At 43.8% G+C, this 132722-nt stretch overlaps 2 protein-coding genes across 2 annotated transcripts; one reads left to right on the top strand and one right to left on the bottom strand.

The window, feature by feature from the left end:
• Positions 1–24303: 24303 nt before the first annotated feature.
• glrx (glutaredoxin (thioltransferase)) lies at positions 24304–42305 on the top strand. The gene is made up of 3 exons (XM_072281309.1): positions 24304–24581; positions 34805–34921; positions 42115–42305. The coding sequence occupies exons 1-3, from the start codon at positions 24375–24377 to the stop codon at positions 42121–42123; spliced, it is 333 nt and encodes a 110-aa protein (XP_072137410.1). The 5' UTR covers positions 24304–24374; the 3' UTR covers positions 42124–42305.
• On the bottom strand, positions 35718–130626 carry rhobtb3 (Rho related BTB domain containing 3). The gene is made up of 12 exons (XM_072281310.1): positions 130091–130626; positions 129628–129853; positions 122837–123029; positions 93050–93207; positions 80269–80374; positions 74533–74895; positions 72113–72225; positions 64339–64465; positions 57205–57378; positions 51935–52101; positions 50266–50362; positions 35718–42268 (listed from the first exon to the last, which is right to left on the bottom strand). Coding segments are annotated over exons 1-12 (1842 nt in total). The 5' UTR covers positions 130093–130626; the 3' UTR covers positions 35718–42152.
• Between the last annotated feature and the right edge of the window lie 2096 nt (positions 130627–132722).

Genomic DNA, 132722 nt, shown 5'->3' with positions numbered 1-132722 from the left:
GCCCCTTCACTATATCCCTTGATGCCCTGACCAATCAGGAATCAGCTTTGAATATCCCCATGCATTTGGCTTTCACAGCAGTCTGTGGCAGAGCGTTATGCAGATTCACCACTCTTTGGCTAAGAAAATTCCTCCATACTTCCGATCTAAAAGGTCACCCCCTCAGTTTTGAGGCTGTGCCCTCTAGTTCTGGATCCCCCACCAGAGAAAACAACCTCTCCACATCCACCCTATCTAGTCCTTTCAAAAGGCCCAAAGCTGCCAAATGCAGCTCATCTGTTAACCCATTAATTCCTTGAATCATCCCCATGAACCACCTCTGGACTGTTTCCAATGACGACACATCCTTTGTGAGATAAGGGGCCCAAAACTGTTGACAATGCTTCAAGTGCGACTAGACTAATTTCTTGTAAAGCTTCAGCATTATCTCCTTGTTTTTATATCCCCCTTGAAATAAATGCCAAGATTGCATTTGCTGTCTTTCCCATAGACTCAACCTGTGAATTAACCTTCTGGGAGTCTTGCACACGGACTCTTAAATCCCTTTGCACCTCTGATGTTTGAATTTTCTCCCCACTGGGATAATAGTTTCTTTTACCAAAACACATTATCATATATTTCCCAACACTGTATTCCATCTGCCACTTTCTTGCCCAGTCTTCCAATTTGTCCAATTCCTGCTGCAATCGAACTCCCTACCCCTCCACCGATCTCCATATCTTCTGCAAACTTTGCCTCAAAAGCTATCAATTCCACTATTAAATCATTGACAATATGAAACTAGCAATCCCAATGCTGACCTCTGAGAAACAACACTAATCATTGTCAGCCAACCAGAAAAGGCCCCCTTTATACCCATTCACTGCATCCTGCCTATCAGCCAGTATCCAGGCCAGTACATTTCCTGTAACACCATAGGATTTTATCTTGCTAAGCAGCCTCATGTAAGGCACCTTATCAAATGCCTTCTGAAAATCTAAGTAAATGACATCTACTGGTTCTCCTTTGTCCACCCTGCTTGTTACTTCCTCAAAGAGTTCTAGCAAATTTGTCAGGCAAGATTTCCCTTTGTACTCAGTATTGTTTCCCTTTAAACAATGCAGTGCACCACAGATGGAGGGAATAGCAATCACAAGGACTTTTTGAATGTTTTTTAGAGTCAGGGTCAAGCAAAAATGGAGATTGCTCCATCACATGGCCAGTGTTTCTTGTGGCTGCTAGAAAGGATTGAGCTGCTGGATAACCTTTCTCTGACAGCCATCAATAGCTACAGAACTTGTGCAGCTAATTTAAAGTTTTTAGTGAGTAGTACCTACCCCCACCCCTCCCAAATCTTGATAATATGAAACTTGACAATGTTGTTGAGTAAATGGGTACTCATTGGAAGGTGTTCTTTGTTAACCCTTGACAATGGATGATGCCTGGTATTTATCAGCCGCTCTGGGTATGTCTAGATCTTGATAGAGACAAAAGAATCCTTTTACTTAAAGAGGAATTCAAAGTACTATAGAACTTATTATCAAAGTATGTATATATCACCATATGCTACCCTGCGATTCATTTTGTTCCAGGCATTCACAGTAGAACAATGAAACGCAATAGAATCAATGAAGAACTACACACAGGTTGGTGCAACCAATGTGCAAAAGTAGACAAATCATGAAAGTACAGAAAAAGTAAATAAATGTAGAATATGAGTTGTAGAGACCGTGAATGTGAGTCCATAGATTAGATTAGATTCAACCTTATTGACATTGCGCCGAGTACAGATACAAAGCCAATGAAATGCATTTAGCATCTAACCAGAACTGCAAAGAATAGTGTTATTTACAAAATAATTGCGAATAAAAAAAGTGCTACAGCACACAAATATAAAAGTACAGAGACAGTACAATATGGATGCAATACTGCTTAGCGCTGTGATGAGAGGTTCAGCAGTGTCACAGCCTCAGGGAAGAAGCTCTTCCTGTGCCTGCTGGTGCGGGAGCGGAGACTCCTGTAGCACCTACCGAATGGGAGGAGAGTAAAAAATCCATGGTTAGGGTGAGATGCATCCCCGATAGTGTTTTTCACCCTGCCCAGGCAGCGTTTATGGTAGATGTTCTCAATGGTGGGCAATTGGGTGCCGATAATCCACTGGGCAGTTTTCACCACACGCTGGAGTGTTTTGGTTGTGGAATCTGTTCAGAGTTGAGGCGAGTGAAGTTAATCCATGCTGGTTTAGAAGCATAACTGCTTGTTAATGGATTCCATTCAGTCACCATCTCATTTATTGGTGAAAGTGAAGTTATAGATGAAACATTTTAAGGTGTTTGGGCTAAGGAAATTGTCCTTGGAAGCACCAGTATCCCGGGGTTGGAATAATTGATTAACAACCTCAAATAATATTTTTGTGAAATATGAGGTATCCCCACAATGCCTGACATCAGTTTTACAACACGATTTAGTCATTGCATTGATATCAAGGGCAGTTGTTGCAAACTCATCTCTTGGAATTCTCCTTGCCCAAAGAGATCTAGAGGCTTGAGGCCAAATGGTGAAATCCAGGTCAGAATTTCTATTTTACAATATTGTCCATCCTGTATGTTAAGAAGAAAAGTAGTTAATTTGTTTGATTTGGTGTACAAGTAGAACTTGGATCCATCTCCAAAACAAATTGCACTTAATGTAATACAACATTCAGGGGCATTTCAAACCATTCACTAACAAAATTTAACACTTAGTCATGAAAAGGGCAAGTGAAATGATGTAAAGTGTGGGTGAAAGATTTTAAGAAGAGCTGAGAGCAAAAAGTTGATATTTGGAAGAAATTCTACTTTGATTTGTGGATCTTTACATAGGTGAAAACTACTGCTCACCGAATTTTAAAAGTTATATTCCTTGTGGATGTCTCTTCTGCATGGAGAAGATCTTAGTAGCAAATTTTACTTTCACTTTCAATTTCCTCTCCATTAGGACAATTAGATTGTGCAAATACTTGAAGTGACATAAGACTTTGGATCATGTTTAAACTGGAAGAATTTCTACAAGAGTTCCAAATTATAACCCATTCTTTATAATAATAACTAAAAAAAAACATAAAATTGAGGACATAGCAGGCAAATCAGCATTATGGAAAAACACTTGGCATTTCAGAATAGATTTTTTTCATCAGAATGCACTGATTCCTAGTAAGCATTTACCAGCACTTTACCAAATTTCCAGCATATTCAGTATTCTGCATTTTGTTTTCTGTTCTTAATTAATTTGATAGGCAAATGTTGCAAACAATATAAATGGTGTTTAAATGTGCTGATGATGTATTTATTTTGCAGCTGATATTTATTTAGCGATACAGTGCAGAGAAGGCCCCTCCAGCTCTTTGAGCTGCACTGCCCCAGTAATCCATCCCAATGAACCCTAACCTAATCTTGGGACTGTGTAATTTACCTCCCCAGTACGTCTTTGGACTGTAGGAGGAAACCGGAGCACCCGGGGAAAACCCACACATTCCACGGGGAGGATGTGCGGAGAGTCTTTACAGAATGGCGTTGGAATTGTACTCCGGAACATTCCAAGCATCGTGCTAACCACAATAAGCTATGATACTGAGTCGCCCATGCATGCAGCGGCACGATACGAAGATGCAGTCTCCAATCACGTGCTAGTATGTTTCAGAGGAGGTCAGTTCATATCCCGTTCCAGAGCAATGAACACAAATTTTGAGCTGATACTCCAGTACAGCTTTATGGGATTGTTGGAGGTGGTGGTTTCTTCTCCAAAGTGTAAAACAATTAAAGCAAAATAAGGGAATAAAGCACTGGTGGTGGAATTAACTTGATTGCTTTCTGAACAAGTTGCTAAAGGTGTCCCTTTGTCTGATTCTGTTAAATATAAGCCTCTAAACATCTTTGGTAAGCAGAAAGATCATATGACATTATTTTAAGGTAGCAAAAGAGGTTTCTCTTTGGTCTTGATGCCTTGCATGAAATCAGTAAAACAGAACTAATGATTATGATCAGTGCCGTGTGTAAATTAGTTGCCATCCTTGTACTTCAGTTATTGAAAGCAAACATGGCAGCTCTGAAAGCGGTTAAAAGGACAAATAGTATCTTGGTCTTCATTGAAAAGTGTTCTTCTATACAGAGTAAAGATGTCTTACTACAGTTACACATGCTCTTGGAGAGACCGTGCCAGCGATATTGTTTCCAAATTTAGTCTCCTTGTTCAATAAAGGGTGACTTGCCACAGATGGAGCGTAAAGAAGATTCACCAACTGATTCTGGGACAACATAGTCGCACAATGGCTAGCTTTACAGTGCCAGTGATCAGGTTTCAAATTCCGCTGCTGTCTGTATGGAGTTTTGTATGTTCTCCCCATGACCGCGTGGGTTTCCTCCAGGTACTCTGATTTTCTCCCACATTTCAAAAGACCTACGGGTTAGTAAGTTGGTGCCAGCACATCCTCAGACTCATTTGGTGTTGGCGCAAACAACGCATTTCCCAGTGTTTAGATGTTTCAATGTACATATGACAAATAAAGCTCATTAATCTTTCTGGAATGTGGGTCAACATTTGAGGCTTCACCAATGTTTTATACAGCCTCAACATTACATCCTTACTTTTATAGTCTAGGTCTCTCAAACTGAAGGCTAACATTGCATTTGTCATCTTTGCATCCAGCTCAACTTGTAAATTAAACTTTTAGGGAATCCTGCACAAGGACTCCCAAGTCCCTTTGCACCTCAATTTTTCATATGTTCTCTCCATTCAGAAAATAATCAACCCTTTCTTCTACCAAAGTGCATGACCATACACTTCCTGACACTATATTCCATCTGCTACTTTGCCTATCCTTTTGCAGCCTCCCTGTTTCCTCAACCCTGCCTGCCCCTCCATATATCTTCATATCGGTCATTCAAATTATTGACATTTAATATAAAAAGAATTGGTCCCAACACAGACCCTTGTGGAAAATCACTAGTCACCGGCAGCCAACCAGAAAAGGCTCCCTTTATTCCCATTCATTGCCTCCTGCCAAATAGCCAATGCTCTGTCTATGCTAGTATCTTTCCTGTAATACCATGGGCTCTTAACTTGTTAAGCAGTCTCATGTGTGGCACCTTGTCAAAGGCCTTCTGAAAATCAAAATACACAACATCAACAGATACTCCTTTGTCTGACATGCTTGTTATTTCCTCAAGGAATTCCAACAGATTTGTCAGGCAAGATTTTTCTTTAAGGAAACCATGCTGACCATGGCCTGTTTTATCATCTGCCTCCAAGTACCCTGAAACCACAGTCTTAACAATCAACTCCAACATCTTCCAACCACTGAGGTCAGACTAACTGGTCTATAATTTCCTTTCACAAACACGAGGAAATCTGCAGATGCTGGAATTTCAAGCAACACACATAAAAGTTGCTGGTGAACGCAGCAGGCCAGGCAGCATCTCTAGGAAGAGGTACAGTCGAAGTTTCGGGCCGAGACCCTTCATCAGGACTAACTGAAAGAAGAGTTAGTAAGAGATTTGAAAGTGGGAGGGGGAATGGGAGATCTAAAATGACAGGAGAAGACAGGAGGGGGAGGGATGGAGCTAAGAGCTGGACGGTTGATTGGCAAAAGGGATATGAGAAGATCATGGGATGGGAGACCCGGAGAGAAAGAAAAGGGGGAGGGGGGAAGCCCAGAGGGTGGGCAAGGGGTATAGTGAGAGGGACAAAGGGAGAAAAAGAATGTGTGTATATAAATAAATAACAGGTGGGGTACGAGGGGGAGGTGGGGCACGAGGGGGAGGTGGGGCATTAGTGGAAGTTTGAGAAGTCAATGTTCATGCCTCAGGTTGGAAGCTACCCAGACGGAATATAAAGTGTTGTTCCTCCAACCTGAGTGTGGCTTCATCTTTACAGTAGAGGAGGCCGTGGACTCTGTCCCTCTCACTTTACCCCTTTGCCCATCCTCTGGGTTGTTCTCCCCCTCCCCCTTTTCTTTCTCCCTAGGCCTCTCGTCCCATGATCTTCTCATATCCCTTTTGCCAATCACCTGTCCACCTCTTGGCTCCGTCCCTCCCCCTCCTGTCTTCTCCTATCATTTCAGATCTTTTCCTCCCCCTCCCACTTTCAAATCTCTTACTCACTCTTCTTTCAGTTAGTCCTGACGAAGGGTCTTGGCCCGAAACGTCAACTGTACCTCTTCCTAGAGATGCTGCCTGGCCTGCTGCGTTCACCAGCAGCTTTTATGTGTGTTGCTTGAATTTCCTTTCTTCTGCCTCTCTCCCTTCTTGAAAAGGAGAGTGACACTTGCAATTTCCCAGTCCCCTGGAACCATGCCAGAATCAATTTATTCTTGAAAGATAATTACTAATGCCTCCACAATCCCTTCATCTGTTCCAGTTTACTTACCTACCCTCAGGCCTTCAGTTTCTCAAGCACCTGCTCCCTAGTAATGGCAACTTCACTCACTTCCGCCCTGTCACTCTCGAACTTCCAGCATCTGTGAAGACTGATGTAAAATACTTATTTAGTTCCCTGTCCCCCAGTACTACGTCTCCAGCATCATTTTCCAGTGGTCTGATATCTACTCTCCCCTCCCTTTTACACTTTATATATCCAAAGAAACTATTCATATCCCCTTTAATAATATTGGCTAGTTTATCTTTTCCTTCTTTATGATGTTTTTACGTGTCTTCTATTGTATTTTAAAAACTTCCCAATCCTCCAACTTCCCACTAATTTTTGCTCTATTATATGCCCTCTCTTTGGCTTACATGTTGGCTTTGCCTTCCCTTGTCAGCCACGGTTGCATCACCCTGCCTTTAGAATACTCGTCTTTGGGATGTATATATCCTGCGCCTTCCAAGTTGCTCCCAGAAATTCCAGCTGTTGCTGCTCTGCTGTTATCCCTGCTAGTGTTCCCTTCCAATCAATTTTGGCTAGCTTTCCTCTCATGCCTCTATAATTTCCTTTACTCCACCGTAATACTGATACATCTAACTTCTCCTTCCCAAATTGCAGGTATGTTGGAGACCTCACGACTCAATAATAAATCCAACTTTTTCCACTTTGCCTTTTTGATTTCTTCACAGGTATTGCCAGATATTACAATTTCAATCTGTTGTTTTGCTTTTCTGTCTCTGTCATAATGTAATGTCATAGTTACCTTGCTACTTCAGTCTGCACCCTGTCAGAGATTCTTCTCTCTTCACTTTCCTCCTCTCTGCATCACACTTTTCGGGTTTGATGTAGAATATTGACCCTGAAATGTTTTCCCTGTTTCTCCCTCTATTTTCAGGCAAGCTGAAAACTCCAGCCTTTTTTATTGTTTTATTTTAATTACATGAGTCTGAGATTTTTTCCTAAGAACTCATGGAAGCCTTCAATTCTGCGACTAAATAAAAATCTTGGTTCTGGTACTACTTTAGAACACTTCACTGTCAACATGTTTGAATGAAATTTTAAATAACTAGTTTAACTTTAGGCAATTGTGCAACATGGAATAATATTTAATGGGTACATAGTGCCATCTGCTGGCACTCTATCAGCAGTCACTGATTTGGCATTCAAGATTTCTCCCAATTAAAAGCCTTCTGAACTTGTTTGAAGAACTTACATCTATTCAAAAGCATACAATGTATCTCACTTTGAAAATAAGCACAGCCTGATTTAAGAAAAATTAATGATAAAATATAGGAGCAGATTTAAGACATTTCGTCCATCAAGTCTGCTCCACCTTTTGATCATAGCTGGTGTCAAACTTCAAAGTAAATTTATCATCAAAGGACATAACATGTCACCAGATACAAGTCTGAGATTCATTTCCTTGTGGGCATACTCAGTAAATCCAAGAAACAACCAAATCAATGAAAGACCGCACGCAATGGGAAGGACAGACGACCAGTGTGCAAAAGACAACAAATTGTGCAAATACAAAAAAAATAACAATAATAAACAAAGTGTCAGTAAATATTGAAAACATGAGATGAAGATTTCCTGAAAGTGAGTCCATAGGCTGTGAGGAACAGATCAGTGATGGGGCAAGTGAAGTTATCCCCACTGGTTCATGAGCCTGATGGTTGAACTGATCCTGAACCTGGTGGTGTGAGTCCTGAGGCTCCTGTATTTTCTTCTTCATGGCAGCAGTGAGAAGAGAGCATGGCTTGGGTGGTGGGGGTCCCCGACGATGGATGTTGATGTGCTCCGTGTAGATGTGCTCAGTGATGGTGAGTGCTTTATCCTTGATGGATTGGTCTGTATTCCCTGCTTTTTGTAGGATTTTCCATTCAAGGGCATTGGTGTTTCCATTTATTTTTCATCTCAGCCCCATTCTCTGCCTTTTCCTCATCACCTTTGATGACCTTACAAATCAAGAACCTATCAACCTCCACTTTGAGTATACCCGATAACTTAGTTTCCACATTTGTCCGTGGAAATGAATTCCATAGATTCACCACTCTCTGCCTTAATAAATTCCTCCTCATCCCTGTTCTAAAGAGATATGCTTGTATTCTAAGGGTGTGCTCTCTGGTCCTAGACACTCGTACTATTAGAAACATCCTCTCCATATTCGCTCATTCCAGGCCTTCCAATATTCAGCAGGTTTCAATGAGATTACCCCTCCTTCTTCTAAACTGCAGTGAGTAAAGGCCCAGAGCTATCAAACGCTCCTCATACATTAACCCTTTCATTCCTCAGATCATTCTTGTTAAACCTTGTCTGGATCCTCTCCAATGCCAGCACATCCTTCCTTTGATATGGAGTCCAAAACTGCTCACAATACTCCAAGCATTAGGACAATCGCAAGTGCTTTGCTACCATTTATAGCTTTCAGCTGGACTTGGATACTGTGAAGAGCCTTTCAGAATACCATGAACATGAGAAAATCTGCAGATGCTGAATATCCAAAGAAACACACCCAAAACACTGGAGGAACTCAGCAGGCCAAGCAGCATCTATAGAAAAGAGTAAACAGTCGACATTTCGGGCCGAGACCTGGACCCAGAGCCCTGAAGAAGAGTCTCAGCCCAAAACATCAACTGTTTACTCTTTTCCATAGATGCTACGAGGCCTGCTGAGTTCCTCCAGCATTTTGTGTGTGTTGCTTCAAAATACCATCACCATTCTTACCATTAACAAACCCCAACATTGACATCTGTTTACTTGCCGATATCGCTGGCCTATATACTTCCATGGAGTTTACCTGCTAACCCTGCTTCCTTCTCACTTCTTCCTCAGCTACCCCTGTGAACTCGATCAGATAAGCAATCGCAGCTTCTCCACATAATGTCTGTCTCAGTGAACCCCACCTGCCTTCTGTAACACTCCTCAGTTTTCGGTACACACACTGCCAAATCTACATAGGTAGAAAGTCTCTGGCTATCCACTCGACCAGTGCCTCTTCTCATCTTCTGCAGCTCAATCAAATCACCTCTCATCCTCCTTCACTTCAAAGAGAAAAGCCCCAGCTCACTCAACCTATCCTCATAAGGCACGCTCTCTCATCCAAGCGGCGTCCTGGTACATCTCTTCTGCAGCTTCTCAAAGCTTCCACATCCTTCCTATAATGAAGCAACCAGAACTGAACACAGTATTCCAGGTGTGGTCTAACCAGGGTTTTATAGAGATACAACATTACCTCATGGCTCTTGAGCTCAATCTTCCAACTAATGAAGATCATCACACCATACACAACGGGGGACTTCAACTTCCCTTATATTTACTGGCACCTCCTTAGTACAGAAGGGACAGAATGTGTTATGTGTGTCCAGGGAGGATTCCTGACACAATATGTAGACAGGCTGACTAGAGGAGAGGCCATACTGGACCTGGTGCTCGGCAATGAACCAAGTCAGGTCAGATCACTCAGTAGAGGAGCATTTTCGGAGACAGTGACCACAGCGCCCTGGCCTTTTATGCTGCTTTTTCACGCCTTTGTTTCATCTCACCACCATCTGTGATAACCATTCTGAGGACTCCAGGAGTTCTCCAACTGTAGGATCAAGGATGTAGCTGTTTGGATGCCCTAGTGCGGTGGTTCTCAACCTCTTCCTGCTCATGGTCCACTTGAGACTTTCATTTACCTGTGTAGCCCCACCGCCACCCTCCATACTCTCTATTTGTTGCTAAGGTCTGTTTTTGGTCAAATATACTAATTATTCCAACAGGTATTACTCTGCAGTTTAACCATTTTTGGCAGACGACCCCACTGCAGCAACTACAGCTTTCATGTCACGTTTTATAAGTATTATATCAGGCAGGGGTCAGTGGAAGGCAAATAGAACCAGCCGCACTCCCTAGCCCCCCGCCACACACACACACACACACACACACACACACACACACACACACACACACACACACACACACACACACACATGCTAAGCTGTTTGCTGCCTCATCCAGCATATTTTCCCATTCATTTCATTCAGCGTTCCAATTAAACTACCTTATCTGTGTATTCATTTATTTTTATTTATATATTTTAGTGATTTTTCACTAGAACTTATTGTGGCCCATGCAGAAACTCCTGTGGCCCCTCTGCTTCTTGTTTTTTACTTGTGGTGCCGATGAGATCCGATATGGCCTCCCCCCAGGTGCTACATGGCCCACACTGAGAACCACTGCCCTAGTCCATATCCTAACCCAATGAGAAAAAATTTTCCCTGGACTCCCCAAGCGCTGGGTTTGTCCAAGTCCACCTGTTTGCAGCACTGTCTTCAAAAAACTTGTAAATTCCAGTCTCATTTGCAACCTTTCCAATTCTCTTCAAAGTAAAGGAACACAGTGAGAATTTCCAGCTGCACGCCCACCCTTTACCGCAATATCCCGTTGAAGTATCCTACTCTGGTCCCACCACAGAACTGAAATGACTGTTCATCAACTTTACAAACTGTTGACCCGACAGTGCCAGTTCAAACATTTTAAATTGGCACTGTTACCTACTGTATAAGATCCTTCATCTTAGCAATCCCTCCATGAGCAAGCAAAATAGACTCGTGTTCACCTGGTTTCTTTTCTGTCCAATTTCCATCAGTGGGTCATTTGTAATGAATTCTATTCCCACAACATCCATTAAATTTGGAATCACGGAACCACTATCTACCCTTGACTCACCCCAATTTCTTACGTATTTGATGTTATTATTTAGAATACAGCACAGGAACAGTCCCTCCTGCCCAACCAGCCTGAGTCTCCCAGTTACACCCATGTGACTAACTAACCTATTCATCTCTGTACCTTTGAAATGTGGGGGGCACTGGAGTAGACAGAGGAAATCCACACGGTCACAAGGAGAACATACAAGCTCCTTACAGTGAGTGGAAGGAATTGAACCCGGGTCGCTGACACTCTAGTGTTACACTATGCACCATGCTTCCCTTATTTTTTTAAAAATGTGATATAATAATTAAATTAATTGTGATGCTAATTTTATTACATACTTTCTTATCTGTGTCATTTACACCGCACGCTGTCGGAGCAGTGCTAACAAGATAATCAAGGATACGACCCACCCAGCCGACACACTTTTCGTCCCTCTTCCCTCCGGGAGAAGGCTCTGGAGCTTGAAGACTCGTACGGCCAGATTTGGGAACAGCTTCTTTCCAACTGTGATAAGACTGCTGGACGGATCCTGACCCGGATCTGGGCCATACCCTCTAAATATCCGGACCTGCCTCTCGGTTTTTTTTGCACTACCTTACTTTCCATTTTTCTATTTTCTATTTATGATTTATAATTTAAATTTTTAATATTTACTATCGATTTGTCATCCGGGGAGCGGGAAGCACAGAATCAAATATTGCTGTGATGATTGTACGTTCTAGTATCAATTGTTTGGTGACAATAAAGTATAAAGTATCCATCCAGTATAATCATTTCTAAAACATTAAGATCAGTTTATTGATCGCATGTGCATCAAAACATACAGTGAAGTGCACCACTTGTGTCAAATCTAATTAGCAAGGATGGTGTTGGTTTTGTTAGACAGCCCACAAGTGTCACCATGCTTCCGGTGCCAATATAGCTTACCCATAACTCACTAACTCTAATGGTGCAGCTTTGGAATGTGGGAGGAAACCATGTGGTCACGAGGAGAACGTACAGACAGCTGCAGGGATTGAACCCGGTCTTACAGTAAGTACTAAAGAGCGTTATGCTAACCACTACACTACTGTGCCGCCAAGCACATCACACACAGGTTGTCTGATGAGAACTTTGATTTCTCTTGCTGCCCTTCATTATCTTTAGCTCTTTCATAATACCCCATCTAGTTCTCTGTTTATTACAGAACTAGTCAGTTCTGCTTTAAGGTGATCCATTTGTAATAGTTACTGAGTTTTTCTCTCGACTCCACACTGTCTGATCTGCTGTGTATGTCCCGTATTTTCCTTCGGTTTCACATTTTGTCGTTGTTGATTAACAGAACAGCATGGCCCCCGTCACCAACACCGTTCTAAACCCTGACCGGCAGGACAGCATGGCCCCCGTCACCAACACCGTTCTAAACGCTGACCGGCAGAACAGCATGGCCCCCGTCACCAACACCGTTCTAAACTCTGACCGGCAGAACAGCATGGCCCCCGTCACCAACACCGTTCTAAACTCTGACCGGCAGAACAGCATGGCCCCCGTCACCAACACCGTTCTAAACCCTGACCGGCAGAACAGCATGGCCCCCGTCACCAACACCGTTCTAAACGCTGACCGGCAGGACAGCATGGCCCCCGTCACCAACACCGTTCTAAACCCTGACCGGCAGAACAGCATGGCCCCCGTCACCAACACCGTTCTAAACGCTGACCGGCAGGACAGCATGGCCCCCGTCACCAACACCGTTCTAAACGCTGACCGGCAGGACAGCATGGCCCCCGTCACCAACACCGTTCTAAACCCTGACCGGCAGAACAGCATGGCCCCCGTCACCAACACCGTTCTAAACGCTGACCGGCAGGACAGCATGGCCCCCGTCACCAACACCGTTCTAAACGCTGACCGGCAGAACAGCATGGCCCCCGTCACCAACACCGTTCTAAACCCTGACCGGCAGAACAGCATGGCCCCCGTCACCAACACCGTTCTAAACCCTGACCGGCAGGACAGCATGGCCCCCGTCACCAACACCGTTCTAAACCCTGACCGGCAGGACAGCATGGCCCCCGTCACCAACACCGTTCTAAACCCTGACCGGCAGAACAGCATGGCCCCCGTCACCAACACCGTTCTAAACTCTGACCGGCAGAACAGCATGGCCCCGGTCACCAACACCGTTCTAAACTCTGACCGGCAGAACAGCATGGCCCCGGTCACCAACACCGTTCTAAACTCTGACCGGCAGAACAGCATGGCCCCGGTCACCAACACCGTTCTAAACCCTGACCGGCAGGACAGCATGGCCCCCGTCACCAACACCGTTCTAAACCCTGACCGGCAGAACAGCATGGCCCCCGTCACCAACACCGTTCTAAACCCTGACCGGCAGAACAGCATGGCCCCCGTCACCAACACCGTTCTAAACTCTGACCGGCAGAACAGCATGGCCCCCGTCACCAACACCGTTCTAAACCCTGAATAGAGAAATGCCATTTTTATACAGGTATTGCCCTGGTTAAGATTTCTACTACTACGCTGTGAGGAATTTTATTTTAGCAGTTTTCTGTATAAGCTCCTGCGTGCTCTGCTGGGAAGAGTGTTTTGGCTTCAGCTAAAGATAAAGAACCATGTTGTCCAACTTAGGAATGTTGTGTCAGCCGATCGTAACCCTCTGCCCAGTGGAAGATTCGGGAGAGCTGGGCAGGATCAGATTTCTGAAGGACAGTAATCTGTTTGGGTTCTTTCGGCAGGAGCTGCTGAGCAGGCAGAAGGGAAGATGCCACAGAATGCTGTTTTAAGGGGAGACCCCGTTGTAAGAGGAGCTTTGTGCAGATGCAGACATCCCACCTCTCCCAGAAGTTCCGGGAGTCTCCCGCATATTAATAGTGGCTCCCTGATGCCCACAAATTATATACAATGTCCCGGAAATCAATTTTTTTGAGAGAAAGTGAGAGAGAGAGAGCAAGAGAGAGCGTGAGAGACAGCAAGCGAGAGAGCGAGCAGAGCGAGAGCGGGAGCGACCACGAGAGAGAGAGAGAGAGAGAGAGCGCCATGGGAGAGTGTTCCAAAAAAAGAAAATATAAAACGTACATCACCCCAGACTACACTAAAGTGTACCCCTGCCTAATAGGGGTCAAAAATAATGACAGTGTTGCTCGCTGCACTGTTTGCAACAGTGACTTTTCTATTGCCCATGGTGGGTTAAGACTGTAAAAGACGTGTTGAGGTGAGTTTAACAGGTGTCATTTGTTCATTAGCATAGCTAACGTTATTTAAACCAGCTGGCCAGCTGCTAAGGAGCTACTCTATTGCAGACATCCCACCTCTCCCAGAGTCTCCCGCAAATTGATGGCGCTACCTCCCAGAAATGAGTTTTTGCAGGGTGGGATGTCTGCAGATGAGTGGCTCCAAGGAGGAAACGCCCATACTCCTGAGAGAGCCAGTCCATTTGAGATGGTCTTCGATAGAAGTTCGAACTTTGGCTGGTGCCTTCACACAGAATGTGGGTTCAGTGATTGACTAAAACAATACACTCAGCTACTACAGAAATGAGCTCCAATGTCTATGCGCACATTGGACTGGTTTAACTGTACTGGGCCCTTTTATTTTTCTGTAAATGTTTGAAAATCTGGTTGATATATTTCCTTTATGACCTTATGCTGGTGTATGATCTGTTAATTTTCTGGCGAACGATATGTTTACATGGAGCAGTATTTACACATTTAATTGGAACATCCCAACCCCAAATCATACCGAGCCTAGACGTATATTGCTTATGAAAGGTGGCCTTCTCACCGCTGAGACATATTGCTGTTAGCAGAGTTGGCTGATGAGCTTTGGTGAGAGGGTTGCATACGGAACTGGCTGGCAGGTAAGGATATATTACTAACTATGTCGGAATTGCTCACTTGCAAGAATACAGGTGTTAAGATTCAACAGAAACTTCAAGCTCACAGCCAATGATACTTTGAAGTTAGTAAAGCAATTGTCCCTTAGTTGGTGTATATGCCTTGGATTGCTCATCACGTCTCCGGCCCCCTGCTGTGCAGCGGGAAGCTCCGTTCTTCAAAGACCTTTCTTGCCTGGGCTGTCTGCGCAGTATCTGCTGTCTATTCTTGCCTGGATATTACATTAACCCTCGCCTCACCACCATTTCCACAATTTGAGCGGGTAGCTCACACCTGCGTTTTACAGCTTAACTTTTCATGTGTTTGTTTTCCGAACTGCCCTCGTTGCTGCGTTACCCAGACTGTGCCTTAAACTTTGCGATCAGGTGGGCGAGTGTGGCCTAAACCTATCGAAGATGTTCACTTCCTTTGGGCATCCCTTCCGTCAACCCCTCTGCAATTTAAAACTACTGTGTAACCCTGCTTCGAGGGGAATTGTGCTCTGAGGAGCCTGTCTGCTTCACAATCTTCTGGAGTGTGAGCCCTATTTTTCCGTCGGATCCCATGTTATGCCATCTCCTCTTGGCTGACAATCAACACAGGTGCATGACGGTGTGGCTAAGCACAGCTCAAACACCATCTGTAAAAACCCTGATGACAGTACTGTTGTTGGCAGAATCTCAGATGGTGACGAGGAGGCGTACAGGAGCAAGATAGATCAGCTAGTTGAGTGGTGTCGCAATGACAACTTTGCACTCAACGTCAGCAGGACCAAGAAATTGGTTGTGGGCTTCATAAATGGGAAGTCAGGGGAACACACAGGTCTTCACTGAGGGCTCATCAGGGGAAAGAGTGAGCAGCTTCAATTTCTTGGGTGTCAACATCTCAGAGCTTCAGTCCGGGGCACATCAGCAGCTGTATGTCATTAGATGCTTGAGGAGATTTGGTCTGTCACCTAAGGCTCTAGCAAATTTCTACAGACATTCTGGCTGGCTGCATCTCTGTCTGGTATGGAGACTCCAGTGTGAAGAATTAAAAGAGGCTGCAGAGGGTTGTAAATTCAACCAAATGGATCACGGGCATAACCCTCTCAACTATCAAGAATATCTTCAAAAAGCGATACCTCAAGAAGGCAGCCCCATCATTAAGAAACTTTGACTTGTGGGACAAGCCTTCTACTCAATCTTACCATCAGGGAGGAGGTACAGGAGCTTGAATCAATATTTAGGGACAGCCTCCTCCCCTCTAGTGTCAGACTTCTGAACAGTCCATGAACACAACCTCATTATATCTCTATCACACTATCCATCTATTTATCTATCTGTCACAATGGGGGGCGGTGGGAGGAAGGGTGGACCCAAATGCAAGACACATCTTGTGAGGTTAACTTAATTGAGTTTATTGCTTGATACAAGGAGAGCAAAGCAGAAGCAGGAAAAGCTTATTGGACAAGGACTCAGGCCTTGGACTAGGCTGGGTCTAAGGGTCTGGGCTAGGACTCGGAATCACGTACCGCCAGGGCCAGGACTTGACTTGAGACTTGGATGCCGCCAGGGCCAGAACTTAACGTGGTACTTGGATGCCGCCAGGGCCAGAACTTGACATGGTACTTGGATGCCGCCAGGGCCAGGACTTGACGTGGTACTTGGAGCTGCCTGGAGCCAGGACTTGGTACTTGGAGCCTCCAGGTAGTGGCGAGCTCTAGACTCGGCCTGGGAACAGTAGACAACGGCTCTTGATTCCCTCTGGCAGGTTAACTGACAGACCCGCCTTGGCGAGGAAACTTTGCAGGCTCGCTTTGGCAAGGTAACTTGACAGAGTTGCTCCGGTGAGGAAAGGCGAATTACCGGCACTCGCTTCGGGGGGAGACTAGGCTTACCCGGCCAGATGACATTGGCTCGCAGTACCTTTGGTGACTTTGCAAATGCTCCTGTGCCGAACGGCAGAAAGCCGGAGACTATAAACTGCCGGTTCAGCCTCCAATTGCCTCCAATTGCCTCCAATCACCAAGCCCGAGGGACATGGGAAAACAGGGAACCAAAGGGAAACAGGGAGTCCATGGTCCGGATCGTAACATAAACAAAATAAATTTAAAGGGACCCTGATCCGGACCATGACACTGTCTATCTATCTATCTATCGCACTGTCTATCTATCTATCACACTATTTATCTATCTATCTATCTATTTGCTTGTTCATTCATTTTCAGCCTGAAACATCAACTCTTTATCGCCTCCATAGATGTGGCCAGACCTGCTGAGTTCCTGCAGTGTATTGTGAGTGTTACTCAGGTTTTCAAAATGTTTTTAAAAGTTAAGCATTGTTTTAACAAGTGCATTACTGCACCTGCATTCTTTTTTGATACCACATCAATTTTTAACAAGTTATGCTGTACAATACCATAAAGTAAGCGGAAGTTTTCGGAAAGAAATCAGTGGAAACAGCAGATATTACCGAAGGTGCAGCAAGAGGCTCAAAGTGCACAAGGCAGTACTAATTCCCATTTTGCTGATGACGGAAGGAACGCTGCAGTAAGGAATTGCATTTGGCAGCCATCTGCCTTTGCTTATACCCCAGCTGTTTACCCTGCTTCTGAGCCAATAGTTTCAATTCGATCAATGTCCGTTTCGCACATGCTCTTCATTGACCTCAGCCCGGCGATCATTACTATCACCTTCTCAAAACTCATCAATCAGCTCCAAGACTTTGGCCTCAATACCTCCTTGTGCAACTGGATCCTGGATTTCCTCGCTTGCAGACCCCAGTCAGTTCGGATTGACAACAACATCTCCTCCATCGTCTCCATCAGCACAGGTGCACCAAAGGCTGTGTGCTTAGCCCCCTGCTCTACTCACTTTATACCTATGGCACAGCTCCAATGCCGTATTTAAGTTTGCCGAATCAAAGGTGGTGATGAATCAGCGTATAGGAGAGGGATTGAAAATCTGGCCGAGCAATGCCACAACAACAACTTCTTACTCAATGTCAGTAAGACCAACGATCTGATTATTGACTTCAGGAGGAGGAAACCAGAAATCCATGAGCCAGTCCTCATATGTAATAGCACATGCTAAGTACTACGCTATTGTGCTGCTCATGGCATATTTTTACGTAGTGTCAATGATATTAAATCCGATTCTGATTCTGAATCCAGCGTCAAAATATGCACATTTATATCTCCACCTCTGGTACAATCAACATATTCCTGACATGGGAAGAGCACTGAGTTTCGAGATTAGCTTTATTTGCCACATGTACATCGAAACATACAGTGAAATGTATCATTTTACATCCAGTCAAATTAAACCAGCAGGGATTGTGCTTGGCAGCCTGAAAGTGTCGCCACGCTTCCCTGTCCCAACATAGCATGCCCACAGCTCACTAACCCTAACCGTATGCATTTGGGATGTGGGAGGAAACCCATATGTTCATGAGGGGAGCAGACAGGGGCTCTCCTTTTCAGATCCTGATAGTGAACTCTGATAGGGAAACTAAGTTAAACCTGTAAAGTAGATTCGTAAGAAGATTTGTGTTTGGCAATACCTGAAAACTACCTATCTGATGATAAACTTAACCTTGTATTTTGAAAGTGAGACAGATCCCCTCATGTTTTAAGAAGGCAACGATAATCCCAGTGCTGAAGAAGAGCAAGGTGGCATGCCTGAACGACTATCGACCTGTGGCTCTGACATCAATTGCTATGAAGTGCTTCGAGAGATTGGTTATGGCACACATCAACCACAGCGTACCGGTCAACCTCGACGCTTTGCAATTCGCCTACCGGAGCAACAGGTCAACGGCAGATGCCATCTCTCTGGCCCTACGTTCCTCCTTAGAACACCTGGAGAATAAAGATGCATATGTAAGGCTCCTTTTCATTGACTACAGCTCTGCCTTTAATACCATCATTCCAAATAAACTGATTCCTAAGCTCCGGAACCTGGGCCTTAGCACTCAGATCTGCAGCTGGATCTTCAACTTCCTCACAGACAGGACCCAGGCTGTAAAAATAGGGGACAAGCTCTCCTCTACAATCACTCTGAGCACCAGTGCCCCACAAGGCTGTGTACTCAGCCCCCTGCTGTACTCACTGTACACCCATGATTGTGTAGCCAAGTTTCCATCAAACTCAATATATAAATACAAAATAATCTGCAGATGCTGGGGTCAAAGCTGGGGTCCTGATGAAGGGTTCCGGCCCGAAACGTCAACCGATCTTTTCCATGGATGCTGCCCGACCTGCTGAGTTCCTCCAGCATGTTGTGAGTGTTAACTCAATATATAAGTTTGCTGATGACACAACAATTGTAGGCCGTATCTCGGGTAATGATGAGTTTGAGTACAGAGAGGAAATTAAGAACCTGGTGGCATGGTGCGAAGACAATAACCTATCCCTCAACATCAGCAAGACGATGGAATTGGTTGTTAACTTCAGAAGGAGTAGCAGACCACACGACCCAATTTACATCGGTGGTGCGCAAGTGGAACAGGTCAAAAGCTTTAAGTTCCTCGGGGTCAATATCACAAATGACCTGACTTGGTCCAACCAAGCAGAGTCCACTGCCAAGAAGGCCCACCAGCGCCTTTACTTCCTGAGAAAACTAAAGAAATTTGGCCTGTCCCCTAAAACCCTCACAAATTTTTATAGATGCACGGTAGAAAGCATTCTTCTAGGGTGCATCACAACCTGGTATGGAAGTTGTCCTGTCCAAGACCGAAAGAAGCTGCAGAAGATCGTGAACACAGCGCAGCACGTCACACAAACCGATCTTCCGTCCTTGGACTCACTTTACACCGCACGCTGTCGGAGCAGTGCTGCCAGGATAATCAAGGACACGACCCATCCAGCCAACACACTTTTCGTCCCTCTTCCCTCCGGGAAAAGGCTCAGGAGCTTGAAGACTCATACAGCCAGATTTGGGAACAACTTCTTTCCAACTGTGATAAGACTGCTGAACGGATCCTGACCTGGATCTGGGCCATACCCTCTAAATATCCGGACCTGCATCTCGGGTTCTTTGCACTACCTTACTTTCCATTTTTCTATTTTCTATTTATGTTTTATAATTTAAATTTTTAATATTTACTATCGATTTGTAATCCAGGGAGTGGGAAGAGCAGAATCAAATATCGCTGTGATGATTGTATGTTCTAGTATCAATTGTTTGGCGACAATAAAGTATATATATATATAATCTTGCTCTCTTATTTACAGGTTACATCAAGTAATGTCATCTGAATTATAATTTCCCATATTTTTTCTGAAAATGCAAGGCATTATAGATTCAAAGCGCATTCATTATCGATGAATGTATAAATTATACAACCTTGAGATTTGTTTGCTTAACAGGCAGTCGCAGAGCAAGGAACCCAAAGGAACCCAATTTTAAAAATAACACCAACCTCCAGTGCCCACAGAGAAAGAGGGAAAACAAAACAGATCATGCAAACAATAGTAGTGGGCAACAACAACAGCATTCCGAACCAAATTGGGTCCTTAGACCCAAACTCCCAGAGCAGCTCAGAGTCAGCCCAAAGCCCCGGTGTTCAGTTCATCATAATGGCGGGGCAAGGCATTACATTGGCAGACATGAAGCACAGCGGCCAGGGGCAGTCTCACAGCCTTAACATCGCGGGGAGAGGGGCCCCCAGACTATTTGGGCCGGTGTTTAAATTGCCTGAACCTAGCACTAGGACCCAGGCCCCACCACAGTGAACCACTCCAGGCTTAGATTTCCCCACCAGAGAAGCCATTCTGAACCTCTCCAAATTGTCTCGGTGCTTAGAGCAATCCAACCTCACCTGACTCTTGAAACTCTGCCTCTCCAGTCCATCTGGGCCAGCATTTAAATGTTCCAAACAGATGTGTAAAGAAAAACTTGCCCCTCACATCTCCTTTGAAATTACCCCCTTGCACCTTAAATATATGCCCATTCCCATTCTGATATGTCTATCCACGGCCTCCCCTACTGTAAAGATGAAGCCACACTCAGGTTGGAGGAACAACACCTTATACTCCGTCTGGGTAGCCTCCAACCTGATAGCATGAACATTGACTTCTCTAACTTCTGCTAATGCCCCACCTCCCCCTTGTACCCCATCCGTTATTATTTATATACACACATTCTTTTTCTCTCTCTCCTTTTTCTCTCTCTGTCCCTCTCACTATACCCCTTGCCCATCCTCTGGGTTCCCACCCCCCCTTTTTCCTTCTCCCTGGGCCTCCTGTCCCATGATCCTCTCATATCCCTTTTGCCAATCAACGGTCCAGCTCTTGGCTCCATCCCTCCCCCTCCTGTCTTCTCCTATCATTTGGGATCTCCCCTTCCCCCTCCCACTTTCAAATCTCTTACTAACTCTTCCTTCAGTTAGTCCTGACAAAGGGTCTCGGCCCAAAACGTCGACTGCACCTCTTCCTAGAGATGCTGCCTGGTCTGCTGCGTTCACCAGCAACTTTGATATCTGTTGCTTGTAATAGATGTTTGAACCCTTGGAAAAAGATTTTGTCTGGCTATTCTATCTGTGCCTCTCACAGAGATATGTTGTAACCCTCTATCAGATCTCCCCTCAGTCTCACTGCTCCAGAGAAAACAAACCACCTCTTGTTATAGCACATGTCCTCTCATTCTGGCAGCATTGTGATAAACCTTCTCTGCAGCCGCTGCAAAGCCTTGACATCCTTCCTGTAACGGGGCAACCAGAACTGTATGCAATGCTCCAGATGCGGCCCCGCTCAAGCTTTGTAAAGCTGTGACATAATTCCTGACTTTTGAACGCAATGCCTTGGCTAATAAAGCAAAGCGTGCTCTTTGCCTTCTTAACCACCTGTGTCGCCACTTTCAGGGAGCTATGAACTTGAACCCTAATATCCCTCTGCTCATCAACACTGTTAAGGTTCTTGCATTTGACCTACCAAGAGGCAACACTTCACATTTGGCCAGCTTAAACTCCATCTGCCATTTCTCCAGCCATATCTGCTACTCATCTACTGTATATCCCTCTGTATTCTTCGCAGTCTTCTACAATATCCACAACATCACCAGTCTTTGTATCGTCTGCAAATTTACTGACCCACCCAACTACATTTTCATCCAAGACATTTATATACATCACATACAGCAGGGGTACCAGGACAGATCGCTGGAAAAGACCACTAGCAACAGACTTCCAGCTTGAGTAAGTCCCTTCAACCACCATCTTCTGTCTTCTATTGCAAGACAGTTCCGAATCCAATCAGCATATTCACCATAGATCCAGGCACAGAGTCTTCAGACTCCTGTACCTCCTTCCTGATGGTAGCAATGAGAAGACAGCATGTCCTGGTTGATGGAGACCTTTAATGATGGATAATGCCTTTTTGAGGCATTGCCTTTTGAAAATGTCCTTAGTGTGGGGTAGGGGTGGGCTAAGAATGCATCCTTGAAAGATGGTTGTTCAGTGTTGATTGTCAGCAAGGAGGAGATGTATTATATTTGGAGTGTGAAGGCCCTCAGCCTGTAATTGCTGGAATTTTGAAGAATGGGGGAGGGGATCTCATTGACAACGGCGTGCGCAGCCTCTCCAGTGATGAATATCTGTTATCTGTCAAGTAGGGCACCGTGCACAATCCTGATTTGATGGAGGCAGACGCAAGTGCACAGCAGAACATCTGGAAAACTTCTGAAACGTCTGCTTTGCTACCGCTGCTACTGAGCAGTAACTGGAATCTCTGGAGCTGAAGGCCTCGAAATCCTCGGCTTTGCGTGTTTCAGCGGCCGGAGAGAGGTCGAAGGCACTCGGCAGAGGATGGTGCTCGGGAGGCTGTATCGGAGAGGCTGGTCGGAAGCTCAGAGTTTTTGGACGGATGGACTCAGGGTCGGCTGTGGTTGGCTGCTTCCAAGGTATCGGCAATTTGACGGTGCCTGGAGGTTTATGGCAGGGAGTTTCTCCCTTTTGCCGCTGCTATCAGGGACTCGGGGGTCGATCGACTCGGGACTTTGAGATTTTTTTTACTGTGCCTATGGACTATTCTTTATCAAATTATGGTATTGCTTTGCACTGCTGTAACTATATGTTATAATTATGTGGCTTTGTCAGTGTTAGTCTTTGGTCTGTCTTGTTTTCTGTGATATCACACCAGAGAAACATTGTATCATTTTTTAATGCATGTATGAATTTCTAAATGACAGTAAAAGAGAACTGAGTGTTCTAATAACCTAAAAACATATTGAATATTAAAAGACCTAGATAGAGTGAATGTGGAGAGGATTTTTCCTGTAGTTGTAGAGTCTAGGTCAAGAAGGCACAACTTCACAATAGAGGGACGTCCATTTAGAATGGAGATGAAGAGGAATTTCTTTAATGTCCTGACAAAGGATTTCGGCCCGAAACGTTGACTAATCTTTTCAACTGATGCTGACTGACCTGCTGAGTTCCTCCAGTGCATTGTGAGTGTTCCTTTGACAACAGCATCTGCAGATTATTTTGTGTTTAGGAATTTCTTTAGCCAGATGGTGGTGAGTCTGTGGAATTTGTTGCCACAGGTGGCTGTGGAGGCCAAGTCATTGAGTGTATTTAAGGTGGAGGTTGATAGGTTCTTGATTAGGTAGGGTGTGAAAGGTTATGGGGAGAAGGCAGGCGAATGGGTTTGAGAGGGAAATGGATCAGCCATGATCAAATGACAGTGCAGACTCGATGGGCCGAATGGACTAATTCATGTAGATCTAATCCTACCATTTATGGTCTTATTCTGAAGCCTTTCAACTTTCATTCTGACTCTGACTGAAGTGAATTAAATTCACACATCATGCACAAGTAGAGTTTCAGAACCAGAATCAGGTTTAATATTATTGGCATATGTCATGAAATATACATTTTAAAAGTAAATTAAATAAGTAGTGCAAAAATAGAAACAAAAAAGGTATTGAGGTAGTGTTCATGGGATCAAAGTCCATTCAGAAATCGGATGGGAGGGGAAGAAGCTGTTCCTGAATCGTTCAGGCTCCTGCACCTCCTCCTTGATGGTAGCAATGAGCAGAGGGTGAAGAGAGTCCTTAGTGATGGATGACGCCTTACTTAAATGGATATACATCCATTTAAAGAGAACTATATTAACTGTAATGTATGGATTTTTATTTTCAAAGCGCATTTTATTGGTAACTTGTTAAACAACATAATTCTAATCCATCGCCTTATATAATTGGTGGAATAAATAGATATTGAAGTTAGATTTTATTTATAGAAACTGTTTACACGGAAACAAATAGAAACGTCGCGATTTCCAGTACAATAATACGAGTAATAATACTAGGTACGGCACAGCATTAAAAGAAATCTACTCCTCCCTCTCGCGTCAAATGATTTCAACAAACGCCACTCCTCCACTTCTGAAGGGCTGAGGAGGAAAAGTGCCTGTGCTCGGTGCTGACTCACTGGAAACGGACCATGGCCCAAGAGTACGTGGACGCAAAAATCCAGGCGGACAAAGTGGTCCTTTTTATCAAAAAGTCCTGTCCTTACTGTGACCTAGCGAAGAATGTGTTTGGAAATTTTGAGTTCAAAAAAGACAGGCTACAGATTTACGACATTGCGGACCATGCCGAGATGAAGGAGATTCAAAATTACTTGGAAAATATAACCGGAGCCAGGACGGTGAGTTTATTTCTTTAATTAAAAAAAGCCGTCTTTTCGCTCACTTCGGGTTTACGTTTCTCATCTTCATTTTATTTTCTAGTATGGTTAAAGGAAGCTGTAAACTGTTCTTCGGGCCTTCAGTATCATTATGCAGCATAATGAGTGAAAACGGCAAATGGCGAGTTGCCATCTGCAGACAGACGGGGGATCCCGGTCAACAGCGATCGTCAGTAGGCTGGAGTAACCACTGCCCGGCCCACTTTATCTCCATGCCTTTCATCCTCTGAGAAACGACTTGCAATTTCAACCCGGTTTTTAAAGCAGTAGGAAATCTCTAAGGCGAATCACAGAGCGAGCCGAGGCACACGGATCTCGATAGTCGGCGTAGAATCCTGGCTGAGACTGCGATCTGATTTCCTGTCGCATTTGGAGATACTGCTGCCGGGGGGGAGAGTTCGTCGGAAGGGCAACTCAGGAATGGGTGGGCTTCTCACGGCTCGCTCACCCCTTGGTACCGGGTTCCCGTCCCTCAGCTACCAGTGGACGGCTTCTCCCGTCGTGCTGCTTGAATCCTCCCCCCTGCCAGTCAATCTTTCTAGTGTGGACACCATTAACTCTGAAATTCTCTGAAGCAGGGGTTCCCAACCTTTTTATTGCCGTGTGCCCCCTGCCATTAACCGAAGGGTCTGCGGACCCCCCACTTTGGGAAGCCCTGCTCTAAAGCAACACACACACACAAAATGCTGGAGGAACACAACAGGTCAGGAGATGCATAAAGAGTCGTCGTTTCGGGACATCAGTCCGGACTCCAACTCGAGATCTTTTTGCACTGTCACTTCGTTATCAACCAGACGCATGTCTTAGAAACTCGTGAGTCGGGACTGGAAGTGACGCCGGAGGCGAATCTAAAAACTTGCTTAACCACACATTGAATTTAGTCTTGAAATGTACAAGGCGTGGTTAGAAATGGGCGGTGTAGAAGGTAGTGAAAAAGTTACAGGGGAATCTTGATCAGCTCGGTATGTGGGCTGAGGATTGGCAAAGGGGAAATGTGAGGCCTGGCATTTTGCGGATCAACCCAGGGTAGGACTTGTACAGTGAATGGCAGGGCACTGGGGAGTGTTATGGAACAGAGGAGTGCAAATGCATAGTTTAGTGAAAGTGGCATCTGGGGGAAGACACCCAGAGGGGGCACAGTAGCGTAGTGGTTAGAGCAATGCTCTACAGTACCAGAGACCCAGGTTCAATTCCCGCCACTGCCTGCAAGGAGTTTGTACTTTCTCCCCGTGTCTCCAGTTTCCTCCCAAAGCCCAAACCTTCTCATAGGTTGTTCTCACTAGACACTAGAATACTACAGCACAGCACAGGCTCTTTGTCCCTCGATGTTGTGCCGACCCATATATTCCTTTAAAAAAAACGTACTAAACCCACACTACCCCGTAACCCTCTATTTTTCTTTCATCCATGTGCCTGTCCAAGAGTCTCTTAAATACCCCTAATGTTTTAGCCTCCACCACCAACCCTGGCAAGTCACTCCAGGCACCCCCAACCCTCTGTGTGTAAAAAAAAGTTACCCCTGATGTCTCCCCTAAATTTCTCTCCCTTAACTTTGTACATATGCCTTCTGGTGTTTGCTATTCATGCCCTGGGAAACAGGTACTGGCTATCCACCCTATCTATGCCTCTCATAATCACAGTCCAAAGATGTAGCAGCTGGGCATTGTAAGACATCCTTCGACAAATCAGGGGTTGTTGGGTGGTGCAGCTCAAAGGGCTGGGAGGGTCTGCTTCTTGCTGTATCTCAATAAATCAAATTAAGAACATAAGATAAGATATTAACCTCAATATGTTAACTCTAACTAAAGAATAAGAACACATTTGGCATGGTGGATTTCATCACTCAGTACAGGAGTTGAGTGATTACCTTGCAGGTATTTAGGATGTTGGTGAGGCTGCACTTGGAGTTCTGTGCATAATTTTGGTCACCCTGTTAAAGAAACAACGTTAAGCATGCAGGAAAGGTTTACTTGGATGTTGCCTCAACTTGGGAGTCTTGAGTTACAAGGGAGTTTATTCCCCAGAATGTAGGAGATCGAGGGGTGACCTGATAGAGATATTAAAGATCGCGAGGGGCAACAGGCAGGGTGAAAGCACAGTCCTTTTCCCAGGGATCGGGTTGCTAAGACAAAAAAGAGTGGAGGTTGAAGGTCAAAGGTGAGAGATTTAAAAGGGTTGCAAAGTGTGGTTTGTGTTTGGAACAAGCTAGCAGAAATGGTAGTTGAGCACCATAGCAACATTTAAAAGTTATGTAGGTAAGATGAAGGTCTCAGCCCAAAACATTGACTGTTTTCATTTCCAGAGATGCTGAGTTCCTCCGGCACTTTGTATGAAGTACATGAACAGGAGAGGTGTAGAGGGCAACTGGCCTTTGGCCAACCGTGGGCAGGTGGGACTAGCTCGCTGGGCAACATAGCGTGGACAATTTGGGCCGAGGGACCTGAAACCGGGCTGTATGACTCCGTAACTATGTGAACGGCTGGCATGGCAGTGTAGTGGTTTGCACAGCACTTTACAGTACCAGCGATGCTGGTTCAATTCCTGCCACTGCCTGTGAGGAGTTTGCACGTTCTCCCCTTGGCTGCGTGGGTTTCCACCCACAGGCCAAAGATGTACCAGTGGGCAGGTTGATTGGTCATTGTAAATTGTCCCCATGTTAGGACTAGGGTTAAATCAGAGGTTGCTGGGTGGCAGACTCGAAGGGCTGGGAGAGTCTGTTCCCCCCGTACCTCTAAATAAAATAATAAATAAATAAATTCATTGCACACACAAGAGATTCTGCAGATGTTGGAAATCCAAAGCAACACACACACAAAATGCTGGAGGAACTCAGCAAGTCAGGCAACATCTATGGGAGTGAATAAACAGTCGACGTGTCAGGCTGAGAACTTTCTTCAGGACTCATTAGTCTTTTGTGTAATCTAATCACAAACAAGAGAAAATCTGCAGATGCTGGAAATCCAAGTAACTCTCACAAAATGCTGGAGGACTTTTTGGGCCGAGACCCTTCAGCAGTACCGTTTTACACTTTCATGTGAAAGGGGTTGCCACTATGCAGTTCCTTCTAAGATACATTGTAGTGAAAATGATTTGCTTATCAGCTACAAGTTGCCTTTTTATTGCTAGAATGGTGGAACGTGCCATTCAGATACTGTTACAGCTCATTCAGATAACGTTGTGGCCTGGTATTTCACCAGAAGGCAATATCTCTGTCAATGACTTAAAACGTGAACTGATAAGAGCAAGAGCAGGCCTTCTGACCCTGCCTTGCCATTCAATATAGTCACGGCTAATCTGCCCCAGGCCTCACTTCACCTCTCTGCTACTTCCCCCAGAGTCCTCAGTTAGCTGATCTCTCAAAACCTTGCCTTCTTCCTCTAAATCTCAGTGGTTAGCACAACGCTTTACAGCATTGGCAACTGGGGTTCAGTTCCTGCCACTGTCTGCAAGGAATTTGTACGACCTCTCGATGACCATGTGGGTTTCCTCCGGGCATTCTTGTTTCCTCCCACATTCCAAAAAGGCAGGAGTGAGTAATTTCTGGGCATGCTCTGTTGGCATGGAAACACGGTGACATGCGCAGATTGCCCCCCCCCCCCGCACATCTCTGGACTGGCTGCATCATTGACAAAGTAACACATTTCACTGTTTGTTTCAATGTGTCGATGTACATGTGGCAAATAAAACTAACCTTATCTATTATAAACTAATTGTCTAGTAACTCACCCCTAGTTGGCAGCATTTAAGACATTCTACACAGCCACGTCAATCGGTTGTGTCTGTCTCTGAAATTTATAGCAGATTTGGTGCTACCGAGGCTGGCTGTCCAGGCGAGCACCTATTCAGCTAATTGGCATACACTTATCACTGTTAAACGCACAGACAAAATGCTGGAGGAACTCAGCAGGCCAGGCAGTATCTATGGAAAAGAGCACAGTCGAGGTTTCAGGCCGAAGCCCTTTGTCATTACTGTTATCCTGTGGAGGTACTCATCGTTACTTTCATTAGTTAAATGCACATTACACCTGCAGCAATGAAGGTCTCCATCTCCGTCTCCCTTTGGCCATCCATCACACACAGACATAGAAGGATTCTTCATTGCAGTTTCTGGAACAGTTTTGTTTGACCAGTCAGGGCTGTTAGCCCTGAGCTGAACCCCCAAGCCTGGATGACTGGCGGACCACTAGAACTTATCACTGCACATATTACTGTTGTCCTGTGCTGTGCTTGTCACTACATTGGGTAGTTCAGATTCTATCTGCAGCTGAATCAGATCTTGTAGCAAATTGGTCTCCAAACCCAGTACCAACTAGATCCTGCCAATTCCAATTCTACTGAAATCCTTTGACAGCAGTTGGGTATGCCATGGCAAAGCTGAAACATCTGTCAAAGCACCTTAAATGACAGGCGATCTGATAGTCACTTGCAGTACTGTGTTCCTTTGTGGTTGCCCCATTATGGAAAAGATGCGGAAGTTTTAGAGACGATCTAAATCTCAGAGGAGATTTAACAGGCTGCTGCCTGGATTAGAGAGCCTGTTTTGTGAGGATAGGTTGAGCGAGCTAGGATTTTCTCTTTGGAGTGAAGGAGGATGAAAGGTGACTTGGTAGAGGTGTTTTTAAATTAAAAGTCTGTCACGAGCCTTGTGGCCCATCAGGCCGGTGCTTATGCCAGTTTCTGTGGCGTGAAGCGACTGAGAGTACGAGACTCCCCCCCCCCCCCCCCAGATGGGATGCCAATCTATCGTGAGGTTAACCCCCAGCATTTGCCGGTACCCATTCTCAGCTGGGTAGACTGGAGCATTGTGTGGGTAAGTACCTTGCTCAAGGACACACACTCTACCCCAGCCGAGGCTCGAACCCATAACCTTCAGATCACTAGTCCAATGCCCTAACCACTTGGCCACGCGCCACACTTGATAGAGGTGTACAAGATGATAATAGGCAGAGATAGGGTGGACAGCAGAGACTTTATACTCAGGGAGGAAAATGGTTAATTCAAGAGGGTAGAACCTTAAGGTGTAGGGGGGAATATCAGAGGTAGTTTTCTTTACCCAGAATGGTAGGGGTGTGACGTGTGCTGCTAGGGCTAGTGTAAGAGATAGATACATTAGAGACATTTCAGAGTCTTAGATAGAGACTGCTTCTTCTTCAGCCCATCACCCCTACTGGGGCATAGGCCACTGACAGCAGTTGGCAGTCCTCAGTCCTGGGGCAATCTTTCAAGTTTTCCCCGGTGTGGCCCATCTTCTTTGTGTGTCCTTCCTCTTCCAGCAATGAGGTCTTTGGAGCTTCTGTTAGTGTATCCGTAGCTCTGGGTTTTTGCCGGGGGTTGCTAGGCCCATGTCCAGTCCTCCTCTCACAGCTGGGCGTGGAACCATCCATCGTGGAGAAAGGACTCAGAGTGGGATAAAATGTTGCACAACATTGTGGGCCAAAGACCCTGTACTGTGCGGTACTTTTCTATGTTCTAGCAGTCAGTGCTGCCAAACATACATTATTAAATTAACAGAAATTTCAAAAGGTACAAATCAGAATCTTAGTCAAATAATCCAATAATTTTTTTTAAATTACCTGAGACATGTGCTTTTCCCGTGTCTCCACATGGTTACAACAAGTAGTCGTCAATCTTCTCCCAGACCCTACCCAACTGGGGTTCATGAGGAGTTTCGGATCGGTTTACAGTCAGCAAACTTCAGGGCAGGAATTGTGCTGGATTTTTCAGGCCTTGCCCGTTCGTGCAGGAGTTCTGAACATTTTCACAATTGTGTTGGGACATGCTGGTGTTTCTCAGGGAAATGCAGACTTTTGGCATGGGAGATGATTGTGGTGTAAATGGTTGGCTTCAGGTCAATCTAATGTACAGTAGATCTTGTTGATGTGCATTTCTGACTGGGATATGCCATGGTATTTACTCACCTGGGTCAGGAAAATGGTCTGTTTTTTCTGGCACTAAAATGGCTTTGGCAATCTCCCTAACACTATTTCCAAATGCTCGTTCTTAAAAAAAGTGTTGGTACCACCACCCTTGTTGTTTAATTACCTTTGTTATGTGTCGTGTTGTATAGTCTTCTGGCGATCATAGTCTTTTCATCCCCATCGTTGTTCTTGGAAAATTTCTCTACAGAAGTGGTTTGCCTTATTCTGGTCAGTGCATTTACAAGATGAGTGACCCCAGTCATCAACTCTCTCAAGAGATTGTCTGATTGTCAGTGGTTGCATAACCAGGACTTGTGATGTGCACCGGCTGCTCATCCGACCATCCACCACCTGCAGCCATGGCTTCATGTGACTCTGATTGGGTGGGGGGGGGGGGGCTAAGCAGGTGCTACACCTTGCCCAAGGGTGACCTCTAGACTAGCAGAGGGAAGGAGTGCCTCGCACCTCCTTTGGTAGAGATATATCTCCACCCTTCCACCGAATACTGTATCTCTAAATAGATAATGCCTAAAAGAGACAACTCAACAACTGTTTCATTAAGTCAAATGTTTAATCCATTGCATTAAATATCAAGCATCATCAGAAAAGCTTTAAGATAACCACAAACCACAGAACGATAGCCCCTTTCTCCTGATTTAATGCTTGTGTTGCCTGTGAGATACTGTGATTAGAACGGCAGGAAAAGGTGTTGGTAAATCAGGGCCATTGTTTTTGCTTGACACCCTTGCTGGCCGCTTTAGCCAATTGCGCTGGGATTCACCAAATGAAAGTCGTTTGAAAAACAAAACAAAAAACTCGCAGATGCTGGAAATCCTGAAATAAAAAATCAATATTGCAAGAGATACTCAGATCTCTTGTCTCTCTCCATGGAAATAACATTTAGGATCAATTAATTCTGGCAGTGGTGGTCTCTGGGAGCCATTCTTTGCAGTGTAAACGCAGATCAACTTTGATACAAGAATGTGGGAGGCAGGAACCCACTGAAGGATGCAGCAAGCACTGCGGCAGACGATTCAGATTCAGATTAATTAATTTATCACATGTACATTGAAACGCCCAGTGAAATGTGCCATTTGCGTTAACAACCAGCACACCCAAGGGTGTGCTGGGGCAGCCCACAAATGTTGCCACACATTTCGGTGCCAACATAACATGCCCGCAATGTTTCACAGAACAACGCAAGCAACAACAAAGCCAAAAAACAAAACAGAAGTAAAATAAGCCCCATTCCCCCTGCCCACACCAGCCCACACCCTCACACATCCAGGTAAGCCATTGACCCCAGAGCAGACCGCCTCCGGGCCTCCACTCCTTGGCTCTGGAACCTCAGACTTGCTGGCATCCCACCTCCAAGCTCGGATTTCATCCCAAGCTGGTTTTGTCCTCCGACCCCTATGACCCAGGCCCCTCATGTCTCCTTCTGACCTCGTGACTCCAGAAACCTGCCCTTCCAACTTCCCCCTTACCTCTGAAGCCACAAGGAGAGGTAACAAGCCCAGGGTAATAATGTTCAAAACATGTCATCTCTGCTTCCAACACGATGCACTAGCATCTTCCCCAGTCCAAAACTAATTCTGCCCAATGAACCATGTGCTGTTCATCTTGCACTAACTGGGAATATATTCCAGAGCGCCCACAGTGGTTTAGCATTAGTAATGGAAGCTGCTCCAAGCTCCGTTGATGAAATTATGATGAAAGATCGTTGACCAAAAACATCAGCCGTGTTGCTGTTTTTGTGGTTGCTGACCCGTTGAGTATTTCCAGCATTTTCTGTCAAATTCCAACCGGTACCAGTGTCACATGGGGCTCTATCTTTAGAAACAACCTGATGTTGTTTTGCAAATTTCTACAGGTGAACCGTAGAGAGAATTCTAACTGGCTGCATCACCACCTTGTATGGGGGGGGGGGTGGAATTGGTAGGGGCTACTGCACAGGGTTGAAATAAGCTGTAGAAAGTTGTAAACTCGGTCAGCTCCATCATGAGCTCTAGCCTCACCAGCATCCAGGCCATCTTCAAAGAACAATGCCACAAAAATGTGGCAACCATCATGAAGGACCCCTATCACCCCACCAGGAAGGAGATACAGGAGCCTTCTGTGCAATTCAGGAACAGCTTCTTTCCCTCTGCCATCAGGTTTCTGAATGGACATTGAACCCATGAATACTACCTCACTACTTTTTTTTTTCCTTTTGCACTAACATATATATATATATATATATATATATATATATATATATATTAGTTTTTATTATGTATTGCAATGTACTGCTGCCACAGAACAACAAATTTCATGACGTATGCTGACGATATTAAACCAGATTCTGATGTGTTAGTCCTTTCATCAAAGGCTTTCTGAAAGTCCCGTTGGAACAGTTTATTGGGTTCCCTTCACTCATTAATCTCATGGCTTCCTTGTAACAAAACTTAAATTAGTTTTGTAGTTTTATTGTTCAAGATTGTTTAATGTCATTTCCTGTACACAGTTGTAAAGGAGGACAAAATAATTGTTACTCCAGGTCCCATGCAGCACAAAAAAAATCCAATAAGATAAAAAACACAATAATAACAAAAAAAAACACATATATGCAGAACACAAAGAATCCTGCAGATGCCGGAATTTCAAGCAACTTTGATGTGTGTTACATAAATGCGTAAGATAGCTTCTATACATAAATTGTATGTCCATAAAGTGATTCCAAGCACAGGAGTGTCTGTACATAAGGTGAGTGACAAGAAATGATGAAGTTGTAGTGTTGGAGGGGTGGGTTTGTGGGTGGAGGTGTTGATCAGCCTTACTGCTTAGGGAAAGTAACTGCCCTTGAGTTGTGTGGTCCTGGTGTGAATACTCACAGCATCCTCCCTGTGGGGCAAGCAGTTCATGAGCAGGGTGGGTGGGATCCTTCATGATGTTACTGACCCATTTCCAGCACGTTTCTGTATATATGTCCTTGATGGCAGGTAGGCTGGTGCTAGTGATGCGTTGGGCAGTTTTGACTACTCATCGTAGAGCCTCCCTGTCTGCTGTAGTGCAGTTTTTATACCAAGCAGCGATGCAGTTTGTTAAGATGCTCTTTACTGTGCAGCTGTAGAATGACATGAATATGGATGTGCATAGTCTAGCTCTCTTCAGCCGCTTCAGAAAATAGAGGCATTGGTGGGCTTTCCTGATCGTGCAGAACATGTTCTGAGACCACGAGAGGTCGTGTGAGATCTGCACTCGCAGGAGTTTGAAACTGCTTGCAGTTTCCACTGCTGTGCCACCGATGTGGAGTGGAGTGTGGGTGCAGTGAGTTCTCCTGAAGTTGATAACCATCTCCTTTGTCTGCTGACATTGAGGAACAGCTACAAGATAATTATTAATAGCTGTGCTGAGTTTTGTGAGTAGCACCTTCTCTCACTCACTGTTCAATGTGGATGTTCCACGGATCCCTTAAAGCATGTGATGGTTAAGCCTGTAGTTTCCCGGCTCTGTTCCCATCTCTTTTTAAAATAAGAATTACATGTGCTATATTCCATTTGAGGAAAATGTCCACTCAATCTCTTGAGTTTATGGTTGAGGGGCTCACTGAAGTCTTCTCTCCCCCTTAATGTTGGTCCACATCTTTGTGGACATCAAGAGATGTGCTCAAGACGATGAAACCATCACTAAGGACCCTCATCGTCCAGGACCATTAATACCATAGGGGAGGAAGTACAGGAGGCCAAGACTCTCACTCAACAATTTAGGAACAGCTTCTTTCCCTCCACCATCAGATTTCTGGACTGTCCATGAACGCATGAATATTACCTGGCTATTCTGATTTTAGTACTTCTATTTTTGTCATGCATAGATTTTTATGTCTTTGCATTTCACTGCTGCCACAAAATAACAATTTCGCATCGTATGTTGGCAATAATAAACCCGATTCTGATCAGATTTATTATCAGTTATTTACCATTTGTTGGACCATGTATTACCATTTTGACCCTTACCATTTTGAGTATGACGACACGTGTGGGCTGCCTGCAGTACGTATTTGGACAGTGCTGGTCGTAGAAGCAAAGGACACGTTTAACTGTATGCTTCGATGTACTTGTCACATATAGAGCTAATCTGTCTTTAATCTCTGACAGCATTAGTAATTGTACCAGTCTGAATAATATTGATTGCTATTGTTCGACAGGAGAGCCAAATAGAATCAAGACGGTATTCGCTGTGTACAGGTATTTCTGATTAAACATAACAGTTCTGATCTTATTACAGGTGCCCCGTGTATTCATTGGGACGAAGTGTGTGGGAGGTGGTTCTGACGTTAAGCAGCTCCACGAGTCTGGAGCGCTGAAGGAGAAGCTCATTGCCATCGGTGCCTTATCGTCCGAGGTAAGATTGAGGACTAAGGCTTTGTAAGGCCTTGGTCAGACTCCAGTTGGTGGCTTGTGAGCAGCCTTAGGCCCCTTACCTGGGAAAGGATGTGGGGAAGCTCCAGAGAAGAATCACGAGAATTATCCTGGGTCTTAAAGGGTTAACATATGAGGAGTGTTTGGTGTTGTATGGTCTTATTCCAATGGCTTGAAGTTTCCATTTGCAAAACTGGTAGTTCCATGCATGGTGGCCATGTTGTTTTGGCACTGGAATGTGTGGCGACAATTGCGGGCAACACCCAGTACATGGGTGTGCTGCACCCAGTAAGAACATGGGCGTGCCGCTTGTTAATGCGAATGTTGCATTTCACTGTATGCTTTGATGTAAATGTTCAAAGTAAATTTATGATCACATATATGTCACCTGAGATTAATTTTCATGTTCGACAAATCCATAATAGAATATTTAACCATAATATAATCAATGAAAGAACACAGTTTCAGGCCACTGGAATAAGACTATATGACCTCAAATGCTCCTCACATGTTAACGCTTTCATTCCTGGAATGATTCTCATGAACCTCCTCAGGACCCTCTCCACATGCTATTACTGAACCTGAATCTGCAGCAGTCAGAAAGTTTGAAAATCTTATGCAATTACAGATCCAACCCCAGATGTTTCTACAATAATTAAGACCATTAGACATAGGAGTGGAATTGGGATCTAGGCTTTCCAATTTTTGACAAGTTTCAATGAGATTTCCCTCCCCCTCCACCCCACGTTCTTCTAAACTCCAGCAAGAACAGGCCCAGAATCATCAAGCACTCCTCATACATTAACTCTTTGATTCCCAGGATCATTCTCATGAACTTCCCCTCGACCCTTTACAACGCCAACACATCCTTTCTCAGATAAGGGGCCCAAAATTGTTCACATTACTCCCAAGTGCAGTTGGACCAATGCCTTATAAAGCCTCAGCATTACAAACTAGTCTTAGTAGTTGGTCTCTACCTGAACTACACTGGTGGAGCATGAATTTCCTGCATTTTACTAATATAGCAATAGGAAATTTGCTCAAGGACTTTTAGTTACCTAGATCTCATTTGCAGCAACCCGTGTTCTCAGTTCTATCTATTTATCTATCTATTTAGTTAGTTAGCTATGTACAATTTGCTTTTATTTGCACATTGGTTGTTAGTCTTATGTATAGATTTTTATAAATTATATCTCTTTACTTTCCTGTAAATGCCTGTAAGAAAGTGAATCTCAAGATAGTATATGGTGACATCCACTTACTTCAAGGATAAATTTACTTTGAACCTTGACCTTGTGCAGGAAAATCAAAATAAAGCTGCATTTGCTGAAAGTCCGAAATAAAACCAGAAAATACTGGGAACAATTTTGTGGAGTGAGGGGATTGGCATTTCAATTGAAGACCCGTCATTAGATGGGGAAAAAGAAAATAAGTTCGTTGAAGGTTGGAGAAGGGGCTGGGAAGGAATGGATAGGACAAAAGAAATATCTCTAGAATTAGGTCATGGTTGCCACGGAGATAAGCTGCTGATGAAGGAATAGATAGGACAAAAGGAGTATCTCCAGAATGAGGTTGTGGTTGCCATGGGGATAAGCTGCTGATGAAGGAATGGATAGGACAAAAGGAGTATCTCTAGAATAAGGTCATGGTTGCCATGGAGATAAGCTGCCGATGAAGCAACCTGGTGGGTGTGTTAATGTGGGCAGTTAGAATTAGTACAAGATCTGCGAGATATGGGCAGTTAAAGGAAACACAAGCAAAGGAATGTGGATGGTGCAGTAGTCAGTGTTAATGGACAGAAAAACTGAGTCACTGTGACAGATGGTTTTTCAGTGCAGAACTGGATAGTCATGGTACAAGCAAGTTACTTGTTGAATTCAATATTGGATGTGGAAGGCTTGGATGTCTTAGAAGGTGAGGCACTGTTCTTTAAGCCTTTAAGAATCACCTTCAGCATTCTGGAGATGAAGGGCATATTCCCTTCCCAATTTTGTGGCCAGCCTTTCATTCTTCAGCAGCCATTACCCTTTTTATGACACTACCCCCATACATACTGAAAATTCCAAACCAAAAATGCAGATGCTGGTAATCTAAAAAACACAGAAAATGCTGGAAATGCACACCAGCAGAAATGCCTCACTTATCCTTTCTTGCCCTTCCCTTTCACCATCCTATGATCTAAACAGGCCCTTCCAGGTGAACACAAGAGATTGTGCAGATGCTGGAAATACAGAGCGACAACCACCTGAGTCCTGATGAAGTTTCTCAGCCCGAAATATCAACTGTTTATTCCTCTCTACAGACGCTGTCTGACCCAGATGTAACGAGACATCCCACCTCTTATACTCAAAAGCCTCGGCTGATAAAGACAAGCACACTGTGTGCTGCCTTACCATTCTCTTTACCTGTTTTACCATTTTCAAGGAATGATATACTTGGTCTCTCTGTCCTAGCATTCCCCAGGGCTCTGCATTCACTGTGTATGTCCTGTCCAAGAATGCGTCACTTTACACTTCTCCAAGTTGACTTCCATCTGCCATTCCTTTGCCCTTCTTCCCAGTTGATCTGGATCCTGTTGAAATCCTAGTCAACCTTCTTCAAGCTCCACCACACCACCAATTTTGGTGTCAACTGCAACTTACAAGTTGTTGCATCTAAAGCCCTATCCGAATCATTAATATACACGATGAAGAATAGGGGACCCTGCAGCACATCACCGGATTGAAGATGTGCTCAAGATAAACAAGTGAAACAAGTAGCTGAGTGGGTCACTGTTTTGAGGAAATTCCAGGCCATCGAATATGTTGTATAGCAGGAATGAATTTTCTCTTCATTGTATTGTTCACGACTCTAATGCCAAAAAAAACTAAGAAACCCCTTAACAAAGAGATGTTCCCAATTACTTTACTGGAGGAAAACAATTTCTCTTTTCAAAATACTGCAAAGTTCAATTCAACAAATATACAATTTCCTATAATGTCACACCACAAGTGTTATTAACATTCTCTGCATAACATACTATGGTGAGTGAAACATAATTGGCTGTTTAAAATCGATGTGTTCATTGTTCAGGTGGGTGGTGGTGATGCACAGTACTTTAATTGTTTTTCCAATTACAAAACCATTGAAATATGGAGGAGAGAACAGACAGAAATACAATGTTTGGCAACTAATGTTAACTGAGGGTTTGTACTGCTTGCCTGTTGGAATCATGCTCCTATACTCTCCAGGAATCAGAGATATTCAGCAGGCCACCAATACTCTCCTTCACTTTAGCAACTAAAGATTAGTTTCTAACTCATTCTCCAATTTAATCTTTGCCAGAACAGTTCACATTTCACATCTCTTCCCTCTTGTTTCCAGATTATCTTTAAAAGTTTAATTCTCTCCTAATTCAAACACTTCCTAAAGGAATCTATGCTCCAAAAGCCACTGCATTATGTAAAACTTATTCTAAACCTTCTCATTCCTGAGGAATTTTATTGAAAATCCCTGGTTGTAGATCCCCTCAAAGAGAAAAAAATATTCCTTATTCTGTATTAATTTCCTATTCCAGAAGTTCCAATTACTCAGTACACATCAAATCAAAGAAAAAAATAAATTAATGCTTTGAATCTGGTCCCTCTAGACTAGTGTTTAGTTTAAATTTAGTTTAGTCTAATGTTTAGTTTGTAATCCCTTTCTGAGGTCTCCTGTTGACTATATACTTGAAACATAAACATATAGCCTATTTATAGTCTATAGTCTTCTATAGACCATATATTTGAAACATTAACACTTTTTATTTGAATCCTTGACCTAGAACTAATCTATGCATTTCTATTTTATTTTAACAAACTGGCTGATTTTTATTATTCCAATGACAGCAGGATTGTAAACACGAGATTCTACAAATACTGGAAATCTTGAGCAACACAAACTGCTGTAGAAACTCGGCAGGTCTGGCGGCATGTGTGGAGGGGAATAAACAGTCAACGTCTTGGGCTGAGACCCTTCATCAGGATTATTCCTCTTAACTCCCTCCAGGCTCTTGCCTCCACCTCTCACCCCCACCTCAGCAGATTCCACCCATCACCTCCCAGCCTGTTTCAATCTCCAGCGCCTCTCTACACTGGCTATCATCCCTTCAGACTCTCAGTCCTAATGGAGGGTCATAGCCCGAAGGGGTTCCCAGCTTTTATGCCATGGACCAATACCATTAAGTAAATGGTCCAAGGACCCCAGGTCTAGAACCCCTGAGTCATTAACAGATGCTGCTAAACCCCACTGAGTTCCTCTCACAGAGGAGATGGAGTGCGATAGAAAGAGCAACACACACACACACACACACACACACACACAGTGCTGGAGGATCTCAGCAGGACAGGATAAACAACCAACATGTTGAGCCGAGACGCTTCACCTGAAAACCTGATGAAGGGTCTCAGTTTGAGATAGCGTCTGTTTATTCCCCTCCACAGACGGTGCCACAATTGCCCAGTTCCTCCAGCAGTGTGTGTGCGTGCTTGTGGTTGCTTTTCTGCAGCAATAGTTTGATACTTCCTCAACAAGGAAAGGATGCAGAAATGCGTAAACTTACAGCGAAGAGAGCCACGTGCTCATTGTGGTCATGCTAGCCAGAAGTAAACTTTACATTAATTCCACTTCTCAGTCCTTGGTCTATGGCTCTTTGGGCACTTTTAAATGTAACGAGCATTTCACTTCCATCAGCCTCTTAAGACAGTGAGTCCAGATTCCACCCACCTGATCCCTTTCCTAATCCTTGTGCCAATTAACTTTGAATATATGGCCCTGAATGACTGACCTCCTCAATAAGGGATCTAGGACCTTTCGGAGTCTCCTCGTTCATTATTCCTCAGTAAAAGGTCCCCTCTGATTTCTTTGTTCTGAAGAGTATAACACACAGCCGATCCATCCTCTTGTCCATGTCACTGATTCTCCAGCCCTGGCAACATGCATATCCCTCTTCCGCATCGGTCCCCACCTATCGCATTTACGCAATAGAGTGGAGACCAGAAATGTACACAGTCCTCGAACTGTGACCTAACTTTAAACACTAAACCATCACTGTAATACTACAGGAACAAGAACGGATTTGAGGGGATTATGTCATTGATAATGGAAATGGAGGGGGTTTTCATTTCTGGTAAAGAGAGTTTCCTCTAGCCAAAGTAAAATTCTGTAAACCACTGGGTGAAAATGATTCCAAGGCGACATCCTCAATGTTGGTAGCTATCTCTGACATCTGAACTTTGTAACATCAAAATCTGAGATGAGCAGGTCAGTTGTCTGCACATTTACCCCTCTATCAATCCAATGAATCACAATGGACAGATGCATCGAAGTTAGAAGCAAAACCCATTCACCCGATTGGGGCCGTCAAACTAGACTTAAAAATTAGGTGCAGGTCAGTGAATATAGAAGCCGGCTGGTGGTGTAGTGGCATCAGCGCCGGACTTCGGAGCGAAGGCTCCCGTGTTCGAACCCAGCCGGCTCCCGAGGCACGCCTCCCATCTGTGCTGGGTTGAGCGTTGAGCTATCAACTTGACCTCGTAAAAAAGAAATTGCCTGCTACAGAAACATCAACAGCAAAAAGTTGATGGCCTATGCTCTCTTGTGAGTTTAAAGGCAATTTCTCTTCTCTTCCCTTCAGTGAATATAGAACAATACAACACAGTACAGGCCCTTCGGCCCACAATGTTGTGCTGACCTTTTGATGTACCCTAAATTAATCTAACCCTTCTCTCTCTCTCCTTCGTCTGGATGAAGGGTCTTGGCCTGAAACATCAGCTGTCTTTCCCCTCCATCAATGGTGCCCGAGATGCTGATTTCCTCTAGCATTTTGTGTCTCCCCCCCCCCCCCACATGGCTTATCGTCCATGTGCCTATCCAAGAGTCTCTTAAATGTCCCTAATGTATCACCACCCCTGGCAGCACGTTCCATGCTCCCAACACTCTGTGGGGGTGGGGGGGACTTGCCTCTGACATACCCCCTACAGTACTGTAAAATTATGCCCTCTCAAATTAGCTATTTCCACCCTGGGTATAAAAACGCTGGCTGTCTTGTATCTTGATACAAGGCTATCGATTTTAACCGATGTTTCAGTTACATACTCTGCCATCTTCACTAGATGTGACCAGGCATCATCCCCGATGAAGATGGCAGTTTGTCATCGAAACGTTGGTTAAAATCAATACCTGGATGCCTGCGAAGAGTTAATCCTAATGAATGTTATATCTCAATATAATTGTAATGTAATTCTAGCTGTGGTATAAACCAGGAGGTTTCCAGGAACCTCTCGGTTAATGGTAGGGGGCCATGGCATAAAAGAGGCTGGGAACCTCTGTTGTAAACATTAACACTATAACACTCATTTTTCAGAATGAGCTTCCTGTTGTCTGATCTAGTTCATAGGGAATATGAGGGGAGATTTGATAGAGCTATACAAAAGTATGAAGGGCTTACTTAGGGTAAATACAAGCAGGCATTTTCCACTGAGATTGGGAACTAGAGGTCATGGGTTAAAGGGTGAAAGGTGAGATATTTAAGGAGAACCTGAAGGGGAACTTCTTCACTCGGAGGGCAGAGCAAGTGTGGAATGAGCTACCAGTGGAAGTATTGGACACTGGTTTGATTTCAACATTTAAGAGACATTTGGATAAGGATGTGGATGGGAGGGCTGTGACCCTTGTGTGGGCAACATAACAGATTGGTACAAACTAGATGAGCCAAAGGGCCTATTTCTGTGCTATAGTACTCTACAAGGTGTGGAGTTCTGACATGAACATAAACTACTTCTCTTCAATAATTAAAACTGGATATGTTTTTTGATATGTATCATTCTCTATATCTATCTAATTCCTACCAGAAAGTTGAATAAGAAGGTATGCAAGATGCCTTTCTTCACATTTGATGGGAAGGGCCAATAAATCCATCACTGAGTAAGGTTAGAGATGTCTTAAAATTAGCGTGTATTCCAGGATATGATTAGGCTGTCACAAGAGCTTCTTACCTACAGAGAGAAGATTAATGTGGCATTAAAAAAAAACGATGAATCTTCATACTCAGCAGTTTCTTCCAAGCTTAAAGTTGTCCATTGGGTTTGTGAGATTCAGTTGATTTTGGTCTGGTTTTGTTACAATAGGACCAGGTTTTCTAACTTTCTGATTTTTTAGCCTCAATAGGTGCCAAGGACAGACAGTTCAACAATCCGTTACATGAGAATACAACGAGATCTTCCAGAGTGAATGTGGTGTCTGTACTCAGTCAATTTCTGCAAGTACGAACTTGACGGCCATCTATGGCTTTCCACAAACGCTTGTTCTTCATCTGCATATAAATGTAATAAAGAGACCCCAATTAATAATGCTGTTGTCACCTGACTTACTTTAATTAACTGTTTGATCTTTTATTTATGATTTTCTTCTAAGGACCGCTCTGTTGGAAACTCCCTCTGAAATAGTTCAACGCGTCACGGTGGCGTAGTGGTTAGCGCAACGCTTTACAGTACAGGTGACCCAGGTTCATTTCCCGCTACTGTCTGTAAGGAGTTTGTACGTTCTCCCCGTGACCTTGTGAGTTTCGTTTGGGTGCCCCGGTTTTCCCCACAGTCCAAAGACATACCAGTTGGTAGGTTAATTAGTTACTGTAAATTGTCCTGTGATTAGGCTAGGGTCAAATTGGGCAGCACAGCTCAAAGAGCCTATTCCATGCTGTATCTCAATAAATTAAAAAATAATAAAAAGGCTTGACGGACATAATTCTATGATGCATAGACAACATAATTCTATGACGTGCATTCCTAAAACTCTCAGTTCACCAAAGAGGTTACGTTAGCAGACTCCCAAGGACCACACAATTTCAGGAAATTGCTAAGTTTTCTCAATATCCAAAAAACATACCATAACAAATAATTACTGGAATTTTGCATCAATTCATTAAATTTTTTAAACTGCGGGAATTAAATGGGTCAGCATGGACTAGATGGGCTAAAGGGCCTGTTTTCATGCTGTACTTTTCTATGAATTCACTTTTGTACTTAAGGGCAGTTTAAAAGGCTCACAGGATCCCGGGTGTTATAAACGGAGACACTGAGTACAAATGCAGGAAAGTTTAAAATGATGAAAAAAAAAAGCTGATTCAGACACAGGTAGAGAACTATGCTCAGCATGTTTTAGGTAGACTTCTACTATTTTTTATTTGGAGAGATGCAGCACAGTAACTGACCCAGCCCAATGAGCCTGCACTGCCCAACTACACCCGTGCAACCCATTAACCTACAACTCAGTCGTCTTTGGAATGTGGGAGGAAACCAGACCCCTCCCCTCCCAAAAGAAGTCCATGTGCTCACAGGGTGTACGTACAAATTCCTCGCAGACACCAAAGGATTTGAACCTGAGCTGCTGGTGCTGTAACATTGTTACACGAACCATGTCCCACCACATTTATCCTTTAGAAAGGCTACAAAGGAGATCCAGAGCTGAGGACCTTTAGTTGTGTTGGTAGACAGGGGAAGCTCAAGGTTGTTCTCCTCTGATTTTTAGTTTAAAACAGGAGCCTAATAACTCTCAGATGTTATTGCAATTCTGAGATTTGTGGATTGGACTGTAGTTCATATTGGCCTCTTTTAGTTCTATATTTTTTTCCCATATTCTAGCCCATTCTTTCTTGTTGCTGATTGGTGGGTTTGGGGTTTGATGTTCTTGGGCGATGTGATCTGTTTCTGTGCGAGGGAGGGGTTGAGGTTTGCGAGTTTTTGTTTCCTTTCATTCTGGGGGGGGGAAGAATTGATGTCCTTCTTTCAACTACTTCAATGGTTTTCAGTATTTTATGGCTATCTGTAGAAGATAGAGAAAAACTTGGTGGAAGGGCCAAATAAATGAAGTTCTTGAATAAGAGGCTGGCCAAAGAACCAAAAGAGATTTGAGAAGAAACATTTTACCAATGAGTGGTTAGAATCCAGAATGGTTTCTGGATAGGGCAGTGGAGACATAATCAATTGTAGTTCTTAGAAGCAAACCACAATGTCCAAGATGGTGCCAGCAACCAATGCGACTGACAGTGACGTCCTGCAGACAGTTCATGAAAAACTACTACTTCACACCTCGCACTTCCCGTTTCTACCTCCTACCCAAGATCCACAAACCTGCCTGTCCTGGCCGACCTATTGTCTCAGCTTGCTCCTGCCCCACCGAACTCGTTTCTGCATACCTTGACACGGTTTTATCCCCCCTTGTTCAATCCCTTCCGACCTATGTTCGTGACACTTCTCACGCTCTTAAACTTTTCGATGATTTTAAGTTCCCTGGCCCCCACCACTTTATTTTCACCATGGATGTCCAGTCCCTATATACTTCCATTCCCCATCAGGAAGGTCTCAAAGCTCTCCGCTTCTTTTTGGATTCCTGACCTATTCAGTTCCCCTCTACCACCATTCTGCTCCATCTAGCGGAATTAGTCCTTACTCTTAATAAGTTTGCCTTTGGCTCCTCCCACTTCCTCCAAACTAAAGGTGTAGCTATGGGCACCTGTATGGGTCCTAGCTATGCCTGCCTTTTTGTTGGGTTTGTGGAACAATCTATGTTTCGTGCCTATTCTGGTATCTGTCTCCTACTTTTCCTTTGCTACTTTGACGACTGCATTGGCGCTGCTTCCTGCACGCATGCTGAGCTCGTTGACTTTATTAACTTTGCCTCCAACTTTCAGCCTGCCCTCAAGTTTACCTGGTCCATTTCCGACACCTCCCTCCCCTTTCTAGATCGTTCTGTCTGTATCTCTGGAGACAGCTTACCCACTGATGTCTACTATAAGCCTACTGACTCTCACAGCTATCTGGACTATTCCTCTTCTCACCTTGTCTCTTGCAAAAATGCCAACCCATTCTCGCAATTCCTCCGTCTCCGCTGCATCTGCTCTCAGGATGAGGCTTTTCATTCCAGGACAAGGGCGATGTCCTTTTTTAAAGAAAGGGGCTTCCCTTCCTCCACCATCAACTCTGCTCTCAAATGCATCTCCCCCATTTCACGCACATCTGCTCTCACTCCATCCTCCCGCCACCCCACTAGGAAGAGGGTTCCCCTGGTCCTCACCTACCACCCCACCAGCCTCCAGGTCCAACATATTATTCTCCATAACTTCCGCCACCTCCAACGGGATCCAACCACTAAATACATCTTTCCCTCCCCGCCCCTCTGCTTTCCGCAGGGATTGCTCCCTACGCGACTCCCTTGTCCATTCGTCCCCCCCATCCCTCCCCACTGATCTCCCTCCTGGCACTTATCCTTGTAAGCAGAACAAGTGCTACACATGCCCTTACACTTCCTCCCTTACCACCATTCAGGGCCCCAGACAGTCCTTCCAGGTGAGGTGACACTTCACCTGTGAATCGGCTGGGGTGATGTACTGTGTCCGGTGCTCCCGATGTGGCCTTCTATATATTGGCGAGACCCAACACAGACTGGGAGATCGTTTCGCTGAACACCTACACTCTGCAGGATCTCCCAGTGGCCACACATTTTAATTCCACATCCCATTCCCATTCTGACGTGTCTATCCACGGCCTCCTCTACTGTAAAGACGAAGCCACACTCAGGTTGGAGGAACAACACCTTATATTCCGTCTCGGTAGCCTCCAACCTGATGGTATGAACATTGACTTCTCTAACTTCCGCTAATGCCCCACCTCCCCCTCATACCCCTTCCGTTATTTATTTATATACACACATTCTTTCTCTCTCCTTTTTCTTCCTCTGTCCCTCTCACTATACCCCTTGCCCACCCTCTGGGTTTTTCCCCCCTCCCCCTTTTCTTTCTCCCTGGGCCTCCTGTCCCATGATCCTCTCATATCCCTTTTGCCAATCAACTGTCCAGCTCTTGGCTCCATCCCTTCCCCTGCTGTCTTCTCCTATCATTTTGGATCTCCCCCTCCAACTTTCAAATCCCTTACTCACTCTTCCTTCAGTTAGTCCTGACGAAGGGTCTCGGCCCGAAACGTCGACTGTACCTCTTCCTGGAGATGCTGCCTGGCCTGCTGCGTTCACCAGCAACTTTGATGTGTGTTGCTTGAATTTCCAGCATCTGCAGAATTCTTCGTGTTTGCATTGTATACTGTATACACACTTTGATAATAAATGTACTTCGAATCTTTAGAACTGGAGACATACTTAAAAGGAGGAAAATAATGGATGCCAAAGAAGATGGATGAGCTAAATTCCTCTTGCATGGATTCAATATGAAATTGATGGGTTTACAATAGAAAGAGAGCCCATTGGGGTAGCTGAAGGATTGCAATTCTGAATCAGTCTGACGGCCTGGCCTGGAGTTAGAGGTCTGCGTATGGGAGTGCGTGGGAGGGAGGAACAGGGCTTGTTCTGCTGCTGCTTGTGTACTGTATTGCTTTGCCAAGCATTGTGGACACGCTATGTTGACGCCGGAATGTGTGCCGTCACTTGTGGGCTGCCCCCAGCACCCCCTTGGGTGTGTTGGTTGTTAAAGCAAACGGCACATTTCACTGTAGTTTTTGATGTACACAGGATAAACAAACTTGAATCTGGAAGCAATATAGCACTACTTCTAAACCTTCTGAACACTATGTTGTATCGTTTGTTTCACTTTCAAGATCAAAAACAAATGATCCATAAATGAGAAGTGTGAAAGCTTTTTGTTCTGATCTTAAGGACTAATAAACACTCAGTTATATAAACACTTGGACTTAATCACGTACACAACCATGTTCGCTGCCAAAACCCACCCCTGACCTGGCTCGGCCCTAAATTTCTAACTTCCACCGAGTGGCCAACCCTCAGACAGCGCCAAGCATACCGAATCCAAGCTCGATTTATGAATATTACTCCAGGCAATCAGTAATGCATCAGCTGAACAGAAAAGGACGGGGGTGGGGGGGGGGCGCGTGGAAGAAGCCAGAACAAGAAGTTGAGGGGAGCGGAAGGAGGACAAACTCGAAGGTGATGGGTGAAGCCAGGAGTATCAGAAAAGTAACTGGCTGGAGAGGAAGAAATCTTGATTGGAAAGGAGAGTGGACCATAAGAGAAGGAGGAGACCCAGGAGTAGGCAGGTGAGAAGAAGTAAAAGGTCAGAATGTGGAATAGAGGAAAGGAGTGTGTGTGAAGGGAAATGTTGTTCACCGTAAGAAGAAATTGATATTCATACCATCAGAATGGAGGAGCCAGACGGAATACAAGGTGTTGCTCCTCCACCCCGACAGTGGCCTTATCTTGGCACAAGAGGAGGCTATGGACTAAAATGTCAGAACGGGAATCGTAATTAAAATGTTTGGCCACCAGGAAGTCCCACTTGTGGTGCTCTGTGCGGAGGTACTCGATGAAGGTTCTCACCGCTATAGGGGATATCCATCATTAAAGAGTCCCACCATCCAGGCCAGGCTCTCTTCTCGCTGCTGCCATTGGGAAGAAGCTAGAGGAGACTTTGGTCCAAAACCACAGGTTCAGGAACAGTTATTACCCCTAAACCATCGGGCTCCCGAACCACCTCACTCACCTCAACACTGAGCTGACTCCTACTATAGACACACTTTCAAGGACTTTACAACTCATTCTCAATATTACTCATTATTTGTCTCTTTTTTGTATTTGTAGTTTGCCTTTCGCACATTGGTTGTTTGTTTGTCTTTGTATGTAGTTCTTGTCCATCCTTGATCTTATTGATCTTCTTGAGCTCCTTTGTATCTTACTGTGAATGCCCACAAGAAAATGACATAAACGATGACATAAACGTACTTCAATAATAAATTTACTTTGAACTTTGTGCTTTGGTGCGGTCTAGCCACCTGACAAAGATCCACCTAAATTTCAGAATAGCCCATTGTTTCAAACTGTTCATGAAACTGCTTGAATAGAAGTTGGCAAAACTCTAGTTCTCCTGTTGCAAGACCAGAAGCCTTGGAAAAAATAGTGTAAAGGCCTCTCCAGTTGCCTCATCCTTCTGCATTGTTACAAGAATATGATGTGGAATTCTCTGATCCCAGGGTAATTGTTTGGCAGACTTCCAGAATGAAAATAGAACCATATCTCCTTTCATCTCCTTAGTTATCCACACTGTTAGAGATCGGAAAAAGCTGCTAGTAAAATACCTTCTTTTTAAACCTCTGTTCTAGATTTTTTGCACCATGCACTATCAAAGTTCAAAATACATTTATTACCGAAGTATGAATCCATCATACAACCTTGAGATGTGTCTCCTTACAGGCAGCCACAAACTGTTTCAGCTGCTTCCGTCTGGCAAACGCTACCACAGCATTAAAGTCAGGATCAACAGGCTACAGCATAGCTTCTTTCTACAAGCCATTAAACTTTTGAATTCACATGTCTGTACACTGCAACAGAGTCATTATGCAAATATTTTTACGCCCTCACATTGTGGGATGGATGTAAGATTTAAATAGATTCTATTAACAAAGAAACCTCAAAAGAGCCTATTAAAAAGAATGTCAAATGACCAAAATGCAGAGAGAGAGAGAGAAACACAAATTGTGCAAACAATTAAAGTAAGCAAGCAGCATTCAGAATGGAAATTTTATGAAAGACACGAAGCCAGGCATCACTGCAGCCGAAGCAGACTACAGCCTCACTATCTCACTATCTCTCCTGACCTTGCTCCTTTTTATTGATTAGTCCGCTGCTGCTAATCGTTAGAAACATTCCTACACAATGAGGTTCTGGTTTTTATTACCAGCACCAGTTACACGTTATCTCAGCAGTGAAAGGGCACGATAAATAACTTTGATATGGGGCAGTGTATTGATGCCGGACTTCCGTTTCCTTAATGCAACTGATCGTTTCCATTTGTTATTTTAACACTTCAAGCTTAGAAACATCTGTGAGCACTGCAGAGGATATTATGGCTATGGCAGATTCACCATCATCGTTATGTGCTGTGCTGTATGACGAAGGTGATCACGGTCCCATGACCATGATTGTTCCTGGCAATTTTTTTCTACAGAAGTGGTTTGCCATTGCCTTCTTCTGGGCAGTGTCTTTACAAGACGGGTGACCCCCAGCCATTGTCAATACTCTTCAGAGATTTTCTGTCTGGAGTCAGTGGTCGCATAACTGGGACTTGTGATGTGCACTGGCTGCTCATACGATCACCCACCACCTGCCCCCGTGGCGTCACATGACCCTGATCGGGGCGGCGGAGGGGGAGTCTAAGCAAGTGCTACACCTTGCCCCAAAGGTGACCTGCAGGCTAGTGGAGAGAAGGGGTGTCTTATACCTCCTGTGGTAGTGATGTATCTCCATCCTGGCACCCAATGGTAGATTAAAACCCACTTTAATGAGGAATAAATCAAAAATGGAAGGCTCATGAGAAAATTCAAATGCATGAGAGAGCAGAGGGTTAGATTGACTTTAGAGTAGGTTAAAAGGCCAGCACAACATTGTGGGCTGAAGGCTCTGTACTGCGCTGTAGTGTTCTATGTTCTGTGTTCGATGTTGTACGATCTATTTTGTTAACGCTAAAAGTAAGTGGTTTCGGTCAGCACAGAGTGTCAGTAAAAAGGCAGCTGATGCTGTTGACAACAGTAGAGCCCTGCCGAAGGGGTTTCGGCCTGAGTGTCCGCTTTTCCCAGGTGCTGCCTGGCCTGCTGAGTTCCTCCAGCATTTTGTGTGTGTTGCTGTGATTCTGTTTATACAACGGTTAAATAGGCAATACAAGTGATACAACAGCGCTCGAAAGAAACTTGAAGTACGTTATTTAAGGCGATTGGAGGAAAGTATAGGGAGGATGTCAGAGGTAATTTTTTTTTTACACAGAGACTGGTGGGTGCGTGGAAGGCACTACCACAGGAGTTGGTGGAGGCAGATACATTGAGGAATACTTAAGGGACTCTTTGATAAGCACATGGATGAAAGAAAAACTGGAGGGCTATGTGGGAGGGAAGGGCTAGCTTGATCTTAAAATGGGTTAAAAGGTTGACACAAAATTGTGGGATAAAGGGCCTGTACTATGCTGTACTATGTTCTAAATATAATTAGTATGAGTGGCAACAATAATTTGCTGACTTGCAGTAGGGTAGAATTCTGACACTGAGTGAAATGGGCTGTATCTCTCAGGAGTCCATGAATACTGGTGCATTGTGTGGTCTGCATCAGAATATGCCAGCTCTATACCTGAGTGCTCACAATGTGCAGAACAGAGCCGTCACTAATATCTCTAGTGAAATTCCAGTACGTGTAGCGACACCGTGTCAAGGGAAAGCAGATTTACCTCACTGGAAAGATCACTCTTTACAGCAATGTAAAACTGTCTGTTTGCCTACATTCCACTGTTCATGTAGATGCAACACTTACCAGAAAGCTCCTGAAACTCCAGCTTCTGACTGAAGATGAGGTAGTTGCTGGCAATGAAATGCAGTAACCAGTTAGACAATCTGGTTGCGTTGTGGAACTGAAAATAAATATTTCAGATTAAAATGCATGCACAAAAAAAGAATAGTTTCCATTGAAATCATGAAATAGGCACAATAATCAAGTTATGGTATCTGGGCTGTGAATTGTAAACACAGAAGCCCACAGAAGTACGTCAAAAAAAATGGGTAAAAGTCCATAGCAAACTCAATCAGAAATCTAGGGATAAAATTTGATATTAAAGTCGAATTTAAAATCAGATTAGGAATAAAATAAATAATTCATTTTTATCACGAGATAATGCTGCAGCTCTATAAAACCCTGGTTAGACCACACTTGGAATATTGCGTTCAGTTCTAGTCGCCATTCTTCCATGCTCCACTGTCATCTCCTAGCAACCCTTTGTCACTTCTGCCTATCACCCCCAGCTTCTCACATCATTCCCAGTTTTCCCCCTCCCTCCCCTGCCTATCACCCTCCTCACCTGGATCCACCTGTCACCCACCTGCTGTTGCCTCACCCCTTCCCTCCACCCTTTGATATTGGCTATCTCTCCTCTTTCTGTTGGCGCGTGGCCAAGTGGTTAAGGCGTCGGTGTAGTAATCTGAAGGTCGCTAGTTCGAGCCCCAGCTGAGGTAGCGTGTTGTGTCCTTGAGCAAGGCATTTAACCACACATTGCTCTGCGACGACACTAGTGCCAAGCTGTTTGGGTCCTATTGCCCTTCCCTTGGACAACATCGGTGGCATGGAGAGGAGAGACTTGCAGTATGGGCAACTGCCGGTCTTCCATACAACATTGCCCAGGCTTGCGCCCTGGAAACCTTCCAAGGCACAAATCCATGGTCTCATGAGACTAACGATGCCTATTATTATTATTCTCTCCTCTTTCTATCCAGTCCTGAAGAAGGGTCTCCACCCAAAACATCAACTGTCCATTTCCCTTCATAGGTGCTGCCTCACCCTCTGATCTCCTCCAGAATTTTGTGTGTTTCTTCAGGTTGCCAGCACCTGCAGTCTATCTAGTGGCTTGCTTCGATACTTACACTCAGTGGCCACTTTATTAGATACACCTGTACACCTGCTCATTAATGCAACCAAGCCAATCATGTGGCAGCACATCTAACCAGCCAATCATGTGGCAGCACCTCAATGCATAAAAGCATGCAGACATGGTCAGGAGGTTCAGTGTTGTTCAGACCAAACATCAGAATGGGGAAGAAATATGATCTAAGTGACTTTGACCGTGGAATGATTGTTGGTGCCCTGCAGGGTGGTTAGAGTATCTCAGAAACTGCTGATCCCCTGGGAGTTCACGCCTCTGGAGTTTACAGCAAAAAAACAAATAGAAACATCCAGTGAGTGGCAGTTGTGTGAGAGAAAATGCCTTGTTAATGAGACAGGTAAGAGGAGAATGGCCTGACTGGTTCAAGCTGACCGACAGGAAGGCGACAGTAACTCATAACCACACATTACAACAGGGCTGCGCAGAAGAGCATCTCAGAATGCACAACACATCGAAGTGAGTGGGCGACAGCAGCAGAAAACTACACTGTATGTTTCATAAATATATTACTATAGTAAATGGTAAAAACACTTGCTTATGTGAACATACCTTTGCCTTGTTGAACAAGTTGACGATACTGAGGTTCATTGATACAAGTTCTCTGCTGGGCATGCTCTGTAACTGCGTTACAATGTACGCCTCACACATCTGCTGTAGTCGTTGTATCTGATACATTTCAGCACATATCAGCAGAGCCATCGCTTGGAGAATGCTGCCTAAACACAGAAGTACCTTTCTTTAAGAAAAGCAGCAATAATCATTGTACACAATCTTGACGTGCAGTATTTGAACAGGTCATATCACTTGTATCTCCTGGGATTTCTTATCACAAAGATGCTGCAGCTCCCAACTGCTAGGTACAAAGGGTATGTGGTCGGAGTGGTCAAGGTGTAGAAAATATGTTTGGCAACATTTTGCAACAACAGAATTTGTAATGTTTGCTAATGGTTGCTCAATGGTCCACTGACCCTTCAGTAGTCAAACTGTACAAAACACACTTTGGAACAATAGAATTTGGAACGTTCACTGACGGTCAATAGTCAGTCCATTCCCTTCCTTCAGTGTTGAAAATCTTTGGAACATTTTGCAACAAATGTTCACTGATGCTCTAATCACTCCCTCCAGTGGTCAAACTGTATAAAACACACTTTGGAACAATTTGCAACAATAGAATTTGGAATGTTCACTGATGATTGGTCAATGGTCCAATTTACTTCACAGCTCCTTGTTCTGGTTTTCTTAATGCAACTGATTGTTTCAGTTTGTTGTTTTAACACTTGTAGCTTAGAAACATCATGTTATGAACACTGCAGAGGATATTATGGCTCTGGCAGATTCATCATCATCGTTATGTGCTGTGTCGTATGACATTGGCAATCAGGATTCCATGACCATGATTGTTCTTGGCAAATTTTTCTACAGAAGTGGTTTGCCATTGCCTTCTCCTGGACCATGTCTTTAGGTGAACAGGTTTAGGCAGATAGATAAAGTCCAGAAAAATTACCATCTTCAACAAGAGAGAGTTTAACCAACGCACCCTCATATTCAAAAGCATTTAGGTCTACTGCGGCAATACTTAACCAGAAACTTAACGCTGTATTGCTGCAGCATTTTTTGAGGATGTGAACAGTTAAAGTAGCGTTTGGACCAATTACTTGTTTAAATCTCAAGTACAGTTACTTTCACCCACTGTTTTGAAATTCAACTGTCTTGTCGCTATTTGGACCAAGGTTCCTGTATCAGACACCAACAGAATCAACAAACTCATTCGTAAGGCCAGTGATGTTGTGGGGATGGAACTGGACTCTCTGACGGTGGTGTCTGAAAAGAGGATGCTGTCCAAGTTGCATGTCATCTTGGACAATGTCTCCCATCCACTACATAATGTACTGGGTGGGCACAGGAGTACATTCAGCCAGAGACTCATTCCACCAAGATGCAACACTGAGCATCACAGGAAGTCATTCCTGCCTGAGGCCATCAAACTTTACAACTCCTCCCTTGGAGGGTCAGACACCCTGAGCCGATAGGCTGGTCCTGGACTTATTTCATAATTTACTGGCATAATTTACATATTACAATTTAACTATTTATTACTATTTTTCTATTACTATTCTATTACTATTTATTATTTCTATGACTATTACTATTACTTACTAATAGTAATATCACTATTACTATTTCTATTACTATTTATTATTTATGGTGCAACTGTAACGAAAATCCAATTTCCCCCGGGATCAATAAAGTATGACGATGACTATGACTATGACTATGGTCTTACTGAAAGGCCTAGAGAGAGCGGACGCAAGCATAAGAACATAAGAAATAGGAGCAGGAGTCGGCCATCCAGCCCATCAAGCCTGCTCCGCCATTCATTAAAATCATGGCTGATCTGGCCATGGACTCATCTCCACCTACCTGCCTTTTCCTCATAAACCTTAATTCCCCTACTATGCAAAAATCTATCCAACCTTGTCTTAAATATATTTACTGAGGTAACCTCCACTGCTTCACTGGGCAAAGAATTCCACCACTCTCCGGGAAAAGCAGTTCCTCCTCATCTCCGCCCTAAATCTACTCCCTGAATCCTGAGGCTATGTCCTCTAGTTCTAGTCTGACCTACCGGTGGAAACAACTTTCCTGCCTCTATCTTATCTATCCCTTTCATAACTTTATACATTTCCATAATATCTCTTCTCATTATTCTGAATTCCAGTGAGTACAGTCCCAGGCGGCTCAATCTCACCTCATAGTCTAACCCCCTCCTCTCTGGATTCAACCTGGTGAACTTCCCTCTCCATCACCTCCAAAGCCAGTATATCCTACTTCAAATAAGAGACCAGAACTGCACACAGTAGTCCAGGTGCGGCCTCACCAGTACCCTGTACAGTTGCAGCATAACCTCCCTGCTCTTAAATTCAATCCCTCTAGCAATGAAGGTCATCATTCCATTTGCCTTCTTGATAGCCTGCTGCACCTGCAAACCAACATTTTGTGATTCATGCACAAGCACTCCAAGTCCCCTTTTGGTTTTGGTCCCCTAACCTGAGGAAAGACATCCTTGCCATAGAGGGAGTACAAAGAAGGTTCACCAGATTGATTCCTGGGATGGCAGGACTTTCATATGATGAAAGACTGGATCAACTAGGGCTTATACTCGTTGGAATTTAGAAGATTGAGGGGGGATCTGATTGAAACGTATAAAATCCTAAAGGAATTGGACAGACTGGATGCAGGAAGATTGTTCCCAATGTTGGGGAAGTCCAGAACGAGGGGTCACAGTTTGAGGATAAAGGGGAAGCCTTTTAGGACTGAGATTAGGAAAAACTTCTTCACACAGAGAGTGGTGAATCTGTGGAATTCTCTTCCACAGGAAACAGTTGAGGCCAATTCATTGGCTATATTTAAGAGGGAGTTAGATATGGCCCTTGTAGCTAAAGGGATCAGGGGGTATGGAGGGAAGGCTGGTACAGGGTTCTGAGTTGGATGATCAGACATGATCATTCTGAATGGCGGTGCAGGCTCGAAGGGCCGAATGGCCTACTCCTGCACCTATTTCTATGTTTCTATGTTTCTATGTCCCTCTGAACAGCAGCATGCTGCAATTTTTTTAAACCATTATTACTTTTTTATGCCTCAGGGGTACATGAATAGAATGTGTGGGGGGCTTGGCCTCTTTCTTGTCTTCGGGGCCTGCTTCAGGCTGAAGTCACGACCAGCGCTGAAGGACCATTGTGGAAGAGTGTTGCCCCCTCCCCTGCACTGTTTGTTTAGTGAAGTATTCGTTTGTCTCATGCTTAGTTCTTCAGTTGTAAAACCTGGGGAGATTCAACCATTAAGTTAGGTTAATACAAGGAATTCTGCAGATGCTGGAAATTCAAGCAACACACATCAAAGTTGCTGGTAAACGCAGCAGGCCAGGCAGCATCTCTAGGAAGAGGTACAATCGATGTTTCAGGCCGAGACCCTTCGTCAGGACTAACTGAAGGAAGAGTTAGTAAGAGATTTGAAAGTGGGAGGGGGAGGGGGAGATCCAAAATGATAGGTGAAGACAGGAGGGGGAGGGATGGAGCCAAGAGCTGGACAGGTGATTGGCAAAAGGGATATGAGAGGATCATGGGACAGGAGGCCTAGGGAGAAGGAAGGGGGGGATAGAAGCCCAGAGGATGGGCAAGGGGTATAGTCAGAGGGACAGAGGGAGAAAAAGGAGAATGAGAGAAAGAATGTGTGTATATAAATAACAGAAGGGGTGAATGGTTAGGTTAATGGTTTTTTAGATAGGGGCCTTACATCCTTTCTTAGATAAGGGGCCCAAAACTGCTCACAATACTCCAAGTGAGGCCTCACCAGTGCTTTATCAAGCCTCAACATTACATCCTTGCTTTTATATTCTAGTCCTCTCGAAATGAATGCTAACGTTGTATTTGCCTCCCTCACCACTGACCCAACCTGCAAATTAACCCGTTAAGTTACCGGGTGACCGAGTGTTCATTATTGTAGTTCTGTGTAGTTTTGGGTAGCTTAGAAGAGTTCTTGTTTAGCTAGGCACCCGGTTTAGTGCTTCACAGTCTGTTCATAAATAAATAGTTAATGTGCCCGTTATAAATGTGTGATTTTTGTTTCATTCATTGTACCTTCAAAACTGCCTCACGTTACAGTGGTAGAGGCAGATACATTAGAGACATTCAAGGGACTTTCAGGTAGGCATGAGTGATAGGAAAATGGAGGGCTGTATGGGAGGGAAGGGTTAGATTGATCATACAGTAAGTTAAGTATCATAGGAGAGTCTAGGACCAGAAGGACTCAGAATGCAAGGATGTCCCTTTAGAACAGAGATAAGGAGGAATTTCTTTAGGGACAGGGTGGTGAATCTGTGGAATTCATTGCCACAGACAGCTGTGGAGGCCAAGTCATTGGGTATATTTAATGCGGAGGTTGATATGTTCTTGAATAGTAAGGACATCAAGGGTTACGGGGAGAAGGCAGGAGAATGGGGTTGAGAGGGATAATAAGTCAGACATGATGGAATGGTGTAACAGACTCGGTGGGCCAAACGGCCTAATTCTACTCCTTTGTCTTATGGTTTTATGATCCACCATCACATTTCTGAGCACAGCATGAACTCACGAACACCACTTTACTATTTTGTTCTCTTTTTGTATTAATTTATTTACTTTTTATATAGTCTTATTAAATATAGAAACATAGAAAATAGGTGCAGTAGGCCATTCGGCCCTTCGAGCCTGCACCGCCATTCAGTACGATCATGGCTGATCATCCAACTCAGAACCCTGTACCTGCCTTCCCTCCATACCCCCTGATCCCTTTAGCCACAAGGGCCATATCTAACTCCCTCTTAAATACAGCCAATGAACTGGCCTCAACTGTTTCCTGTGGCAGAGAATTCCGCAGATTCACCACTCTCTGTCTGAAGAAGTTATTCCTCATCTCCGTCCTAAAGGCTTCCCCTTTATCCTCAAACTGTGACCCCTCGTTCTGGACTTCCCCAACATCGGGAACAATCTTCCTGCATCTAGCCTGGTATTATAGATTATTGTAATCGATAATAATTTTTATGTATTGCACTGTACTGCTGCCACAAAACAGCAAATTTCACGGCATACATCAGTGATAATAAACCTAATTCTGATTCGACAGCTTGTCAATCGGTGAACAAAACTACATTCAGAGATCCTGATTTCTAACCTGCTGCTCCATTCAGTAATTAGGTAAATGTCTCAGAAAGTTCAAAAAATGGTGAAGTTTGAAGAAATGTTGACTATCAGTCCCTGTACCCGTACAACCTGGTTCCTCACCTGTGCAGCATGAATCCGTATACAAGTACTCCAAGAAAGAGAGAAAGGTTTCCTTGGAAACACCATGAATAGGAACATGACACGCTTGCGTTTCAATGTAGTTTCCGCTGAACATTGCAGCCATTACCTCACACCGAGCCACCAGCACTGCTTTATGAGCATATATACAGGTACCTTGAGAAAAAGATTTAAAGAACATGTTATTTCATTCACTTTGATGCCACAAATGGAACAAATAATCCTGATTTCTCATGGGTAAATACAACAAAACTGTGAAATCCCCAACATCCCAGACATCTTCAAAAGGCAGCATCCATCACTAAAGATCCCCACCACCCAGGACATGCCCTCTTCTCATTGCTACCGTCAGGGAGGAGGTACAGGAGACGGAAGGCACACACTCAACATTTTTGGGACAGCTTCTTCTCTTCTGTTATCAGATTTTTGAGCAGACAATGAGGCCATGAACACATCCTTACAGTTTCAATGGGCCAAATAGCCTAATTCTGCTCTACAATCTTATGATCTTATGGTCTAGATAGAGTGGATGTGGACAGGATATTTCTTACAGTGGAGGAGTCTAGGACCAGATGGTTTCAGTACAGAGGGATGTTCCTTTAAAACAGAGAAGAGGAGGAATTTCAAACAAGAGAAAATCTGCAGATGTTGGAAATCCAAGCAACACACACAAAGTGCAGGAGGAACTCAGCAGATCAGGCAGCATCAATGGAAATGAGTATAGCCAATGTTTCAGACCAAGACCCTTCATCAGGAGTGGAAAAACAGATGAGGAGTCAGAGTAAGGTGGTGAGGGGAGGAGAGGAAGGAACAAGGTGATAGGTGAAACTGGGATGGGGGAAGGGGTGATGTAAACAGCAGGAAAGTTGACTGGTGAAAGAGATACAGGACTGGAGAAGGGGGAATCTGATAGGAGAGGACAGAAGGCCATGGAAGAAAGAAAAGGGGAGGAGCACCAGAGGGAGGTGATAGGCAGGTAAGGAGATAAGGTGAGAGAGGGAAAAGGGAATGGGAAATGGTGAAGGGGAGTGGGGGTGGGGGACATTACCGGAAGTTCGAGAAATCGACGTTCATGCCATCAGGCTGGGGGCTACCCAGACAGAATATAAGATGTTGCTCCTCCAACCTGAGAGTGACCTCATCACAACAGTAGAGAAGGCCATGGATTGACATGTCAGAATGAATGGGAATGAACCGACTATGTTCCAAGCCTATGCTGGTATCGCTCCCCAGCTTTACGTAAACTATATTGATGACTGCATTGGTGCTGTTTTCTGCACGCATGCGGGGCTCAATGTATTCATCCACTTTGTCTCCTACTTCCACCCTGCCCTCAAATTTACCTGGTCCATTTCCACCACCTCCCTCCCTTTTTGACCTCTGTCTCCATCTCTGGAGATAGACATCAGTAAATAAGCTATCACAAACCCACTGATTCTCATAGCTACCTGGACTATACCTGTTCCCACCCTGTCACTTGTAAAGATGCCATCCCCTTCTCTCAATTCCTCCGTCTCTGCTGTATTTGCTCTCAGGATGAGGCTATTCATTGAGAACGAAGAAGATGTCCTCCTTATTCAAAGAAAGGGGCTTTCCTTCCTCCACCACCAACGCTGCCCTCAACCACATCTCTTCCATTTCGCGCACGTCTGCCCTCACCCCATCCTTCTGCCACCCCACCAGTGATAGGGTTCCTCTTGTCCTCACCTACCACCTCACCAGCCTCCATGTCCAGTATATAATTCTCCGTAACCTCCGCCATCTCCAGCGGGATCCCACCACCAAGCATATCATTCCTGCCCCTCCACTTTCTGTTTTCCACAGTATCGCTCCCTAGCGACTCCCTTATCCATTCATCGCTCCCCACTGATCTCCCTCCTGGCACTTATCCTTGCAAGCAGAACAAGTGCTACACCTGCCCCTACACCTCCTCCCTCACGACCATGCAGGGTCCCAAACAGGCCTTCCAGGTGAGGTGACACTTCACCTGTGAGTTTGTTGGGGTCATCTATTATATCAGGTGCTCCCGGTGCGGTCTCCTGTATATCGGTGAGACCCGACACAGACTGGGAGACTGCATCACCGAGCACCTACACTCTGTCCACCAGAAAAAGTGGGATCTCCCAATAGCCACCCATTTTAATTCCACTTCCCATTCTGACGCATCAGTCCACGACCTCCTCTACTGTCACGATGAGGCCACACTCAGGTTGAAGCAGCAACATCTTATATTCTGTCTTGGTAGCCTCCAACCTGATGGAACAAACATCGATTTCTTGAACTTCCGGTAATGCCCCCCTCCCCACCAACCCCTCTCCTTCACCACTCCCCATCCCTTTTTCCCTCTCTCACCTTATCTCCTTACCTGTCCATCACCTCCCTCTGGTGTTCCTCCCCCTTTTCTTTCTTCCATGGCCTTCTGTCCTCACCTATTCCCCCTTCTCCAGTCTTGTATCTCTTTCACCAATCAACTTCCCAGCTCTTTATTTCACCCCTCCCCCTCCCAGTTTTACCTACCACCTTGTGTTTCTTCCTCCCCTCCTCCCATCATCTTACTCTGACTCCTCATCTTTTTTTTCTCCAGTCCTGATGAAGAGTCTCAGCCTGAAACATCATAGGTGCTGCCTGGCCTCCTGAGTTCATACAGCATTTTGTGCGTGCTGAGGAGGAATTTCTTTAGTGTGGTAAATCCGTGGAACTCATTGCCACAGACAGATGTGGAGGCCAAGTCATAGGGTATACTTAAAGCAGAGGTCGATAGATTCTTGTTTAGTAAGGGTGTCAAAGGTTATGGGGAGAAGGCAAAGAAAGGGGTCGAGAGGGATAATAAATCAGCCATGAATGAATGGCAGAACAGACTCAATGGGCTGAATGGCCTATTTCTGCACCTATGTCATTGATTTAGGTAAACAAGGAAAGAGGATTCCAAAGTTTTCATCCAAACCTCCTTGGACACAAGAGCTGTGACAGATGACATGAGGATTTCATGTGTTGCTCAAGAAAGAAAAACTGGAGAAAAAGATAAACCTGGCATTTACAAACCAGTAATATAACGTGGAGGCAAGGAGACTGGCAGAATGATCTGGCATTTGTGAAATTAAATTTAACACAGAGATCATATATCTTGGAATGAAGATCGCAGAGAGGTATGTTAAAAAAATGAAGGATCATGCCCGAAAAGTTGACTGTTTATTCCTCTCGCTTCAGGGGTTCCTACCCTGTGGTTCACGGATTCCTCAGCTAATGGTAGTGGGTCAAAGGCATAAAGAAGGCTGGGAACCCCTGCTTTTGATGCTGCCTGACCTGCTGAGCTCCCCCAGCACTGTTTGTGTGTTGCTCAAGATTTTCAGCACCTGCCAAATCTCTTGTGTCTTTGAGAGGTGCAATGGGACGGAAAAAAATGCATCATTAAAGGTGAGAGGACTGGCTAACAAAGATGTTCGTTCCCCATATGGGAAGCTGGCATTTACAAATAGTGGCATGGAGTACCAAACGTGGCACTTCAAGCCAAGCATACCGAAAACAGTGGCCTGGCACTTACAGGAGATTGTATCATTCTGAGAACCGAACTTCAAAGGCTTTCAAGAGAGGGCAGAATAAATTTACTAGTTTGATACCAGTTTTAGGTTTTATTAAATTCATGCAATTGGTACAAAGAATAAATAATTGTTCATGATGGCATAGACAATAAATAAACAGAAGAGACATGAGGAAATATTTCTGAGCACGGGTCGCTGACCCAAAATATTGATTTACTCTCTCCACAGATGTTGCCTGACTCATGAGCTCTTCCAACATTTCTGTTTTGTTTCAGGTTCCAGCATTGGTAGGTTTATTTATATTCCCATTACTGCAGAAATACTTCCTTCTGCATTAATCGTTAGTATTTGGAATGCCTGCTCGAGAGGCTGGTGGGGAGTGGAACGGGGAGGGCTGATTCAAATTTACAAGCAGCTTGGAAGGGAGAAGTGCTCGAAGGGAAAAATGTTATGAAGATGCACAATTGGTGGCCATGTTATTAGGTGCACCTGTACACCTGCTCATTGATGCAAATATCTAATCAGCCAATCACGTGGCACCAACTCAACGCATGAGCATGCAGACATGGTCGAGCAGTTCAGCTCAAACATCAGAGTGGGGAAGAAAAAGACTTGGACTATGGAATGTTGGTGTCTGACGGGGTGGTTTTGAGTATCTCAGAAACTGATGGTCTCCTGGGATCTTCACGAACAGCAGTCCCTAGAGTTTATAGAGAATGGTGTGAAAAACAGAGAAAAAAACATCCAGTGAACGGCAGCTATGTGTGTGAAGATGCCTGGTTAATGAGAGCGGTCAGAGGAGAATGGCTAGGCTGGTCCAAGCTGATGGGAAGATGACAGTAACTCAGATAACCATGTGTTGCAACAGTGGTGCGCAGCAGAGCATCTCTGAAAGCACAACACATTGAGCTTTGAAGTGGGTGGCTGCAGTAGCAGAAAACAACGAACATACAGAAAGTAGCCACTTTATTAGGTACCTCCAGTACCTACATGTATAGTAATAGGTCAGGGAGTGAGCTTAACCTGGAAAGAGTTTGTCCAGCGTGGTGGTACGAATGCCTGATTTTGCACTAATAGATGATGGCATTTGATGGAGCAATAAATTGCCTTCCACTTCCAGCATCAGTAAATATCCCCTTAAAAAATTCTCCAGATAAAGAAGAACGAACTAAATTAAAGAACATTTTGTACTTTCAATCAAAGCTATGCAAAATACGTAAATATTTGTTTGTCACAGCAGGGACAAACAAAAGCAGGGGGAAGGTTATGTGCAACATGCTGCAGCAATGCTGGCCACAATTACGTTGGGAACAAAGTATAGCAGATACTAAAACCATGAAATTACAGGTGTAATTCTGCTATGTTTATTTTATTTAGAGATGCTGCTTGGAACAGACCCAATGAGCCACACTGCCCAGCATCCCACCTATTAAGATCGTAAGATATAGGAGTAGAAATAGGCCATTTGGCCCATCGAGTCTGCTCCACCATTTCTTCATGGCTGATCCAATTTTCCTCTCAGCCCCAATCCCCTGCCTTCTCCCCATCTCCCTTCATGCCTGGCCAATCAAGAATCTATCAACTACTGCCTTAAATATAGAGAAAGATGGCGTCCAAAGCTACCTGTGGCAAAGAATTGCATAGATTCACTACTCACTGGCTAAAAAAAATCCTCCTTATCTCCATTCAAAAAGGACACTCAACCTTTTGATTCCTAACTGTGTCTGAGGTCTTATCAACATCTGCCTCTCTCCTCTAACTGGTCTGGCATTCTGGTTCCCACCCCCCCCCCCCCCCGCAACTCTAGTTTAAACCCCACCGTGCAGCATTAACAAACCTCCCTGCTACAATATTAGTCCCGCTCCAGTTCAGGTGCAAACCATCCCTTCTGTACAGGTCCCACCTTCCCTGGAAGACAGCCCAAAGATCCAAAAATCTTATGCCCTCCCTCCTACACCAACTCCTTAGCCACGTATTAAACTGTATAACTTTCCTAGTTCTGACCTCGCTGGCGCGTGGCACAGGTAGCAATCCTGAGATCACAACTCTGGAGGTCCTGCCCTTTAACATAGCACCTAACTCCCTGAACTCCCTATGCAGAATCTCGTCACTCGCCCTACTCATGTCATTAGCACTTACATGGACCAAGACCTTTGGCTGTGCACCCTCCCACTTAAGAATAATGAGGACTCGATCCCAGATATTCTGGACTCTGGCACCCAAGAAGCAACATACCATCTGGGAATCTCATTCTCGCCCACCGAAACTCCTGTCCATTCCCCTAATGGATCCCCTATCACCACAGCATGCCTTTTCTCCCGCCGCCTTCTTTTCTGAGTCACAGAGCCATTCTCAGTGCCAAAATCCCAACCACTTTTGACTTTCCTCCGTTAGGTCACTCCCCTGACAGTATCCAAAGTGATATACCTGTTGTTCAGGGGGATGGCCACAGGGGTACTCTGCACTGGCTCCTTAACCCCTTTCCCCTTCCTTCCTGTCACCCAGTTTCCTGTGTCCTGCACCTTGGGTGTAACTACCTCTCTGTATGTCCTATCTATCACCCCTTCACCCTCCCGAGTGATCCAGAGTTCATCCAGTTTCAGCTTCAACTTCTTAATGTGGTTTGTTAGAAGCTGCATCTGGATGCACCTCACAGTTGTAGTCATCAGGGACCCTGGAGTTTCCCTGCCTTCCTGCAAACCACAAGAGGAGCATTTCACTATCCTGCCGAGCTTCCCTACAGTCCCAGCAGAGCAGATATAAAGAACAGGAAAAAAACCCTAACCTTGAGCTTTTCTTTTCTTCGCTTCCTTTGACTGAAGTCTCTCTTTGCTCATGCATCAATGAGTTAAAACCTCAAGGCCACCACTCCGACTCTGTCCACTTAAGACAATGGCCGCCGTGCTTTCCCTGTCTTCCTTTAATTTGTTCTTGCTAATCAAACCCAAACACAGACTGGTCACTGGTCAAAGCTCTACTTCGCTGTAGCAAACCGCTGCTCACTTTTCTACTCGGGCAGCAGGCCTCAGCGAAATCCCCTCCTCTCAAAACTTCCAAGTAATGCTAGCTTATTCCCAGGGCAATTTAGAATTACCTGCTAACCGGCACGTGTTTGGACTGTGAGAGAGAATTGGAGATGCGGGGGAAACCCGTGCACTCACAGGAAGGGCATGCAAACTCCTTACAGAGGACACCGGAACTGAACTCTGAACTCGCACATCCTGCGCTAACCATCACAATATTATTTCCTGTTTCTCATGTGTTTCTTTAATATATCCAAAAATAATTTTTTTATATTTGATGCTTCACAGTACATGACTGCTGTGATTGGAAGCACTTCTTTACTGTGCAAAGAGCAGTATTAGAAGCATTCACAAACCAAGACCAATGACAGCATTCCATGGAGCATCAGCACCTCTTTTGTGAACAAAGAAATCTATACTAAACACAGAAAATCCAGCAGAAGTTCAGCAGGTCAGGCAGCGTCCGCAAGAAACCTCAAAAACATTCCAGGCCAAGAACCCTTAATCTGCAGGCGTCTCATCTGCAATCGTTTGCTCTTCAGACTAATCTGTACCTTGTACTTTAAAGATGACATCAGCCAAGTCAGGGTTTTTGAGGAAAAGACTTAAGGAACAACAGCAGCTTTGAGATTGTTCTTTTCCTTTTGCTGTTGGGTAGTCAATCCCACTGGAATAAGACGTCTGAAAGATAAAAATCAATATATACCTAATAATTTAAATGATTTAAATTTTTTTAATTATTTGCACTTTCTCACACAGTTCCAAATATGGCAAATATAGTTTTGATTTTTTTTTAATGTACAGTACTGTGCAAATGACTTAGGCACACATATACAGGTATAGCTAGGGTGCCTAAGACCTTTGCACAGTACTGTGGTAATTTTATGTTTTGCATTGTACTGCTGCCACACAAAAAAAAACAATTTCATGACGCGTGAGTAATGATAAACCTGATTCTAATATGGGTCTCTATTGTGGACTGAGAGTGGGAAGGGGGCAGCTGATCAATAAACCAATTGTCCGGATTCAAATGACCCTGCCTGGTGTCTCAGGGCTGGGTGTGTCTGCACCTGTGCCACCCACCCCCACTGCCACACCGCCCTGGCACTCCTTCTCTGCCACCTATCCTACACCCCTCTCGTGGTGCTCCACCCTCACCATTCCCAACATCCTTTGCTCTAGCCAGATTTACAAACTCACTCTCCACTCTGTGTTGACAAATACAGCAGCGTACAAAAGTCTTAGGCACTCTAGCTATCAATATGTGCCTAAGACTTTTGCACAGTACTGTATATTTTTAGGGATTCCACCATATGCAGTAAACACAAGACAGAATTACATCAGCACTCCGCTTGGCTAGAATCAACATCTATCCCACACAGGCCTACAGCAGACACAATCTCAATGGCCCTCCATGCAGCCTTAGATCACCTGGACAATGCAAATACCTATGCCAAGATGCTGCTCACTGACTATAGCACAGCATTTAAAACCATCATTCCTACAGTTCCTCAGAACTTCCCTCTGCAACTGGATCCTTGACTTCCTAACCAGGAGACCACAATCTGTGCTGATTGGAAGTAACATCTCCATCTTGCTGACAATTAACACTGGTGCTCCACAGGGATGTGTGCTTAGCCCACTGCTCTACTCTCTCTATACCCATGACTGGCTGGCTTGGCATAGCTCAAACAGCATCTATAAATTTGCTGACCATACAACCATCACTGGCAGAATTTCAGATGGTGACAAAAGGGTGTACAGGAGTGAGATATTCCAGTTAGTTGTGTGACTTCACAGCAATAATCTTGCGCTCAATGTCTGCAAGACCAAAGAGCCGATTGTGGATTTCAGAAAGGGTAAGTTGAGGGAACACAAACCAATCCTCATCGAGGAATCAGAAGTGGACAAAGTGAGTAATTTCAAGTTCCTGGGTGTCAATATCTCAGATACCTAACCTGGACACAACATATTGATGCAGCTATAAAGAAGGCAAGACAGCGGCTTTATTTCATTAGGAGTTTAGGAGGACGGTGACACCTAATGGTGGCTCCTTTGTTTGCATCTTCGGAAACAGCTCTATTTCTCTTTACTATCTCTATTTTTCCCTTTCAGGGTTATTTTGAAGACGCTGACCTGGAGTTACATGCTGACTTCATTTCTTTGCGGGAATGGGACCCACTCTCGGGGTCTCACGACTGGCCGCTATTCGATACGCCAAGGATGCGGCCTAGAAAATAGTGTGCCTTCAGAGTTCCGGGATTTCGTGGCTCTGGAGGTGGGCGGATTCGAAGTTGGCACCACCGCCTGATGTGTCATGGGAGATGGAAGATCGAAAGCAGCAAGCTGGCTGCTGGCTGTGTGCCCAGAGACCCGAGTTCCTTGGGCACAGAGCTCGTAAAAAACAATGCAACAGACTTTTAACGTCATAAATCAGCGAGTTGTTTGTTATGTCTCCCCTCTCACTGTGAAACAGGGACACCTCTTTTTCCTTTTTTGGCGGAGAGAGAGAGCCTGTGGTATGTCGAATACCGGGTGAATTAGTACTTTGGAGTACTGCTAGTCTGTGTCTTTATTGATGCTTGAGTGTTTGGTGAGGGGCGCTGATGCTTTTTTGTTGCTGGGGGGCATCAATACTCTGCTGCTGCTTATGCGTGGGTGGGGGGAGTTGCGGGGAGACTTTAGGGTTCTAACATTTAACTGTCATTCATTCTTAGGGGCACTCCTCTATTTTTGTGGATGTTTGCAAAGAAAAAGAATTTCAGGATGTATATTGTATGCATTTCTCTGACATTAAATGTACCGTTGAGTTTGAGGAGATTAGATTTGTCGACTAAAACCCTTGAAAACTTCTACAAATGTATCATAGAGAGCGTTCTGAATGGCTGCATCACCACCTGGTATGGGATGGCTACCGCACAAGATCAAAATAAGTTGCAGAAACTTGTAAAATTAGTCAACTCTATCATGGGTACCGGCCTCCCTAGTATCCAAGACGTCTTCAAGGAGTGGTGCCTTAGGAAGGTGGCGTCCATCATTAAGGATCCCCACCACCCAGGGCATGCCCTCTTCTCACTGTTACCATCAGGTAGGAGATACAGAAGCCTGAAGGCACACACTCAGCGATTCAGGAACAGCTTCTTCCCCTCTGCCATCTGATTTCTAAATGGACATTGAACCCATGAAAACTACCTCACTACTTTCTTAATTTGTTATTTTCCACTAATTACTTTAACTCAACTAATTAATAGACATACATATACTTACTGTAATTCAGTTTTCTTTCTCTATACTGATTTATCATGTATTTCATTGTACTGCTGCCCTAAAGTTAATGTATTTCACAACATATGCCGGTGATATTAAATCTGATTCTGATGTGCGTCATTATAGAACTCTGAATATTTGTTTTTCTTGCTCCAGTGCATCCTATTTGGAAGTTTATTCACATGGGATGCAATCTGTGCTTAACAATGAGAGGTGACAAATTCTTAATATTTAAAATTCAAACCAACTGACATACAGCCAATGTTTCAATATCTGCATTTATCAATTTACTGTTTGCAGGTCATTCTCAAAAAGAGGAGATCTTTTGAAAGTATATTTGTTTTGAATGGGAACATTAATAAATTATTGGTTTCCACCCAATTTGTGATTATGAAGCACTGAATGGAAGCTGATGCGATACAATTGTGTCTATTGTGTGAGCTTAAACAACTGAAAAAATTATTACCAGTACATGTACCCTGATGAAGATAATTGCTTTGAATGGGAACATTAATGAACTATTGATTTCCATCCAGATGGTGACTGAGGTACTGAATGGAAGTCGATGTGATACAATTGTGTCTATTATGTGAGTTTATAGAACTGAGAAAACATTATCAGTACAGTGTACTGGGTGTGCAGACTTTACCTATTAACTCTTGCTTTGGAGGGGTGAAGGACCAATTTATCCTTCACTGTAAGTTACACAGAAAATAGTTACATTCTCACCTTCTTCTGACATAATGGTGCACAAGCCGAGCTTACCATGGGCCTTTGCATAAAGTATATTAATAAATGAGGAAACCTTACCTACTGGCCAGAATACCCCTGAAATTGAAAAGTTGTAGTATTCTGTATGATAATAAATTGTTTGAACATTGCATGGAACAACTGTCTACATGAAAAGTTTATGTATGCAGAGGCTTTCAAAATTTAACACAAATGTTTTGGAACTAAAATGATTAACTTATGTTCAAAGGCAATCAATAGCAAAACAGATTTTTTTCTTGGTGCCCACCCAGGAAATCATTTAGTTGTTCTTCACACTTGCCCACTCCCTTCAATAATTTCAGTGCCTGAGCACCTGATTCTCTTTATTCTGCAGAAGTTTCAAACTTCCTACGATTTAGAAAATAGCTGGATAATTTTTTAATACAGATCGATGAAAATATCTGCTACCAACTTACAGTAGCAGAAGTGAGGGAGTCCGATTGTTCCTCATTACTGTATTGTATCGGCTGACCTATCTAAAACCTTTTGCTGCAGTGCAGGTGTTTCTGAAGACAAAGGAACAGAGGAATCTTGGGATCCACATCCATAGATCCCTCAAAGTTATCGTGCATGTTGACAGGGTGGTTGAGAAGGCCTATGGTGTGTTGGCCTTCAATATGGTAATGTCGCAGCTCCATAAAACCCTGGTTAGACTACCTTTGGAATATCGTGCTCCGTTCTCATCACCGCATTATAGGAAGGATGTAAAAGCTTTCAAGAGGGTGTGCAAGGTATTTACCGGGAAACTGCCTAGAATAGAGAACATGCCTTATGAGGAAAGGTTGAGCAAGCAAGGGCTTTTCTCTTTGGAGTGAAGGAGGATGAGAGGTGACTTGATAGAGGTGTACAAGATGATAAGAGGCATAAACTGAGTAGATAATCAGGTTCTTTAGCCCGCAGTGGAAATGGCTAATATGAGGAGCATAATTTTTAGGTGATTGGAGGAAAGTATAGGGGAGACATCAGAGGTTTTTTTTTTAAACAGAGAGAATGGTGGGTGCGTGGGGTTGTGGTAGAGTCAGATGCGTTAAGAATATTTGGGAAACCCCTAGAAAGGCACAAGGATGATAAAAAAAAATGGATGACTATATTGGAGGTAAGGGTTGGATTAATCTTAGGGTAGGTTAAAGGGTTGGCACAACACTGTCAGCCAAAAGGCCTGATCTGTGCTGGGATGTTCCATGTTCTACACGGAGCAGGGAAAGGGAAGCAGGAGCAACCCTTGTGTGCCAGCAAAAGCAGAAGTGCCTCTATCCCCAATGGAAGAATTTAGTTTGCTCTTTGAGTGCAATCTTCCTCTCCTGACCTCGGCCTCATTCTTCTTCTCCTTATCACATTGTCTCTCTGTTTCCCATCCCATTTGGGGCTTCTGACCACTAATTTCTCTTGCACGCTCAATCACCGACTGTCTAGTTGCACTCCCAGTTCCTCAAGTGTCCCGTTGCAGGCTTTATCTCCTGGCACTACAACTTGGAAGATGCTAGCTGGGAAAAGCAGCTGGAAAACAGTACAGGAATTCAAAATATCGGCAGAATGTCTGTCCTCATCCAGGCCAGGTGCATCTCAAGAGCTGGACACAGAGAGCAGCTTAAGTTGATTTGTCCACCTTCCATCTTTCCATTCTATATACCCTCCTTGAGGTTTCATGAGTTTGTTATAGCTGGGGTGGTAATGGGGACAACCTCCCACCACCCATTAAATGCTCCCAATGACATGTGCCTCAAATAGCCTCAAGTCCAGCTCCTGTCCAGTGTGTCTTAGCTACTAAGTCCAGCGGAGCTGCTTCTGCTAACAGGAGACGGGGCAAAGGTGGGTTATTGGCGCCTTAAAACCAGTCTCCATGGGCAGATTGGACTCGTCAGCCGTGGTTGGCAGCTCACCTATGGGAAGGAAAACTCCTATCTCAAATCTCCGCCTTGCAGCTATACCCACTCATGGGGAAGGCTTCAGGAGTAAACCCCGAGGGAAAAATCTGGAGCTGGAGTCTCTAAGGCCATCCTACATTCTGTCCAATGCTGACTGACAACTCCTACGAAGTTGCTGGTACCAAACTGTATTGGTCTCTGCCATTCCATTGGTTTCATAACATAAGAACATAAGAAATAGGAGCAGGAGTAGGCCATCTGACCGGTCGAGGCTGATCTGGCCATGGATTCCACCTGCCTACCTTTTCCCCATAACCCTTAATTCCCCTACTATGCAAAAATCTATCCAACCTTATCTTAAGTATATTTACTGAGGTAACCTCCACTGCTTCATTGGGCAGAGAATTCCACCACTCTCTGGGAAAAGCAGTTCCTCCTCATCTCCGCCCAAAATCTACTCCCTGAATCCTGAGGCTATGTCCCCTACTTCTAATCTCACCTACCAGAGGAAACAACTTTCCTGCCTCTATCCTATCTACCCCTTTCATAACTTTATATGTTTCTATAAGATCTCTCATTCTTCTGAATCCCAGTGTGCACAGTCCCAGATGACTCAATCTCTCCTCATAGTCTAACCCCCTCATCTCTGGAATCAACCTGGTGAACCTCCTCTCCACCACCTCCAAAGCCAGTATATCCTTCCTCAAGTAAAGAGACCAGACCTGCACACAGTACTCCAGGTGCGGCCTCACCAGTAAACCGGTACAGTTGCAGCATAACCTCCCTGCTCTTAAATTCAATCTCTCTAGCAATGAGGCCAACATTCCATTTCTCTTCTTGATAGCCTCTGCACCTGCAAACCAACCTTTTGTGATTCACGCACAAGCTCTCCCAAGTCCCTCTGCACAGCGGCATGCTGCAATTTTTTTACCATTTAAGTACTAATCTGGTCTTCCACTTTTCCTTCCAAAGTGGATGACCTCTCATTTACCAACATTGTACTCCATCTGCCAGACCCTTGCCCACTCACTTAACCTATCAATATCCCTCTGCAGGCTCTTCGTATTTTCTGCACAATTTCATCAGATGCATGGAGAGGGGGAGATTGCTACACGGGCAACAGCTTGCTCTCCACATTGTACTGCCCTGGCTTGTGTATCTAGACAGCTAGTACACAATATCCGTGGTCAACTCTGACTGACGAAGGCCCTCGCCCTCATCCTCCTTGAAGGAAAGAGAACAGAAATAAAAAGGAAACTTGCCCAAAGTGCTCAACAGGTCGGGGAATATTGGTAGAGAGAAGAAAGAGTAACGGTTCAGGTCTATGACTTTCTATCAGTAGAGGATCACATTCAAAGACTCATGTTCTCAATATTTATTGCTTATTTATTTATTATTAATTTAGATTTTTCTCTTTTTGCACATTACTGTGCAAAAGTCTTAGGCAAATATAGAGTGCTGGGCTGCCAAAGATTTTTGCACAGTACTGGAGTAATTCTATGTATTACACTGTGCTGCTGCAAAAATAAAAACAAATTTCATGTATGCTAAGCCTGATTCTGATATGGGTCTCAAATGTGGACTGAGAGTGGGGAAGGGGTCAAGGAGAGGGGAATCATGATTGGGAAAAGGGGAGGGGAGAAGGGAGGGAGCAGGAAGCACCAGAGAGACATTCTGTAATGATCAAAAAGCCTTTTGTTTGGTATCAAATAACCTTGTCAGGTGTCTCAGAGCTGGGTGTGTTTACACCCGTGGCACTGCCCTGGCCCCCCTTCTCTGCCACCTGTCCCACACCTCTTCCACAGCGCTTCACCCTTGCCATTCCCAACATCCTTCGCTCCCAGATTTACAAACTCACTCTCTGCTCCACATTGTCAAATATAGTACTGTGTGAAAGTCTTAGACACCGTAGCTATATACTGTATATGTGCATAAGACTTGTGCACAGTACAGTACTGTATTTGCACAATTTGCTGTATTTTGCACATTGGTTATTTGTCCATCTTTATTGTGTGTAGTTTTTCATTACTTCCACTACGTTTCTTTATATTTACTGTGCATGCCCACTAGAAAATGAATCTCAGGGTATTATATAGTGATATAAACGTAGATTGATAATAAATTTACTGTGAACTTTGGAACAGTTAAAGGTCTTATATGAACACCAGAGAAGAGAAGCAGAAAAGGATGAAAACACAAAAAGACCTACCATAGGGTGGAAGAGAAGAGACAGCAGAAAGGGCGAAGGGTATGGAAAGGACGAGCTTGAATATTAGAGAATTAGAACATTGAAACACACGGTTATGGAGTAGATATGATTTGCTATCACTTTCTGTACCAGTAGTCCATTATCTTAAATAAAGAATACTAAAATAGATTACAAGTAAGTGTCTCAGTTCCAGGCTATATATTTGTACTAACATACCTTGGAGTTGCATTTGAAGAGGAGACTGAGTGTTTCCAACACTTGCCTCATTTCTTCTAGGTTGTTTAACTTCTTCCAGAGCACCGATTTCAGTTCATCCCAGCTGTCAGTCCCTAGTCACAGATAAAACTCTTTAGTAACTCATTGCCAAACCTAATTACAAATTGTAATATTTAATACATATTTTTGACTGAATTCTTAATTTTATAAATTTTAAGCCCTTAGGGCTAAAATCATTGCTCTTAAAGCAAAATTGCCATCTGATTTCTGAATGGACATTGAACCCATGAACTCCACCTCACTACTTTTTAGATCAATGTTTGTCCTACTTATTTAATTTAACTATTCAATATATATAAATATTATATGTATGTATATACACTTAATGTAATTCGTGTTTTTTTCTCTATTATCATGTATTGTACTGCTGCCACAAAGACAACAAATTTCATGACATACTCTATGCTGATGATATTAAACCTTACTCTGATTTATTTTTATTATCCTATTCTAAACCACCAGAAATTAGTGACTGTTAAAACAAATTAAACATCTTCTAAGTTATTCATAAGTCTTGGCACAGCACTCTGGAATGAAAAGCAATCTGTAATTTTTTTGTTAAGTATAAATTATTCTTCAAGCACAGGGTTCAGATAGGCTCTACCATTTACACACTAGTTTGGAAAGTTGGGAGGCATGTGTGGATGTGTGTTTGAGATACCGCTCAAAGTCAATGTGCAGCTTTTTCAGTGGGCACCATTATTGGTAGAGTGAAGGGTGGGCCAACACAATTTCTCCTCGCAAGCTGATACTCTTTCTTTAGAGCACACATGTTAGTAGATCGAGTGAAAGATCACAAAAACCAGGAATCCTTACAAGATATTTGAATCAGAGTTCTCCCATTTTATCTAATGCAGAACTCACAAGGAAGACCCCAGTTTGTGATGCTTGTTTGTACCACGGGACCCAGACTTCTGAGGCTGAGATAGTGCAACTGCTCCAGTGTAACAGCCATTCCACTCTCAAAACTCTCCTGCACAGGTTTTCTGTCATCGCCAGACATGATGGACAACCACCAGAGCACAAATGAGGTTACGTTGTGTTAGGTGATGTTAACGTTTTAAATCACTGATATACTATTTGGAAGTCATTACTAAAGTTAAGTTTTCATATTGATAACGTACAGCAGAATATCATTTTGAGGTCCTAGTTAAAAACTGGGGGCAACACTGTGACTGCACAAATTAAGACCAGCTAGAGCACTCCCGGTATCGCATCAACATCACAATCTTGTGTAATATTCAGAAGAACACTGGGAGAGATTGAAGAAGGGGAAGAGCACAATGGGTTTGTGAAAAAAAATACCACAAGCCAGGTAATAATAGGTGGCCTGAAGAAAGGTTTGGAGAATTGGAAAATACGTTACAATGAGCAGAAGGTTTTTCTTTGTCTAGACTCAGAAATAGAATGGGAATATTAAGAAGTACACACACAAAATGATGGAGGAACTCAGCAAATCAGGCAGCTTCTATGGAGAAGGAATAAAGAGTCGATGTTTCAGGCTGAGACCCTTCATCAAGACTGATGTCTAAGCTCAAAGCATCGACTGTCTATTGCCCTCTATAGATGCTGCCTGACCAGCTGAGTTCCTCCAGCGTTTTGTGTGTGTGTGTGTGTGTGTGTGTGTGTGTGTGTGTGTGTTCCTCTGGATTTCCAGCATCTGCAGAATCTCCTGTGTTTACAATATGAGGCATGATTTGGTATTGCCATCACAGTCATCACCTTCCTGTGCAGTACATTAATGGGAGGAGCAAACAATTGACTTGGTCTCGGCTGAGTCCCAGAGGTGCATAATTAGTACGGTGACCTTTCGCTGGTTTCCCATGCATACACAATAACAATGTAATCACATTTCTTTTTAATTTCATCCTTTGGGACCATGCACAAGCTGCTCCAGAATGGATATTCAAGAAAACAATTTAAACAAAATTATTACACAAGTGATTGTGCAGATGCCGGAAATCCAGAGCAGCACACACAAAATGCTGGAGGAACTCAGCAGGCCAGGCAGCATCTAGGGAGCGGAATAAACAGTTGATGTTTTGGGCCGAGACACTCCGGGACTGGAGAGGAAGGGGGAAAAAACCAGGGAAGGTATGCAGGGGGGAGGGGAAGAAGTTCCAGCTGAGAGTACAAACTTCCCCTCTGCCCCACCCACTTATTCTGGCTTCTTCCCCCTCCCTTTGCAATCCTGATGAAGGGGCTCGGCCTGAAACGTCCACTGTTTATTCCTCTCCATGGCTGCTGCCTGACCTGTTGGGTTTCTCCAGCATTTTGTGCGTGTTAAGCAACGCTACTCTGTATAACTTCCCGGGAAGGTAAAGCTGCACGGTTACTCTCCAGCAGTACAGGTTCTATACCTGCATAAATGAACTTCAAGACCTCTGAGAAGCAGGCACAGAGCACAGAGTCTAAAATGATGACCCTTACTGGCTGGCTGTTCTGAAGGAAAGTTTGGCTGCAGTTCAATGCAAAGTCTTTTTCTATTACAAACAGACGGTGAGCAATCTTCCCAGGTAACTCTCCAGGGCGGCCAGGAACCTCCACACCAAACAGCAGCATGAAGACGTGGCTTGCCGTGCACAGCACAAGCCTGTGGGCCCTCGCCACCTCTTGTCCGTCACTGGTGAAGAAGACCACATCTGCACACAGAGAGCTGGAGAAAAGCCTCAGCAAGTCACAGTGGTACCGGGATGCCTCAATCTTTAAACACGGCAGCTTGGCTAGAGGAAAAACAAAAGTCGATAATCACTGTCAACTTCTACACAAGACTAAAAATCTGTGTGTATTTATACACAGTACTGTGTAAAAGTCTTAGACATCTACAGCCAGGGTGCCTAAAACTTTTACACAGTACTGTAATTTTATATATCGCGCCCTCTGCTGCCGCAAAAATAAACAAATTTCATGATATATGTGAGTAAACATGACACAAACCTGATTCTGATATGGGTCCCTATTGTGGACTGAGAGTGGGAATGGGGCAGGGAGAGGGGTGCCATGGTTGGGAAAAGGGGAAGGGAGAGGGGAGGGAGTGGGAAGCACCGGAAAAATATTCGATAAAAAAAATTGTTTGGAATCATCTGACCTTGCCTGGTGTCTCAGGGCCTGCACCCGCACCACCCCCACCCTGGTACTCCTTCTCTGCCACTTGACCAATACCCCTCCCATTCCCAACACCCTCTGCTCCCGCCAGATTTACAAACTCACTCTCTGCTCCACGTTGGCAAATACAGTATTGTGCAAAAATCTCAAGCACACTAGCTATATGTGTATAAGTATAAATATATGTGTTGCTGCGTGGCCAAGTGGTTAAGGCATTCCTCTAGTTATCTAAAGGTCGCTAGTTCGAGCCTTGGCTGAGGCAGGGTGTGTGTCCTTGAGCAAGGCACTTAACCACACATTGCTCTGCGACAACACCAGCGCCAAGCTGTATGGGTCCTAATGCCCTTCCCTTGGACACCATTGGTGGCGTGGAGAGGGGAGGCTTGCAGCATGGGCAACTGCCAGTCTTCCATACAACCTTGCCCAGGCCTGTGCCCTGGAAACCTTCCAAGGCACAAATCCATGGTCTCATGAGACTAACAGATGTCTACTGTACATCAATGCAAACATCTAACTATTTAAAGCAGAAGTTGACAGGCTCTTGGTTAGTAACAGTGTCAAAGGTGACTGTGAGAAGACAGGAGGATGCAGCTGAGAGGGATAATAGATATTTGGCCGAGCAGACTCAAAGTTCAAAGTAAATTTCTTACCAAAGTAAATATATATATCACCATATACAACTCTGAGATTTGTCTTCTTGTGGACCTTCACAGTAGATCAAAGGAACACAACAGAATCAGTGAAAGACTGCGCACAACAGGACGGACAAACAACCAACGTGCATAAGACAATAAACCATACAAATACAAACGAGAAAAAATAATAATTAATAAATAAGCAATAAATATGGAGAACATGAGATGACAAGCCCTTGAAATTTAAGTCCATTGGTTGTGGGAACACTTTAGTGTTAAGCTCAGTGAAGTTATCCCCTTTGGTTCCAGTGCTTGATGGTTGAGGGGTAATAAATGTTCCTGAACCTGGTGGTGTGGGTCCTGAGGCTCTTGTACCTTCTTCCTGATGGTAGTAGCGAGAAGAGAGCATGACCTGGGTGGTGGGGGTCCTTGATCATGGATGCTGTTTTCCTGTGACAGCGCTCTGAGTAAATATGCTCAATGGTGGGGAGGGCCTTAGCCGTGACAGACTGAACTGCATCCACTACTTTTTAATACCATTTTCCACTCAAGTTCTGGAGAAGATGGCGCCAGCAAACAATCTGACCAAAGGTATCATCCTTCAGACAGTTCACAAAATTACTTCCTTTCGTTCTCTCACTTCTTCTTCTTTCAAATATGATTCGGTTGATAACGGAGGCTGTGATCTGCAGCTTGATGGTGTGTACGGGCCAATTGAGTGATCTGGCACTTTGCTGTCTCTGAGGGAGTTTGGTGAGATTTCAAGTGAAGTGTGCGGCCTGCAGGCCGAAAGTCCTGGAGCCAACGAAGTCGAACCCATGATCGATTTCTCACCCATTAAAGCATTCAGGCTAGATTGAAATCAACAAGGACACGAGCGGACGGCAAGCAGGTGTTCAGTGCCATCTGCCTGTGAGTGCCTGGTCTCCCCCTCTCCCTCCCATTCGCCGCTCTGACTGCGTTCGATCATTCTCTCTCTCTTTCTCACTCGTTGCTGCTGAAGGATAGTGCCGGGTCTTGGGCAAGGTTTAATTGATCTGGTTTATGGATTGGACTCTGTAGTTTGGGTTATGAAGTGTTTCTGGTTTCTGATTCCTCAGTTTTTGTTGCTATTTGTGTGATTTTGATTGGGGTGGAGTAGCTCTGCAGCCTGCAGTCACTAAACGACACAGCACTAGACTGAACTGAATTGAGAAACTGAACACTCCTGGATTGTTCCGCTGACTTTATGGTTGATGCTTCAAATTCTGCGTTATGTTTTTTGCTGTTTGTGCAATTTGTTGCTTTTTTAGGCACTGGGGTATGATCTTTTTCTTTCAGTGAGTTCCATGGTTTTCTTTGTTTCCTGGTGGTCTATGGGAAGGTGAATCCCAGGGTTGTGTACTGGATACAAACTGTACTTTAATAGTAAATGTACCTTGAATCCTGAATCTTGAATCAAGGGTGTTGGTGTTTCCATCACCGCACATCTACAGAAGTTTGTCGAAGTTTGTCAAAGTTTTAGATGCCATGCCAAATCTCCACAAATCCCTAAGGAAGTAGGGGTGCTGCTGTGCTTTCTTCATAATGGCATTGACGTGCTGGGCCCAGCACAGATCCTCCAAAATGATGACACTGAGGAATTTACAATTGCTGACCCACTCCACCTCTGACCCCCTGATGAGGACTGGTTCATGGACTTCTGGTTTCCTCCTGCTGAAGTCAATAATCAGCTCCTTGGTCTTGCTGATGCTGTGTAAGAGTTTGTTGTGGTGGCATCACTCAGACAGATTTTCAATCTCCCTCCCACATGCTGGTTCATCACCACCGTTGATTCAACACAGTGGTGTCGTCAGCAACCTTAAATATGGGACTCGATGGGCTAAATGGACCAATTCTGCTCCTGTGCCTTATGGTCTTATAAATTACATTTTCCTCTTTGCTTTTTTCTGATCGCTCATCTCTATAATAATGTGCTGAGCTTTCCTTGTCCCTCTCCACCTGGCCTGGCTCATTCCCCAACAATGCCATCTACCTCATTAGGCCAGAAGGACGACTGATCAAGAAGGCCCTCTCTGACACTCTCCAAAAACTGTTCCATTATCTATTCCTTCTGGCCTTATACACCGACCTATTTCTGGATTGTTCCTCTTACATCTCCCAAACAGAACGTCACCTCTGTCGATCGTTTTAACAACTACCATGAACGGAAAATGGGGTTTGTCCTTTTACATTGACAGCGACTTGCACTCTAAAACTATTGACATTAAAACCTCGCACTAAATTCACTATCTCTGGTAAGTGCCTTGTACTGGATCGCAACCACCTCCCTAAACCCTTCTGGGCCAGAAGGACCTGTTACCATGCTATGCAGTACAGTGCAAAAGTCTTAGGTGTGTATATATATAGAGCCAGGGTGCTGAAGACTTTTGCACAGACTACTCTACTTGTCAAACATGGAGCAGAGAGTGAGTTTGTAGATCCAGTGGGAGCAAAGGATGTTGGGAATGGCGAGGGTGGAGCACTGTGGGAGGGGTGTGGGACAGGTGGCAGAGAAGGGGGGCGGGGGCTGGGGTGGCACAAGTGTAGACACACCCAACTGTGAGACACCAGGCAAGGTCACTTGATTCCAAGCAATTGGTTTATTATTACAGAATGTCTCTCTGGTGCTTCCTGCTCCCTCCCCATTTTCCCAACCATGATTCCCCTCTCCCTGCCCCCTTCCCACAACAGACACATATCAGAATCAGGTTTATCATCATTCAAATATGCCATGAAATTAGTTTTTCTTTTACAGCAGCAGTACAGTGCAATATATAAAATTACTACGGTACTGTGCAAAAGTCTTAGGCACCCTAGCTATATATATGTGCTTAAGACTTTTGCACAGTACTGTATCTCTACGAATAAATCTCATACTTCCCACCACTCCACACTTGATCCTATTTCACTGTTCCTAAGGACAGCACCTTTTAAACAGTGGAATATAGTGTTAACAGATGCATTAACAAATTACATCATTAATTCTTAAACTACTAATTTAGAGACAGTTTTATAATCTGAGCCTTAAGTAACTATGATTGTCGCAAACAAGAGAAAACTTGCAGATGCTGGAAATCCAAGCAACGCACACAAAATGCTGGAGGAGCTCAGCCTGGCCTGCTGAGTTCCTCCAGCATTTTGTGTGTGCAACTACGACTGTGCCTGTCTTAGGCTGTTTATTTGACTCGGACCCCTCCTGTGAGCTGAAGGAGTCTTTCAGTGGATTGGATTCACGCCAACTTCCGGAAATAGATGATGCTGTGACACACTTTGGTGCTTATTCCCACAACTGACCCTTGCGCTGAGTGACCATTCAAATCTAATGATGAAATATTAGTGATGGAATCTTTGACAATGTAAATACAATTTATTTTCCTGGTGTTAATCGATAGATTGAGAGCTTTCCATATTCCCACTACATCATAAGAAGCCAGCATGATCAAAGACCTTACCCACTCCGGACGTTCTCTTTTCTTCCCTCTCCCATCGGGCAAAATCCTGACAGCACCTACCACTGGGCTCAAGGACAGCTTCTATCCCACTGCTGTCAGACTACTGAATGGATTTCTTGTATGATAAGACTCACTCTTGGTCTCACAATCTACCTTGTTACGGTCTTGTGGTTTATTGTTTATCTGCCATGCACTTTCCCTGTAGCTTTTACGTTACATCACGAGAAAGCCCTTCCAACCACCGAGCACATCTGACATGAAATGCTGTCATAGGAAAGCAGCATCCATCATCAGAGATCCCCACCACCCAAAGTCATGTTCTCCTCTTGCTGCTGCCAACAGGTAGAAGGTAAAAGAGCCTCAGGACATACACCTGCCTCAGGACAGGTTCAAGAACAGATCCTACCCCTCAGTCATCAGGCTCTTGAATGAAAGGGGATAACTACCCTTTCTTGTCCCATCATTGAAATGTCCCTGCAACCAATGATCTCACTTTAAAGACCCTCTATCACATTATCTCATGTTCTCGTTATTTATCGCTATTTGTTTATATTTACAGTTGCACAGTTTGTTGTCTTCTGCTCGCTGGTTAATATTTCATTGATCCTGTTGCAGTTACTAGTCTATATATTGAGTATGACCACAGGGAAATGTATCTCAGGGTTGTTTGTGGTAACATATATGGACTTTGATAATAAAATTTACTTTGAAATTTATTTTGCACTGTTATTTTTACCTTGTTCTACCTCAATGCACTGTGTAAAGATTTGATCTGTATGAACAGCATGCAGGACAAGCGTATCACTGTACCTCGGAAAATGTGACACTGACAAACCACCACCAACACCAAATAAAGACACACTCCTTCGTCATCTTCCCTTACCAGGCTCTTTAAGTCTAGGTGGTGGAATTAGACGTGTTCTGCTTGTCCTTTTCTTTTTTTTCTGTGAAGACTTCTGCTTTAAACATTGGACGATGAAGTATTCCAACTGTAAAATTATGCACAGCATAAGCACAAAAATCAAAATCACACACAGTTGTTTAGCTGGAGAACAAAGTTCAAAAATTAAGTGAAAATCACTTTGTACAAACGATATATCCAATTCCCTCCAAGTGCATGAGAGCTGCGTGTGCTGCACATTGTTATATTTATCCATTTTCTTCCCTGCACCAAAATCGAAGAGAACTTACCCATTAATCTTCATGATATAGTGTTTTGGCTAAGTTTCAGAATAACATATTTGACTGGCCTCTTGGAAAAAGAATTTGGAAATTCCTTCCCATCTCAATCCATATTCTGTTGCTAAATATAAGACTTCCCTCAATTCTTCCACATAAATGCTCTCTGATTAAATCAAAGCAGTTAACCCTGAGGAGGATAGATCACTTATGAGGTGACCACGGTCTATCAGCCGTTTGTGTTACACAGTACTAACTTCATTTTCCAAAAATGTCATGGAATATTTTGCAGGGGTGACCTCATTGAAACCTATCACACGTCAAACGGTCTCAATAAGTGTGGATGTAGATAGGATGTTTCCTACAGTGGAAGAGTCCAAGACCAAAAGACATAGCCTCAGAATAGAGGGGCATCCTTTTAGAATGGAGATGAGGAAGAATTCTTTTAGCCAGAGAGTGGTGAATCTGTGGAATTTGTTGGCACAAGTGTCTGCGAAGGCCAATTCTTTATGTATACTGAAGGCAGAGGTTGATAGATTCTTGGTTAGTCAGAGCATGAAGGGATACAGGGAGAAGGCAGGAGACTGGGGCTGAGAAGGGAAAATGGATCAGCCATGATGAAATGGCAGAGCAGACTTAATGGGCCAAATGGCCTAATTCTGTTCCAATGTCTTAGGGTAAATTAAACAATGCATAAATGGCTTATTGTTTCACAACTGCACATTTCTTTGTTAGCTGTAGTGATTGTGCGTCCAAAATCCATGTTATTGTGTTTGGTGTTTCTCAAGGGCCAGTTGTTGGCCTATTGTTATTTTCACTCTACATGCTCGATTAGGTTAGATTATTTCAAAACACAAGGTGAATTACCACAGCTATGCAGACAACACAAGGTAAACTACCACAGCTATGCAGACAACACACAATTGTATTTGTCTATTACACAAGACAACCCCGAGGCTCTATCCCCCTGGTCCAGTATCTTACAAGTCAAGCCAGAAGTAAAGGATTTAGGCATTATTATTGACTCTGAGCTAAACTTTAAATCACTTAACCATATTACTAAGACTGCATTCTTTCATTTAACAAATATTGCAAAGTTCAATTTCCTAAAACATTTCAAGATGGAGAAAAATTGATACACACTTTTGTTTTTAGCCAATTAGACTACTGCAATGCACGCTTCTCAGGACTGCCCAAGAAAGATATAAATCGCCTGCAGCTTTTTCAAAATGCAGCAGCAAAAATCTTAAACCGAAACAGTTCACCTTTTTCTCTTTCCACAGATGTTGCCTGATCCATAAGTTCTTCCAGTATTTCTGTTTTTGTTTCAGATTCCAATACTGGCAGGTTTAATTTATTTTCCCATTATTTCTAGAGGTCCAAACACACTCGACCACTGCTACACTACGATGAGGAATGCCTACCTTTCCTTCCTGAGACTGCGTTTTGACATCGGATCATTCAGCTGTACTGCTACCTGCATACAGAGCCTAAAGATCAAGGCTCTGGAGATCAAGACAACCAAGAGGTGGTCATGGGAGGCAGAGGAACAGTCACAGGATCACCTTGAGTCGTGGACTGGACTGTGCTCAAGAACTCATTGGACCTGAATGACCACACCAGGGTCATTACAGACTTCATTAAAACATCTACGGAAGAGTGTATCTCCGTGAAATTGATCAGGGTTTTCCCCAATCAGAGGCTCTGGATGAACAATGAAATCAGAATTTGTTGAGAGCCAGATCAGAGGCATTCGAGCTTGGAGATCAAGAATGCTACAAGAGGTGCAGGTATGATCTCCGGAAAGCCATCTCTCGGGTGAAGTGGAGATTCTGGACTAGACTGGAATCAACGAGAGATGTTCGACAGCTGTGGCAGGGTTTGATTGCCATAACCTCCTACAAAGTTAAATCTTGCAACAAAGGGGGCAGCAGAGCTGCATTTCCAGATGTGCTCAATGCTCCCGTTGATCACCAGAGCAGGGAGGAACCATCCCACAGCCCCATGTCTCCCGATGTCCCTTTGGTCTCAGTATCTGAAGGTGACGTGTGGGCTGCCTTTAAGAGAGTGAATGCAAGGAAAGCATCCAGTCTGGACGGAGTACCTGGCCGAGTACTGACGACCTGTGCTGACCAATTGGCCGGTGTATTCATAGACATCTTCAATCTCTCGTTCCAGCAGTGTAGGGTACACACCAGCTTCAAGCAGGCTTCAATCGTACTGTGCCCAAGAAGAGTGTGGTAATCTGTCTAAAAGACTATCGCCCAGTGGCACTTACATCCACAGTGATGAAGTGTTTTGAGACGCTGGTGTTGAAGCGTATCAACACCTGTCTGAGTGGTGACTTGGATCCGCTTCAATTCACCTACCAAAGCAACAGGTCTACAGCTGACGCCATCTCATTGGCTCTTCACACAACCCTGGAACACCTGGACAGCAAAGGTGCACACATCAGGATGCTCTTTGTTGAATACCGCGCAGCATTTAACACCATCATCGCCTCAAAACTAATCAGTAAACTCAAGACTTGGGCCTCAATACCCCCTCGTGCAATTGGACCCTAGATATCCTCACTTGTAGATCCCAGTCAGTTTGGATTGGCAAAAAGATCTTCTCCACACCTCCATCAACACAAGAGCAGCGCACGGATGTGTACTTAGCCCCCTGCTGTACTCGCTTTACACCTATGACTGTGTGGCTAAGTACAGCTCCAACACTATATACAAGTTTGCTGACGACACCACTGTTGTGGGCTGTATCAAATGCGGTGATGAATCAGCACACAGGAGGGAGGTTGAAAACTTGGCTGAATGGTGTAATGACACACTCCCACTTAAGGTCAATAAGACTAAGGAACAAATTGTAGACTTTAGGAGAGGGAAACCAGAGATCCATGAGCTAGTAATCATCGGAGGATCAGAGGTAGAGAGGATCAGTAACTTTAAATTCCTGGGTGTCACTATCTCAGAGGACCAGAATATAAATATATTATATAAATATTATTGTAAAGAAAGCACGACAGTGCCTCTACTTCCTCAGGAGTCTGCGGAGGTTCGGCTTGTCATCAAAAACCTTGGCAAACATCTGTAGATGTGTGTTGTTAAGTGTTCTGACTGGCTGCATTATGGCCTGGAATGGGAACACCAATGTCTTTGAATGAAAAATCCCACAAAAGGTCGTGGATTCAGCCCAGTAAATCACGAGTAAAACCCTCCCAACCATTGAGCACATCTACATGAAACATTGCCATAGGAAAGCAGCTTCCATCATTAAAGATCCTCACCACATAGGCCATGCTCTTTTCTCACTGCTGCCATCGGGTAAAGGTACAAGAGCCTCAGGACTCGCACCACCAGGTTCAAGAACAATTACTACCCCTCAACCATCGGACTGTTGAACAAAAGGCAATAACTACACTCACTTAAGGACTCTATCTTGTTACTTCATGCTTGTTATTTATTTATATCTACATTTGCACAGTTTGTTGGCCATTAATCCTGTTTACAGTTACTGTTCTATAGATTTGCTAAGCATGCCTGCAGAAAAGAACCCCAAGATTATTTGTGGTGACATGTGTAAGGGTTTCTTCTTTTATGTTACTCCTAAGGCTAATAAAAATGGCTTCTTTGTTATGTTAACTGCTGAGAAAGTGCTTCTCTATAGCAGCTTGTTTGGGTTATATTACTGATATTGAGAATTGTATTCATTTGCTAACCAATTGGGATAGATGCTATTCTTTCTTGTGTGTCTGTAAGCTATTGTTTTCGCAGGCTTTGGGGGAGAAGGCGCAATGGGGACAGACAGAGGAGACACGATGCTGTAAGCTGGGCGACGGAACGGACCCCGAGCGGGAGTCCGAGGCCCAGGGTTTTCGGGAGGAGAACCGAAGAGGAAGGACGTGCTGGACGCGCTCCGGTCGACCACCGTGGTTGGTCCCAGGCGGCGGGTCGAGGGGGTCGGAGGAGATCGCATGGTGGAAAGAAGACCCTGTTCATTGAGCTCCAACGGTTGTGCACGAAGTGGTGAACTCTGATAAGTTTGGTGCCTTTTACTTTCCTTTTATATTGTATCTCTATTAATTACATTGTTCCAGTAAGATCTATAAAGCGTAATCATTTAATCGCATATGGTGTATTGTCTGTTATTTTGTGGGGTGGGGTACATCACACAGCATCCACACAAACTTGATTACCCAGTCTGGCGGGGCCGAAGGCTGCTTCCCGTAGACGAAAGCGAGCTGAGCGAGCCTGAGGCTTACCAAGGGGCTACACATGTATATACTCAGATAATAAATCTTACTGTAAACTTTGAACTTTTTGCAGGAATACTTGCTTCTGCATTAATCATTAGTATTTGGAATGCACTGCTTGAGAGACTGGTGGGGAGTGGAACGAGGAGAGTTAATTCAAATTTAAAAGCAGCTTTTAAGAAGGAAGTGCTGGAAGGGAAAGTATTGTGGAGATACACTCAGTAGTCACTATCAGGCACACCTGTACACCTGCTCAGTAATGCCTATATCTAATCAGCCAGTCATGTGGCACAACTCAATGTATAAAAGCAAGCAGAAACGATCAGTTGTCAGAGGTTCAGTTGTTGTTCAGACCAAACATCAGAATGGGGGAAGAAATGTGACCTAAGTGACTTTGACCAAAGGAATGATTATTGCAGCCAAATGGGGTAGTTTGAGTAACTTAGAAACTGCTGATCTTCTGGGATTTTCATGCATGGCAGTCTCCAGAGCTTACAGAAAATAGTGAAAAAAAACAGAAAAAAAACATCCAGTGAGTGGCAGTTCTGTGGGTGCAAACAGTTGTTAATGAGAAAGGTCAGATGGGAATAGCCAGACTGGTTGAAGCTGACAGGAAGTTGACAGCAACTTAAGTAACCGAGTGTTACAACAGTGGTGTGCAGAAGAGCATCTCTGATCATACATCATGTTGAACCTGGAAGTGGATGGGCTACAGCAGCAGAAGACCACGGACACACACTCAGTGGCCACGTTATTAGGTAACAAAGCAGATACTGAGGTAAATTCCTTCATTGTCACTGGGTTCAAATCCTAAAAATCACTGCCCACAGTCCTCAACTTGGAGGAACGCAGCAGTTCGAGAAAGTGCCTCATAAGCACTTCATTACGGGCAGTTAGGCTTGGGCAATTAATGCTGGCCATGGCACTAATTTTTCCTCCACAATAAATTCCTTTGAGAACTTCTTTCAAAAGCTGACAAGTTAACAACGCGCTGAATGCCAGGCATTTATATCTATGCAGCGGTACGCCCACAAACGACCACAGAGGGGGGAGAAATCTCATGGGGATATGCAAATATACAAAACATTCAAGTCAACCCTCAGAGCTTGTGGGAAGCTCTGCTCTGTAGACATAAAGAATGCCATTGTTGTTGAATATAAACCCACTGTTATGATGGTTTCAGCAGCTATAGATACACATGAAACTATTTTATTGTTTTAATAATCCACAATTTTGTTTAAAATTTGTGCAATCATGATCTCACTGTGTTTGCTTCACCGGCAAAGAAATTCCTTTCATTGTGTTCATATAAAATTCCATATTGTGGGTCAGCATGGTCAGTGCGACACGATTACAGCAGCAGCAGTTGCAAGCAGGGCTCAGTTCCCGCCGCAGCTTGTAAGAAGTGCGCATGTTCTCCCTGTGACCGTGTGAGTTTCCTCCGGGCGCTCCATCTCCTCCCACGCTCCAAGCGCGTACAGTCAGGGTAAGCAACGGGCGCAGGAAGCACGGTGACACCTGCGAGCTGCTGAGACCGACCCTCGCTGATCTGACTTGATGCAAAGCGACGCTTTTCACTGTGTTTCTCGAAGTACATCTGGCAAATAGAGCTGAACTTCATCTTCCTCTTTCTTCTCTTTCTAACTCTGGGTTCAGTTTCACCTCATTAGATCGAATTTTTCAGGGCTCCCTGTCAGTGCGGTCGCAAACAGAATGGGAGTTTGAAAAGGTGATGCTTGGATGATGTTTGGAGAGCAACCTCATTGGTATTCTCTGTAGTTATTAAAGCTGTTGCTGCCACCAAGGAGGTCTCTGACTGCAATCCAAGTTTTGACATATGATTGACAGTGCCTTCATTGAATAAAAGCAATGAAGCTTAAATGAGGAAAGCAATTACAACCACCAAAATGTCTTGTCAGTGCCAGGCCGATGTGGGCAGACTGAAGGATTTGGCTTGGCTCCGCTCTTTTTAACTGGTTAGTCAAGAGTGGATGGTAGAGGCTGCTCCTATTCATGGATGACAAGAGTACAAGAAGTCACAGATGTAAAATGGATGGAAAATAATTAAAAATTACATGAGAAAAATGTTTTTATGTGGTCCAAATGGCTCCTTTTATATTGTAACCATTTAATGATTCAACTTCTGCAGATGTTTTGTAGAGAGCATTCCATCTGGTACAGAAACTCGATGCGCAGAGGGTTGCACACTCAACCTTCTCCATCAAGGACATCCTCAAAATGTGGTGTCTCAGGAAGGCAGTATCCATCATTAAGGATCCTCACCATCAGGGCCATGCCCTCTTCTCAAAGACTCAAATACATTGATTATCAAAGTGGGTATTCGTCCTCCCACAGGCAGCCGTGGAACCATGGAACCCGCTCAAGTCAACATCAAACACCAAACGTGCAAAGAAAGAGCAAACTTCGCGAATGGCAAAAAGCGAGCGAGCAGCACGTAGAATGCCCAACATCAAACCAGGCGTCCGGAAGTATTCAGTTTAGTTCAGTCCAGCGCCGTGCTGCTGGCCCACTGCAGGCGGGGGGGGGGGGGGTGCTATTCTTCACCCAAAGTGCCCCAGGCTGCATCGATCGCCTCAGTCAAACCAGTCAAAAACAGCGAAAAACAAACCAGAATCCAGAAACACTTGTAACAATGAGCCTTAAACTTATAATAGACTCCTGCACTGTAACCTTGCTCAACGCCTCAAATGGGGTGACGCAATATAGTCAATTATGGGCCACAAACTCCACTCCAAACCTCACCCAACTCCTAGGCAGGAGGTACAGAAGCTTGAAGTCCCACAGCTCCAAGTTCAATAACAGTTGCTTCCCTTCAAACATTTCGTTCTTCAACCAGCAGCTGACATAGTCCTGATCATTACAGTGTAACAACACTATGACCACTTCGATCTTTACACTGAAACCGATTTCTTTGTTCCAATTGTGCTTTCTTGTAAAAATTGTGTTTAAAGAAACTTTTCTTGTGAATGCTGCTTAAATGATGCTCCATGTCTGCCTTTGCGAATAATACTTCTGAGCAGAAACCAAGCAGAATTCTTGCAAGTTGTACCAAAAATATTATAGGAAATATAGTTCTCAAACATTAATTTTATATTTTTAGTAGCACAGAATTGTGCAAATGTGACCTACATTTCTAAACCTGCCCCCCCCCGATGATATCTCCTTGAAATGCAATCGATGGACCTGATCAGCTAATTAATTAATTAATTTTGTTAGCATTTCAGTGCGGAGTAGACTCTTCCAGCCCATCAGACCCTTCTGCATCATGGACACCAATATCCACCCACTTGTCACTACATGACCTTCTGCGTTCTCCCCCGCAGTCGTTATCGAAAATGCCCCAAGCCCGTGCCTCTGAGGTGTGGGTTCAACATGTGGTTGCTGGAAAGTGTGCAACAGAGCCAGGGGTGATGCTACACTTTTCATTCTAACTGCAAGGGAGTCTGCACAAATGGCCAGAAAGCTTGGGACACAAGCGCCTCCTAAGCTCCCAGTGCACAGCTAACTGAAGCAGCAGCCTCCAGCTGTACACACTAAATGGCAATTAATACGAATCGATGGCCAAACCAAGCCACCTCGTTCGAAACTCTTGACTTAGGTGAAGTCGGTGATTTGTGCCCCCCCCCACCCCCAACCTCACCTTCTCTCCTTTTCCATTCCCGACTCTGGCTCCCCTCTTAGCCCTTCTCTTCTTCTCACCTGCTTATCACCCCCCTCTGGCATCCCTTCTCCTTCCCCTTCTCCCATCATCAACTCTCCTGTCCTATCAGATTCCTTCTTATTCAGCCCTATACCTCTTCCACCTACAGACATCCCACCTCTCCTGGGAGTTCCAGGAGTCTCCCACATATCAATAGTGGCTCCTTGATGCCCGCAAATTATATACAATGTCCCAGAAATCACGTTTTTTGAGAGCGAGCGTGACAGTGACCACGAGAGAGAGAGAGAGAGAGAGAGAGAGAGAGAGAGAGAGAGAGCGAGAGAGAGAGAGCGAGCGAGAGCGCACCACGGCACAGTGTTCCAAAAAAAGAAAATATAAAACGTACGTCACCCCAGACTACATTAAAGTGTACCCCTGCCTAATAGGGGTCAAAAATAATGACAGTGCTGCTCGCTGCACTGTTTGCAACAGTGGCTTTTCTATTGCCCATGGTGGGTTAAGACTGTAAAAGACATTCTGAAGTGAGTTTAACAGGTGTCATTCGTTCATTAGTATAGCTAACGTTATTTAAACTAGCTGGCTAGCTGCTCAGGAGCTACTCTATTGCAGACATCCCACCTCTCCCGGAAGTTCTGGGAGTATCCCACAAATTGATGATGCTACCTCCCAGAAATGAGCTCTTGCACGGTGGGATGTCTGCACCTATCGCCTCCCAGCTTTTTACTTCATTCCCCTCTCTATCAACCACCTACTTTCCTCCTCATCTGGCTTCACCTATCACCTTCCAGCTTGTACTTCTCCCCCACCTTCTTATTTTGGCTTCTTCCAGTCCCGATGAAGGGTCTCAGCCCAAAACAGCCACTGTTCATTCCTCTCCATAGATGATGCCTGCCCTACAGTATTTATCCAGCATTTTCCAACATCTGCAGAGTCTCGTGTGTACTGTATATGTCGAGTCTCAATAGGCTTACAAAAGTCAGCTTACCAACCTTTTCTCTAAACCTCCAAGAATATTTTTAAAAATCTTAAACTATGAGCAAGCTGCACAGGGAGTTTCTCAAAAAAGAAAATGCTTATTAAAATTTTAATTACAGCCCTTCGTTAAACCTTCATTCCTTCAAACATTAACCTGACATTGCTCAGATTAATGCAGGACTGCCTGCTAGCTGTTTCGGCCTTTCAATTTAAGTCTTGCACCATTTAAGGTTTCTCTTCCTATCTTCTATGTTAAAAATTAACTTTGGGATGTAAGATTTACCTCCAAGGTCCAAATAAGTTGAGCTTAATTATGGGTGAGACCTTTAACACTGCGAGTCAATTTTATGGTGACGAAGACTTTCTCGAGATCCAGTGCAAGTAAATTATGAAAGGCCAGATATAAGATCAATAATTGGATCTGCTCAGTATTCGACTCCTTAACATTATCAGCAAACAAATTCCTTCTGAGCTAATTGGTAAAGTATCGTTTGGTAAGATGGCGACGCACTCGGACACAGAGGCCTCTCATGGGTCAACCAAAGGTGTTTTTTATTTTTTAAATGTCTTTTTTTTTTTTACGATCTCAAGGCAACGCTGGACTCCAAGAACTCTGGGTACTGCAGGTTGACCCCATCAGTAAGCTGCTCATTTGTGGTGGAGCTGAACTTGGTGCAGACCGCGTTGCTGCCTGCTATGGTAGGCATCGAAGGGTTGGGAGTTGGTGTGCAAAGACGACAGGCAGTGTAACTGTGGGTGATTGTCTTGGATGTTTCTCTTGCGATCCTGAGACCCTGTTGGACATCGATAACGTAAGATGCCACAGGCCTATTTCCCTTGCTTGGTGACGCGACATGCAGCAGGGGTGCTGAGTGGAATCGGCTGTAGTGAGACCTAGGCCTCAAGCCAGGGGCTTTCCCGCTGCTGCAGCCCAGGAGAGGGGACGCTGGAGGCAGTGTAGCATAACGTCCATGCTCGACTGGGGACTGGCCTCTCCCATCAAGTGCTCAATTGGTTGAATGGCAAGCTGGACTGTGTGCATGTGTCTGTCTACGGACTCCCGGGAACTGCATCATCAATTTGAAGGACGTGTCATTCAGGGACTTGGGCTATATAGATTGGTTTTCTGCGTGACTGTATATGTGATCGCTATCTTGAACGTGCTGTGCACGCTTTGCACCTTGGCCCCAGAGGAACGGTGTTTCGTTTAACTATATTCATGTTTGGTTAAATGATAATTAAATCTGAATTTCACTTGACTTGAATTGAATTTGATTTGTTCAGGTCCTGGCAGAAATCTGTAGAACACTACAGCACAGAAACATGCCCTTCGGCCCATCTAGTCTGTACTGAACTATTATCCTGCCTGGTGCCATCACCCTGAACCTGGACCATGGCCCTCCAAACCCTCCCATCCAGGTACTTATCCAAAACTTCTCTTAAATGCTGATACGAACCTGCAGCCACCACTTCCACTGGCATCCCTTTCCACACTCCCACCACCAGGGGGAGTGAAGAAATTCCCCCTCACGTTTCATCTTCCACCCATGACCTCCGGTTCTATTTTCACCCAACCTCAGTGGAAAAAGCCTGCTTGTATTTTCCCTATCTACACCCTCACAATTTTGTATATCTCTACCAAATCTCCCCGCATTTTTGTACACTCTAGGGAATAACATTCAAACCTATTCAACTTATCCCTATAAATCCGATTCGCAGTTTCCAGCAACATCCTTGTAAACTTTCTCAGTACTCTTTTGGTCCACTGAAGGTTTTATGTAAATGGTGTTTCATTCTTAAAAGCAACACCCTTACAGATGAAAGCAAATTGCATGGGTAGATGCTCTGAATTGTGTCTGTAATGGTATAAACATGCTCAGGCCTTTGACTCCAGCAATGTCAATAGCAGATGCTCCCCCTCAGTAGTTATCTATCTTTCAGGGGTGGTGAGGTAGAGATACTGTACGTCTCTACCCAAGGAAATGCAAGGTGCTCCTTCCCTCCGCTAGCTTGCAGGTCACCCTCGGGCAAGGTGTAGCACCTGCTTAGCACCCCCCCCCTCACCCGATCAGGGTCACGTGAAGCTGTGGGAACAGGTGGTGGATGGTCGTATGAGCGACTGGTACCTATCACAAGTCCTGGTTATGTGGCCACTGATGCCGGGCAGACAATCTCTGAAGAGTATTGATCATGGCTGGGGTCACCCGTCTTGTAAAGACACTGCCCAGAAGGCGGCAATGAACGGCAAACCACTTCTGGAGAGAAAATTACCAAGAACTATCATGGTCATGGACTGTGATCACCCACATCGTTCAACACAGCACCTACCTATCCAACTGTTACAAGGATTACCCCTTAGTAGTAATGATCAGAGAGGCACAGAGAGAATCTACATTTACTGATAAGTACCTTTATTGTCTCAACTAAAAAGTATACGGGTTCATTAACTGTGTGCATATCCACTAGGTGTTGCTGACCCTCCATGAACAGTCAAAGAATAGAAAATGTGATACTCAGGAAATAGTCTACATTGGCCAGGCATTCCTCGTGGTCCCAATATGACCTCCACATGTCCAATGTGGTGTCCTCCACATCTGTGCTGGTTGGGCCCTGGAAAATTGTTGCTGCCTCAGCTCCCAAAATCTTTCATTCTTATTCATTCCCCTATCAGATTGATCACTGATGTTTCAATTTCATTGGCTCAAGATCACCTGACTGACCTGCGTCTGTTCTCATTGGATGTAGCCCCGGCTACAAGTAGTATTGTTTTATGCCCTTTGCCTTCAACCTCATGCCTGAGGTGATGATATTTGTTCTATTCAACTCTGACTGGTTCAAACCAGTCAAACTGGGTCAGCCAGAAACTGGGCCCAGATAACAAGACTGCTTCTGCAAACCTGCTATTTTACACAATAAACTGCTTCTGATCTCAGTTTTAGCAGATCATTAACAGAAGCTCCTCATGCCCACGTTCAATTGCTCTGAATAAGTTACCCCAGAGCAAGAATCAGTTCATCAAAAAGTTTACAAAATGTCAGCTGCAAGGACAGTCTCACAAAATGGTCAAATCCCTTCCTGTTCACCGATTGTAGTTCTTTCTGACCAACATATCTATCTATTTATTTATTTATAGATACTGCATGGAACAGACCATCTCAGCCCAACTAGAGCCAGGAACCTAACTATTTAACTATAACCTAATCTCACGACAAGTTACAATGACCACTTAACCTACTAACCGGTCCATCTTTGGACCATGGGAGGAAACTGGAGCATCTGGAGGAAACCCATGTGCTCATGGGAAGGATGAACAAACTTCTTACAGAGAACGCCAGGACTGAAATCCAGACTCCAACGCCCCAAGCTGTAATAGCTTCACGCTAACCGCTATGCTACGGTGGTGCACATTCATCTTCAATTGTAAACAAAAAGAAGCCAAATGCTGGGTAATAATTTCCAAAATCAGTCTCTCTGTAATTATTTGGTTTTACAGTAGATTGCGAAGCAAATGACATATAATCTTAAAGTATTATATTATAGGAAATAACTATGTTGTGAAAGCATAACAATCTTGCTCACCACTCCGCCGAAATATTTCCCCACATTGAAATCGTTGAGACTCTGAAGTTCCAAGTAGGCTGCTCCAATTTCTTTTGACAGTTCCAACCCCTCATAGAAAGGCACACAGCTCCCTTTATCTGATGCACACAGTGGACATGAACAAGCTGGACTCTCTTCTGTTGAGAAGTTCAAAATGTCATGAATTTAATTTAAAAATATTGCTCTAAGTATTATACAAATTCCAAAAATAAATAGAATAATGTCATGTCCGATACATTTTCTGTAATTTACATCTCTGCAGGAAACTCAACCTTTATTATATAACAACTTCAGTTGATTTATAGAGCATCTTATCAATTCTGTCACAGCACTTCACTCCAATTATTTAAATGCACAGTAAAATCTAGCAAGTAGCAAGAAGGTGAAAAAATAAATAATCTGATTTTGCCAATGTTAACCAAGTGACAAGTGTTAATCAGAATTACGAGGGGAACCTCTGATCCACTGTGAGAAAAATTTGAGTATCATTCCCACTGTTGAGACTCACAAAAACTTCACAGATTCACAAGCTGGTTGCAGAGTGGAGAAGGGCCAATTTATGTGTACCACTAATCCCACTCCCCCCGCATCCTCATAACCTTGCAAACCCTTTCCTTTCAGATACCTATCCAACTCCCCCATTTGAACACTGCAGTTCATTTTCATCCTTTACTAATTGAAGCACTGAATTCCAATTTGCAACAATCTGCTGGGTTTAAAAATAAATTTTACTTGTATCACATTTAGCTCTTTAGTCAATTACCTTTATCCTATGTCCGAGGTTCCTGACCCTTCCTTCTGCTCCCCCGGGCAATGGGAACTGTTCCTCCCTGTCTTTACCCTTCATTGATCTAACTGCTTGTGATTCCTGTCAATGTCATTATTTAATGCTGTGGTATTAACTGCTGAGGTATATGAGTAAAGCACAAAGCATTGGAGTGAGCTTCTAAGATCTGAGACAGTTTGAAACTGGAGATTGAGGATCAAATTTGCTTACTTAGTTCTGTGGAAAGAGAGCAAACAAGTTTGTTCAAAGGGCTTTTACAGCTATATGATTTCTGACAGTGATTTCATACTTCAAAAAGCAAAAGGATGTGTAACACATTATGTAAGACACTTACTGTTAAGGAATGATTGTTTTCTGCAAACCTTGGTGAAAGAAAAGACACCTGGATGATGGAGAAATGGAGGGCCATGTGGGAGTGAAGGGTTAGATTGTTCTTGGAGTGGGTTAAAAGGTTGTCACAACATTGTGAGCTGAAGGGCCTGTACTGTGCTGTACTGTTCTATGTTCTATGACGTTAAATAGAATCAGAATCAGGATTATTACCATTGACATAGTATGTTGTGAAATTTGTTGTTTTGCAGCAGCAGTACAGTACAATACATTAAAAAAACTATAAATTTCAATAAGATATATATATATATATACGTATACATCTCTATCGGCACGTGGCCAGATGCTTAAGGCATTGGACTAGCGACCTGAAGGTCGTGAGTTCGAGCCCCAGCCGAGGCAACGTGTTGTGTCCTTGAGCAAGGCACTTAATCACACATTGATCTGCGACGACACTAGTGCCAAGCTGTATGGGTCCTAATGCCCTTCCCTTGGACAACATTGGTGTCATGGAGAGGGGAGACTTACAGCATGGGCAACTGCTGGTCTTCCATACAACCTTGCCCAGGCCTGCGCCCTGGAGAGTGAAGACTTTCCAGGCGCAGATCCATGGTCTCGCAAGACTAACGGATGTCTATATTTTTTTATTTTTTATACATCTCTAGCAGAAGAAGTATAAGGTACTCCTTCTCTCCATGAGCCTACACCCTTGGGCAAGGTGTATCACCTGCTTAGCACCCCCCAATCAGTTTCACGTGTAGCCATAGGATCAGGTGGTGGATAATCGTACGAGCAGCTGGTGCATATCACAAGTCCTGGTTATGTGACCTTTGATGCCAGGCAGACAATCTCCGAAGAGTATTGATAATGGCCGGGGTCACCCGTCTTGTAAAGACACTGCCCAGACGAAGGCAATGGCAAACCCCTCCAGTCCAGAAACTTGCCATGGACAATCATGATCTCCATGATCGCCCACATCATAAAACATGGCACATAATGATAATGATGATATTTATATGCAAAAATAGTGAGGTAGTGTTCATGGGCGGGTTCATTGTCCATTCAGAAATCTGATTGCAGAGGGAAAGAAGCTGTTCCTGAATCATTGAGTGTGAGACTTCAGGCTCCGGAACCTCCTCCCTGATGGTAACATCGAGCATGCTATGGATGATGGGGGTCCTTAATTATGGATGCCACTGTTTTGAGGCATTTCTATTTGAAGGGAGACTCCTGCCCATGATGGAGCTGGCTGCGCCTGCAAATTTCTGCAGTTTTTTCCAATCCTGCACAGTGGCCTCTCCATACCAGATGCAGCTGGTTAAAATGCCTCTATTAGATCTCTTTACCACCTCTTCTATTCCAAGAACAAGCCCAGCCTCTTCAATCTATTAACATAAATAACATTAACTTGAATTTATGCAATAGTGATTGATGTGCAGTGTGGGAATATCAAGTTCAATCAAATAAATTCAGCTTAATTTTATTTAGACCATTAAATCAAATTATATTTGACAGAGGAATTTTGCTGTTAGTATACAGTTTTTTGAACTGATAATAAGCTAAGAGTTTGTCATCTGAAAGAATATGGCGAGCCACAGTATTTTATATTTGTTTATTTATTCATCAGGATGTGGGCATCCAGTTCAAGTTTAATTGTCATTGAACCATACACATGTATACAGCTAAATGAAACATTATTCCCCTGGGTCAAAGTACATAAGAGTCACAGATTAATATCAACACAAGTCCCTGAGTGGAATGGCCAGGAGAGTAATGATGCCTACGATATCGTTCTGAAGCCATGTTTCCGCAAGAACAAGTACGCAGCAGTTCCTCATCTCGCACTGAGTCAGCCGCAGATAAAGGCAATCCAGCAATGTCTTCCAGGGAGCAAGTGCTGGAGAGCAGCACCAATGGGTGAGCCAGCCTGCAGGGGCCAGCCCCAAGTCCCGTATGGATTTCAGCGCGCACTCTGTGCCTCTGTTCTCTCCCACACCACCTCTGCACCTCCTTCCCCGGGTGGCTGATCACTGGCCAGGCCGGAATTTAATAACCCTCCATAAATGCCCTCAAGAAGGTGGCGGTGAACCACAGCATTAAACCGCTGCAGTCCTTCTGGTGACGGTTCTCCTATTACACTTTTGTACAGGGAATGCCAGCATTCAGGTCAAATGGCAATAAAGGAGTAATATAATATTTCCACGTCAGGACAGAGGCTGCTGTGTGACAGTCCTCCCAGGTGCCTGAAACCCTTGTCCTTTGTTAGCCAGAAGGAACTGCAGTCTACAAATTAGTGGATTCAGATAAATCAAGCACAGGAGGAGCAGACAAAAAGAACTACAGTCAAACAAATCAGTGGATTTGGATAAATCAAGGACAGGGGGAGCAGAGAAACTATTTGTCTTTGTTTCCAACAGGAATTCTGCAGAGTCCTGACGAAGGGTCTCGGCTTGAAACGTCAACTGTACCTCTTCCTAGAGATGCTGCCTGGCCTGCTACATTCACCAGCAACTTTGATGTGTGTCTTTGTTTCCCTCCATTTTGTGAACTCTGAATTGATTCTTGCTCTGGGATAATCCAATCAGAGCAATTGAATGTGGACTCAAGGAGCTTCAGGTCATGACCTGCTAAACCTGAGTCCATTCTCAGACAAGTAGCCATACGTCATGTAAAGTGGCAGACTTGCTGGAGAGGTGATCTGTAATCTCGTTAGATTCCGTGTCTGGGTCACCTAGTTTTGATTAGTTTGAACTAGTCAGAGCTGAAAGGAGCAAGGTTGGGTGGTAGAAGCCATGAAACAATGTTGGTTGTAGCCCTGGACTAGAGCCAGTAAGATGATGACCCAGGTAGGTCAGGTGACCTTGAGCCAATGGGAAGGAGCTCCAATGTTTCAATTGATGAGGAACACTAGAAGAGACAGGAGCTCCAAATACGTTACAGTGATGACTCCTCAGCAGCCAGAGACCAACCATCATGGATGAGGAAGACCCCATGGACGCATGGAGATCGGGACCACAAGGAATGCCTGGCTAGTGTAGACTCCTTTCCCAGGTAATACCGTTTCTCTTCATTGATTGTTCATGGAGGGTCAGCGAATTCTAGTGGGGGTGCACACAGCTAGTTAGTTTGTGAACCCACGTGCTCTTTAGTTGAGGCGATAAAGGTTACTTCTCAGTAAGTACAGATTCTCTCTGATCATTGTTACTAAGGGGTAGACTCTTATAACACCTTCTTGGTGGTAAAGATCATGGGGTTGAGAGGCATTGCCAAACCAATCTAAGTGAGCAGCTGTAGTCAGTGTACATTACCAGTGGCAGAGTAAATATATTCTCCTGAGTGTCGATTGTGGAGGACCATCCACAATAATGGCACTAAATATTAAAGGTAGCTGGTCAGACTCTTTCCTGCTGAAGCTAATCACTGCCTGATGACCGTATCAGGTCAATTGTGAAAATGTGACAAGTGCACATGTGGCAGATTGATCGTGCGGTGGATCAACTGGTCCTCCTACGCATGGGGGGGTGGGCTCTCTCCTTTGGCACAGGCTTCTAGTCCACGTTTTTCCGCTTGGCAGGTCTGGTTCAGTCCCTCCCGCACCGTATATGGGCCTCGTTCGTTCTTTCCGCACTCTACGCTGCCCAGCATGTAAAAACTCAGTAAGAATGGTCAGCCCTGCTGCCCCATTGTCTGTCTTGCTCTGCTAAGTAACAACTGGTATTTGAAAAAGTTACTAATCAACCCTAGTCTAAATATTACCTGGGTCTTGTTACAGACAGGTATAGATTGCTTCACTGCTGAGGGATTATCAACGGAATTCCCACTTCTGATCTTATGCTACGGGGAAAGTCATTAAAGAAACAGCTGAAAGTGGATGGGCCTAGGTCACTGCCCTCACAAAATCCAATGGTGATTTTTAAGAAGTTTTTTTTAATTTCGAGATACATTGTGGAGCAGGTTCTTCCAGCTCAATGAGCCAAACTGCCCAGCAACCCACCCTAGCCTAATCATCGGTATGTCTGTGGATTGTAGGAGGAAACCAGACTAAACCTACGTTTACCAGTTCCTTACAGAGGACACCAGACTGCATTCCGAACTCTTAACGCCCTGAGCTGTAATAGCGTCGTGCTAACCACTACGCTACCGTGGCGCCCCACGGTACGAGATGGTTGACCTCTTCAGTAACCGGAGAGTCCTCTGCCAGCCAAGCGATGGTGGCTGAGAGAGCTTTGTGTAGGGGTAGGAGGGCAGGCAGTCAATGCCAAGTGGAAGACCAGCGATGCACAAGACTAATTGGTTCATGTTTCTATCCTGGTTGCCTTGACCAGATGAATAAATATGACCTGGCATACAGAATTAATGTAATCTTGCCGATATTGTTGTGCTTGTTCAGGAATACGGTAATGATCAACAATTGAGCAAAAGTAAGTTGGAAGCTTAAACACAAGAGATCCTGCAGATGCTGAAAAAGTGCAGTAACACACACACACACACACACACACACACACACACACACAAAGCGCTGGAGGAACTCAGCAAGTCAGGCAGCATCTATGGAAGATGGAAGAGGGTAAACAGTCGATTTTTTTTGGGACTGGAAAGGGGATCGAAGCCAGAATAAAAAGGTGGTGGGGGGGAGGCAGGGGGATAGCTGAGACCAGGAGTTGGGGATGGTGGGTGGGTGAGGGAGGGGAGGTGAAGTGTGAAACTGGGAGGTGATAAGTGTAAAAGGTAAGGGGCTGTAGCAGGAGGAACCTGGTAGGAAGAAAGAGTGGACCACAGGAAGAAAGGGAAAGAGGAGGGGCACCAGATGGGCAGGTGAGGAGAAGGGAAGGGGTAAAAACGGGGGGACAGAATGTGGAATGGTAAAAAGGGAAAGTGGAGGGATGTACTGAATCAAGTACCACCTAACATTGTTCCTTTTTGTCCCATGACATTGAAAATGTCAAATCTGCTTGTGTCACGATCTGAATGGTGGATGAACGGAGTGTCATTGTGCAGTCAACCTCGAGGATGAATTACCACCACAAAATGACTCAGCAATACCAGACAGTGACACACACACACACATCTTTCCTCAGCAACTAGCTTCTTTGGCTGCCTGCCTCCCTTCCTCTCTGAGAAATATCAGCCTGAAATGTGGCAATGCTTACTGAGCATAGTCTCTGGAGATCCAATCTCGGAAAGCTCAGAGATGCGGCGTTCTCTTGCTGCTGACGAATTCGTCCTGGGTTGGTATGTATTGCACACTATACTCAGTGGCCACTTTATTAGGTACACCTGCAAATACCTAATCAGCCAATCACCAGGCAGCAAATCAATGCATAAGAGCATGCTGACATGATCAAGAGGTTCAGTTATTGTTCAGACTAAATGGGGGAGGAATGTGATCCAAGTGACTTTGACTGTGGAATGATTGCTGGTGCTAGACGGGGTGGTTTGAGTTTCTCCTGGGATTTTCACGCTCAACAGTCTCCAGAGCAGAGCTGCCTAACATTTTTATGCCATAGACCCCGACCATTAACCGAGGGGTCCATGGACTGCTGGGAACCTCTGTTCTAGAGTTTACAGAGAATGGTTTGAAAAACATAAACATCCAGTAAGCAGCAGTTCTGTGGACGGAAGCACCTCGTTAATGAGAGAGGTCAGAATATTCAGACTGGTTGAGGCTGACAGGAAAGCGACAGTAACTCAGATAACCACGTGTTACAACAGTGGTGTGCAGAACAGCATCTCTGAATGCACAACATGTCGAACCTTGATGTGGATGGACTATACTAAATAAAGACCAAACCAGTTCCACTCCTCCACCTAGTAAAGTGGCCACTAAAGGTACAGGGTAGCATTATCTCCCTGCAACCAATGGAATGAATTCTGGGACCAAAGCATCAGTGCACAAAAGCTACTGGATAGCATGAACATTTACTGCCCTGGAATCAATTTGGTGCTGCCTTCTGGGGGAAGCCTCTAATAAAACAGAGCAAAGGTCACAGACTTCTATCATTTCCCCCAAAATCATGCACTGAAAGGCTGATGCATGGCAGAAACATGTCAGTTTGCCTTATTGGGTGAACAGAGAGAAACCCCCTAGCAAGATGGCCAATCAACAGGAATTCTGCAGATGCTGGAAATTCAAGCAACACACATCAAAGTTGCTGGTGAACGCAACAGGCCAGGCAGCATCTCTAGGAAGAGGTGCAGTCGACGTTTCAGGCCGAGACCCTTCGTCAGGACTAACTGAAGGAAGAGTGAGTAAGGGATTTGAAAGTTGGAGGGGGAGGGGGAGATCCAAAGATGGCCAATCATTGTGTTTAACCTATTAAACACGTTAATGGAACGGCACGGTAGCGTAGTGGTTAGCACAATGGTTTACAGTACCAGTGACCCAGGTTCAATTCCCGCCGCTGCTTGTAAGGAGTTTATATGTTCTCCCCGTGACTGCGTGGGTTTCCTTCGGGTGTTCCAGTTTCCCCCCACAGTCCACAGACAGTTAATTGGTCATTGAAATGGTCCCATGATTTGGCAAGGGTTAAGTCAGGGGTTGCTGGGTGGTGTGGAACCATAAATAAATAATAAAGCACTGATAATTTCAGGAATACCATGCACCAGATAACTCCGCTATGGACGGCCCCAAGCCTGATTGTGAAAGGAGGCTAACATGAGGCTAGCAACCCCATCTCACAAAAACCCAGTGGTACAGAAACCCCAAAGACCTCATCCCTGGGAGGGGAATGATCTTCAAAGATCAGCTACATCTGGGGACAATTTGAGAGACTGGCCCAGTACAGAGAACTCCGGTGCACTGCTGTTGGCGGTAGGAGTGATGGGCTTAAGAAGACGTTGTTAATATTCTTAAAAATGTTCAATTGGGAGGATGTGGAGAAAAGGGGCTTCAGGGCATCGTGCAGGAATGTGAATTTAAAGAGTTACCCATGGATCATGTCTCCTACAGGACTGTGCAAAAGTCTTAACCACGTGTAAAGCTATATGACTTCTTGCACAGTACTGTATACAATTAGCTCATGTACATCTTGGCCTTGAAGAGTAAGGGAGATTCATTGAGGGACTGGAAACAAAATACAAGTTCAGGCACAATTTAAGAGAGACAAAGCTACATAAAAGGAAACACCTGTAGAAAAGGAGAGGAAGCATTTTTGCACCTTTTTATACAACTCAAAATAATCAACAGCCAGAGGGAGAAATAAATCACTGGTAAAGTGAAAGGAAATCAAAATGAAGCAGCAGGAGCTGATTTTGCAGCTAACAGACTCAGCAAAGCACAGTTTGAAGTCTGGTGGAGGACTTTATACACAAGATGAAATCACCAAAACTTTACTATAGTTGAGCTCAGTCAGTTTAGCAATCCTATCACGTAAAAATCCAGAGCTACAGAAACACCTACAGAAGCTCCAAAGACCTCATTGCTGGGAGAGGAAAGATCTTTAAAGATAGGCTACATCTGGAGACAACATGTAAGACTGCCCAGGACAGAGGACTCTAGAAAGCTGCCGTTGGCGGCCTATGCCTCCGTGGGGGTGATAAGGCATAAGTAGATCATTGATGCACTAGATGTACAAAATTTTGAAAGATGGATAAGATAGAAGTGGGAAAGTTGTTTCCATTGGTAGGTGAGACTAGAACTAGGGGACATTGCCTCAAGATTCAGGGGAGAAGATTTAGGACGGAGATGAGGAGAAACTGTTTTTCCCAGAGAGTGGTGAATCTGTGGAATTCTCTGCCCAGGGAAGTAGTTGAGGCTTCCTCACTAAATATATTTAAGAAACAGTTAGATAGGTTTCTACATAATAAGGGAATTAAGGGTTATGGGGAAAAGGCAGGTAGATGGAGCTGAGTTTACGGACAGATCAGCCATGATCTTATTGAATGGCGGGGCAGGCTTGATGGGTCGGATGGCCTACTCCTGCTCCTATTTCTTATGTTCTTATGTAACCTGCAGTAGTTCATGGTATGCCTGCACTTCTTAAAGGGGATGTGAGGACACAATCAAATAAACACAGGAGCTTGGAGAATGAGCTGGAGGCAGACGCCCCGTTCTATTGCAGCCCCAGGTGATGTAGAGTTACCTGGAGAGCACTCCCGTATGCTTGAGGAACCAGGAAGTCACTGAGCGACAAAATATTGTGCCAATGTAGAAAAGGTGAGCAGAGAGCTGAACACTTGACACCATGACCCAAGGACACGGCCTCCTGCCTTCCACTACTACCGTCCCTCAGTTCATGCTCTTCCAGCACCTTCAGGAAACCATTAAGACCGGAAGACATAGCAGCAGAATTAGGCTTTCAGCCCACTGAGTCTGCTCTGCTATTTCATTATCCTCCTCAACATCATTCTCTTGCCTTCCCCCACCCACCCATCCCTACCAATCAAGAACCTATCAACCTCCGCCCTAAATACACCCAACGACCATTAATGTGGCAAAGGCACAGAATGTTGACCAGGTAATTCCCATCCATAAAAGACAAGATAAATCCAGCTAATTCCCATCCATTTGGACTACTCTCCACCATCTGTAAAGTGATGGAAGTCCGGACAATCAGACTCCTTGTTGATTTCCATTTGAAGAGACAGATCTGAAGTCTATATTGTTATGTAAAGAGCATTTGAGATGCTTTTTATGCAGCAGTAAACTGAAAGCTCTGAGACATGACACATATCAGTCATCATTGGCCAACACAAACTAAATAGTACAAAGCTCGGGGTGACAGCGACCTTCACTTCTACAAGCAGAGAAATCAGTCACAAAGCCTCATCTGCAGAATATGACAGATCTTCCGTGCCCTTGCTTGTGAAAATCTTAGCCTCTGGACACATTGCTCCTTAGACTGGTCCAGATGTACAGAAGGCAATCTGTACATCTTCCTAGAAGGTGCAAGAAACTCATTAAAGTCTTGTCATGAGGACTGTCCAGGATGGCCTGGAAAATGCATGTATGTGCCACAGGATTGAAGAATTTTTTTTTCTATTCTGGGAGAACTGTTTGGAAGAAATATGTGGTCCTGGCTCTGTATTGTAAGAAAACAAGCTTTTAAGAATACTTTCCCGTGGGAAAGTCACGCTTAGTGACAAAGTTCTCGACAAAGAATACAGACACATTACATTTATATTCATCTCACCAGTTTCTGCAGACAAGTGCTTTTTTGTTTGAAGATGCTGTTAAGCAGCTCACAAATGTCATATATTTCAAGCCTACATTAGCAATCTTGAAATAGGTCCACAATAAGAGAGTTAAGCTCATTCCTTAGCCTTAAGTATCTCTCACAAAAAGAAGCAAGATAGCAACAATTTCAGACAATAAGGTATTCCTTGCATTGAAGTGCAGGGCCATTTTCCTCATGATCATCCCATACTGCTTGCCATCTTCGTAAGCCTCTGGGTGTTCAAGGGCAGAAGGCATACAATATCTCAATGTGGGACAATAATGCTGGCATTGCTATCGATATTCCGGCCACAAATCTTCATATAGAGCTTTTGCATCATTCCCACCAGCATCGAGGACATCTTCAAAAGATGGCGCCTCAGGAAGGCGCCACCCATCAGTAAGGGCCATCGTTGCCCAGGACATGCCCTCTTCTTATTACTGCCATCAGGGAGATGCTACAGAAGCCCGAAGACACACAATCAATGTTTCAGGAACACCCCTCCACTATCAAATTTTTGAACAATCCAAGAACCCATGAACACTACCTCATGATTTTGCGCTCTTTTTGCACGACTAATTTTATTTCTTACTGTACCATCTCATATTATTTTTATGGATTGCACTGTACTGCTACCACAACACAACTAATTCCATGGCATACATCAGAGATAATAAACCTGATTCTGATTTCTTGTAATGCTAATACAACCTTGGCAATATGGCTGATTCACTGTCACTCTTATGGAGAACTATTGGTTTTTGTTTGGGGCGGTGTGCTAGTGGGAAATCTCCGGACATTTTTGTTTCTACACATTGCAGATACAGAACTTCTTCCGTATTTTAATTGCCCAAGCCAAATCAACAGGGAAGGGACACCAGATAAAGCAATGTCCACTGGAGGCTTGAGGCTGAAGCCAGCCTGTTGGGTTGGAGGACAGTGGGTAGGAGGAAGGAATGGGTTGTGTTTTGCTACTGTTGTTTTGTCACTTAGTGTGCCCAGTTTTCTGTGTTCTGTGTTGCTCTGCCGAACACTGTGGGCCTGCGACAATGGTGCTGGAATGTGTGGTGATACTTGGGGGCTGCCCCCAGCACATTTTCAGGTGTATTAGTTGTTAACACAAACGGAGCACCTCGCCACACTGTATGTTTCGATAAAAAATAAGGCATCCGTTAGTCTTGTGAGACCACAGATCTGCGCCTGGAAAGTCTTCACTCTCCAGGGCGCTGGCCTGGGCAAGGTTGTATGGAAGACCAGCAGTTGGCCATGCCGCAAGTCTCCCCTCTCCACAACACCGATGTTGTCCAAGGGAAGGGCAAGGGCCGATACAGCTTGGCACCAGTGTCGTCGCAGAGCAATGTGTGGTTAAGTGCCTTGCTCAAGGACACAACACGCTGCCTTGGCTGGGGCTTGAACTCACGACCTTCAGGTTGCTAGTCCAATGCCTTAACCACTTGGCCACATGCCCACACACGTGGCTACGTGTGTTTCGATACACACGTGATAAATACGCCTGAATCTGAATCTGCCAAAGATGATCTGTTGGGACTGACCCCACCCCGTGGAAGATACCACCAGAAGGAAAAGCTCCATCAACCTCCTGCCTCAGAGTGACTTGTTCTACACAAGTAGTTGAACACGACTTTACAAATTCCTTCCAGCTTCCGCACCATCTACTCGGGGATTTACACCCAAATGTTAGAATGAAAGGAACCCGGACACACTGGGAAAACAGCCAGGCATACTCACTAAAGTTCCAACTTGACAGGCCAGTGGATATGGGCTCAGGTCAGAGATCAATGGGGAACCTTGCACACACTTTGAGGAGTGGACAGCCAGACTCTGCCCCCCCCCCACCCCCAGATACTTGTCGATCATTCTTTCATGAACTTGACATGCCTATTTGTACACAGAGCTAGGAAAACCAGGAGTTTGGGATCTAAAGATTCTTCTTCTAACAAAATACAAGTTGCTTACGTGTGTGGTTTTGTAGAAAGTAAATGGACAGCCCTGGTGCAAAAGTCTTAGACACATACTGTGCCTATAAAATGTCTTCACCCCCCTCCCCCCTTGGAAATGTTCATGTTTTATTGATTTACAACATTGAACCACACTGGATTTAATTTGGCTTTTTTAACACTGATCAACAGAAAAGGACTCTTTCATGTCAAAATGAAAATAGATCACTACAAAGTGATCTAAATTAATTACAAATATAAAACACAAAATAATTGACTGCATAAGTACTCAGTGTATAGGGAGAGAGGAATCATAGTTGGGAAAAGGGGAAGGGAGAGGGGAGGGAGCAGGAAGCACCAGGGAGACATTCCGTAATGATCAATAAGCCTTCAAATGGAATTAAATGATCTTGCCTGGTGTGTCACAGCTGGGTGAGTCTGCACCCATGCCAACCCCTGCCTCTGGTACTCCTTATCTGTCATCTGCCCCACTCCCCTCCCACCTTCACCATTCTCAACGCCTTTTGCTCCCACCAGACTCGCTTTCTACTCCACATTGACAAATACAGTACTGTGCAAAAATCTTAAGCACCCTAGCTATATTTGTGCCTCAGACTTTTGCATAGTACTGTCTAAAACCAGATTCCATGTCAAGAAATTAAGGTCTCTCCTGTTATCCAATTATTCTCTAAGTATTTCTTCTGCAGTGAATGGAGCAGGTGTGTTGGTAGTTTATGAGGTGGGTTTCTGTATCCTCCTGGTTCGTGACCCTAAGGTTCTCAATACATTCCAAATGCTCTTTCTCTGCTCTGAGACACTATTTCCACCGCAGACTGTACGTTTAAAGAAAATTGTTTCACATGGATGTTGACAGCCTTATCAAAATAAATTCTTAGTATTGTTAGTTTGTTTTTACCATGTCTACTCTCTGGTGAACTGATGCATTTTCTGTGATCAAGTACTAAGCCAAAACAATCTCCTGTCACCTATCACCTATCACCCGATCTATCACCTGCCAGCTTGTTCTCCTTCCCCTCCCCCAACTTATTTTGCCTTCTTCCCCCTTCCTTTCCAGTCCTGATGAAGAGCCTTGGCCTGAAACATTGACAGTTTATTCCCCTCCACAGATGCTGCCTGACTTGCTGAGTTCCTCCAGCATTTTGTGTGTGTTGCTCAAGATTTCCAGCCTCGCGTGGCCCAATTACCTTCGGCAGTTGATGTGATAACTACATCTTACTAAAATGATAGTTTTGTTCCAAATAAAGAAAAGAATGGGTGACCTTGTAATTATAGAATACATTTCACATCTTCCTCACCTTTCAAAGTATTTCACAGCAAATTACTTGTAAAATTTAGCTTTTATTTTGTAGTGGACAAAATAGAACCTTGTCAGCCGGAGAAGTAAACAATGTGTGGAATGTGGCCATGTGGGTAAGGTCCAAATTGAATACCTCTCACCCCAGTACTGAGCATTCCTGAATCTACTTGTCACAGGAAAGACAGGCGGTACATTGAAGACATCCGACTATTGGAAGGGTACACACACGGACCAAGAATTGAACTATCACAGCAACCACCCAAACTGCATTTGCACCATATTTAAGGAAGCACAAACACACTGCAGCACCAACGAATGTCAGACCAGGGAAAATAAGTACTTACTCAAACTGTTTCAGAATAACAGTTTCCCACAGAATTCCCCCCACACCCCCCCCCATATCACTTCATGCCCTGACCAATCAAGAATCTATCAACCTCTGCCTTAAATAAAGATTTGGCCTCCACACCTGCCTGTGGTAAATAATTCCACAGATTCACCACTCTCTGGCTAAAGAAATTCCTCCTCATCTCCGTTCTAAAAGGACACCCCTCTATTCTCAGCCTATGTCCTCTGGCCTTAGACTCTCTCACCATAAGATACATCATCTCCTCTTCCACTCTATCAAGGTCTTTCACCGTTCGACAGGTTTCAATTAAGTCACCCCTCACTCTTCTAAGTTCCAGTAAATAAAGGCCCACAGCCATCAAACACTCTTCATATGCTAAGCTGTTTAATCCTGGAATCATTTTCATGAACCTCCTTTGAACCCTCTCAGGTTTCACATAATTTCTATGATAAGGGGCCCAAAACATTTCAGGATGTATATAGTATACATTCCTCTACATTAAATGTACCTTTGAAACTGCTCACAATACTCCAAGTGATGCCTCGCCGGTGCCCAATAAAGTCTCAACATTACGTCCTTGCTTTTATATTTTGGTCCTCTCAAAATTAATGCTAACATTGCATTTGACTTCCTCCCCACAGACTCAACCTGCAAATTAATGTTCCTGTTTAGGGAATCCTGCACAAGGACTCCCAAGTCCCCTTCCGCCTCAGATTTATGTATTTTCTGTCCATTTAGAAAATAGTCAACCCTTTCACTTCTTCTATCAAAGTGCATGACCTTCCTGACTTCCTGATTCTTTGTCCATTCTCCTACAGAGAGGAAGTCACACAGACTTTACTCAACACACATTGAAACATACAACCTTGCTCTACATCAAGAATATCTCAGAATGACAGCTTGACTGCTCGAATTCCATGGCCATCACAATCGCTCATAAACCAACGGATACTTTAAGGAAGCTTGTCTCTAGAACCAAGGTATCAGTAAAGAAACTGACACAACCAATGTGGTGTGTAGAATCACCCGTGGAGACTGCAACAGGAACTACATCGACTAGGCAGGACTTAAACTCACTTAGAATACAAACTGGCAGTACGAAGACATGATCCGCTACAGTATCTCTGATCTCGCTACGTGAAGACCATGGAGGACAGCACTTTAACCGGGACACCGCAGTGGTTCTGGTGCAGGCACGAGAATTTTTAGAAGCGTGGTTTTCTGATAACTCCGTAAATAAGCATATCGAAACAAACGCCATCTACAAATCCCCAAGAGCCAAAGAGATGCAAGGCAAGAGAATTCAAAGATCAGCTGAAGGGGTAGCCAATCAGGACTGACGCAAGCAAACCGGGGGGGGGGGGGGGGGGGCGGCTATATAAACGTGACCACCCCCAGAAAGAAACACCAACAACTGCGCTCTGAGGGTGTCACCTCCACTGGTAATGAAACGTCTGCAAGCTCGGTGAACACCACAATATCAACGACTCAACCCAAGCTGTGAATATTCACCACCATTCTAAAAGTCTTAGGCACATATAAAGAAATTCTATAAAGCAAAGATGCTTTCAAAAATAATGAAATTAATTGTTTAGAAATATATTTTAAAAACTACTCTAAAGAGCAGTAAACAGTAACAAACTAGATCAAAGCAATATTTGTTGTGACCCATCCCTTGCCTTTAAAACTGTATCAATTCTCTTAGGTACACTGTCATGCAGGTTTATAAGAAAATTAGCTGATAGGTTGGTTCAAATATCTTGAAGAACTTGTCACAGTTCTTCTGCAGGCTGTCTTGCTTGCTTCTGTCTGTCTGGGTAATCCCAGGCAGCCTCGATGATGTTGAGATCAGGGCTCTATGAAGGCTATACCATCTGAAACCATATAGAAAATCTCGGGTGCCTAAGACTTTTTTTTACAGTACTGTACATTCACCAAGGAGAAGGATGTGGGAGATGATGAGTTCGGTCAGGGATGCATGGATAATCCAGAGCAGGTCAGTATTAAGAAAGAGAAGGTGTTAGATTCCATAAGTGTTGATAATTTCCCAGGATCTAATAAGATGAATCTTACATTGCTATGGGAAACTAAGGGGAAGAGAACTGGAGACTTTTACATACAGGTGTCCCCGGCTTTTCAAACGTTCACTTTATGAAACCTCACTGTTACGAAAGACCTACATTAGTACCCTGTTTTCGCTTTCAGAAGGTGTTTTCACTGTTACGAAGAAAGGCAGCGCGCGATAAAAAAATCAGCGCACGATAAAAGGCAGCGCACGTCCTGAGCAGCCGCTCTCCCTGGATTCGGAACGGCATTGCTTAAACACGCGCCTGTGAGCAGCCGTTAGCAAGATGAGTTCTGAGGTATTGGAAAAGCCTAAAAGAGCTCGTAAGGGTGTTACACTCAGCGTAAAACTAGACATAATTAAGTGTTTCGATCATGGTGAACGAAGCAAGGACAAAGTGAGTTTGGCTTGTGGAAGCTGACGAAGATGATGTTGAAGAGGTTTTGGCATCCCATCACCAAGAACTGATAGATGAAGAGCTGATGCAATTGGAAGAGGAAAGGATAATAATTGAAACCGAATGCAGTAGCGAACTGAACGTGAAGCAACTGCGTGAGATTTTCACTGCAATGATAAAGTACGACTTTAATTTTGAAAGGGTACGTAGGTTTAGGGGATATTTGCAGGATGGTTTGAGCCCTTACAAACAACTGTATGATAGAAAAATGCGCGAGGCTCAGCAGTCAAGCAAGCCTTCCACATCAGCCACAGCAGACGACGAACCTCGATCTTCGACATCGAGGCGGGCAGTCATAGGAGAAGATGAGCTGCCTGCCCTGATCGACGATGAGATGACACCCCCCGTGTCACACCACCCCAACACCCGGGCCCCGGACAGATACTGTACCATTTTGCAGAGAGTGCAGCAGTAGCCGGGAGGCACACAGCACATCTTTAAGAAAAAAGCCGAAATAAACAAGCTAATTAATTAGGTGCCACCGACACGTAATTGTCGGCCCAGATCAGTGCCGATTTCCGATTGCATCGCCTCTGATCTGGGCCGACAATTATGTGTTGGCGGCACCTAATTAATTAGTATGTTTATTTCGACTTTTATCTTAAAGATGTGCAGTGTGCCTCCCGACTACTGCTGCGTTCTTCGCGGCAATGTATCGGTTGGTGGCCTGGAGGGTGGGGGCCACTGCACCACCCAACCTGTGACGACTCAGCCTAACACACCATCATCAGTTTGCTCGGCAAGCTGTCTTCCCAATTCCGGTAAGTGATACTACACTGTACATACATTATTTCTACTTTACACAGGCTGTGTATTTTTACGTGTTATTTGGTAGATTTGGCAGCTTCATAGTTTGAAGGTTACTGGAGAGCGCATTTATGCCAACAGCGCTTGCGTGAGATTTTCTGCCGAGAGTGCTTGCGTGAGATTTTCGCTATGGAGATCTGTGCAGGCAATCATTGTAGAGAAGTATTTCTACTTTATATAGGCTGTGTATTTATCATATCATTCCTGCTTTTACTATATGTTACTGTTATTTTAGGTTTTATGTGTTATTTGTCATGATTTGGTAGGTTATTTTTGGGTCTGCGAACGCTCACAAAATTTTCTTATATAAATAAATGGTAATTGCTTCTTCGCTTTACGACATTTCGGCTTACGAACCGTTTCATAGGAACGCTCTACCTTCGGATGGCGGGGGAAACCTGTATTTGTTAGCCACTGGTGATTGCGAGAAGACTGAGGAAAGCTAATATTGTTCCCTTATTTAAGAAGGACAGTAGTGAAAGGACATTGAGCCTTCTGGCGGGTTGAGGGGAATTACTGGAGTAAATCCAAAGGGACAGGGCATGGTATGCTTGGAAAGACAGGAATAATCAGCATGGCTTTGTGCAGGAGAACTCCTCCAACTCTGATCTGATTTGAGTGCTTTGAGAAGGTAACAAAGAAAATAGATGAAGTCAGGATTATACACATTGTCTATATGGACATCAGTAAGGCACTTGATAAGGTCTTGCATGGTAGGCTTGTCCAAATGGATCCCAAAGCAGCTTGGTGATAGAAGCCAGAGTGTTGTGCAAGGATGTGTTTCTGTCTGAAGTTTGTTACCACTGATGTATTACAGGGATTACTGCTGGATGTCCTTGATATATAAAACATGTCAACATTTGATGCACTGATGAAGGAGGCACACGAGCAGTTGTATTTCTTGTGGAGTCTCAGAACATCGGATATGTCACCAAATTTCTGCAGGTGTTCCACGGAGGGCATTGCAATTGGTTGCATCACTGTCGGGTACGGGGGGGGAGGGGCGATGCACTGAATCGGAAAAAGCTGCAGAGAGTTGTAAACTCAGCCAGCTGCATCATGGGCACCAGCCTCCCCAGCATCCAGGGCACCCTTAGGAAGGCAGCACCCATCATTCAGGAAACTCACCACCCTGGGCACACCCTTTTCTCATCACTACCATCACACCGGAGGTCCAGGAGCTTGAAGACACACACTGCATGTTTTAGGGACAGCTTCTTCCCCCTCCGCCATCAAACCCACGGCCTCTATCTCACTACGTCGCTCTCTCTTTGCACTCTTTTTATCTGTCTTATTGAACCTTGAGGTAATGGTTTTATGTATAGTACTGTAATGCTGCCTTAAAACAACAAATCTCACACCACACGTCAAATTTTCACTTCTTCCCTCTTCCTTTCCAGTCCTGATGAAGGGATATCGGCCCAAAACATTGGTTATTCTTTTCCATAAACACTACCTGACCTGCTGAGTTCCTCCAGCATTTTGTGTGTTTTGCTCTGGACTTCCATCACCTGCAGAATCCCCTGTATCTGTGATAATAAACTTGATTCTGACTGTGACTATGATTCTGATACATACATTAATGATTTTCATGTCTACATAGGAGGTATGAATGGTAAATCTGTGAATGACATGAACGTTGCAGGTGCAGTGTATAATGATGAAGGTTATCTATGTGTACATCAGGATATACTGTACTGTGCAAAAAGTCTTAGGTACATACATACAGCTATCGTGCCTGAGACTTTTGCACAGTATGTAGTAATTTTATGTATTGCACTGTTCTGCTGGCACAAAAAAAATTTCATGACATATGTAAGTGATGATAAACCTGATTCTGACAATGAGTCTTTATTGTGGACTGAGAGAGGGAAGGGGGCAGGGAGAGGGGAATCATGGTTGGGAAAAGGGGGAAGGGAGAGGGGAGGGAGTGAGAAGCACCAGAGACACATTCTGTAATGATCAATATGCCAATTATTTGGAATCAAATGTCCTTGCCCGGTGTCTCAGGGCTGGGTGTGTCTGCACCTGCACCAACCACCAACCCAGCAGCCCTGACACTCCTTCTCTGCCAACTGTCCCACACCCATCCTACAGCATTCCACCCTCTCCATTCCCAACACTGTTTGCTCCCACCAATTTACAAACTCACTCTCCGTGCCAGCTTGACGTTCACAGTACCGTGCAAAAGTCTGCAGCACCCCTAGCTACAGTATATATACGTGCCTCAGGCTTTTTGCACAATTACATACACATAACAAGACATATTTACTTCAAAGGTACTGAATTTCCAAGCATCTTTCAATTTGATTAATTTGACACTTCAAGCTCAGTCAGCAACATTCAGTACTGCCCACAGCATTCAGTAGGCTGTCTGCTCCACTCTGTAGATTCAGCACCATTTAACAGTGCAGCTGAGCAGAGAACAATGCCATTCAGTCTTTGATACCAGCTGGATGAATGATGTACCTATTAAGTGTTGTTGCCTTTATTCTCCCTTGTATCTTATTCATGAAATATTTATTCAAAGGATTTATTAAAAGAAAAATTAAATGCCTGAGTAATTCTCCAGAGGGTCCTGAGGAGGTTCACGAGACTGATCCCGGAAATGAAAGCGTTAAAAGTGTTTGATGGCTCTGTGCCTGCGTTATCTGGAGTTTAGAAGCCTGACGGGGATCTCGTTGAAAGCTGCTGAATATTGAAAGGCCCAGATAGAGTGGATGTGGAGAGGGTGTTTCCTATAGTGGGGGAGATAAGGACTGGAAGGCACTGCCTTGGAATAGAAGGGTGTCCCTTTAGAACAGAGATGAAGAGAAATTCCTTTAGCCAGAGGGTGCTGAATCTGTGGAATTCATTGCCAGACGGCTGTAGAGGCCCAGTCTTTGAGTATATTGAAAGTGGATGAGTTCTTAATTAGTAGGGGTGTCAAAGGTCAGACGGAGAAAACAGGAGAATGGCGCCAAGATGGAAAATAACTCAGCTATGAACGAATGGCAAAACAGACTCAATGGGCCAAATGGCCTAATTCTGCACCTATATTTTAAAGGTGTTGTGGCACTGCCTCCCAGCTACTGATTTAACAATAGCTGTAATCAAGGGTTATCAAAGCTCATCACATACTTATTTTCTCCATTTTAATGAAAACCCTCTCTGATAGTTTCTAAGAATCAAAATCCCATACCACTTTCATCCTCTTGGCATTTCTTTCCTGTAAATGTTTCATATACGGGGTTCAGAGAGCGGGTTGATGGGAATTAGGCAGAACAACAGTTTAGCAGGGACTAGAAGGGCTGAAGGGTCTGTTTCTGTGTTCTATGTAATGCTCCAAAAGAAAAGGATTCAAACATTATTTAAAGGAATGCCTGAAATAAAGGGATGAGAATAAAAAATAAAGGTACAGAGCATTTTGTGTATCATTGCAACTATTGGGAAAATATTACTGTAGTCATTATTATAACACTTCAGTCATATTCTGCTCTTGAAAGCTATATTGAAAATAAACAATACCTCCTGTACCTAATAAAGTGGCCACTGAGTGTATGTCCGTGGTCAATCTATCTTTGATTGTGTGTTGTGTGAAAACCCAGATCTCATTAGGGAGTTTAACATAAAGGAACTCTAAGGAGGCACTGATCACAATATGATTGAATTCATACTACAGTTTGAGAGGGAGAAGCACAAGTCAGATGTATCAGTATCACAATGGAATATAGGGAATTACAGAGGCATGAGAGAGGAGATTGCCCAGGTGGACTGGAGGAGAATACTGGCAAGGATTAATGGCAGAACAGAGACTGTTGAAATTTCTGGGATTGTTCACAAGGTGCAGGACAGATAGGTCCCACAGAGGAAGAAGTTCTTAAATGGCAGGGGTAGGCAACTGTGGCTGACAAAGGAGGTTAAGGACCGCATAAAAGCCAAGCAAAGGACATATAAGGTAGAAAAGTGAGTGGGAAGTTGGATGATTAGGAAGCTTTTTAAATCCAACAAAAGGCAACAAAAAAAGCTATAAAAAGGGAAAAGATTAAAGATGAAGGCAGGCTAGCCAATAATATACTGCAGGATACCAAATATTTTTTTTCAGTTATATAAAGAGTAAATGGCACATGAACATCATGGGAACATCAAGTCTTCACTGTGGAAGACACTAGCAGTGTGCCAGTGGTCAGTGAGTGTCAGGGAGCAGGAGTAAGTACCATTGCGATTACAAATGAAAAAATGCTAGGCAAACTCAAAGGTCTTAAGGTGGAAAAGTCACCTGGACCAGGTGGACTACATTCCAGAACCCTGAGAGAGGTTGCTGAAGAGATAATGGGTGCATTGGTTATCATCTTTCAAGAATCACTTTATTCTGGCATGGTCCTAGAGGACTAGAAAATTGCAAATGTCACTCCACTCTTTAAGAAGGGAGGAAGACAAAAGAAAGGAAATTATAGGCCAGTTATCCTAACCTCAGTGGTTAGGAAAGTGTTGGAGTGTATTATTAAGGATGAGGTTTCGAGGTGCTTGGAGACTAATGGTAAAAGAAGCCAAAGTCAGTATGGTTGCTGTGAAGGGAAATCTTGCCTGACAAATCTGTTAGAGTTCTTCAAGGAAGTAACAAGCAGGGTGGACAAAGGAGAGGCAGTAGATGTCATTAACTTAGATTTTAGAAGGCATTTGATAAGGTGCCACACATGAGGCTGCTTAACAAGATAAAATCCTATGGCGTTACAGGAAAGATACTGGCATGGATAGCAGAATGGCTGACAGGCAGGAGGCAGCTAGTGGGAATAAAAGGGGGTCTTTTCTGGTTGGCTGCCAGTGACTAGCCATGTTCCTCAGGGGTCAGTATTGGGACCGCAGCTTTTCACATTGTTTGTCAATGATTTAGATAATGGAATTGATGGATTTGTGGCAAAGTTTGCAGATGATACGAAGATAGTGCTGAGGAAGCAATGCATTTGCGGCAGGGCTTAGACAAATTGGAAGAATGGGCAAAAAAGTGGCAGATGGAATACAGTGTTGGGAAATGCATGATAATACACTTTGGTAAAAGGAACAATAGTGCAGACTATTATCTAGATGGGGAGAAGATTCAAACATCAGAGGTGCAGAGGGACTTAGGAGTCTTTGTGCAAGACTCCCAGAAGGTTAATTTACATGTTGAGTCTGTGGTAAAGAAGGCAAGTGCCATGTTGGCATTTATTTCAAGGGGAATAGAATATAAAAACAAGGAGATGATGCTGAGTCCTTATAAGACACTAGTTAGGCCACACTTGGAGTATTGTCAACAGTTTTGGGCCCCTTATATCAGAAAGAATGTGTCGTCATTGGAGAGAGCCAAGCAGAGGTTCACGAGGATGATTCCAGGAGTGAAGGGGTTAACATATGAGGAGCGTTTGACAGTTTTGGGCCTATACTCACTGGAATTTAGAAAATGTGGCGGGATCTCACTGAAACCAACCAAATGTTGAAAGGACTAGATAGGGTGGATGTGGAGAGGAAGTTTCGTATCCAGAACTAGAGGGCACAGCCTCAAAATTGAGGGGCAACCCTTTAGAACAGAGGTAAGGAGGAATGTTTTTTAGCTAGAGAGTAGTAAATCTGTGGAATGCTCTGCCTCAGACTGCGATGGAGGCCAAGTCTGTGGGTATATTTAAGGCCAAAGTTGATAGTTTCCTGATTGGTCAGATATCAAAGGATATGGCGAGAAGGCTGGTGTATGGGGTTGAGTGGGATCCAGGATCAGCCATGATGGAACAGTGGAGCAGATTCAATGGGCTGAATGGCCTAATTCTGTTCCTATGTCTTACGCTGCTGTAGCCCGTCCACTTCAAGGCTCGACGTGTTGTATGTTCAGAGATGCCCTTCTGAACACCACTGTTGTAACATGTGGTTATTTGAGTTACTGTTGTCTTCCTGTCAGCTTGAATCAGTCTGGCTATTCTCTCCTGACCTCCCTCATTAACAAGCTGTATTTGCCCACAGAAACGGCACTAACTGGATGTTTTTTGTTTATCGCACCATTCTCTATAAATTTTAGTGACTGCTGTATGTGAAAATTCCAGGAAATCAGCAATTTCTAAGATATACTAAACACCCCATCTGGTACCAATCATTCCACAGTCAAAGTCACTTAGAACACATTTCTAACCCCATACTACTAATTAGTGTGAACAACAACTGAACCTTTTGAACCTTTTATGCATTGAGTTGGTGCCACATGATTGGCTGATTAGATATTTGAATTAATGAGCAGGTATACCGGTGTACCTAATAAAGTGATCATTAAGTGTGCTCCGAATGTGGAATTTTACTAGGTTTTTCACTAATCACTTTATCATGGTGCGCAGCCCTCCGGTGAAAAATGATATCGTATCCATTAAATAGGAGCCGTGGACAATTCTGATTTGATGGAGACGGACGTGAAAGCACAGAGGAACATCTGGAAAATTTTCTGAAACACCAGTTCGCTGCCGCTGTTACTGCGTGATCGGGAATCTTTCGGAGGGAAGGCCTCAAAATCCCCAGCTTTGCCTGCTGTTGGCGACCGAGATGGAGGTTGAATCATTCGGATAGAGATGGCGCTCAGTACTCAGTGTTGGAGAGCTGATCAGAGCTCGAAGTTTTCGGATGACTCAGAGTCGGACCGTAGTCGGGTATGGCAGGGAGAGTTTTTCTTCCTTCTCCCATCTGCGTGAGATGTGGGACATTTGAGAGACTTTGAACTTTTTACTGTGCTCATGGACTTCTACATCAAGTTATGGTATTGTTGCACTGTTGTAACTATAGGTTATAATTATGTGGTTTTGTTAGTTTTTTTCATTCTTGGTCTGTCCTGTGTTTTGTGATATCACACCGGAGGAAATAATGTATCATTTCTTAATGCATGCATTACTAAATGACAATAAAAGAGGACTGCGTGTCTTCATAACCTAAATGAACTTGTTCTGATCAATAGTGAATTTATTTGGGATGTTAAGAGTACAGCAGCATTGAATGTGGTTGCATTGTTTGTTTTTATTATTATGGATTATTTTTAAAACATATTCTGCTAAACTTAAAGGTGAGAGGTAAATAAGGCACTAGAGTTTTGCCATTCAGTTACATGCAAATCATGAAGTTGGTGAAAGGTTAGTAAGGGTGATAGCTGAGAGCTCAAGGTACTTGATTTCACAAACTTCGAGTACCTTTCACAAGGTACTTGACTCTAACAATAAACATACTTTCAGGAAGCATACTGCTTGGCGTTTAATAGTGAAAACAGATAGAGCAGAACATTGGTAAATGGATGTTCATAGTGTTAGGATTCCTTATACCACTTTATTAGTATACCTGCTCGTTAATGGAAATACTTAATCATTCAATCATCTGGCAGCAACTCAAAACATAAGAAGCATGCAGACATGGTGAAGAGGTTCAGTTGTTGTTCAGACCTAAACATCAGAATGGGGAAGAAATGTGATCTAAGTGACTTTGACCGTAGATTGGTTGTTGGTGCTAGACGGGGTGGTTTGAGTATCTCAGAAACTGTTGATCTCCTGGGATTTTCATGCACAACAGTTTCTAGAGTTTACAGAGAATGTTTCAAAAAACAAAAACATCCAGTAAAGTAGCAGTTCTGTAGGTGAAAACACCTTGTTAATGAAAGAGGTTGGAGGACAATGGCCAGGATGGTTCTAGCTGACAGGAAGGCAACAGTAACTCAAATAACCACATATTACAACAGTGATGCGCAGAAGAGCATCTGTGAACACACAACACGTCAAACCTTGAAATGGATGGACTACAGCAGCAGAAACCACAAATGTACGCTCAGAGACCACATTATTAATTACAGGAGGTACCTAATAAAGTGGCCACTGAGTATATATTTGTTGGCAATTTTGTTAGTAATTATTAAACCTGAATTTGCAGATTTATGACTCAAATATTTAAATTAGCTTATTTAAGATATCCCCATCATAAATAGCCATCACCTGATCTGTGTGTTGGAGAACAAATGTTAACGATAGTTATCATTATGTGCCGTGTTGTATGACATGGGTGATCATGGTCTCATGACGTTGATTGTTCTTGGCAAATTTTTCTACAGAAGTGGTTTGCCATTGCTTTCTTCTGGGCAGTGTCTTTACAAGATGGGTGACCCCAGCCATTATCAATGCTCTTCAGAGATTGTCTGCCTGGTCAGTGGTCGCATGACCAGGACTTGTGATGTGCACCGGCTGCTCGTACGACCATCCACCACCTGCTCCCATGGCTTCACATGACCCTGATCCGGGGGCTAAGTAGGTGCTACACCTTGCCCAAGGCAGGGAAGGAATGCCTTACTCCTTCCTTGGTGGAGAAATATCTCCAATCCACCACCTAAACCATAGTGCCATTTAAACATTAACAGTCCTTGAAACACTTGTTTCATTCCAAATTAAGCCACTGGTAAAGCTTCCACTCATGGCACAAAACCGAAAAAAATTTAATATAAATTTACGAAAAATTAGAGGAGGTGTAATTTGAAGGTGACTGGAGGAAAGAATGGGGGGAAGTATCAGAGGGAAGTTTTTTTACACAAGGGGTGGTAAGTGCCTGCAGTACCCTGCCAGGGGTGTTGCTAGAGGCAGATATATTAGGCCCAATTAAGAGACTCTTAGACGAGCACGTGGATGAAATAAAAATGGAAAGCTATGTAGGAGGGAAGGGTTAGATTGACCTTTGAGTAGATTAAAAGTCTGTCACAACACAGTGGGCCGAAGGGCTTGCACTGTGCTGTAACATTCTATGTTCTATAATTTATTGTCAAACCAGCTAACTTGTTCTCACAGAAGAGAGTTAATTAGAAAAATAAATAGACCTCAGCACATTTCAATAAAGTGCAGCATTATGTTGTGTTTTTCTATCATTTTTAAATTATTTCAATTCAGCGCTTTTGTTACGATTTATTCCCCAATTTCTCACAGGACAACCAATAATTATATACAGTATTCATGTTCAAGTTTGCGTTTAATTGTCATTCAGCCAGACATGAATACCCATGAACACAGCCAAACCAACCAGCATTTCTCCAGGGCCAAAATGCAAAACACAGCACCAATAGTCACACAGAGCACAAGGCACAAGGCATGAGCTATCAGTCAATATACTGTCACACTTCAGATTCCATTGCGTATGAAAATCCCAGGAGATCAGCGGTCTCTGAGATACTCAAACCAGCCCATCTGGCACCAACATTCATTCCACGGTCAAAGTCACTTAGATCACATTTCTTCCCCATTCTGATGTTTGGTCTGAACAACAACTGATCACGTCTGCCTGCTTTTATGCGTTGAGTTGCTGCCACATGATCAGCTGATTATATATTTGCATTAACGAGCGGGTGTACAGGAGCAGAAATAATAAAGCGGCTACTGTGTGTCGTTTGCTTAATCTATCAGGGCTATTACCGGCCACACCCCTCCAATGTCAGACCTGTTTGGTGACTCATTCCTTTTCTTTTCAAATCCAAAATCAAATTCAATTTAATTCACTGTTACCTGGCTGTTTCTTTACTGTCAGATAAATAACTAATTCAAATTTATTACTCAACACTAGGTCTAACGTGGCCTGTTTAAATAAGGTCACGTGTTGCTTCCAATACACATACTTCAAGTTCAAGTTCAGATTTCCTGTCATTCAACCATATACATGTATATAGCTAAACAAAACGTTGTTCCTCTGGGGTCAAGTTGCAAAGCACAGTACATACAGTCAGACACCTCACATACAGTCACACACGGTAAATATAATCACACACAGCACAAACAGTCACACACAACACATTTAGTCACACACAGCACATACAGTCACACACAGCATATACAGTTACACACAGCACATACAGTCACACACAGCACATACAGTCACACACAGCACATACAGTCACACACAGCACATACAGTCACACACAGTAAATATAATCACACACAGCACAAATAGTCACACACAACACATTTAGTCACACACATTTTATAGTCACACACAGCACATACAGGCACACACTGCACAGTCAGACACATTAAATATAATCACACACAGCACAAATAGTCACACACACATTTAGTCACACACAGCATATAGTTACACACAGCATATACAGTTACACACAGCACATACAATCACACACAGCACATACAGTCACACACAGTACATATAGTTATGATCCAGTCACAATATAATATTAGCGCAAGTCCCTAAGTGACATGGCCTGAAGATTGACAGGTTGACAGAGTGTGAGGTATGTGATTACGTAAGACAATATAACATTACTGGCACCATTATTAAAAAACAAGGAGTCGTATGAATGTGTGAAACAGCAGTAATAAAACATGAAAAGTGACCGGTGCAGGATGAGAGTGCGTCTGTGAGTTGGGGAGTGGAGAGGGGGGTGATGTGGTGGCAGGGCGTTCAGACAGGGTGTACGTGTGTCCTTCTGCCAGCAAGGTGTTAAAAAAATCTACAGCCTGCAGGAGGAAGCTGTTGCCCAGAATTCAGAATCAGGTTTAATATCACAGGCATATGACATGAAATATGTTGTTCTGTGGCAGCGGCGCACTGGAATACATGATCAATAAATCTATAAATTACAATAAGAAATATGTATAAAAATATAAATTAAATAAGTAGTGCAAAAAGAGTGCAAAAAAAGAAAAAATAAATATTTGAGTACATGGTTCATTGTGCATTTAGAAACCTGATGGTGGAGGGGAAGAAGCTGTTCCTGAAACATTGAGCGTGTGTCTTCAGGCTCCTGTCCCTCCTCCCTGATGGTCTCAATGAGAAGGGGGCCACGTCCTGGTTGATGGGGCTCCTGAATGACTGATGCCACATTTTTGAGGCATCGTCTTTTAATAAGTCCTTGATGCTGGGGAGCCTAGTGCTCATGGCTGAGTTGACAGTTTTTTCCGCAGCTTTTTCCGATCCTGTGCAGTGGCCCCTCTATACCAGATGGCATACATTATTCTTTCCAACAGGAATCATAGGACAACTGACAGCAACGAAAAACAAACAGCTCTGTGACTTCCTTTCCACCATTAACCCTCACCACTACGTCGGCAGAGTTCAGCTAACTCATTACACCTGACATCAAACCAGGAATCATTTTGCTCTGTCGCGTAACGTTTGGTTTGCGAACAATCAATGGAAACACGCCTTGTTTTATTTGAGGTGTTGAGCAAAGTTTAATCGACATGATTGTGGTTTGGACCGTAGTTTATGTTATGATGCGTTCCTGGTTTCTGGCCAATCCTTTTTAGCTGCTATTTCATGCAATTTTGGTCGGGGTAGACTGGTTCTGGAGCCTGAAGTTAAAGAACAACACAGCACTAGATTAAACTAAACTGAGATGAACTGAATATGCCTGTACTGTTCCATGTCCTTGTGCTTTGGTGTTTCATACAATAAACTTGAACACCGGACTGGATGTCCCTATGGAGGATTGAGAGGACCAGAAAGGTCTCCCTACCATCCACTGGGGACATCTATCAGGAGCACTACATAGGCAGGGCCCTTCATATTATAATGATTCTACCCACCCAGCCAGCATCTTCTTTGACTTTCTACCATCAGGCCGGAGACTCCGATGCATAAAAACAAGAACAGTCAGGATGGGAAATAGTTTCTTCCCTCAGGCCATTAGGCTTCTGAACACCCTGCCACATCGCATTCAAAATGTCACTGGATAGTCTGTTCTGTACTTCACAACATTTATTTAAGTTATGCACTCTAGTTTGTTTATTTATGTGTAATCCATCTGTAGATTTCATCCTTAAATTTTCATAAGTTATTATGTGCTCTGAGTGTTGTGTTCGGAGAAACCTCATCTCATTTGATGGTATGCATGTATATAGTTATTGACAATAGACTTGACTGAAGACACACACTCAGCAATTCAGGAACAGCTTCTTCCCCTCTGCCATCCGATTCCTAAATGGACAATGAACCCTTGAACACTACCTCACTTTTTTAGTATATATTATTTCTGTTTCTTTGCATGATTTTTAATCTATTCAATATACGTATACTGTAATTGATTTACTTATTTATTTATTATTATTTTTATTATTTTTCCCTCTTCTATATTATGTATTGCATTGAACTGCTGCTGCTATGCTAAAAAAATTTCACGACACATGCCGGTTATAAAAAACCCGATTCTGATTCTGACTTGATATGACTTGTATGCTCTGTGCCCTCACTCATTTTTTTGTTGTTTGCACGATTTGTTCTTATTCTTGCGATTCGGGGATTTGGTGTTTTCTTTGAACAGGTTCCATGGTGTTTCTTTGTTTTGCAGTTGTCTGTGGGGAAGACGAACCTCAGGGTTGTAAATTGCACGCATACTTTGATAATAATGCACCTTGAATCTGTTGAGCATTTCAGACTGTTACGTAATAAAGTAGATTTCACTAGCTGAAAATAATGATGAGGTGTTTTCTTCCATTTTCAATTAACTAAAGAATCATTCTATTTCCAGAGTGGCCGTTACTTCATCTACTCAGGAGAAATGTGCACAGCTTTCTTACTTACCATTTTCTCTTGTACCAATAGCGGCAACAATGACTGCAACTGTCCACTGGTTCAGTATCCTCTTGATCATAGGGACATAGTTATCCTTCACTTCTTGAAACGAAGTTTTGTCATTGACAGAGTATTTGAGAACAATGATGTCTGCCAGCCCAACTATATTCCGTGACTGATACCAGTCATTGTCGAATAATTCCTGACAAAGAAATGTTGAGAATTTTCATTGGCACCCAGAAGTCAAAATTGAGTCGTCAGAATTTTCCCCGTGTATTGTTCAAACCCAAAACAACGTTCCACACCGTAGCACAACCAGCACCATACGTTAACTCTATGAAACAATGAAGCAGGTTTAGGCCATTCAGCCCATCGAGTCTGCTCCACCGTTCCATCATAGCTGATTCTCACTCTCAACCCCATTTTCCTGCTTCAGCCCGTAACCTTTGACACCCCAACTAAACAAGAACCCATCAACTTCCAGTTTAAGTATACCCAATGATGTGGTCTCCACAGCCGTCTGTGGTCATGAATTCCACAAGTTCATCACCCTCTAGCTAAAAAGTTTCTTCTCACCTCCGTTCTGAAGTTTTGTCCTTGTATTCTGAGGCTGTTCCCTCTGGTCCTAGACTCCCCCATTATAAGAAACATCCTGTCCATGTCCACTCTATCTGGGCCTTTCAATATTCGATAGGTTTCAATGAGAAAGCTACCTCTTATAGATGACCCTACAGATCTACATTACCAAGCAAAGCTAAGGACGTACAGGATGAGAAATGATTCTAACTCTTTATGAGCATGTCACCAGATTCAGAGTAGTGGTTGTGTCTGTACCATGGCTATAATTCCCTTCTGTAAAGCCTGTACACATTGGAAAATTAAATGTGAGTCATCTAATGGACTCACAAATCATATTGAATTAATTCCTAGTGCTACCAAGGGCTGCCTGTTAGGAATTCTCTTTTGATTGCATTAAATGGCAGTTTTACTTTTATGTACGTAACTTTTCATATTAAAATTCATATTTACTTCTTTAATACTGCAATTTAAAAATGACCAAAAGTTGTATGATTTTTTGAGTGAACTACTTCTAAATGATGCACTGGTATATAAGAATACGTGTTGTGCTGACCAACCTATCGGCAAACGTCATTAAATCTGCTCATGGCAAACCTTAATATTATAGGTCATTATCCAAAGTTCAAAGTAAATTTATTATCAAACTATGAATAAGTCACCATAAAATACATTGAGATTCATTTTCTTGCAGGCATTCACAGGAAAATAAAGAAATACTACAGCATTTATGAAAAACTATAAATAACAAAGACAGCCAAATAACCAACGTGTAAAAGAAGACGGATTGTGCAAATAATAGAAAGGTTAAAAATAGTTGTTTTGTAATAACTTATTATTATAATCTAATAATATTCTTCCTCCATATAATTGACCAGGCTGTGATTTTCAGATTTTTCTGTTTCTATTTTGAAGTTCTAACAATATTTTTATTATAAAGATTATTGAGTTTGACAACCTCGCCCGAGGATTCAAAATAAACAAACTCACAGTCACCCAGTTGTGTGAACATTCCTGCTTCATGCTTGTAATAAGAACACATCCTTTTCATAACTTTTAAAAATGTTATTGTCAATTTATTCTGACAAGTCCATTCCACAGGGAAGATGTGCTAGCTACGGAGAGAAAAAATAAGTCACAAAGGCCTGATATCAGACTTGTATGTTTTAAAGAAGCATCTTTGAGCTTGGGGCATTAATTTGATATGAATTTAAAATTCGTTGAAGAAGCTTTTACCAACCTTGAGTTTGGAAGTTCACATACAGATCTATTAAATTTTGAAGAAATGCCAACAAAGCAATCAAACAGCAGCTAATCTCTAAGATTAATCCACTCAAAGGAAAATGTAAGATGGTTGCAGTTCTCCAACCAGTATTTCAATGAGGAACAATAGAGGATCTCAGTAGCAAAGATGTGCAACTTGGAATTGAATTGATTGGGTGCACAGCAGGCAAAAGGCAGAGGACTGGTCGCTACAGACCCATCCAGAGGGTTCAGAGGATCAAAGGGGCCCTAAACTGATTGTATGACAGCAGTAGCAGAGACTCTTTTTTCATATACTGTATAGATGGATGAATACATAGATAGACTCTGGTTAATTGGAATCAGTACATTTTGGCTCAATTAAGCAACTGTTTCAATTAGCTGAAGTTTTATGGAAATAATTAAAAAGGTATAATAAAGACAATTTACCATTTAACAGAGCAACAAATGAAGTATTTAAATGAAATACATAACAAATTAGAATGCAAAGAAAAAGATTTTCAGGATGTATATTGTATACATTTCTCTAACATTAAATGTACCTATTGAAACTACAGTGCTACAAACTGTATTAGTTCCTAATAATTATTGATGGAGGAATTAATTCAGTGTATGCTGCCATGTCCTTTTGATTGACTGTAAATGAACAAAGTCAGTGCAGACACCTGGGCAAATAATTGACTGCCATCACACAATGGGTTCAATGATTACATCCTCTAATTCTTCATTTTCATTGTAACATTCAATCTGATTGCTGATACCCTCAAATTCTTCATAGTTTCTTATGTGTTGAGGCAGTGAAATTGTTTCATTTTCACTCCGGGCCATTTCTGGCATGTCCAACCCTGAATGCTTGAAACTGCAGCATGCCAAACAGTTCTGAATTGTGTTATTGCTTACTTCTTGCCAACAAACAGTGACGAAAATCACTAACAAGAGAAAATCTGCAGATGCTGGAAATCAGAGCAACACACGGAAGATGCTGGAGAAACTCAGCAGGCCAGGCAGCATCTACGGGAGAAAGTACAGCCGACGTTCTGGGCCGAAACCCTTCGGCAGGACTGTTTCTTGAACACAAACACATGCAACTGACACCATTTAAAAACTGTTTGCACAAAGCATAGTGTAGTATCTAACCGCCAAGCAAGGGCATGCAACTGACGCTCATTAGAAACTGTATGGCGAGAGTCTCCTGTCCCAAATAAACAAAGGGAATTCTTGCCATTTTCCCGATTGGTTTTTGTTCTTTAAGTGTTGTCCCAAATAAGCAGCTGTGTGTATATATATATATATATCTTGTCATTTATAGTTCATCTTAGAAGAAGGCAATGGCAAACCATTTCTGTAGAAAAATTTCCCAAGGACTATCATGGTCACCATGATCACATATGTCATTGAGTGTCTGGCTCAACTGTGCCATGGGAGGTCTTGTGATCAGAATTCTGTGCTGCCCATCATCCTGAGTGACAGTGTCAGAGCTGATAGGCACCAGTGATGCACCAAACACAATAATCTATTCACATACTGCCCTTAATATTTGTACTCTTCCCTTTTGGTGGAAAGAATGAACACTGTCAGTATTAGCTATGTCAAGGGAACGATAAACTTTCTCAGTTACTGTTATAATCCTGTTGTTTGTTACATGAAACTTATACCTCAGTTGCACAAGCTAATAATAGCTGCCCCAGCAATTCTCCAAATGGTACAGTACATTCTGATTGACTTACTTCTAAATAATTACTACCCAAGAAAAGTGACCTGGATATTAAGTAGCACTGTCTGCTCTATAGTTACTAAAATATTATATGTACCATTTCTTCACCTGGATATTTAAAAACCTAACATGAATATAGATAAGCAAAAACTTGTGTTTTGACTACATCTTATCGTTATGTAGCCAAAACCAATATTTTTATTTCAATAAATTCTGGATGACAATTTGAAAATTCTTCAGTTGTCTTTTAATTAATTCCTTACTCCCTTAATCGAAATTTCAGTAGCCAAATCTGGTTCTTCTAAAGATGTGTGTTATGGTTGTGGGCCCTGCAGGTTCAGGGGTTCAGCTCAGGGCTAACAACCCTGACTGGTGAAACAAAATTGTGACCGAAACAGTCAAGAAGAATCCCACTACGTGAGTATGACAGTATTTCTGAGTCTCAACCTGGGATCTGCATGACTGACAGTAGTGAAAACTGAGAGGAAGCTACTGACATGACGAAAGAAGCCCTGAACACCACCAGAGATGGAGGATCTTCATGGCTGCCCCAAACACCAGTGGTCTAACAGGTGGTAAGTAATTAAGTATGATTATGTATTATAATAGCAAATGTTGATTTTCCAATGTGTTCTTCCCAGCATGTTTGTGCTACTTATCTTTAAAAGGAGTGGCTAATCCAGGCACAACTCTTTAATGTCACTAGACAATATCTTGATAGGAAGTGGAGGCTGAGTAATGTACAAAGGCAACTAATGACTAACTTTAACAAACTTCCATGTTTGTTACGTGCAGGGTATATTGACTGGCTGTATCACAGTCTGGAATGGAAACACCAATGCCCTTGAAAGGAAAATCCTACAAAAAAAGTAGTGGATACGGCCCAGTCCATCATGGCACTGGTGTTCCCCACCACTGAGCACATCTACACGAGCATTGCCTTGAAAAGCAGCATCCATCATCAGGGACCTCCACCACCCAGGGCACGCTCTCTTCTTGCTGCTGTCATCGGGAAGGAGGTACAGGAGCCTCTGGACTCACACCACCAGGTTCAGGAACAGTTATTACCTCTCAACCAGCAGGCTCTTGAACCAAAGGGGATACCTTCACTCTATTTCAATTATTGAGATGTTCCCACAACCTGTGGACTCACTTTCAGGGACTCCTCATCTCATGTTCTAGATATTTATCGCTTATTTATTTATCTGTTATTATTCCTTTTCTTTTGAATTTGCACAGTTTGCTTCTCCACACTGGTTGTCTGCCCTGTTGATGCGGTCATTGATTGATTGATTGATTGATTCTAATCTGGTTATTGAATTTATTGAGTATGCCCACAAGAAAAAGCATTTATATGGTGACATACATGTAACAAATTTGATAATAAATTACTTACTTTGAACTTCGGAAATTATAAAGGGGAGCTTCTTAAGAGTTGCAGCCCTTATAAATGTTATTTTGGAAGAAATAAAATCAGAAAAGGTAGAAAATAATAAACACACGAGATTCTACAGATACTGGAAATCCGGAGTAACATACACAAAATGCTGGTGGAACTCAGCAGGTTAGGCAGCATCTCTAGAAAGGAATGAGGAGTCAACGTTTTGAGACAAGACCCTTCATCAGGATAGGAAAGGACAGGGGAAGAAGCCAGAATAAGAAGATGTGGGGAGGGGAAGGAGTATAAACTAAGAGGTCGAAGAGTCAGACAGCAGCAGACACCACAGAGGGGGAGCAGTGAGAGAGCATCTTCCATTGAGATTTGAAATAACTGTTTTTCAAATCTTCTCTCTAAATATGGCTTTATAAAGCACTGATGAGGCCACACTTGGAGTACTGTGAGCAGTTTAGGGCTCCTTATTTAGAAAGGATGTGCTGATATTTGGGAGAGTTCAGAGGAGGTTCACAAAAATGATTCCAGGATTGAATATGAGGAGTGTTTGATGGCTCTGGACTGTACTCACTGGAATTTAGAAGAACGAGGGGAGATCTCATTGAAACCTATCAAATGTTGAAAAGCCTAGATCGAGTGGATGTGGAGAGGATGCTTCCTAAGGTGGGAGAATTTTGGAGCAGAGAGCACAGCCTCAGAATAGAGGGGCATCACTTTAGAACGGAAGAGGAATTTCTTTAGTCAGACGGTAGTGAATCTGTGGAATTCATTGCCACAAGCAGCTGTGGAGGTCATTGGGAATATGGTTGATAGGTTCTTGACTAATCAGGGATGAAAGGTTACAGGCAGAAGGCAGGAGAGAGGGAAATAGCGGAGGAGACGTAATGGGCCAGATGGCCTAATTCTGCTCCAATGTCATAATGGTCTTGATAACACATTGTTTTATGATTTATGTTAGAATGTGAAAAGTTTAAGCAGACTCTCCCTTTACTCTCAGGAGTTTGGAAGGTTGAGAGGAGATCTCAGAAAAGATACAAACATCGTAAGGGGCTTGGCTGGGCTGATGTGGAGTTGACTCCTCTGGCTGTGGCGTCTATAAACAGAGGGAAATAAGGAGTCAGTATTTCAGTCGGAGATGAGATTTTTTTCCACTCAAAGGGTAGTAAACCTTACCAATTTGTCTATCTAAAATGATTGCGTGGAAACACAGGTGCAAGAGCTCTTTCAGAATGGGGATTTCATATTGCATAGATATTAGGAAACTCAGTGAATATGGAGTTAGTGCATTTTGCAGTGCCGGGGTAAAAATAGATCAGTCATGATCTTAATGAAGGGGGTAACCCCCCCCCCGTGGGGACAGATGGGGAACCAGGTCCTATACCCGTCTCTCGTTGCTTTGACACTTGTGACATCTAGACTGTGGGGGTGGGCACAAGACTTCCGTGTTTGTGAGTGATGCGAACTGAATGGTAAATAAGACTGGAGAAATAGTGTAAAATAATGTTTCAAAAAAGGCAAGGACAGGCACAGCACGAGTTAGATGGGCCGAACAGCCAGTTTCCCAGATGGTTAAAAAAGACAGAATGTCTGCGGTTCTCACAATTAACCAGGCAGGCCCTAATAAAATCACATTTCGACACTGCAAACTTCAAAACTGTTCGCCCTCGGGTAAGTGGCTGGTCAAATGGGCTCCTACAGTGGAACAAGGGAAATAGTGAACTTTAGTGGTAGGGTGGGATGCGGAGGGGTTCAGGGAAGGTGAGCAGAAATTATTCCACGGGACGTTTGTACACAACCCTCCCGGGTTTCAGATGACACTAAACGAGTCCCATTCGGTACTCCTTGCCTCCTTACCCAACTTGGGCAGTCGTGAATCAGCACCCTGACTCTGCCGAAGACGTACGCTTGGTACTCGACGAACGCAGGGAAGGTGATGTGGGTAGCAAAGCTCAATAGCCGCCTCTCCTCGATGTGCCGGACGATCGCATGCCTGCCGAAATAGGTGGTGATCAGATCCGGCTGCTGGAGACTCTCGTCAAATCCCCCTTTCTCGTTCCCCAGCGCCACGATACGAACCGACCTGCAGGAGCGAAGAGGTTACAGGGAGTGAGCGGGACCAGCACCAAGCCAGGAGACACTGCGGTGCACCGCGCTGCGGGCAGCCAGCCGGCCGGCCGGCCGGCCGGGGCTTTGTGCTCCCGTCCCCTGACATCCAGCCACACAGCCTTGATTTTAGTTTTGCATCGATCGGGGCTCAGTCAACACACACACGCAAAATAAACCACCGTCCATCGGCAGGTCTGCCTCTATAACTTACATGATTTATTACTGCGTTGGCAGCCGACCCAAAGCGGGAAGCAGACGGCGCGATTTATTCATAGTTCTTTCGAGCCGGACAACAAAGAAACTAGTGGCGAGCTGAACCGGTAGCCCGGGACTGGAAGCGGTGAACTTTACTCCCCCTTTGTCAGCACTCAGTTGCTGACCGACCACACCGACACAGCTGACCCCGTCCGGCACACGCCGCGATCTCCGGGCACCGGACCGAGATTATATTTATATATATCCACAAACCCGGGTCCACTCGGAGGCTTCCGACTCCTGACGTCAGTGAAGCTTGCCAGACGGAGAGAGAGAGAAAAAAAAATCGATTTAAGTCCTCTCGCAAAATATAAAAACGTACAATCCGAGCGGCCCGTGAGCTCTTACACAGGGGCCGGCTAGCGAAAGTGTCCGCAGCGGACTGCCGGATCCCGGTGCTAATTCGGGTCCCAATTAAACAGGCGGAGGAAATAGTGGTGGTAATCGAGTACATGAATAACACGAGAGGGAGATTTCAAACGCAACCCCGGTCACTTGGGAGAATAGAGAGAGAGAATCAGCGGTTGTGGCGTCGAACCTGGATCAATGTGTGCCGTGTGTGCGTCTGTCTGTCAGCTAACGCGGGTGTCGCAGACAGCTGTGGGCTGTCACTTGACACCATTGTTTGGGACTGTGACATGAGTGAAAATGCAACTGTAATCGAGCATCAGCACTTTTAACGCAGCGGATAGTTTTGCTAAACTTTTTTTTAAAACCACAATACATTCATTCCATCTCTGACTGTAAGGTCTGGACAATACAAGTCAATAATCCTAATGCTGTGGTAAGACTTAAGGTTTTCCCAAACATGGCAATGGCTCACTGTAGTACACTCAGTGGCCACTTTATTAGGTACCTCCTGGACTTACTGAGTGTACAGTATGTTCATGGTCTTCTGCTGTGGTACGACGTGTTGTGCGTTCAGAGGTAGTCCTCTGCACAGCATTGTTGTAACACGTGGTTCTTTGCGTTGCTATTGCGTTCCTGTCAGCTTGAACCATTCTATCTATTTTCCTCTGACCTCTCTCATTAACAAGGCATTGTTCGCCCACAGAACTGCCACTGACTGGATATTCTAGGCTTTTCATACCATTCTCTGGAAACTTCAGAGACTGCTGTGTGTGAAAACCCCAGGAGATCAGCAGTTTCTGGGATACTCACACGACCCTGTCTGACATCAACAATCACTCCAGGGTCAAAGTCACTTAGATCACATTCCTTCCCCATTCTGATGTTTGGTGTGAACAACAACTGAACCTCTTGACCATGTCTGCATGCTCTTATGCATGGAGTTGCTGCCACATGATTGGCTGATTAGATATTTGGATGAACAAGCAGGTGTACTGGTGTACCTAATAAAGCGGCCACTGAGTGTACATCTCATCCTTATAGTAGGAGGAAGGTCAGGGGTTGAAAGGAATAATAAATCAGCCATGATTGAATGGCAGAGCGGACTTGATGGGCCGAATGGCCTAATTTGCTCCTATGTCTTATGGTCTTGTGGGGTGATGGGATAAGTAATACTATAATGGCAATACTTATGTTTAACATGTTCTCTGAACTTGGAATTACTTATGGTTGTTACATATACAGATCAATTCATTACAACAGTGCATTGAGGTAGCAGAAGGCAAAACAATACAAGAATGCGGAATATCTACAAAGTGCAGTGCAGATAGATAATAAACTGCAAGATCACAATGAGGTAGATCGTAAGGTCAAGGATCCTTCTTCTCATTCAATAGTGTTATACCAGTGGGTAGAAGATCTCCTTGAGTCTGGTGATAAGTACTACCAGAATACTTGCAGCATTGTATACACCAGGGGTCGGCAACCTTTTTGCTTCTGTGGGCCAGATTGTGTATTAATGAGCGGATGGTAGCCCAGATAAATGCCATAAAAAACTTGAATTTTGGGAATTATCCATTTAAGTACATCTAGTTATGTTTTGCCTCAAATTAATGAATAACACATGCTAGAAAATAATTTGTGCTTAACCAAGGATGCCAATTAGTAATCAAAGAACTCAGTTTAGTTGCAATTTGTTTCAATCAAGGCATCTTTTGAATCTATTAAAAGAACACAAAGAATCTTTAAACATAAAATGTATGAACATGATGCATTGAATGGTGGTAAATTAAGTATAATGAAAAAGAAATTTTTAATGCAAGCAGTCGAAAAAGTCAATGTGAAACTTGATGCTGTTTGTTGCTTGAAAGCTTCTCAATATTGGGCGTCAGACTTGTTGATGCCAAGAGCAAGACATTATCCAAATGGGCATCAGTCAATCTTGTTCTCAAATGGTTCTTGCTGTGCTTCATTTTTGAAAATAATTGCTCACACAGATAAATGCTGCCAAACAATGATGCCATCTTTTTTGCATGGTCCACTAGGTTAGGATAATTCCCACTTAGATGAATATATTTTCTATAGAAGTCAAGCACTGACACATCTTCAGAATGAAATTTCGATCTCAATATGTCATCACACTGTATCTCAATCAATTCCATTTGAAAAATTTCTGATGCAGTGTCCACTTCCACATCAAATGGAGTAGCAAACAGCTTGAACTCATTTGCATGCAAGCC

This window comes from Mobula birostris, chromosome 17 (genome assembly GCF_030028105.1).
Source record: "Mobula birostris isolate sMobBir1 chromosome 17, sMobBir1.hap1, whole genome shotgun sequence".
In the NCBI taxonomy this organism is placed as follows: Eukaryota; Metazoa; Chordata; class Chondrichthyes; order Myliobatiformes; family Myliobatidae; genus Mobula; species Mobula birostris.
Note: the sequence above shows the minus strand (reverse complement) of the source record. Positions and strands in the feature narration are given on the sequence as shown.

Bases quoted from the DNA above. Each gene is read 5' to 3' on its own strand.
- glrx (XM_072281309.1), top strand. From the start codon at position 24,375: ATGGCCCAAGAGTACGTGGACGCAAAAATCCAGGCGGACAAAGTGGTC. The intron at 24,582-34,804 runs GTGAGTTTATTT...ATCTTATTACAG, and splicing joins ATATAACCGGAGCCAGGACG to GTGCCCCGTGTATTCATTGG.
- rhobtb3 (XM_072281310.1), bottom strand. The intron at 123,030-129,627 runs GTAAGGAGGCAA...TTTCTTTGTCAG, and splicing joins TTCACGACTGCCCAAGTTGG to GAATTATTCGACAATGACTG. The intron at 80,375-93,049 runs GTGAGCAAGATT...ATAATTTTACAG, and splicing joins GGAAATATTTCGGCGGAGTG to TTGGAATACTTCATCGTCCA.